The following is a 140,617-nucleotide window of genomic DNA, read 5'->3' on the forward strand; positions in this document are numbered from 1 at the left end:
AGCAGGGAACTGAGTACCATTTAAAGAAGGTATTAGCGGCGCCTGGGTGGCTCAGTGGATTAAACTGCTGCCCTGGGTCATGATCTCAGGGTCCTGGGATTGAGCCCTGCATTGGGCTCTCTGCTCAGCAGGGAGCCTGCTTCCCCCTGACTCTCTGCTACTTGTGATCTCTCTGTCAAATAAATAAAATCTTAAAAAAAAAAAAAAAGGTATTAATTTCTTCTCTAACGGTTAATATGCCATAAAACCTTGGACAGCTCCCTTCTCTTTGCTATTTTAAAGGGTCTTTGATAGGAAGGGGCTTTGATACTAGGCCACTGCAAGTCTGACCCTGTTACCCTGGTAATCCTCCCACTAAAGGCTCCCCGCTGTCAGCCATGGTAAGTACTTAGATGTCTGTCATCTATTCATTTTCAGTCCTTTACCTGAGCACACCTTACTTCATTCCACAAGAAAAATTAAGATGGCTTGCATTGAAAATGTACACAATGAAACAATAAAATAGGACAAATTAGAATTAAGAAAAATATAATTGAGTAGGAAATTAGGATCATAAAAAGCAAATAACACAAATACCCTGGCCATAAAGACCTACACAGTTGTTAGAATTCAGTTTCACATTTGACCCTTGGGCTTCCTGACCACCAAAGCAAAGGGAGAGATGACACCAGGTAAGAGATTCATACTATAAAGGGAAGAAAAATAATATTCTGCAAAAGCAAAGATTTGGAGGTTTAGGATACGTGGTTTTACTCTGGTGACAGCTTGGGAGGTGAAGCAGGTGATACTATATCACAAGAAGTTAGTAGGCCTGTTCTTCCTGAATCCCTAGTGCCTGCACCTCCCCCTGAATTGAGTTCTCTTTCTCGCTCGGGGCTTTTCTCTGAAGGGGGTTATCTGGCCTTTCCCACTGTTCTGTACCAAGTCTCAGTGAGACATGCATATACTCCCGAAAGCCCAGCCCCCCAGGGAGAGATGCAAGCTGGGGAGGACCCTGGCCTCAGGAGAGGCAGCAACTCCACTTTTTGACTTCCTGGCTGAGCCCCCATGTTGAGGCCACGGCACTGCCCCACCTCGCTACTTTTCAATTCATTCCTAAAAGCCCAAGTAGTTGGGTTTTCACACCAGTCAGTGGGCCCCCGTTTCCCACAGATGTCCATTCTTATTTTGGCGATGTTTTGATCAGTTGTGATTGGAAAGCGACTATCTTACTGAGCACGTTCCCTTTAAATTTCCCCGCCAGCAGGGCCCAACTGGGTGTAAACAAACACTTTAGTGCAGCCCTAGAGAGCCCCTATCTAATCCCCAGCACGATCCCCTTACATCCGGAGCATGCTTTCAACATTTTTCCTAGCACTTGCAGCATCCGTCCTCCTGATGATCTTCAGGTGACCCTGCAAGGGAGACAGGAAGAGGGATCATGATCCTGCGTTACAGAGGGAGACATGCAAGGCCCAGCATAGTGCAGCGACTTGCCCAAGGTTACACCATGGATTGGGATGGAGCTGAAGCCAAAATACTGGCCTCCCGACCTCCTGTGCATACAGTGTTTTTCTGGCTGGTGGTGGTGGTGGTGGTCCAGGTGGTGGCTGTAAGAATAAGGCTTTACTAATTGTGAACTGTCTCCTGTTACTCTACCTCCCCCCAACCACTGGCCCAGTCTTGAGTATATGTGGAATAAATAAAGCAGTTAGATCTGGTGTGTGGACAGAAGGTGGCAGGGACAACTCTCGGAGGCTGATGCCGGAGACTGGAAGCCCCTGGGATTAGGAACAGACCACCTGGGCAGCCTCCTTGCTACTCAGTTCTGCTGAGGCCACAAGGGGGCGGCACGCAGCCCTTCCCCAAATATCAGGGAGGTGCCCTGTCCAAACCTTATGCCAACTTGAGACAATTCTGGTAACTACGTGGGGTATCTCAATGGGTCCTAGGCTCTGAAGCCCCTCACCCATAAAACCCTTAACTTAAAAAAAAAAAAATTTATTTGTTTGACAGATATCACAAGTAGGCAGAGAGGCAGGCCGGGTGCTGGGGGGAAGCAGGCTCCCTGCTGAGCAGAGAGCCTGATGGGGGGCTCAATCCCAGGACGCCGGGATCATGACCTGAGCCAAAGGCAGAGGCTTTAACCCCCTGAGCCACCCAGGTGCCCCCAAACCCTTAACTTTTGAAGGCAGGGTCATTCCTGGGGCAACTGAGGGCTGGAAGCACTATCCAAGTATTACTCAGGGTAGTTTCTCAGGTTTGATTTTTTTTTTTTTTTAAGTGATCTTTACACCTAACATGGGGCTCGAACTCGTGACCCGAGATCAAAAGTCACAAGCTCCACCGACTGAAGCAGGCAGGCACCCAGGTTCTCAGATTTTATAAGGGCTTTCTGGCGGTCCAAATTCATTCAAGGCCCTTCTTATCGCCCCAGCTTTGTGTCTTTCCATTCTCCTCTCTCCTGCACTCTTTGCACATTCAGTTACTAGTCCCTGGGTGCACCTCCCCTTTCAGAATATACTGGCCCCATTGCCTGGAATGTCATTTTATTTCTTTTCCACTTACTGATCTACACATCCATCAAGACCCAATTTAAATGGCCCTTGCTGAGAAACTTCTAAGTGCTGGGGCAGAGTCTGCAAAGACCTCTTCCATGCTCCCACGGCAATATCTACGGCCTCTGTTGTTCATGCTTATAACCACAGTCATTCAGCAAATATTTCCTTGGCACTTCCTATGTGTCAGAAATTGTTTTTAAACGTTGTAAAGATGGCTGAAAATTAGCCCAGATGAGGTTTGGACTATCGTGAAACTTATATGGGGTTGGGAGGGGGGCGGTGTATACGGGAATGTGAGAGAGACAGTAAACACAAGACAAGTTTGGCTCTGAAGAAACCCCCTATCACTTTGTTAGAATTTTCTGGGTTTGGTTATCTTCCTCACAGATGATCCTCCTCCAGTCCAGAGTCCTCTGTGCTCCTCCAGAGCTCAGCCAGGTACCAGGAGGATGGCAGTGACTGATGAAGAGTGAATGAACATGTACCCTTCCCTGAAGACAGGGCCTCCAAACCTGTGCGCATTCCTAGAACTACTCCTTTGCCTTGGCTATTTTTTACTTGGTAACATTTTTAAAAAATTGAGCACTGACAATATGCTGGGCAGGGTTATCAGAGATTAGCCTTTCAAGAAATTTCTGTGTAGCAGGGCGGCCTGGGTGGCACAGTTGGTTAAGCATCTGGCTCTTGGTTTTGGCTCAGGTCATGATCTAGGGGTTGTGAGATGGAGCCCCACATTGGGCTCCACGCTCAGCACAGAGTCCGCTGGAGAGTCTCTCTTTCTCCCTCTGCCCCTCCCACTCATGCTGTCTCTCTCTCTCTAAAGTAAGTCTTTAAAAAAATTTTCTGTGTAAGAAAGTATGTTTAAGCTTGATACGTGATAGATGATCTCTTTTCATCTTTACATCCTCATAAGGTAAGTATTCTTATTTTCTAAGTGAGAAACTGAGTCTCAAAGAGGTTAAGAAATTACCCAAGGGCCCCACCTGGTTGAGTAGAGCCAGGAGCTTCAAGAAGCTTCCTGTCCCAGCCAGCTTAGCCCCACTGGTCACTTCCCCTGGGCTCATGATTCTTTTCCTAGAGAGAATGAAACCCCCTACATGCCCCTACCAAGGTAGGGACTAGCTTTCGTCCCACTGCTCCAACCATCCACACAGGCCTCCGCAAGGTGGCATCTGACCTCCCAGAGGAGGAGACCCTAGAGTGGAGATCAAGTGCTTGGTGGCATGAGCAACTTGGGTGTGGCCTCCCCAAGGCCCCTGAGCTGGGCTGGCAGTGTTACTCCCTGGCCTGGGTGCTGGGCCCCTCTCATGGCCCAGAAAGAGGGGATGTGGGGACAGCAAGGCTGGCACTCAGAATGGGAGAGCCTAAGCTGGGTCCCAGCTAGCCAGGTTGGGATGGGCTCCTCTGGCTGGCTTGTGCTGAGGAGCCATCTCAAATAGCCTGGTCCCTCTCTACAGCCTGGAGCCCCATCACCTCTCCAGCTCCCCAAACCTCCCCCAAGCCCCTGTGCCTCTCTCTTTCAAGTGAAGTTCTGAGACAGAACTTCACTAAGATCTTGTATATGTCAAAATGTCTTTATTTTGCCCTTTAAATGACAGTTTGGCAATGTATGGAATTCTAGGTTCAGAATTATTTGCCCTCAGCACTCGGAAGATTCTATTCCATTGTCTTTTGGCATCTGTTGTTGCTGATGAGATGCTTACTGTCAATTCAATTATTGGACCTTTGTAGATAAGTTATCTTTTTCTCTCTGGTGGCTTTTAGAATTTCCTTTTTATTCTTGATATTCTACACTTTGGCTAAAAGGTGTCTAGATGTAGTTTTGTTTTTGAAGATATCTTACTTGGCAGTCTGGGCCTTTTCAATCTAGAAATTCACATCCTATTTCTGGAAAGATCTTAGTCACTCTTTCCAGTATCTTTTTCTGGAATTAATATATGCTGGGGTTTCCTATTCAATCTTCGATGTCTCTTTTCTTTCATATGTTTAATCTCTTTATTGTTCTGTGCTTTATTCTGGAGGATTTCTTTAGTTCTAGTTTCTAATTCACTAATTCTCTCTTCAGCTGCATTTACTCCACTAACCCATCTATTGATTTCTTTTTTTTTTTTTAAATAAGATTTTATTTATTTATTTGACAGAGAGAGAGAGCCAGAGAACACAAGCCAGGGGAATGGCAGAGGAAGAAGGAGAAACAGACTCTCCACTAAGGAGGGGAACCTGAATTGGGGCTTGATCCCAGGACTTTGGAATCATGACATGAGCCAAAGGCAGACACTTAACTGACTGAGCTGCCCAGGTGCCCCTGTTGATTTCTTTTTTAATGTCAGTGACTTGTTTTCATTTCTTGAATTTCTAGATAGTTCTGTTCAAAGCTAGCTGCTACCTCGTTTGAAACATTTGTTCTTGTTTTATAGATGCTATTCCTTCCTTAATCTTTTTGAAGATTTTAACCATATTAAACTTCCTTTCAGATTGCTCTATTATCTATAGATCTTTAGGTATGAATTCTCTCATGAGAGAGGGGCCTTTCAAGATATTGTACTTACTTTTTCTTATATGTTGTGAAGTTTATCCTTGAGATAGTTATTTTGAGCACACTTTGCTACCTTGTGTCTAGAGGTCACCCTAAGGGATGATTTCTCAGTTGAATCTGCGCAAGCCATGTGGATGTTCACCAGCTGCAATCTAGTTCTTATATTAGCATCTTGGCTTGGGATATTTCTACCCAAAGCCAAGACCAGGAGGCTAGCAGGCAGACATACTTTAGCACCTTCCCAGACCCAGTGTTAGGCAGGGAGCCTGCTGTAGCCCCTGCCACTGGTGGGGTTTGCAACTATACCTCCCATCCTGCAAACGCCTCCTCAAGAGTTATAGCTTCCACTTCTACTCACCACAAGAATTCCCTCTCATTTCTGGCCCTTACAGATTTCTCATTCTCGCTTTTGAGTTTGGATATGTATTTTTTGAAGTCATCCAATATTTCGGGGAAGTTATCTAATTCGAAGTTATTTAATAGTTCAGGGAAGGGGGACTTTAATATATGTTCACTTAAGTTCGACCTGGAAGTCCCACTCTCTGGGCCTCCCATCCCAGTCATTGAACCCCCTAGTTTCCCTTGTGAGCCCCCATTCTCCTCCCTGGACCCCTGTCTCCTTTAGCAAGGCTAACCCCTTTTCTGAACCCCCTTCTCTGCCCCTCTACCTGCAGTCCCTCCCGCTAACATCATCCCCTTCTCTGAGCCCTTGTCCAAGCTTTCCCCACCAACAGAGCACGGATCGGGGAGGCTTCCTTCCACTGCACTCTCAGCAACTCGGAAGAATATCCTTCCTCCTCATTTTCCAACCAACTCAGCTGTCCCAGCTGCCCTCACTGAGAACATAGAGCCTATCAGCACACCCACAGTAGTAGTGACGCCTTCTGCATGGTCTTCTAGGAGTTGGGGGTCAAGGAGGAAGAATCCCGAGGATTCAGAGGAGGAGCTGCAAGAGAAGGGATGGTTTTGACTTTCAATTCCACACCCCTTTCTCCCTCAGTGTCTCCTCTTTGTGGGCCCCCCTCCAGCCCTGAGGATCAATGGGGGTTCACTTTCGCTGAGCTCAGCGACACTGCTCCCTCCCCACCTCCTGTGGCTTTGAGCTCACTGGCCCAGAAGGCCTGTGTTGTTTGGGCTGGGGACAGCTCAGTGGCACCTCGAGATCTGGGGGGAGAGAAACTCCTCTGGCCCCTCCAGGACTTCCCACCTGCCAGGTTGGCCTAGGTCCCTTGTCCTCTCTGGCCTTACTGGGGAACGGAAGCAGACCTGATCCTTCTCTTATACCTCCTCCTCCTACTCACAGTGGAGTGGAGTTCTAGAGGCAAATAACGCATGTGATGCCACCACCCCGGGGAAACCCCTCCTCCTAGGAAGCCTTTCCAGACTGAAAAGAGCTGCTCGGTCTAGGGACTGCCCACGGCATCTCTTCTGTCCACCCGCCCCGCCCACATACCTGAAGAGCAGTAAGATGAATGGTTCATGTGTGTACCCCTCCCAGCATGATCAAGAATTTTTCCTGCACTCAGTCTTCCCGAGACTTGAGGAAGGTGGGGCAGGGGTGGAACGACTTGCCCAAGGTCACCAGCTAGTCCAGAGGAAGAGCCAGGGAGCCTAACCATGACTTGTAGTTCAGTGCTCTTTCTGGCCCTGGCACTGCTAGCCTCCCCGGGTGCTGAAGCCTCCAACTCCACCTGTCCTGAGCCCTCTTCTACAGAGCCCCAGCCTCTGCTGCATGCCCAGGCTAAGACTGTTGGCCAGTCTGATGGCCAAGTCTCGGCCAGGCTGTTTCCTATCAGGCCAAACTGGACCTTCTGGCTTAGCATTCATGGCCCCTGCTGTCCCCCTTGCCAAGCTTACCCTTCTTCTCCCTTGCTCTATAACTTTCTCTCCAACCCCACATCCCACCTATACACACACAGACATACACACTACAGCACAGGGGTAGAGAGCTAGATCAGGCGAGTCTCTTCGCTAACCCTGTCTCCTTATCTGTAAATTGGGGGTGTAAGCAGCAGTCCATCACAGGGTTGTTGGGGTGCTGAAATAAGACAATGCAGGTAAAGGTAAGCCTGCCCAAGGTTTAGCATTTAGCCCCAACTTTAGCCTGGGTGCTGCAGGCATAACTAACTGCACTTCTCTGCACCTCCCCGAGTCCTTCACACCCCTGTACCCTTCTTGGGACATTGCCAGTGGAGACTTTTCCCTCATCTGACCTCTCACACCCTGGGAGCTGTAAGAAACCCGGGGGAGGGGGGGTCTGGGATGTGGAGAGGGAAGAGTAGGAGATCTGGTGGGTGGAAACTTGACCCCCTCCACAACCCATCAACCCCAATTCAAGCAGAACATCTCTGTTTTAATGCTTTGTACATGTTGGGATGCTACTTCATGATTCCATTGCTAATAAAGTCTGAAAATCACTGACTTAAAACCCCTTTCTCACTTCAAGAAAGGAAACTGCAACTTTGGTTGACCTGAGATCACACTGCTGGCTGTTATAGTCAATGACAGGCTTAAGCCAGGTCCCAGCCACTTCTAGACCTAACACTTATAGACCTGGGGGTCTCCACTGCTGGCAGGAGAGAGTCCTAGAGAACAGTTCTAGAGAACATCTCCAGTTCCCCTCAGCCCCTGGCACTGATCCCAGGACCCCAGGGCACAGTAGGTAGGTGCCAGCCAACTGGGAAGACAGGTCACAGATGGTTCTGGGGTTACCCACAGGCTGTGTATCCTTCAGAGATTCCTTCTACCTCTCTGAGCCTCAGCTCTCACACATGGAAATGGTTGCTCTCTGTCCCAGATGGGGCAGGATCTGGCACCCAGTTGGTGCCCCGCAAATGGGAGCTCTCCATCCCCACCCTTCATCTCAATCAATACTTGCTCCATTGATGGATGACGGTGACAGTGATGAATTACAGGAGATCCTGGAGCCTCGCCCCTTTCTTCTTGCAGGGATAGGGGAAACTGAAGCACAGAGTGGGGAAGGGACCCGCCCAGGGACACAGTGAGTCTGGGCATGGTGGCCATTCTGGCCGTGTCACCAGGGCGAGATTCAGAGGCTGAGGGGGGGTGGGGGTGAGAATGAAGCTGCTGAGGGTAGGGCGCAGGGAACAGGTGGGAGAGGGGGAGTGAGAGAGGAGGGTGGGAAACCACCACCTCCCCTGACACTCCTGAAGCAGGGAGGCAGACAGAGAGAGCCTGAGACAGCTGTTTGCTCAGAAAAGTGTCTTAGTCACTAAAGGCTGCAGTGGGGAAAGTCCATCCTCCCAGTCATGTCCTGGGAATCCGGACTGGGGGGGCAGCAAGGCCGCCGGGTGACCCTCAGAGGGGCCACTTGTCCTCTCTGAACCAGACTTTCTTCTCGGCTTCCTCCAGTCCCCCTGTGGGTACATGAACACACACATCCCCCAAATAAGTTGCTTCTGGCCTTTAAGGACCATCTTCTCCATTCCCCTCACCCTTAAGAAGAGTTCGCCGACTTATTACTTTAAAAAGGAGCGGGTGTGTCCTTCTGCTCATTGTACACACCTGCAGGAGAAACAGTCCTCTGTGTCCTATGAAAGTCCTTCCTGAGGTCTAACTTTCATTCCTCTAGCTGCAACCATGGTGTCCTTCCTTTTCCTGCTACCTATGAGGGGGATAATCTAGAGCTGGAGTTGGGAAAGATCATGTAGGGCCCTCTCCTGGCAGTGAGAGCTCCTCACAAAGGAAGGGACTTCTTCAGTTCCTCAAATGGGAAGAGAACTGTGGGGTTCAGAGGTGATGCTAAAGCGTCAGGATCAGATTTCCAAGAACAGACCCAATTCCAGATATCCTGGGTGTTGGTAAGGGCAACCTGTGTTCAAGTGGGGTTTCTGCCACAGAAGAGCCTTTAGACCCCAAGAAAGACCTCCAAATCCCTTACAACTGCTTTTCTTTCCACCTACCATTCAGGTTCCCAGACCTTAGTCCCACCCTGCAGGACCCCTGATTGATGTAGTCTAGACAGTCCCATAGTGTCTGGGAGGTGGGTGCCAAATCTAGGGGCTGCTGGCTTTAGCCCACAGGGAAAGGATGGGTTAACCCAGCACAGGCATTGCATCTGTGTCTGGGCCCTGGGGTCCAGAAACCTTCCCCAGTTGCCAGCGAGGTTGGGGCATAACCTGCCCAGAGGCACCAGGCTCTGGCCCTGGGCACACCTGGAGCCAAAGAGCAGCTGGAAAGATTCAGGTCAAACCCCAGAAGGCGCCCCATGTTATGCAGAGGGAAAAAGGTCACTGTCCGGGTCGGGATGTGTGCAGGCTGCCAAGCTCAGCTTGGGGACCCCCCAGGTCCCTGCAACACCCTCCCGGACGCCTGAAGATCTTCCTCCCTCCCTCCCCCAGAGGCGCTCAGCAGATCAATGCTGCCTTTGCTGACAGCTGAGAATCGAGCTCGCCTTCCCGCCCCCTGCCCCGCCCCTCCCGCTCGGCTCTGTCCCCCGAGAGACTCCCGGAGGAACAGAGAAGAGTTTGCTGCGGAAGCCTTCACCCTGGGGCAGGGCCTGCGGAGGGAGCGGCTGTTGTGGCCGAAGCAGCCGTCAGGGGAAGAGGGAAGGAGGATCGGGAAACCCAAATGACCACTCCTCGCAGGGCCGAGAGGGCTTAAAGGGAACGAAAGGGCTGCCCCCTACCGCTAGAGAGAGGAGGTCAGGCACCAAGAACTTTCCAGCTGGAGAGGCAGTGCGTGGGAAAGAGTCTCCCGTTTGGGGGTGGGATTCTGCAGGCCTCTAGGGACGAAGTCGTCCAGCCCGCGGCGCTGGTTCGGAGCTCACCTCCCAACACCCACGTGCCCTGACCCTGACCCTGGAGGCAAGGGAGCGGTTCAGACTGGCTTGGCGGGGCGCAGACCCTCATTCGGAGGAGACTCTTCTTTGGGGCGGGGCGGGGGCTGGGGGCTCGTCCCCCAACCCGAAGAAAGCAAGCTCAGACGTGGGGGTGGGTGGGAGGAAGAGCGGACACACCCGGGGTCCGCTGTGCAACACGCTGTGACACAGCTCGGCAGTGCCTGGACAACAGGCCTTTCCCGTGGGCGCTGCTCACCAAGCCACACGCGGCCCCGGCACACTTTACACACGCCTCCCGGCGCAGTAAGGGCCCGCCCCGATGGCGAGGGGCACACCTCCTCGCTTCCACCTCCACCACCTAGCGGGACCTGCACCGCGTACACTCATCTTCACACCTATACACACAATGCCCACGCCACGCACCTACATGGACTCTACCCCGTCACCGCGCGCACCCACAGCCACCCGCGCGGCACACACGGAGCACGCACTTCTGGAGCCACTCACACCTGAACTCCACGGGACGCCGAGTCCCATACACGGTCGCGGCCACAGCTGCCCACCCCATGCCCCCACTTTCCGGGGCACCCCCCCACACACACACCCCGGCGAGGCGTCCCAGCCCAGCCGGGCCTCCGGGTCCCGGCAGCCCCTCGCAGCAGTGCACGCCACTAGCACGCGGCCAGCCCCCGGCGGCCGCCGCCACGCGGTCAGGTCCCGGCACCGACTCGTCGGCCCGCCTGGCCGGTGCGCCCAGCCCCGCCGGCTGCTCCGCGCGCCCCCCTCCGCCTCGCCGCGCCCGCCCGCTAGCTCCCTCCCGATTTGGGAAGGCGGCCGCGGGGCGGGCGGGGGCGGCGGGGGAGGGGCGGGGCGGGGGAGGATGACATGTGAGCGGCGCGCCTGAGGCAGGTGGAAAGGCGAGCGGCATGGAGCGCGTAATAAGAGAGTTGGAGTCGGAAAGAGCCGCCCCAGTCGCCGGGGAAGCGGGCGGTCAGTGCGGGCTCCGGCGGCCCCCAGGCTCCGCGCGCCCGCCCCCGGCCCCCGCGCCGCCCCGGCCCGGCCCCTAGCCCCCCGCCGCCCGCGCCCGCCCCGGGCCGCCTCCGCCGGGCCCGGGTCCGAGCCATGCGCCGCTGAGCACCCCGCGCGCGCCCGCCCGCCCCGGACCGCAGCCGGGCCCCGGCGCACCCCCAACCCCACGCCCGGCGCCGCCCATGGCCGAGGCCCCCCCGCGCCGCCTCGGCCTGGCCCCCCCGCCCGGGGACGCCCCCCGCGCCGAGCTGGTGGCGCTCACGGCGGTGCAGAGCGAGCGGGGCGAGGCGGGCGGGGGCGGCTCCCCGCGCCGCCTCGGCCTCCTGGGCAGCCCCCTACCGCCGGGCGCGCCCCTCCCTGGGCCGGGCTCGGGCTCGGGCTCCGCCTGCGGCCAGCGCTCCTCGGCCGCGCACAAGCGCTACCGCCGACTGCAGAACTGGGTCTACAACGTGTTGGAGCGACCCCGAGGCTGGGCCTTCGTCTACCACGTATTCATGTGAGTTTGCGACCCCGCGCCCCTTGCCGCGCCCCCGCGCTCCCGCCTGGCCCAGCCCCTGCCGGAGCCTGGGCTCCCCGGGGCCGGCGCGAGCCGCCCTGGCTCCGCCCCCTGCCCCCCATTCCCACGGCCGACCCTCCTCTCGCTCACCCCCAGGCCTGAGCCCGATTTCTGATCCTCCCCCAGCCTGACCTTAACCCTAATCCCCAGGTCCTGACCCCTGCTTGACCTCGCTTCTGACCTCCCTACCTCAGCTATTTTCATTCTGATCTCCAAGCCCTGCTCCTCCGTCCCAATCCCAGGTTCTCCCCACATCCAGTGTCTTGTCCCCCATCCTCTCTGCATTCCGGAGCCACTACGGTGGGGTCCTCTTTCCTCTTCCCTGCCTCTGCCTCCTTGTGCCCAGACACAAAGGGGACCCAGTGGCCCCCGCACAATTTCTGTTACTATCTCCCCAACTTTGTTGCCACAGTGGGCTCCCACCTGGGCTCCCCTTGGAGATGGCCCTGTACAGGGATGGATGGCCTCCACCCCAGTCCCGGTTGGCCCCCCATTGTAGGGGTTTGGGGGTCCCTGTGAGCCACTTGAGCCCTGACACTCGTGTGTTCTGTGTGACGGTCTTCACCCAGCCTCTCCTCCACCTTGCACCCGCCGGTGGCAGCAGCAGCAGCAGCACCCGGGCTGCCCTGGCTACTCCGGTGCCTGGGCCCGCTAGCCCGCCCCACTCACTGGCTGCTGCACCAGGCCTGGCTCTGGGCACCCTGGGGAAAAAGAAAGAGGAGAGCAGTAGGTTTGGAAACACTGACGCTGGCAGGCCCCCTCCTCCCCCTTGCCAGGCTCCTACAACTTTCAAAAACACTGACCCCTCTTGGATGTAAAGAGTGAATTTTGGCAGCCTAGAGCTCAGTCTTGGGGGACGGCCTGGCCCAGCCGGGAACATGAGAGGCCCCGCGGATATCAGTTGAAGGGTTGGGCCTGGCGCTGGGACGCCTGGAGGTGCCCGAGAAAGACCTCCGGTCCCTGGAAAATGTACGGATATTAATCCCTTCTTGCTGCCTTCAGAGCAGGCCCTTTAGTCTATGGGGTCTCCTCGGTGGCCCCCTTGCCTGTCCACCTGACTGTCAGGCAGTTTTTCTGCCTTGTCTGGCTGTCTTTCTGCTGGAATTTCCACCTGTGTGCAAGTTAGCCTGTCTGTTCATCTCCCCCCCACCTCACTGTCCAGCGGTCCTTCTGCCTGTCTGTTTCCATCCCTCTGTGGGACAGGCATCCCTCTGTATGCCCGTCTGTCCAGTTGTCCATGTGCCTGTCCATCTGTCTCGGTTTTCTACCTGTCTGTTGGTCTGTCTTCCTGCTTGCGTCTGCCCCATCCTAACTGGGTACGCAGGATTTCAGAGGTGAAGGGGAGCCCCCAGGCCGTAGGGAGGGCAGAGGAGGACTCTCTCAGCCAGTGTGCTCCTGGGGGTGGCAGCCTTGACTCAGGCAGACTCCAGCTGGGCTAGGCCAGGGGCAGAGGTTTGTCAGGACACGAGGTCAGACTTAGGGTCAGAGTCAACTGTTAAGGGTAGCCCAACCCCCAGTGCCCATTGGGAGCATCTGGGATGAATGTCTTTCGCTGCAGAGAGGATTGTGGGAGTGATGACAGTACAAAGGAGTTGTACAGAGTCAGGTGGGAGCAGCAGAGGACTGCTAAGGAAAGGGGGTCGAGTTGCCCACATCGGCCTGGGGCACCCAAGGAGGCTGAGACACTCCACGGAGAGGGGCTGTGCCTTCGTGGGCTCCTCTTGGGAGATGACCCTTCCAAGGCAAGGCTGGGCCCGGGGAAACCAGTAGGCCTCTGAGGTGGGGGTCTTTCGTCCTGAGGCCTGGTCTCTCAGCCCCCCAGGGGTCACCAGAGGTGAAGGACCTGCCTCATGACCTCCGGCCAGCCGCTGTCTTCGCCTCTTCTGGAAGGGCCTCTCCTTCCTCTCCAGGAGCTAAATCTGCTGGCACCTTTGCCCCACATCCTGCCCTTTCCGGATGCCAGGAATGCCCTGGCCAGGGGCATGCTTGTTCTGACCACTTGTGCCCGGGAGCCCAGGGACGAGGCATCTCAGGAGCTCTAGGGGAGGAAACGCGGTGTGAGAAGGTCCACAGGACTAGGGAATCTCAGGGAACTAGTCTTCTGTCTTAGAGATCAAATGGAGCGAGGGGTTGGGAGCCCCACCTCTTGGAGGCTGTGTGATCTTGGATGGATCACTGGGCCTCTCTGAGCTTTTAGATGTCTCGGCCGTCAGAGTGGGTAGAAACCCCAACCTTGTGGGCCTCGCTCTCAGATGAGGTAATAGGTGGGAAAGAGCCTGGTGTGCAGCAAGAGCCTGAGTGTGAAAGATGGGGGTTATTCCTGGGGCTGGCGGAGGGGGCCAGACCGGAGGCTTCTGTTGCTCCTGAGGTGCTCCAGATGTGGGGTTTCTCAGTCACTCACTCTGGGATCTTGGCTGTTCTTGCCAGGAAGTGCTTCCTGCTATTGGACTCCTAGCCCTCCCGCTGCACTCTTGGCCAGATCCTTTCCCACCTCCACAACGGGCGCCCAGAGGCGGCTCAAGTGCAGGGGTCTCAGTGTGCCCAGTTAGCTAGCCCCCCCTTCCTGGAGACTCAGGCCCTAGCAGGAGGGGCCTGGCAGAAAAGCCTGGAAAAGAAGGGCTCAGGGAGGAGGGCGCTGGGGTGAGCTGGGTCCGTTCACCCCAGGGGGACGCCAGCCTCACACCTGCCAGGGAGGACCCCATGCAGCCCGCATATTTTTTGGCACTGAAGACTGTTCCCAGGACGAGCTCGGATTCCGGCCCTTCTGCCCGTGCAGCTGTGGTCTCTGGGATGTGGGAACCGCGGACTCCTGTCTTCTCCTTATTGAGGTCCAGGATGAGGGGTTGCGGGCTCCCTCTCCCATCTCTCTCACCTCTCTGTAGGCCCCTGGTCCTGTCCCTAAACCCCAGCCCCTCCTCAGTGTCCCAGTCTTTGATTAAGGCCTCAACCCTTCACAGGCTCTGCGCTCTGGATTTGGAGAAACACCACAATCGCTACCCGTCCTGCTTTTTGAGCCTTTGGTGGGCGGTTGGCGGCGGGGGTGGGGGGGGGGCACCTCCTCTCTGCACCCTTTCAGAGCTACCCCCCGCCCCGCCCCCCAGCCTCACTCTTGAAATTAGAGGGTTGGAGGGGGCTGATACAGGGCACGGTCATTACCCCCCACTTTCCCCACACCACTGTGAGACTCTGGCTGCTCCCAGCCCCCAGCTGCCCAGTGCTTTCTCTATGTGAAGGTTTACACTCTGTAAACATCCTCCTCAGCCTTGTCCCTGGGGTCAGAAGCTGTGGGAATGGGGAGGGGAGGAGGTGGCGGCAGCTCCTGGGGCCCTCAGACTCCTAACCCCGGAGTCTTCCAAGCTCCCACCCTGCCCATCTGAGAACGATCACTGCCTGGGTTGGTAATGAGCCCAGCAAAGGGGGCCTAGAGCCCTTGGGCGCCCCCAAGGAGTGGGTCCACATTTTGATAGCCCATTTTTCTTATAAGAAAACTAAGGCTCTGAGGACCCACGTCACACAGTGAATCAGAAGCAGATGCGGAACCAGACCCCAAGACTCCTGACTCCCTATCCAGGCCGTGCCCCTTGCTCCCTGCAGTTGCCTGGTGGGGTTTGGGGGGGCGGCGCCGGTGGCTCCAGCAGTTGGAACGGAAATTTCTCATCACTCGTTGAGCTGCAGTGATCACCGGGCCGTCCGTAAACCACCTCCACCAGGCAGGTGCTGCTATCCTCCGCATTTGACAGGTGGGGAGATGAGGCTCAGGAGAGGTCTCTGCGGAGCCTCCTGAGAGCGACGGCTGACTCAGACCTCCTTCTCCTGCATCTTGGCTTCAGCCAGGGCCCCGGCCCCAGACCCCGCAGGAGGGCCGCTCCTGTGCCATTTGTTTCTCTGCCCCAGCACGTAGCACCCAGCCCTCAGCACACAGCACCCAGCACCCAGCTCCCAGACAGCAGGGGGTGAGCAGGGAGAAAAGTTTGTGAGATTGGACAGCAATTGCCCAGCCTCGCGCCAAGGCTTCATACTCGTGCTATACTTGGCTTTGCGCGCGCACACACACACCCGCTGCACACTCGACTGTCTGTCTCGTGCACACACTCACTACGGCTTTGAAATCTAACACAGAGCTGTCCCTACCTCTTCACTGACTTCACAGAGACGCTCCCAGGCCTGCTGCCCCAGCCCAGACCCCTAGCACAGAAGACAGCCGACCCCCTTCCCTGAGTTTCTTGCCTCCACCTGCCCTTACAGGCCTCGGTTTACCTGTGCGTCCACCTGGGAGGGCAGCCCCAGGCCACGTGGGAGCAGGTTAGCTGGCCTCCTAGAGTTCGGCTGGCCTTTACTTTCCCTGAAGGCCGCCCCTGGAACCGTTATGCCCAGGCCCGCAGCGTGCTGCTGAGTCCACTGAGGCACGGAAAGGAGTGTCACATCCGGCAGATCCGTAGTACAGCTGTGCCAGGAACCCAGGCCTCTGCCTTCCAGAGCAGGACTTTAGATCTGTTCCTCGCCCCAGCTGATGGTGAAGGCTAACGCCCCCAAGAACTTGGCCTTATGATGGGGAAAGTCTTGGAGTGTGACCCAGATTTTTGGTGCTGCTGTTTTTCAGTTCTCATTCTTTTGTTTGGTCCTTATGAGGAGGGGGCGAATGGAGAGACCATCCTGGCAGCTTTCTATCCCTTCTTCTGTTCCTCTCCCTGCTCCTTAGGCCCCTTGATGCCCTCCTGCCCAAGTTAGACTTCTCATACGACTCCATAGTATGTTCATTCCTTCCATTGAGGAAGCCCTGCTGATAGTCTGACTTTAGTCCCTACTGCTGCAGAAACCTCTGTTCTCCCAGTGTTGGAGCCAGGAGTGCTCCGAGAGGTGATTATTCTTGGGCTGATGGCAGCACTTTGAGTGGGTGATTAATTTAAGGTTCTCTGAGCCAGTCAAGGGAGCTGAAATCTCCCGGGGAGCAGGAGAAAGGAAAGCTCTGCAGAGCGGCCAAGGCCCTGCCCCCGCCAGCCCCATCCCCCAAGGGGGCCACGCAGGGAGCTTCCCCGGACTCGGAGCAGCTCATCGCCCTTCCTCCCCAGCACCACACCCATGGGGGTTATTGTGCAAGGCTGACCCCCAGCAGGGAATTCAGGGGGCCCCTCTCTAGTACCCCAAGTGTGGGAGTTGTGGGGCTGGGGCGGGGAAAGAGCGGGGCCCTGGCTTCTCTCCAGAGGCTGCCCCCTGAGTGGGTCAAGAGCACGAGCTCTGAGTCCGACAGATTTGGGTTCACTTCTTGTTCCACCCAAAGCAGTTATGTGTCCTTGGGCAAGTTACCTGACCTCTCTGAGCTTCGATTTTGTCATCTAAAAGCCAGGAGAGTCGGGGCCGAGTGGGTTAAAGTGTGGGCATCATGCTGGGCGCAGGCGGTGGCAGGTACGGGCCGGACACCCAGTTGTTCTGTGGGCTGGGGGGTGGGGGTGCTCTCTGTGGGCTCGGGCCTTGCAGTCCCGCCTCTAACCCCCACAGGCATGAGGGAAGGCAGGCCCTTCGTGATCCTGATCGTGATCCTCGGTTCACATGGGGTGGGGGAGATGGGGCTGGAGAGGGGACGCCACCCACTTGTGCGAGGCGGCGCAGCTAGTGAGTGGTGGCACCAGGACTCCGACCTGGGTCCCTAGATAGCTCTGTACCAGGCCTAGGGGGCTCAGGGCGACAGACCAGGCCTGTGCCCTGCCTGGGACTCCACTGTGTAGGCCTCATGGTCACACCTGCAGCCAGCCTGACCCCAGGGAGATGGAAGTAGAGCCATGGTGCTCAGGGGGACAGCAGGGGACCCCTGGGAGAGGGGAGCAATACCCCCCTCTCTCCTGAACGTATCATCCTGGGGAATGGGGACAGGGAATCCCGAAGGAGAATTAGAGATCTTAATACTTGCTGGGAAAGTACGCACCCTGCGTCCACCCCAGTCCACGAGCCCAACTCCCCGCCTCCCCCACCGCTGTAAGATGGGGCTAAACAGGACCGTGGTCCGTTCACAGCTGCTGCGCCAGAGCGACTCAGGGGAACCAGGAGGAGCTGCTGTACAGACCTTAAGTTTTGCAGGAATGGGGGGCCTCAAGGGTCTCTAGCACCTTTTTCCTGGGCCCTTCCAAGGACTGGGAGCACTTAGAAGGGCACTTGGGAGGCTGCCTGCCCCCAGAGGGGGCTCTGATGGGCTAGGGAGAGGGTGCTAGTCAGACATGGGGGGCCCCCATAATGTGCCCCTAGGACTTCAGGCTTTCTGGGCAACTCTGTCCCTAGGGCAGGATCTGTGTGCCCTGGGGGCTTGGCACCTGGGGATGGGGGAGGTGAGGAAGGAATAGGAGGGGCAGCCCCAGGCAGCAGACTAATTGGGCTGGGAATCCGTGGGCAGCGCCTGAGGGAGGGAGGCAGGGAGCAGGGAGCTCAGCAATTCCCTCCCTCTTCCTTCCTTCTTGGAGACGGGGGAACAGTGAGTGGAGTGGGGTCTCTGGCCTGGCGGCCCTCCTCAATCTCTTGAGGAGGGGCGGCACTTTCTCCTGAGACTCCTCGGACATGTAGGCCAGACTGGTGGGAAAGGGGGAAAGCTTGCTGGAGATAAATGGAGTGTGATTCCCACTGAAGCATGAAGGATGGAGGTCAGACAGCAGGAAGGACTGCCCACTAACCAGGAGGTAGAGTGACATTCCCTGTGGTACCCTTCCCCAAACTTGCGGACCCACGTCTAGCTGTGCAGGACAAGATTAACTCTGCTCATTATCCTGCCAAGCAAGGGGCACCCCTCCTTCACTGGGTGAGGAGACAGAAGCTGCTCCCTGGGAGCCGAGCTCTGGTGGGTGGGGGAGGGAGGGAGAGGGGTCAGGTACCCTTTGGCTTTGGGGGGTGGTCATAGGCTGCCTCTATGCCGCTCTTTCCCTGCCACTCCTCCCCGGGAGCCTCAGGCCTCCCCAGGTCACCGTCTTTGGGTTTATTTTTTGCTGGGCCTGGCTGTCCCCTGGGAGGGGAGGGGGCAGGGAGCAGAGGAGGGGAGAAGGAACAGCTTTGTCAGCACAATCTCGGGCGTCTCTGCTCCTGCTCTCCTTGGCCCGGCTGCCACCCTCTTCCGGAGGGACCAGTCCCTGGGCATAATGGGGACCCAGACCGCTGTGGGACTTCCTCTGCTGGGGTAGAAATAGGCCTTTCTGCCCTCACCTTTTCTCATTTCATCCTGCTGCCAAACATCAGAGCCAGAAAGAGACCTCAGAGCTCAAGCAGAGTTGTGGCTTCTTTGCACACATGGGGAAACTGAGGCCAGGAGAAAGGACCAGGTGGCCCAAGGACACAGTACCCACAGGTCCCCTCAGGAGATGGGGGTTGTGCTGGAGTTGCCCAGGACTGAGCAATGCTTCCCTCAGCATTGCATCCCTGGGTTCACTCACTCGTCTGATTTTCCAGCTTCTGGGGATTGCAGGCAGTCTGGTGGGGGAGACAGAAAAGGGAGAAAGTATGACCCAGGGCCCAGCAGGGGGAGGGAGATGCAGCCTGGGGGTGCGCTGAAGGCCACCCCAGGACCTCTCCCTGCTGCCCTTTATTGTCCTTGCTGTGAAAAATACGCCAGCCTTGTTTTACAGAGGGGAATGAAGGCCCCAAGTCCGCATAATCAGCAAGCTGTAGAGGTGGGATTCAAACCTGGGACAGGGTCCCCGGGATGCTGCCCCTGAAGGTCTAAGCCCGTTGGGTCCTCACTTGACTCCCCTCAGTTGGCCTGTCTGGCTCTTCTCTCTCTTTCTGCCCAATGAATGTTGGAGTTCCTTGTGGCTCTGTTGTGTGTCCTCCTCACTATACAGAGTTCTAGTGTGTGTGTGCGCGGCCTCAAACACTCCTGTGACACTGGGGGTCCCCTCTGGGATGACAGCCTGCCCCTTGCAATTTCATCCCTGAGCTTCCCGGGAACACCTTGCCCCCTTATCCCGTGGGCACCTCAAACTCAGCCTCTCGCTTCCCCAGTGCCCCCTACAGTGACTCTCCTACCACTCACTACCCGAGTCAGGAACTCCCTCCCTCAGGCATCTTTTTTTTTTTTTAAAGATTTTATTTATTTATTAGAGAGAGAGAGGGAGAGACAGAGAGGTAGCGAGCACAAGCAAGGAGGAGAGAAGTAGGCCCCCTGCTGAGCAGCGCCCCCCCCCCCCCCCCCCCCCGCATTCTGGACTCCATCCATCCATCTGCTTTTCCTTTGGCCCGAAACTCCCTCCCCTGCCCATCCATCAGCTAGTGAACACCTATCCATCTTTCACTTCTCAGCTGGAGCACCCCGTCTTCTTGGAATCACTCCCCACCCACCTCCACCCCAGGCTCAACGGGGGCAGCGGGGGTGGGGGGCCGTCCCCAGAGCCTGGCTCACCCAGCCCTATGCGTTCTTCTGCACCCGGTGGTGAGGTCTGGGAGGTGGGGGTTGAGCACAGTGCTTGGCATGTGGCTGATAACTTGTAAATGTTTTCTGAGCCAGGGAATGAAGGTGGCATTGAGGCCGGTTTTAAGGAAGAGCACAGCTTTGCCAACTAGAGGGAAACTGGAGAAAGGACCCCAGGTTCTTGGTTGTGCAGGCGCTGAGCCGGGAGCGCTTGTGATTTTTATCCTGAGTGTCCTCCACTTGGAGGCAAGAGAAAGAGCAAAGGCCTTGAGGTGGAACTCTCTTCCTCTATCTCCCCTGTTCTGGATCATCAAGCTATGGAGAAGGGCTGACAGGAGAGGGAGGCACCCCTGCCTGGGAGCCATGGCTTGCCTGATTTCTTCCCAGGAGCTAGCATTTTGCAAACACTATTATGTTCCCATTTTGCAGATAGGAAAGTGAGGCTCAGGGAGGAAATGACGTGCACCTGATTACACTGCTTGTCCATGGTGGAGGCAGCATTCGAACCCATGTCTGTGTGACTCCCAGGCCCAAGTTCCAAGTGGCTCTCAGATATGTCAGCAGACGCATGCGGTTCTCAGTGGCCTAAGGCAAAATCGAGGGAAATAAGGACAACGTGGTGACTTTTTCATAAAGCTAAATTTATTCCATTTAAAGGACTTTTAGTCTGAGATTATGTCCTTTCTTTTATGAAATGATGGGGCTGGGAATTTTTTTTTTTTTTTTCAAATGTCCTTACTTGGCAAAATAAAAAGTTGCCAACCAGTCCCCGAGTGTTTTTTGGAAATTTTACCGGTGTGTGAAATCCCTGAGTTTGGGCGCCTTCCTGCCTCCTCCCTCCTGAGCTGGAGGGCCTGGGTGGGGATGGAAGGATTCGGGGGGGGGGGGGGCGGAATGGAGGAGCGCTCAGTCTCATTATCTACACCCCCCACCCTCAGCTGAGGACTAGCCCAGGGCTCTAGCCCAGAATGGCCCCCGGCGGTCGGTGGTGATGGGGTCAGCCGGAATCAGGGCTCAAACATCAGTTAAAGGAGCACAGGAGCAGGAGTCAGCTGCTGGGGTTCAGCTCCCCCCTCTGCTTCCTAAAGGCTGGATGACCCCAGCCAGTGGGCTCAGGGTCTCTGAGGCACCAGCTTCCTTCCCCACAGAACAACACTTCCTGCCCAAGGGCTTCACAAACCACAATCACCATGAGGAACGGAGGGCTTTTTGTGCTTTCCAGGTTCTTCTTTCCCTCTCTTCTGGGGTCCTGGGCCCCTCAGTGCACTCCCGTCTGTACTGGTTTGCAACCTGAGGGGGTACCCTGCAGAGCAAGGGGTTGGTGTCCACGTTGCGGAAGAGCACACGGACCAGAGGGTGGTTCCCCAGGAGCCCGGGGCCGAGTGCTAACCAAGTTTGTCATACACTAGTAACATCCATAGCGTGATCTCTGTCTGGGATTGTGCCAGATGTTTTCCATATATTACTTCATTTAATCCTCCCCAGAGCCCCGGGAGGGAGTACTGTTATTACCCTGCTGCCCAGAAGAGGACGCTGACGTGGGAAGGTTAAGCGTGTGCCTTTGTCGCACAGCCAGTAGGTGCTGAGTGCCCAGGAGGGTGGCGTGTAAGGCTGAGTGTGCAAGGACTCTGGTGTGAGCAGGTCTTCAGGGCTGTAGTCAGTGTGGGGCGTGCTGGAAGGGAACATTCATGTGTGGGGGGCTGGGGACACTTTTTATGTGGGGATGTGGGTTGAGTTGGGAAGGCCATCTTGCTGCTGTGTGGCCTCCAGCGGTCCCTGCCTCACCCCCCACTGTGCCTCAGTCTCCCTCTCCTGCTGGAGCTCTCAATAGTAAGAGGGATGCTAATGGCAAGTGTCTAATGAGCGTAGACCTGGGGCCAGCTGCTGCTCTGAGAACTCACTGTGGCTCCTTACACTTTTTCCTCTCAACACCTTCCTGAGCTGGGGACTACAGTTATGCCCATTTCCCCGCTAAGGATGCTGAGGCACAGAGAGGTTGAGAAACTTGCCTGGGTGTAGGTAGAAGGGTCAGGACTCAAAGCCCTGATGTCCAGTTCTGAGGGCTATGTCCTTGCCTACCATATTATGCCTAACTGGCCCTCATGGGCCTGTGGCCGATATGAGGACCAGTTGGGCCTTAAGATTCATGGTTCTGTCCTCCACCCCAGTTTAGCACTGGGAACTCGCTCTCTCATTTGGGAAGCCCTCACTGGCAGTCCCTTGGGGCTAGCCACTATTTCAGATGTTGGAGACAGAGCAGTGAATCAGACCTTCCCTCAGGCACTAGGGAGATGGGCCAGGGGCTGGCTGCTGTCTGGACAGGTGCAGAGTCTTGTAGGAGCCCAGCACAGAGGGGCTAAACCCAGCCCCAAACTGGGCGTCATGAGGAAGTCTTCCCAGAGGAAGAGGTTTAAGTTGAGACCTGCAACAAGAGTAGGAGGAGGAGTCAACCAGGCAGAAAGGAGCAAGGAACAGCATTCAAGACAGAGGGACTAGCATGGGCAAAGTCCAGAGGTGAGGCTGAACATAGCATGTTGCAAAGGCCTCCAAGAAGTCAGGAGCATGGGAGCCTGGAAGGGGCAGGAGGGGTGCAGAGAAGAGGCTGGGATGTGAGCCAGGGATGCCAGGCTGAGGAGCAGTGTGACTTCTTGGAGGAGACTAAGTCCAGGAAGGAACTGAAGACAGGAATGCCCTGGACAGACTGGCATTTTAGAGACACCTTTCTGGATCTTACAAGGATGTTGGTAAGGGGGAAACTGGCAGGGAGCCACGAGAATGCCATTGGCTTGGCTTTCTTTCCCCCCTGCCTTCCCCCTTGTGGCGCAGTCCCTGGAGTGGCTCCTTTGGAGCGGCCCACTAACCCTGCCCAGGCCTGGCTGGACCTGGCCTGAAGCCCTAGGACTTTGCCTGTAGGGAAAGTTGAGCTGCTTATGCAAAGCCTGGCCTGGAGGAAGGTGTGTGTGGCTGCGCTGAGGGGGCCCTTGGAAGCAGAGGGGATGGGTGCAGTCCCCAAGGCTGTGGGTAAGGAGGTCTGGGGATGTGGGCTTAGGTTCTGTGGGGGTCCCCAGAACAGTGGCCTTGGAATAGGCTCGTGAGAGCACCGGCGGTTGGCCTGGCTAGTGGTGCAGTGCCCTGGAGAAAGGGGCTGAGCCCATGTGGGGCTGGGCCTGACCTACCTCCTTGCCTGCTCCCTCAACTCAATAGACTGGAAATCACTGGGCTCACCCTCTCCCCTCATGCTACTGATGGGGAAACTGAGGCCCAGAACAGGGCATGGACTAAACTTAGGTCAGTGGCAGAGCCCAGATTGGAGCCCAGCTTAGCTCAAGAGTTTCAGTTGTCCCTAAGACCAATAAATCACTGAAAACCTTTCCTCAGAGCTGACCTGGGCTCACGTCCCCTCTGAGTGGTCTTGGGCAGGTCCCATCATATCCCTGAGTCTGAGCCTCTGGATCCAAAATGCTACCTTGTCCTGGGGAGGATGCCGGCTCTCCCACTGGATGGTCCCACAAAGCCCTTAGAGCCGTGCTGGCCCACTGTGGGGCTTAATTAATGTTTGCTCACTGTGTCCCACTGAGTTCTCAACAACCCTGGAGGAAGATATCGTTATGCTATTTTACACTGAGGCTCGGAAGGGAGAAGTGACTTGCCCAAGGTCATTCAGCTGGGAAGTGGCTGACATGGGCCTAGAGCTCAGGTGTCCAGGTACCTGTCTAAGACCGCTTGATAGAGCCCTGATTTGGAGCCTCTGCTCTCAATGAACATCAGCTTAGTGTCTCAAGCAAGACCCATGAGTCAGTTGGGTAGAAAGTGTGTGTGTGCGTGCGCGCACGCGCACGCGGGTGTGTGTTTGTGTGTGTGGCGGGGGAGGTAGGCTGGGCTGGCCCACAGGGGGAACTCAGCTCATATCAACCCTTTTGCTCCCATACTTGAGCAGATTGCGACTGCTGCCCCCCACGGAGAAGGGGACCCCCTTGCCCTCCTGCACTGAGGGGTTTTTTCTGGGGAAGGGAGCTGGCTGGGGTATGACCAACAGGGCACCTGCCCACCCCGCCCACGCTGGGGTCTGGCCATCTAACACCCTGCACATGACAGGCATGGGATGGGCTCTGGGCTGGGAAGAGGCATTTGCACTCTCCTAATCTGGGGGCTGCAGCCCCCCCTCTGTCTTGGCCAGGGCCGTGGGAGAGGTTTGTCTCTGCACCCCCCTGCCCAGCAGCCCTAGCTCAGATCCCTGGCACATACCCAGCTCTTCTGCTTGGGGCCTTCCTCTGCCATACTCAAGCTCCTCACCCTCCCACGATCTGAGCAGAGTTGAGACTTATGGGGGCAATTGCTGGGAACTTTGGGGCTGATGGAGTCACCGTGTTGTGTAGCATTTGGGGCTGAAGGGTGGGGACAATGTTGGGGGCGTTAGGGCCCATGTTGGCAAAGTTAGGGGGAGGACCTCAAGGAGGTGCAGAGCTGGAGTGTTTGGGGCTAATCCTGGGCCACCCCTTCCTGGAGAAATTTGGCTACAAGTCAGGGAGGCAAATGTGTGGGCTCTGCCCCCCCTTGCTGGGCAGTAAACACAGTCGTAGCCCAGGAGACGGGCCCAAACATCCCGGCCCCCCACAGTTATTTATACCAGGACTCCCTCTCCTTCTCAGGCCTGGTCCGGCCTCTCAGTCCATGTCTGAGCTGGGCAGCCTGAGCAGAGGGTCCAGACTGTGGTCCCAGCAGAGGGCTTCAGCAGCCGGCCCACTCCAGCCCCACTGGGGACTGGGTACTCTTCACCTCGCAACAGCCTGTCCTTTGCAGGCACTGGGTCTGGCAGATCAGAAAAGCGCTCATGGAGGCCAAGGCCTGGGCAGGAGGCAGGGGCCTTGGGTTTGCTCTAACCTGCTACATGACTGTGGTCACTGGCTCCCCATAGCCTTAGCTACTTCTGTGTTCAGTAGGAGGCAAGGGGCTGGATTAGTGTTTTGCAAACTATTTGATACAGTAGGTCTTGTTCCTTAGATGAAATGTGACGCAGGAGCACGATTTAGAAAACATATCAAAGTGACGTCGCTCTGGGTAGATTCAAGGGAAGAGGAGGGGCCCAGAACTCTGCCCGCTCAGCCTCTACGGCTCTGCATACTACCAGCTCAGAACCTTACACAGCCCTGCTCATTCTAGAACACATTCCAGGTAACCCTGCAGTTCCCGGCTCCCATACCCCTGTGCCTGCCTCCAGGGTGTGTATAGGCCTCTTTCCTGGCTCATCACTCCAAAGGCCAAGGTATATGAGCTCTTCTAGAGCCAAGGACAGCTGTTTGCAGCCAATGGAGATGGAGCCTGAAAGAGCAGGTGATGGCAGCCACAGGCGTGTACCCCACACCCCTCCTGGTGCGAGATGAGCCCAGTACGGGAAGAGAAGAGGGCACACGGTGCGCTGGGGACCGGAGGCTTGAACCCCTCCCTGCCAGATTCCTGCATGGAACTCCAAAGAGTCCAAGGTCTTAAATCCAAACCTGGCCTTCCAGATGGTTATGAAGGTGCATGTGTCAGGAAGGGTGGAACGTATTTTATCCAACAGATTTTTAGCTTGAGTTACGCTTTTCAATATTTAGACTAACAGTTTGTGGGTCCCCATTTGGACCCTTTCCCCAGCCCTGCTAGTGTTTGAGGTTGGCTTGCATTGGTCCTACTGTACCTACTCACCTCTGCAGCCACCCCAAGATGACCTTACCCAGAGCCCTCGGCTTCACAGGACAGTGGGAAAGTCCTGACTCGATGATGCTCAAGGCCCCAGTGATCTGGGTCTTCTTGCTCCCTCCCAGATACTGTCTGAGCCTTTAATTGGCCATCCTGGGGGATGTGGGGGAGTCACAGCTGGCCTTGCCCTTGGTACATGGATCCAAATGAGGTGGGAGGGGCGGACAGGGACAGAGGTAGGAACAGTCTCAGCGCAACAGAGTCCAGGGGTACCCAGAAGGTCCAGGAATCCCAAGGGGCTGGGGGAGCATGGCTTTCCAAAGCAAAGCAGGGATTTGGGGGGAGGGAGGGTGTCCATCCTGAGGAGGGGAGAGAGACAGAAATCACCAGGGTAGAAATGTACAGGGTATGGAGGGGTAGAGAGTGGCTGATGCTTGTGTGTTTATGACCTCATGAAGAGCTTGGATTTTAGATGGCACACAGTAAGGAGCCATTGTAGGATTGTAAATGGGGAGGGAACTCTTGGACAGCCAGAGGTAAGTGGACTAGGGTTGGGGTGGGGATGGAGCTTGAATCATGGCAGTCAGTGAAGAAGTGGCTGGAGGGAGAGGGGAAGGGGTTAGTCCCTGGGCAGACAGGAGTGGGAAGGGGGAGGTTAGGAAGACACAGCTGATCTCCACTCTGCTTTCTGGAAAACTCTTCTTCTCTCTTCTCCTCCTGCTTTCTGTCTCCTCTCCCCATGCTATGGCCCTGTGTCTCCACATTGGGGAGAAGAGCACCTCACCCCAGACCCACCTCCCTAAGGAAGACCACCTCACACTGGTGGCAAGTGGGAGGCCACAGCTGTGTAAGAGGGGACCTGCTCCTTCATTCATTCACTTATTCACTCAACAAATATTTATTGATGACCTACAAGGCACCAAGCCCCGTTCTAGGCGTGGGAGAGATAGTGTTGAACAGGATAGATAAAGTCACAGCATTCATGGCCCTGACATTACCCGGGGCCTGGGGGGACCAGAAACTATAGTTTTCCCTGGTATCCACCCTCTGGTCCACTGGTCCGTGCTCCTGCATGCCTGGGAGAGGGGATTTTCTCTATTACCCATTCATTTGTTCCAGCTGCCTTAGGATCAGCACCCGGGTCTTTGGACACTGATGAGGGGGTGTTCAATGCCCAGGGCCCTGACCCCAAGGAACATTCATCTCTGTAAGACCAATCCAGGCCTGAGGGTCAGGTTTGAGCTCAGGTCCTGGTTCTTTTCACTCACAAATGACTTGAAGCCCCTTATGAGGACCTTCCTGGCCTCAATTTCTCTATCTGTTAAGGGGGGCTTTGGGGGAGGCCCTGAGGAGATGAGGGGAGGAAGAGATGAGTCAATTCCAGTATTCCCCACTGGTGCACAGGGAGGTTAAAGGATGCCAAGGACTCAGTATCATCATCATTATCTACTGTGTTCGCTGTGGGCCAACCGCAGGCATCTTCTCATTTCATTTCAGCTCTGCATCGTCCCTCCCCATTTTCTAGATGAGGAAACTGAGTCTCTGTAAGGTGAAATGACTTACTTGAGGCCAAGTCAGACCTAGCTGACTCTGGGAGCCCTTAAGGACGGTGCTGTGCTGCCTGGCACCTGCCCTCCTGGGCACTCAGCCTCAAGAGCAGTAACCCAGCCCTGGTGCCCCCCCCCTCCACTCCACCAGCGCCCTCGGGGGCTAGCACCACCCGGAGCCTGGGCACTGGGTCCTGAGACACTGGACCAGAACAGTAGGAGGGGCTGGATCGGGCCAAGACCCGACTTAGGGGCTTTGGCACCTCTGTGTCCCGGGGCGCTCAGTGCCCACACCCCGCTTCGGTGGGTGGGCGAGCCCAGGGCAGTCGGGGTGTTTCGCCTCCCTCTCCGCCCCCCGTCCTCGGGGACGCGGCGGCACCTTCACACTTTCCGCTTGGCCCGCTGCTCGCCTTTCAGGCCGCCGCGTTTTCAATTGTTAATTTGGAAACGGAAAAAGAAGCCGGCGGGGCGGGGGAGGCCGCAGGGTGGTAACCCGAGCCGCGGCGCCGCCCCCGCCCCTCCTGCGCCGGGTGCCGGGTGTCGGCGAAGCTCCGCCCCTCCCGGGGACAACCAAGAGCTCCGACCACCTCGGGGTCCGCCCCCAGCCTGCTCCGCCCCTTCCAGTAAGCCCCACCCCGCGCCCAGGGGGCGGGGCCCGCCCTGCGGACCCCGGAACGCCGAAAGGCTGTGCGTCGGCAGCAGAGGAAGGGGCCCCTGTAGGGGAAGCGGGTAGAGGGCCGTACGGAGGGAGGAGTCCCCCCTGGAGCCCTCCTCCCAAGAGCCCTCCTCCCAGGAGCCCCTCCCTTTCCCGAGGAGTCCCGCCTGGAGGCAACCTCCTCTGTGTCCCTAAGTGAACCCAAGGCTTTCTGCAACCCCTCAGCGGTTCATCTGGGCCAGACCCCTGCCTCCAGATTGCTGCAGCAGGGATCCCTGGCCCCATTAGACAGACGAAGAAACTGAGTTCTGGAGTGGGACAGCTCACTTGCTCAAAATCCCCTAAGACAAGGCCGAATTCTTGAGTCTGGCAGAGATCAGGGTCAGAGCTGAATTCATGGTCTATTCCTTTGGCTCTGATACTTGCAGGGTTCCGTCTTCCTCCGCTAGACCAGGAGGGGGCGTCAGGAGTGCAATATGTCCCCTTCCGTCACCTCCAGCGCCCTTTCTGTGGTTAATGAGCTATTGGAAGTTTTGCTTTGGTCTACCCCGTCCCTCCTTGCTATTATTATTCAATTATAGTGGAGTTTCGGAGATTGACTTTCCATGCAAATAAGCACCATGCAAATGAAATGTAAAAGAGCCTCTCCTCAGACTCCAGAAGCTCCTCAGGACTGACAGTTTCAGGAGACTAGGACCTCACTTCCCACTGGGGAAGGTGAAATCACCAGTCCTAGGTGGATGAGAGAAAAATAGTGTCCTCAGAGACCCTCCCTCACTCAGGAGTAAAGCGGGATTCAGCGACAGCTTCCCATCTCCACAGCTGAGAGGTGGCAGAGCCCATTGACCTCGGTTCCTAGCTCTACCCAGGCCCCTGTGCCTCACCTTCTGCAGCCTCCAACCCTGACAAAGGGTGGAGAGCCCCCAAGCAGGCTCCTGGCTCTTAGAGCACTCTAAATCAGCGGGAACTAGGGGCTGGGCAGCCTGTCCCATTACAGGCAGAACAGAAAAAATGTCTGCATTCTATCACTGGCTTCCAGCCTAAGTAAGACCCTCCTAGCCACCCTCTCACATAGGCTATGGAATAGGCTCAGAGAAGTTGTGCTCCTGGCCCAAGGTCACCCAGCAAACCTTTTCCAACTGTCAGGGCCCACTGGAGTCAGTCTTGCAGGATTCAGTCTGGCTGAACCTGGATTTGGGGTTCCCATGGGGAGCAAGGCTTTCAGGCAGCTGTGACCAACTGCCCCAAGTGTGGCCCATGAATTTGCATACTGCTTTGCTTACTGGTAGCAAAGGCATTGAAACGCCTCGCCCCACTATGCCCCCTAAAGCTCCCACTGGGTGGGATTCTCAATAGCTGAGTCTGCAGCACTCCTAGGCAGGGCTCAACCTTGGGGCCTGTGCTCCCCAGGGGGCCCGGCCTTCCTTGAATCTCCTGTTCCACCTTGTCAGCTCTTGATGCCCTCTCTGCTCCCGGAGTGCTGACAACCAAGCAAGTCTTGGGGACTAAGCTCTTTCCTCTGGTTTGGATTCTTCCCTCCCTCCCTCCCCTCCCCCCTTTGGGACGGTTCTGCTGATTCAGAGGACAGTAGGCTCCTTAGGGGTGACCCTGACCCCTGCCAGGCTCAAGTAGCTGGAGGCCTGGGAAATCCTTGAATCCAGTGCCACCCTGTCACACACAGCAGGATGGACAGGGACAAGGCCCCAGCCCAGTACGTAGAGGAGGGAGTTTCTGAGGAGGGGGTGAGGGGCAGGTGCCTGAGTCCTCCCATAGGAAGAGGAGACATCAAAAGAATATTATTTTAGGAATCAGGAAATCTCAGTGCTAGACCCAGCTCCACCTCTGACCTAGGGTATGATCACAGGTGGTTCATGCCCTGCTCTGGGACTCAGTTTCCCCTGTAAAAATGAGAGGATTGATTCACTCTTTCAGATCTTTCTAGGTGAAAGTAGAGTTAGTTTCTGCTCACCTGCCACGTCCGTCCCCCTAGCACAAGTCACCAGCATCTTTTTCTTGGATCATACAGCCACGTATGATGGCAAATGCCATTGGCCCCCTCCCCATCCCCGCTCCGCACCACTCTCTACTCAACGGTCCTTGCTGTTGCAAACGCAAGTCAGATCGCAATACTCCCTGCTCAGAACTCCCCATCTCACTTGGAGCAAAAGCCAAAATCCTCAGAGGAGCCAGGAGACGATCTGCTTCCCACCTCAGCTACCTCTCTGCCCTTGCGGCCCACCACTCTCCCCCTTCCTGGGGACACTCCTTTTGTGATCCTCTGGAATGTACCAGGCACCCTCTGGCTCAGGTTTTTGCCCTTGTTTTGCTCTCTGCTCAGAACCCTATTTTCTCAGATACCCACACGGCTCCCTCGCTCATTTCCTTGAGATCTCTGCGGAAAAGTCACCTTCTCAATGCTGCTCTCCCCAGCCCCCCTCTATAAAATAGTCCTGAACTTCCGTACCCATGTTCTTTCTCTCCTTTCCCTCGCTTAATTTTTTTCCATCATCATCTCACACTTTTTTTTTTAAACTTAAGTAAGTTCTGCACCCAACATGGGGCTCAGACTCACGACCCCAAGGTCAAGAGTCATAACCTCCACCGACTGAGCCAGCCAGACGCCCCAAGTAAACTCTGTGCCCAATGTGGGGCACAAATTCACATTTTGAACCTCTCCTTGTGGATTCCCCATCTCCCCCGTGAGGGTGCCTACCCCACGAATCAGCTAGTGGGTGAGTGAATGTTGTGGCACTGGCCTGGGGCTTGTCCTGATTCACTCACACCCCACCTGCTGCAGGGTGGGTGGAGAGGCCCAGCCCAAGCCGTGGGCAGCTGCAGTGGGGATGGGGTGGTGGGATAGGGAGGGTTGGAGTGGGGGCGGGGAAGCCTGTGGTCCTTCTCAGGGAGCTTTAGCCCAGCACCCATTCTCAGCTGGGCACAGGGCATTCAAGATGAAAAGGACAAGACCTCACCCCGCTCTTGGTCTGTGGGAGGAGACCTTCCCTCCAGCAGCTTTTCCCCAGTTGAAGGAAATGCCATGATGATGGAGGGGGGGCCTGGAGAGGAGGATGGGGAATGAAGGGAGCCAGGGGTGGGCTCGCCCCCTGACCCAGCCAGGCTGGAGGAGGGGCAGACACGACATGGGCAAAGATGGGGAAAAGCGGTTGACTTTGTGGGGAAATAGAGCTGTGACAACGGAGTATCCAGCACCGGGTTGGGCTCTGCGCGGTGGGGAGTGAGGTGTTGGTGCGGAAAGGGCCTTCCTTGCAACCGCGCTTAGGCGCTTGGGCCTGAGCCTGCAAGTCGGTGGATTTCACACTTTTTAAAAAAGCAGCAAGGCTCTTCGTTCAAATGGAATCTTATGCCAAGCCCAGAATGTAGAACTGAGTCACCCAAATCCACATGGAGCGGCTCAGGTGGAACCGGGGGAAGGTTCTCATTGGCTCTCTTGGTTAAGTGTTCAGAATCCAGGCTGCCCGTGTTCTACTCCTTACTTCGCTTTCATTGCGCCGGCCTCCTGCTTAGGGAGCCCACGCTCCCTGTTTATTTGAGGAGTCAGCGCTGCCTGGCCAACCGCACACAGACTGATGGCCCCTGCTCCCTCCTGGTTCCCACCCTTGACATGTTGCTCAGCCCACCTCCCTGGTGCACAGGTAGTCTGGCTGCTGTGGGAGGGGGAAGCAGCGAGAAGGAGTAGGAGGATCTGGAGCTGGTCCAGGTAGGAGAGGACCAGCCTATGACTCATGAAACACCTGGTCCAGAAGACACTGCCTTCCACGTCCTAGCGAGACCGAGATCATTCACACTAGCTCAAGACCAACGGGCCTGCGGAGGCATAGGACCTCCTCCTACCAGGAGAGAGAAGAGTTTCATGGCCTCGCGGCGGGAGGCACGTCTGGGCTTCACAGAACAGAGGAGGGGAGATGAGATCCTGGGACAGCGGCCTCATGTCTATTTCTCTTTGCACCCTTGCCAACTTTCCTCTGTGGTCCTTTGTTCCGTGCTTGAGAAAGACAACCTGACTGGTTGGGCCCGACCTAAAGGAAAACCTTTCTTGGGTCAGTGTCCAGCTCCCGATGCGTCAGTGGTGGCCAGGAGAGCGGCACGGAGCCATGCCGTACCATGTAGAGCTGGCTCTTCCGGGCTGCGGTGGCTGTCAGAGCTGTCCCCGGGGCTGCCCACGCCCTTGCACACCCTGTGCGCTGCCAAGAGGCCTGGACAAGGAGACACCCGTGGCACTGAAATCCAGCCCGTGCTTAGGGCTCAGTCAGCCCAGAACAAGGGATGCCTGCTTCTGGTGGGTCTGTCCACAGGGGTCAACTTATAATTTTTCAGGCTAAAGGGAATGCCTTTTTCTAATTGGTTCTCCAAGCGGGGGCATTTTTTTCATATTTTCTACTGTGTGCTGGCCACTGCTGTCCCTCCAGGGACATCCTCAAAGAATCTGGAACTGAGCTGAGGTCTCAGACCTCTCCCCTTCCACCCTACTCTGGGGAGCAGTAAGACTGGAGGGACTTTAGCCTTCCCTGAGTGTGCCCCACCTTCATGTTGTGGATGGGGAAACTGAGGCTCCACTGAGACCTCATCCCTCACCCTGAGCCCCCAGCACAGGCCTCTGGCCCAGAGGAGCAGCGGCCGCAGCAGCAGCCCTGGTGTGGGGCCCTGGGTCACGTGCTTTTGCTCCCTTTGCCATATTTAGAATTGCTGGATCAGGGGAAACTTCTTGTCCCAGCCCCTGAGGATTCTTGGAAAGAGCCTCACTCTGAGGCCTGGCCGACTGCCCCTCTCCTCTATCCCCCTGCAAGAGAAAGTAAGAGCCTGCTCTCCCCAGAGCAGCATGGGGCCCTCCAGGCCACACGGCAGCCCCCAGTTGGGGGAGCCTCTCAGGTCTAGCTAGATCTCTTTTTCAGTATCAGTTCTGGTTTGGGGCTTAAGAAACGCCTTTTCTGCTGGAAGGTGGTGGGGGTATGGGCTCTGTCCTGCAGGAACCTTGGCTGAATGGGGGACAGACTGGCCCTTGCTGTCCCCAGGGGGTAAGAGAGAAACTTGCCTTTGGGATCCTGGTCTGGGTGGGGTCACCTACTCCCAGGGCCAGTTGTAGAAATGAGGGAGCCAGCTGGTGACCAAGCAGGTGACAGACATTGGCAGGGCTGTCTGGAAGGAGGGACACTGGTGAGAAAGAAGGAGGCCCCCCCACCCCCACCAGCAAGTCAGAGGCATGGCCTGGTTCTGCATTTACTTTGGCCTGGTTGGGGGCGGAATTAGCCCCTCATCTTACATGGCTGCTTTCCTCCCTCAGGACCATCAAACCTTAAAAACAAAAACAAAAACAAAAAAAAAAAAAAAAAAGGAGGGGGGGCACCTGGGTGGCTCAGTACTTAAGTGTCTGCGTTCAGCTCTGGTCATGATGCCAGCGTCCTGGGCTCAAGGCCCGCCATCGTGGGGCTCCCTTGCTCAGCAGGAAGCCTGCTTCTCCCTCTCCCACTCCCCCTGCTTGTGTTCCCCGTCTGCTGTCTCTCTCTGTCAAATAAATGAGTATAATCTTAATAAAATAAAAATAAAAAAATAAAAGCAAAACCAAAAATGTCCCAAACCAAACCAAATAAAAAATGCATGGGCAGAGCACCTGTGAGGTTCTGGATCTTTCCTCCCATCCTTATGGTAGGGAATAAAGGTCCTCTGTTCCCCCCAAGGACCCCTCCCCAGGGCCTGGTCCATTCCCTTTACACTGGTTGTTCAAACCTCCGCCACCTCTGCTCCCTGCCTCCTCCTCTGAGAAGGAGGCCTGACTTCTTCTGCCTGACTTCAGCTACAGAGGATGTCGCAGCCCCCAGGAAGTGCTCTGGCTTCCGGTCCCCCAACCTCCTGCCCCACCTGGCCCCTCCTCCTGGCCACCTGTCCCAGGCTGGCAGGTTCCTTTCTGCTCAGCACTGGCCCCGCCCCGCTCTGGATCCCCACCTCCCCGCTGCCCTGGGGACTTCATTGCATTGCTCACTCGCTCCCTCTCTCTCCCCCATCTTCCACTGCTCCCTCTCTCCTGGCTTCTTCCACTCTGGTTCTCGCCTCTTAAAATAAAAAAAACCAAAGCCCAGTCCCTGTGCTCCGCATCCTTCTCCAGCCACTGTCTGCCTCTCCTCCCGCAGAATTTAGCTCTCTGCATGCCCGCTGTTCCCTCTTTCTCATGCCCCTCCTCCTCTCCAACACCCACGGGCCTGTGTCACACCCCTCCTGCTCCCCGCCTCCCGTGCCCTTGCCAAGGTGCCCAGTGACCAATTTGTCACCAAATCCAGTGGACATTTTTCAGGCCTTATCTTGTTTGACCACTTGGCAGCACTTGACACTGTCCTCCTCTCCCTCCTTGAAACCCTCTTGCTTGGCATCTCTGCCACCTCTTTGTCCTGGTTTCCTTCCCGCCTTGCTGGCAGCTCCTTTCTCATCTAGGTGGAGCATGTTTCCTCCCTCCGCACCTCTGGGGTCCCACTGGGTCTTCCTTGAAATGGGCCTCGTGGTCTCTGAACCGTCTCAGCCACTACCGAGGTCTCTACAACCCATGTGCCCCAAGTCCGCATTTCCGGCTCTGGTCTCTCTCGTCACGCCCTTGAGTGTGTGTGCTGAGGCCCAAGACCCAAATGGAGCTCCTCGCCCCACTTGTCCCCCCAGCAGGGTCTCCTCTCTGCTCAGGCACCGCACCTTCATCCGCCTGGTGCCCACAGCAGAACTAGGAGGGTCATTCTCCTTCCTTGTCCCCATTTCCAGATCATTACCAAAGCCTACTTCCTGAAACCTCCATCCGTCCACTTCTCTTTGGTGCTGTCACCCTCATCTCTCATCTGAGTTACTGTGGAACTTTCTATCTGCTTCCCCCTGATCAGTCTCACCCCCTCCAATCCCTGCTCCACACTACCCAAGTGGTAATTCTGAAACACTTATCACACCATGACTTTCCTTTCGTGACACTCTTCAACGGCGGAGTGTAGATGGCAAATAGCGTTTCTTAAGGGAACGTAGCTGAGACGTCGGGAGGTAAACCCTTTTCTGCTGGGCGACCTCTGACTCACAGCCTCACCTCTTCAGCCTCCAAGCATCTCTCTCTCTCTTTGGGGTCATCCCCAGAGAATCTGGAACTGAGCTCCTGGCAGACCCTCTCCCTTCCACCCCTTTGCTGTGGCCATAAGTCTGAGGTCCCTCACCTTGTGTGCTAATGTCCCCCACCCCCTGTTGCAAACTCAGGCCCAGAGATTAGTATGGCTTCTGGGGTCCAGGTGGACTTGGGTTTAGATCCCTGCCTTATGACTTTGGACAATCTAGTATACTCTTCTTTTTTGTTGTTTTTCTTTTGTTTTCCTTTTAAATAACAGTTTTATTGAGCTCTAATCCACACACCATAAAGTAACCCCATACCACTCAGTGTTTTTTAGTATATTCCCAGAGTGGTGCGGTCATCACAGTCTGCCTTTCTGAGCCTGTGTTTTCTCAGTGATAAGCCCTTGGGTGATTATGGTACTGCTCTCACAGGGTGGTTGTGAGAATTTAAAAAAAAGCATGGAGAGGGCTCAGGCACAGTGTCTGGAAGCCTTCAGCCAGTAGGAGCAGTTTGGGGGTCACACGGTGAATTGGGGGGGGGGGAAGCTGATGTTGGCGTGAGACCCACAGTCCCCAGCAGCGCCATTCTCGCCATTCTCGCCATTCTCGCTCCCCCTGTGCTGGGGCTGTCCCTGGAGTGATTTCAGGAAGGTATGGGGGTGGGGTGAGGCCTGGAAGACAATGATGGCTGTTGTTTAAAAAGCCAGGAGCTGGCTAATCCCTGAATCAGCCCCAAGCTCAGCCAGCTGAGCCAGTGATTCTCAAAGTGTGGTTCCCGGAGGAGCAGCGTCAGTATCACCAGGGAACTCTGTAGACATCGGATTCTCAGGTCCCTCCTCATACTTACATTCTAGGAACGAGGCTCAGAAGTCAGTATCTTGATAAGTGCTCTGGGGGATTCTCACACTAGCTGTAGTTTGAGAACCACGGATCTAAGCAAATTGTCTACCTGTTCAGTCCCTCAACCTCTTGTGGCCTTCCTGGGGGTGGTCACGGCGTGGGGGTGGAGGTGCAAAGGGGTCGTAAGGAGTCTTGAGCTAAGCCCAGCCGCGGAGAGTCAGGCAGGCAGCACCGGTGTATCCCAGCTCTGCCTCCTGGGTCGGGCAAGGGACAGCCCGGGCCCCGAACTGCAGCCAGATGTGATGGGCAGAGATGCTCCAGAAAGTGCACGTCAGTCTGACCTCTCTGTTGGGGCAATGACAGAGAGCTCAGGCCAGCCAGCAACTGTGTCCTATCTGTACTGGCAGAGACAGAGACATTGGGTCCCCAGAGGAGGCTGGAGACAATCCTTCATCCTTGTTTGTTGCATGAATAACACCATATGCTGATTCTGACAGAGAGATCACACAGATTCACTGTGTGATTTGGAGCAAGTCTGTCTCTCGCTGGGCCCCCTTTCTTCATCTGGAAGATGGGGATAATGATTCAGGTGCCTGGGACACGAGATGTTCTCTATCACATTCAGTGTATCTGTTCCACTGCATTGAGTGAGCCTCTGGGGTGGAGAAACTCTCATCCCGTATAGGAGCGCAGGGAACGTGAAGCTCAGGGAATTTTGAAACAGTGTCTATCACATGGAGCTGGTCAAGGTCAGAGACCTGCCTTCTCTTCCCTTCTCAGAGGGATGCCAGGGGGGTCCAATAGGTCAGGAAGGGATGAGCTCAGAGCTTTGGGAGACTTCTCAGTGGACACAAACTGGGGGCTTTGCTGACATGGTGTTTTAATGTTTGTTTCATGTGAAATTTCTGCTCTTCGTTTATATAGTCTATTAAAAAAAAAAAGTAAAGCAGAGCAAGGAAAGAGAGTGGGGATGGGGCCGCTGTTTTGGAGAGGGGGTGGTTGGGGAAAGCCTCTCCAAGGAAGTGATGTTTGAACAGAGACCTAGTTGCGTAAGAGAGCAGTAAACAGGTAGAGGAAGCAGCAAAGCCAGTGCAAAGCCTGGAGGTGGACATGAGTTTGGTGTCCCAGGAAGGCCATGGAGCTCAGGATGGTTGGAGCACAGTAATGGAGAGGAGGGTCGCAGGCCTGCGAGGGGACGTGGGGACCAGAGCTTACAGGGCCTTCTTGCTCACGCGGAGTGTAAGTTTTGCGCTCCAAATAGGAGGGGAAGTCAGGGGAGAGTTTTGAGGAGAGTGAGGATTTCCAGCTTTGCATTGTAAGAAGATCACCCCGGCTGCTATGAAGAGAGTGGGTCGCGGTTGGGCCACAGCAGAGGTGGGAGGCCAGGCGGAGGCGAGATGGTGGCGGCTTAGTCAGGGTGGTGAGCTGTGGAGTGTCCAGGGATTTATCCCGAAGGTAGAGCCAACAGGAATTGCTAAAGGACCAGAGCAGTGAGTGAGCAAAAGGAAGAACCCAAGGCACTCTTAGATAGTCGGCTTGAGCCCCTGGCTGGCAGGCGGTGTCATTCGTGGAGGTGGGGAGATGGGAGGGGAACGAGATCCGAGGGCAGGTCGAGTTTGGTTTTGAACATGTTCGGTTTGAGAGGCCACCAGACAGCTGAGAAAGAGATGCTGAGTGGACAGTTGGACGTGTGAGCTGGACTCCCGGGGGAGAGGCTGCCACACTGGGACACCTGCGAAATGGCAAAGGCTATTGTGGTAAAGAGGCGGGGACAGGATTAAAGGTGGCTCTGTCTCTGTATGTTTAAGGAAATGCATTCTAAAATTCCTGTTAGTTTGTTATCACCCCTGTTTATTTACTTTTAAAGACTTTATTTCTGTATTTGAGAAAAGAGTGCGTGGGGGAGGAGAGGGGCAGAGGGAGAGGGAGAAGGAGAGAATCTCAAGCAGGCTCCACGCCCAGCTCCATCCCTGGACCCTGAGGGTATGACCTGAGCTGGAACCAAGAGTTAGGAACTTTTTTTTTTTTTTAAAGATTTTATTTATTTATTTGACAGACAGAGATCACAAGTAGGCAGAGAGAGAGAGAGGAGGAAGCAGGCTCCCCGCTGAGCAGAGAGCCTGATGTGGGGCTCGATCCCAGGACCCTGGGATCATGACCTGAGCCGAAGGCAGAGGCTTTAACCCACTGAGCCACCCAGGCGCCCCAAGAGTTAGGAACTTAACCCACTGAACCACTCAGGCGCCCCTACCCCAGTTTATCCTTAAAAAAATATGAGGAAGTACAGATAAGGAAAAAAAACAAAAAAACCAAAACCAAAACCAAATCACTCTTAATTTTGCCACCAGAGACAAGTCCTGCTGACCTTGATATGAATATTAAAAAATGTCTATATTTAAGGGGCGCCTGGGTGGCTCAGTTAAGTGTCTGCCTTTAGTTGAAATCATGATCCCGGGGTCCTGGGATCAAGTCCCACATTGGGCTCACTGCTCAGCAGGGAGTCTGAGTGTGCTTCTCTCTGCCTCTGTGCTCTCTCTCAAATAAATAAATAAGATCTAAAAAAAAAAATCTGTATTTTAAAAATAAGGATCCCATTGTCCTTCAGATTTGAAAATCTGCTTTTTTCATTTAACCCATTGTGATGTGTCCATTTTATAGATGTGTAACTAACTATTGACATGGAAAGAACAGTGTTGAGAAAAATAAATTTCTGGAAGCCCCAGCAGGAAGCCCTTAGTGTGGCCCACTAACCTGAGGACGTGAGGTCAGCTGAGCAGTGGGATGGAAGGATTTCCTTCCATCTGGGCTGGGGTGAGGGTCCATCAAGATTTGGCTTTGACAGCTCTTCCCAGGGGAGGGGGCTGGATGAAGACGACCTCAGCGGGGAGGCCTCAGTTCCTGAGCCTTGGGGTCAGGGGCAGTCCCCCTCCCTGGCGGATGTGGCTGCTGCATTTTTGTGGTTAATTATTGAACGTGAGGAGCTGGAGCTCTCCCACTGCTCTCCCTGTGCCTTCTGTCTTTGCTGACTCAGCTCTTGCCTGGAACTGGCCAAGGAGGCCTCCTCCTCGCTCATTCATTCAAAACCCTTTACCGGCATCAGCATCGGCTACCTACCTCCTCTTCCCAGGGGCATGTGCTGGCTTGCAGCACTAAGCCTGCCCTCCGAGCAGCCTGGGAGCCGCTGTGCAAGGAGGGGTGGAAGTCCTTCCCATGTCTGTCCTCCCATTGGCTCCCACTGGACAGATGTGCAGGCGGGCTCAGAGGAGGTAAGTGACTGTACAGGCTGGGCCAGGATTGGAACCCAAGCCTCTCTGACCCTGAGCCTGTGCCCCTGCCGCCGTGAAACGGGAGAACCAAGAAAGCCACGTGGACAGGGACTTGGGCCACATACATGCAGGCAAGCCCTGGGAAGGGGCGTTCTGCAGAGGGAACAGGGGTGCGGGGGTCCTGCCCACAGGCAGAGGGTGAGCACAGTCTCCGCAGGCCCCGAAGCGGGTGTTTGGGGCAGAATGCCGTGTCAGCAGTCCCAGGTGGGGCGACTCTGGGAACATCTGGGGAAGGCTGTGGGTCAGCTCACAAGGGATGTGTTTCCAGAGCAACTCATTCCCTCCGGAGTGTCTTCCAAAGGGCACGTGCGGTCGGGCACTTCCGTCTCTCACAGAGGAGCGCTTCCGCAAGTACGACTCGGTTTCTTTCTCTGCATCTGCAGCCGGTGCCCCTCAGCTTGGCCTGCCTTGCGCATTCATACTCTGTCCAAGGCTGCCAGCCTCTCTCCTCATGCCCTTTCCCCCTCTTCCCAGCCCCCCGGGGGCTGTAACCTCATCTCTGTCCTGGACATACTGAGAGACCTTGGGTGAGTCCCTTACCCTCTCTGGGCCTCAGTTTCCTTATGTGTGCAGCTGGGCTTGAAGGAAGTGTTGGATGAGCTGGGTTATGAAGTTCTCCCCATTTCTAAACATCTCCTTCTGGACTTCCCTCTGCCCTCAGGGGAGCCGCAGGCCCTGAGGCCTGATTCCCCTCATCATACCCCATCCCCCTCTGCATCCTTCCCCTCTTCCCTGTCCTCCCGAGTCCCCTTTCCTTTCAGAGTTGTCTCCTTCTTTAATTCCTTAAGAGCCCACGAAGGCAGAAGCAGTTGTCCCCTTTCTGCAAATGAAGCGATGTTCCAGCCACCTTGGCATTCATGGGAAGCAGGGACCCCTCCCTCGCCCGCTGACCTTCCCTGGCCCCTCAGCTGACCTCTGGGCTACTTTTCTTCAGGCAGTCTTCAAACTGAGCCAGGGCCTGGGGCCACCCCTTGTGAGTGGCTGAGCCCACGGGTGCCTCCTGACCATGGGACCCTGAGCCAGTCTCTTTCCACCACCAGCCCGGACAGATCGGTCACCCACTTCTCTGAGCGGCAGCCAGCAGCGAGGGCAACTGAGAGGGTGGTCGGTGTCTGTGAGCTCCATAGCCCAGAGCCTAGGAACTTCTCCCGCTGGCATCTGGCACAGAACCACAACTCCAGGGAGCTCTGACTCTGATTCTGCTTTCCAGCTAATTCTTCCCAAATCATACATTTCGCCTCCCGCGACTCCACAGCCCCTTCCCCCACCCTTGACTGTCCTGTCCGTGCAGCAGTCTAACCCTCTCCCTGCTGCTGTTGCAGATTTTTGCTGGTCTTCAGCTGCCTGGTGCTGTCCGTGCTGTCCACTATTCAGGAGCACCAGGAACTTGCCAACGAATGTCTCCTCATCTTGGTGAGTGCCAGAGGCCAGGTTAGAGCGAGGCTGTGTAAGGCAGCCCCTTGGGGCTCAGGGTGGGGGGAGAGAGAGGCTTCTCATACTGTGGCTCACAGAGTGGCTTGCCTGTGGCGCTGTGCTGTCTTCCCTGAGCTGGTGGCTGCCCCTTTCTGGACTTCATGTCCTGCTTTCCAGCCAATGTTGAGGGACCTACTGCCACTAGGCCAGGGCTGCTGTTGGGCCCTGAGCAGAGGTGAGTAAGTCCCACTCCTTCTCAGGACCCAAACTGCTAACTCAACTCTTGGTGTGATTTCCCCCTCTCCTAACCCTAAACAGAAGCACCTTGGAAGTGGACAGCTGACACAGAGTCACCCCTTAGGTCACCCAGTCAGGGTTACTGAGTTACAGAGTCTGGGATAGCTGGGAGGAGGGGGCGTGGGTGAAGAGAAGAAAATTCCACACAGCTAGTGCACAGGAAGTGCAAGACAGGCTTGGGCTGAAAGCCTGAGGAAGGGGCCATGTGCTTTCTGGAATTCTCCTCAGGTCCAGCCAGGTGTAGGAACGTCCAGGAGGGGTGGTCTGAAGATATCCTGGCCCCCCTCACCCAAGGGCTCTGGGCTGGGCCAGTACTGTGGGACCTGGGCCCTTGCTCCTAGGGAGAGGGGACCAGAACTCAGGTCCCTGGTCCCACAGGAATTCGTGATGATCGTGGTGTTTGGCCTGGAGTACATCATCCGCGTCTGGTCCGCGGGATGCTGCTGCCGCTACCGAGGATGGCAGGGCCGCTTCCGCTTTGCCAGAAAACCCTTCTGTGTCATCGGTGACAAGACCTGCTCCCCCACCCCCACGTGCTTGACCTCTGACCCCAAACCCTAGGGTTGACAACCTGACCCAGACCCTGGCTGCTGGCAGATTCCACGGACCCTCCCGATCACCGCCAACACCCCCACCCCGGCCCCAGAGTCCCCCACCCCCACTTGGGAGCCTGACCCCGGGGTGGCTTGGCTCCCCGGCAGGGCTGTGACCTCCCCCTCTCCCGCCCCTGCAGACTTCATCGTGTTTGTGGCCTCGGTGGCTGTCATCGCTGCGGGCACGCAGGGCAACATCTTCGCCACGTCCGCTCTGCGGAGCATGCGCTTCCTGCAGATCCTGCGCATGGTCCGCATGGACCGCCGAGGCGGCACCTGGAAGCTGCTGGGCTCCGTGGTCTACGCGCACAGCAAGGTGTGCAGCGGGGGAGGGGCAGGGCAGGGGAGGCTGGGGACCTGGTAGGGGTCCCCTTTCACAGGACGCATCTCTGAGGCCACTCCTGGGCTGGGTCCGGGGTCAGGGCTTAAGGGACCCACTTGGAAGCTTCTGGGTTTGGGGGTCAGGGCACACAACAGAGTGGGGAGCTAGGGCGGGGTGTGTGGGGGGGGGGTTGGAGCACTGGGGGTGCGGTGGGTCTGGGGACTGAGGTCTGAATGTGGAATCTGGAAGGTCAAGAGGGTGTACCCTGAGTTTTGGGGAGGGCTTCGCCCCCTTCGGGAAGCCGGGAAGGCTGAGGATGGTCTCCTAGAAGGGAGGAGCTGGGAAAGGAAAGCGGGCAGAGCCACACTCCGAGAGGTGGGGAACCTTTGTCCCCCATTCCAGAACACCCCTCTCAGGTCATTGTGGGACCCTCCCACCTGCCCACCTCTGCCAGGTGGCCACAGGGTGACTCACTTTCCCAGGCCCCTCCCCCTCAGCCCTCCTAACGTTACCACCTTTGCTGCCCTCGCAGGAGCTGATCACCGCCTGGTACATTGGGTTCCTGGTGCTCATCTTCGCCTCCTTCCTGGTCTATCTGGCCGAGAAGGACGCCAACTCCGACTTCTCCTCCTACGCCGACTCGCTCTGGTGGGGGACGGTGCGTATGGGTCTGTACAAGGGCTGCCCTTCTTCCCGAGACCCTCCCCTGTGTGACCACTGTCACTCTGACTCTGGGTTGAGCGAGCCTCTCAGCTAGAGCCGGGACCCCCTGTGACCAGCCCCTGTGTTAGCCTCCAACCTGCCCCAGGAGATCTGCTTGTGGTCCATCTAGTTCCCTATACCAAGCCCCTGCAACCTTCACCCTGACCAGCACAGGGCAGGGAAGGGAACTAGATGGACCACAAGCAGAGAAGGGAACAGTTCATCTATGCCCCTAACCAGCCCCTGTGGATGACCGTAAGGCACCTCCTCATGATCAGGCTTCCTCCTTCCCGTGCCCCAACAAGCTCTTGTGGGTGGCTCCTGAGACCAGCCCTGAGGAGTCTGTAAACTCTTCATGTCCCCAGATCACACTGACGACCATTGGCTATGGTGACAAGACACCGCACACATGGCTGGGCAGGGTCCTGGCTGCCGGCTTCGCCTTACTAGGCATCTCCTTCTTTGCCTTGCCTGCTGTGAGTCCTCCTGCACTTAGGATCTCCCAGCCTGGGGGAGAGGGATCTGGGGGCAGAGCCTGCTGCATGGATGGGGCGGGGAGAGCTCAGAGGAGCTGGGATGGAGAACTTCTCCTTGGGTTGTCCCCCTCTGCCCCCTTCTCCCAACCATGCCTCTTCCCCTAGGGCATCCTGGGCTCTGGCTTTGCCCTGAAGGTGCAAGAGCAGCACCGTCAGAAGCACTTTGAGAAGAGGAGGATGCCTGCAGCCAACCTCATCCAGGTACGAGATGCCTGGGAAGCCCCTGGAATGAACTGGTGTGTCATCTCCTCTCTGCTGACCCAGGTGTCCCAGTTTCACAACTGTGACTCCACTTTGAAGCTCTGAGAGCAGATGTGACTTCTCTGGGGTCACATGCCAAGTCAGGGCTACAGATGCTAAGTGGGACTGTCAGAAGCTTCCCTTGTGCCACATGCCCAGTTCAGGCCTCATCAGAACTGCTCCCACTGTCCTGCTCCAGCCCCAGCTCAACGTGGCCAGCAGTGGAGTGGGGCCTGGGGCCTCTTGTCCTGCCAGCCAAAGGCTGTGCAGTCATCAGTAAGCCTGCACTGCTCCCAACACCAATGCATTCCCCACTCACACAAATCAAGGTAGTAACTATAAACTGAGACAAACACCTTGAAAGAAAGAATAGTTCCCTGAAGAACATTTAATGGGGTGCTGGTCTGATCTGACCTTGCGAGGGAACTCTGGGATGATGACCCTGAGAAACTGATACATCAGTTGAGAGCTGGAAGACTGGTAGGAGTCAACTGGGTGAAGAGGTGAAGGTGGGTGGGGGAGCATTCAAAGTAAGGGAATAGTATGTGCAAAGGCCCTGTGGTAGAAGGGAGCTTGGTGTGTTTGGTGAACTGGAAGGCAGCTAGTGAGACTGGAACAGAAAGCTCAAAGTGTATATAGTGGAAAGGGTTGGGTCAGTGGGCGAGGCCTAGACCTGAGAGCCACACAGAGGAGTTTAACACTTTTCCCAAGAGCAGTGAGGAACCACTGACAGGTATGAAGTAGGTGGAATGGATGACATGATCAGATTTGTGTTTTGAAAAGAGCTGAATGGATTGGAGAGTGCTCCCAGTGTGTGTGGGAGATGTTATGAGGCTCTGGAAACCGTCTGGGCAAGGTGGGGTGCTGGACTGGCATCAGCAACAGTTGAGATGGGAAGAAGTGGACAGATTCTGTATTTTTAGGAGGAGAAATCCGTGGCATCAGGAGTGAGGGAGAGGGTGAGGGAGGTGCATGGCGGGTGACTTCCCAGGTCTCTGGCTTGCCCAACTGCATGATTGATGGCCCTCCCCACTGGAGGGAGACCAGATTTGGGGCATGAGGAATGTGAGTTCAGCAGGAGCACAGAGAGCGTGCTTGGCCTCAGCCTCTGAGCGGCAGTGGTGAGGAGGCAGCTGCACATACGGGTCTGCAGCTAAGAGGAGGGGACTGTGTGGGAGCCATTGCACCTGGACAGCCATGAAGCCCAGGGCACGGATGAGCTCGCCCAGTATGGAGAGCAAAGACGGAGGAGGGAAGATGGTCCAGGACTGAGCTTTTAGGAACCTCAGCATTCAGTGACGGGGCACTCTGAGCTGAGCCAGTCAAGGAGACAGAGGAGCGAATAGAAGGGTGGGAAGAAAACCAGAAAACCAGGCATGTGTGGTCTCAGTTTCCCCCACGGCTCTGAGATCTTTTGATAGGGCATGGGGTGGGAGGGAGGCAGGGCTCCAATTTGGGGTGCCTCTGTGACTCAGCCTTGGCTTCTCTCTAGTCACAGTGTGTGTGAGAGCAGCCCCTAGGGGAAGTAGTTCAGGGAACACTGGCATATCCCACCTTGGCCTGCTCCCAGCATGCCCCCCCACCTCACACCCTGATCCACGTCTGACTCAGCCCCCCTCCCCTTATCTCTCCTCCCCAGGCTGGAATCTCCTCCCCATCCCTGCTATCTCCAGCCACTAGCCCAGCCTTTCCTTCTCAGCATCCCTTGAGGCACAATGGCCATCGTCCCCTGGGAGCTGGCCTTCCAAGGGGGCATTGTAGGGCCAGGCGGCTGGCACTGTCCATGCCATGAGACAGCTGGTATTGTGGTGCCCATAATTAATGAGACAGCTCTGGCAGCTGCTCCCCAGCTCAAGCCAGGGGACTAGGCAAGCAGGAAGTAAAAATATTCCTGTCCTAGGAGGGTGCCTGGCCAGTGAGGTCAGCAGTGGGTCATCCTTAAGGACAAGAGGAACCCAAAGAAGGGGGGCCTCCAGGGTTCAGTTAGGCTTTGTCCGTGCCTCCCTGCCCTCCCTAATCACTGCACTCAGAGTCCCTCCTTGGTTCGTCTTCTTACCTGGAGGGAGAGGGACAGTCCTTCCTCTGGTCCACCCCTCATCTCTCCTGCTGCAGAGGAAATCCTGCAAGATGCCGGATTTCCCCGGATGGTGAGGGGTTGGCAGCTGATGCTCTTCCCTGCCCTCTTCAACCCTGTGGGCAGTGACAGGCAGCTGGGAATGATGAGGTAGGTTTATTCATAGTGGAAAGAATGCACTCAGTGAAGTATCTATTCCCCATACCTTTGCAGAGCTCCTACCACGCACCAAAGGGCACAGTGGTGACCAAGACACAGCTTAGAGTCTAGCGGCAGAGAAGGACACTGCTCAGACACACGATGAGTAGCTCCTTCCTAGCTGTGGCACTGCAGATGACAGGAGTGTTGAACAGGGGAGCCCAGTATATGGCGCTTTCTGTGGGCCAGGCACCGTGCTTGGCACTTAACAGACATTTGCCCTTTGCACCATCACATCAGGCTGGTAGGTAAGTAGCACTGTACCCAGTTCACAGATGAGGCCAGAGGGGCTCTGCAGCTTTATTGCATGTGCCCCCGCTAATAAAGGACAAAGCTGGGACCGGAAGCCACGCCTGCCTGATGACAGAGCCTGGCTCTTACCTTAGACCCCTGGCTCCGACGCCGACCCGCTTGCTACCTTGAGGAAGTCCTTTCTCTCGAGGCCTCTGTTTCTGTCTGGCCCTGCCTGCGGCGATGGAATTGGAACTGGCCTCTGGCTCCGGGTCTCCTTCCGCTGACCCAAGGACTGGTTCCTCTGAGGGCAGAGAGCCTTCGCTGATGCCTTGTCCCCACTTTCCCTCATGCGACAGGCTGCGTGGCGTTTGTACTCCACCGACACGAGCCGGGCCTACCTGACGGCCACCTGGTACTACTATGACAGTATCCTCCCATCCTTCAGGTAGGCCCTGCTGCGGGGGGACATGGGTGGGGGGCAGTCCCCTGGAGGACAAGTGGCTGGGACTTGGCCCTGGAGGGTGGGAGAGGGGGGACATCTCAGCAAATCCCGTGTAATGCACAGCCCAGAGCGTCTTCTCCCCCACGTCCGCTCTGCCCCAGGAAGGTCGTGGATGCTGGTGTGGGGTGGAGCCCTGCCTTCCCCCCCACCAGCTGCACCCCGGGCTCTGGAGCGCTGGCAGTCTGCATGCTAGCCCGCGGTGCCACCCTGTAGGGTGGCTGTCAGCTCGTCTCCCCTCTTTCTGAGCCGAGGGTCGCGTTAGCCCCTGCCGGCCTGGCAAACTGTGGCTCGGGAGAGAACACACGGTACGGGCAAGAATGTACACGCCAGAGTTGGGGGCAGGGGCCCAGCCCAGCACCCTGGAGTGTGAATAGGCCCCTACTTTTCTGGGCCTTAGGGCCCAGAAGCGGGTTCATCCCTCTCACTCAGGTCTGGGTCAGGGTCCTCCTGGGGGTGGCTGCATGCGGAAGTTAACTAATAACCATCTCCAAGGTCCATGTGGTCAGGTGCCTGGCCAGGCCCTTGGGCAGGGATGAAGACCGCAGAGCATGGCTGGGAACCACGGGCAGGCAGGGAACCAAGCCCGAGGCGGGGCTGGGCCGGGCTGCTGTGCTCAGAGCTTCCGTGGGGGCCTTTTCCCTGGTTAGATCTCCAAGAGCAGTTGTGTGATCCTGCTCTCCCTTCCACCTAGCTCCCCCTCCCGGGTCCCTCCCAAAAGCCCCCACCTCAGAGATAGGTGTGGTGTTTGGTTTGGAAGGAGCCTCCCTTTCCGGTGGCGTGGGGGTAGTCTAAGGACTCAAGGCCAGGCGTTGGGGACTGGGGCAGGGGCTGGTGCATGTGAGGGGGAGGGAAGATTGGGGGTCATATTGGATCCTCTGGTAAGAGGGACAGAGCTTGGTTTAGAGATTCTAGGCCCATGGGCCTTCAGCTCCTTGGAGCTCAGCTTCCTTGTGCATATAGTGGGAGACAGAGGGGAGATAGAGTCCTTCGGTTACGGAAACAGGAAGTGGCCTGGAGAGTAAGAAGCTGAGCCCCAAGTCTAGTCTCCCAAGAACCCAGTGGCAGGAGTGGGTGCTAGAAGAGTGGGAAGCTGACCTAGATACCCTATCAAATCTCTCTCCTGCGCCTTGGTTTCCCCCCTAAAATCCAGTCAAGTCTGGAGGGGGAGGATTTCAGGGTGGCTGCTGGCCCCCAGGGAGGGACAGCTCCATGTCTAGGCACTCCACTTGATGAGCAGAGAGTAGGTTAAATTCAAGCTCCCACTTGCCGCCTTCTGAGGATGCCCTCAACTTGTGTCCAACCTGCACAACTGTACTCAGCAGTCCTGAGGATTTCCCAGGAACTGAGTGCAGAAAGAGAGGGAGGAAGGTTAGTCTCCCCCACCCCCCACCCTGCTGGTTCTTGGCTTCGGGTGTCTGCTGAGCACCTCTAGAGGCAGAGCCTGGCAGGATCTGAGCACCAGAGCTCCATGCCCACCAGGTGAGCAGGCGGTGCCAGGGCCCTGCCTGCTGCTGATGGCGCCCTCTCCTGCAGAGAGCTGGCCCTCTTGTTTGAGCACGTGCAACGGGCCCGCAACGGGGGCCTACGGCCCCTGGAGGTGCGGCGGGCGCCGGTACCTGATGGAGCGCCCTCCCGTTACCCGCCCGTTGCCACCTGCCACCGGCCGGGCAGCGCCTCCTTCTGCCCTGGGGAAAGGTAGGGGCCCCCTGGGGCCACCACCTCCTCTTGCTTCTCCTTCTCCTCTTCCATTCTTTGTCTCACCCTCTCTCAGACCTGCGTGCCGCCACCATGTGGGTGTCTGGGCCTGTTCTGTGGACTCCCAGGCGTTGTCATGAGGCCTGGGCAGTTGTCGTTGGATGGCCTGAGAGGTACAGACTGAGAGCCTTCCTGGAGAGGCCAGGCTGGACTCACCCGCTTGCCACCTGGGGCGCTAAGGGTCTGAGCGGGGGAGATTTCCGCACGTCCCTTCCCGGCACCTCCTCCACTCATTCCATTTGTCCTCTTTCTTTCTCTGTTTCCACATCCCCTCACTCTCCCAACCCTGCACCCCCATCCCTCCCGGGCAGCTGGAGAGAGGAGGAGGCCGCTGGCCACAGGTGCTTACGGCTCAGGTAATCGTGGGCACCATTCTGGGGCGTGAGGGCCGGGAACCCCCTCCCCCAGCATGTTCCTCTAGAAGGGGCTCGCCACTGAACTTGCCTCCTGGGAATGAGACGCCAGCTGGAGAGAGAGCTCTGTGACTAAGAACCGCTGTAGGACCTACATAAACTCAGCCAATGACTAATGCTCTTGTCTTGTGTAATCCTTGTCCACAGCTTGGCTAATCCCAGAGGGTCCTCTTGGGATTCTCGCACAATGCCTTTCTTCCTTACTGAGGGACATTTTGCTGCTCCTAACAGTCTTTTTCCCCTTGACCTGTCTCTCCTGGAGCTCTTGCATCTTGAAAGAAGAAGAAAGAACAATGGTTCCCCCCACATAAATGTTCAAAGTAGTGGAATTTCAGGCATTTTTGGAGAAGGGAAGCTCACTGACTCACAGTATGGGAAGAGGGCTGTTTCTATAAAGGTATAGCTTTGAGGTCAAGGACTCAGTTTCCCCTCATTCCTCCCTTGCCCCCTCTCCATCTCTTTGTTTTTCTCATCTTCACACATCATCCCTGAGCAGCCAGGTAGACATCTGGGCCTTAAGCCTCAGGTGCAATTCTGAGCCCTGGGCCCAGAACAGGGGAGGGGAGGAGAGGCCAGCCACGCTGCAGTGGGAAGGAGGCAGTGTGGTGAAAGCTGGCCTCTGACACCTGAGGCTGGGTGTCCTTGAGAAAGTTACGGAGTCCCTCTGGGCCTCTGGGTCCTAGGCAGAATATCAGCAGTATTTAGGCTGATCAGGGGCTCTGGGTTCTCCAGGCTGCAAAGGCCTGGGGAATGGAGTGGAGGGGGGTGCCGTGGTGAGGGGTTGGTGCAGAGGATGCTGGGAACAGCATTTCTTCCCTGTGCTTGGTGAGGCCATCTCCAGCCAGGAGCTGAACAGAAGCAGGGAGACAGGGTGGTCCCTCCAGGTGAGGGGCTGAAGGGGGGAAGCATGATTGGGCAGGCCAGGCTGGGAACTTCCTGGAAGAGAGTCCATGGTATGGCCCCGGGGTTGGATTCTCTGTCCCTGCCTGCAGGCCCTTCAGTGTTACACCCCCCTCCCTTCAAAAGTCCTCCCCCACCCCCAGCCACAGCTTTTATTTGAGCAACCTTGCCCAGGGCCTGGGCCCATGCTCTCTGGAGATTCCGGTCTGCTCTGGTCTCACCTGGCCTGGATAGGAAGGTACTGAAAAACGAGACAAACCTGGAGCCCAGCCCATTTCCTATCCATAACTGCTCCGGGGCAGTGGGTCCCCAAAGCCTAGGACCAGATGACTGCCAAGGGCTTGGCATTCACTAACCCCCACCCTTGTGTCCGTCTGCCCTGCAGTGTCTGTGTGGCCGGGGCTCATGGTGATGGTGGTGAAGTGTCCCTTCTTCCCAGGCACCCCAGGAGTTGGAGCTGTGACTTCTAGGACATTAGTTACCAGGCTCAGGCCAAATGGCCATATCCTTACTCTCGGCTCTCTGGGTCCTATGGGGTGGGGGCTCCGAACAGGACTCCCCCCGCAAATCCACACCCACGAACACATACACACTTCCCCTGGTTGGCTACACCCTTAGTGGTGCGTGCGGATGGACCCAGGCTGAGCGCGCTCCCGGGACTACGAGCAGCAAGACTTCCTGGGGGATGGCATTGCCAAGGCCGGCACTGCCCCTCTTTGGGGTTATTCCATGAGGCGCTAAGATGATGTTTCTCAAGGCTTGGTCCACTGACTTCGTGCATCAGCATCTGCGGGGTGTTCGTTCCAAAATGCAGATACCTGGACCTCTCCCCAAGCCCACAGAATGAGACTCTCTGGAGGAGAGGCACAGAACTCTGCATCTTTAACGTGCTGCCCTGAAGATCCTAATGCAAATCTTGAGAAGGTCTGACTTCTGGGGATGTGGGCTGGAGGGTGATTTGGGTAGGGGTTCTTCTCTCCCAGCAGCCGCAGGAAGCCAGCCCCATCCCGGCAACTCCCCACGCTCTGCCCGCCTGCCCCCTTCCCACTAACCTCTGTTTGTGTCTTGTTCTCAACTTCCAGCCAGATGTTTAGTAATAAACGGAGTTTCTTTCGGATCCACGCCAGCTGGAGACCGAGGTACCCCCTCGCCTGCTCCTCCTGTCCCCACTCCTCCTTGCCCCACCCAGTTTGGGGGCTGGAGAGGGGGACAGGATAGGCCAAGGACAAGGTGCATGTGCCTGCCGCCTGCCGTCTGCCTTGGGGCCCTGACGAGCCTCATACCTTCCTGGGGATGCCCCTGCCAGCTCGGGAGGCATGGGCCTGGTGCCCGCTCTGCCAGGAGGGACATCTGTAGGAGACTCGGGATGAGTTCTGGCTCTGCCGCTGACCTGCTGTGTGATCTGGGTCACGATGCTTCCCTTCTCTGGACCTCATTTTCCCATCTGTGGAATGGGCAGATTGAACTAGAGGCTCTCTGAGGGTCCTTCCCACTCTGACTTTTGCCCAGCCTTGGGCTTAGCTTCCTGGCTTCCCACTGCCCCCTCCTCCTCCAACCAGGGACCTAGCCGATGCATGAAGGAGCTGGGATTGGCCCTCTTTCGCTAACTGTAGAGCCCAGCTCAGATAGCTGCATCGCCACCACGTTCCAGGCCCAGTGCTAGGGACACTGGGATGAATGAAAAAGATGGCGCCTGGTGACTTGCCAAGAGCGAGTGCTGTTCAGTGTGATGACTGCAGTGAAGGGGGGAGGCAGAGGGGTTACGGAGCCAGGGTCAGGCCCTTCACCTAGAAGAGGCCCGAAAAGGAGTGGACGTGAGGAAGGGCATCCCAGGCCAAGGAAGCAGCATGCATCACGGTGCATCACGGTGAGGAGGCAAGAGAGGGCACAGCCACGGGAAAGGAGCAGGCAGCCCAGCATGGGCAGATCAGAGAGTGTGGGGTCAAGAGTGAAGTTGGGGGCAGAGCTGGGGTTCCCGAAGAACCCCAAAGCCTCATATGAGTGCCAGCCTCTAGGCCCTGCCTGGCAGTCTGGGCTCCTTGAGTCTTGGGTTGCCCAAAAATGCTTTTAGAGCCTTGTGGGTTGAGGGGCCCATAAGTGCATGGGTGACAGAGCTCTTAGAGGCTCATCCAAGAGGCAGTGCTTCTTAGGAGCTAGTGTTCTGGAAACAACCTGGCCACTGTTTGCTAGCCACCCTAAGCGCCAGGGTCCTCCGTTTCCTCAGATGTAACACATGGATGGTAATGGCGTCTGCTTAGCTCAAAAGGTGCCTGGCTCATAGGGGGTGCTGTGTAAATGGTCGGCCTTGTTCAGTGCGGTATGCTGAACAGTCAAGGTCTTATTTTTAAAAATAGCTTGGAAACCTGGGCTGAAGGAAATGAGGACACACCTGAAGGGTTAAGCCAAGAGTCTCTGGGTTAGACCTGCCCCTTTGCAAGATGATTTGAGCTGTGTGGGCTTGATGGGCAGGAAGGGCAAGGCAGGGGCAGAAGGGCCAGTGATGAGACTGCATCCACAGTCCTGAAGAGAGGGGCTGTACACAGCATCGGAAGGGGTAGGCTGCCTCGTCTCCCCATGCACTTGGCCTTTGGTAGCGGATGGAATCCTTAAAGTCATTTCTTGTGGATGTGAGCACAGGGCTTGACCGAGTAGGGCAGTTAGAGGGCAGCTGGTGTCCAGAGCTTACCCTCTGTCACAGAGTAGCCTCAGCTAAGCCTAGCCCATCTGTGTCCCAGGCACGAACAATCCCTTAGACCTGTTTCTCAGTCTCAGCCCCAAGCAAGTCCGGTTTTGGAGAACTCTTCGTTGGTTGGGATGCGGGGGGGGGGCTGTCACATGCATTATTTAGCATCATTTAGCAGCTTCCCTGGCCTTGGCCCACCCTCCCATGTGACAACCAAAAATGTTTCCAGACATTGCCACAAGCTCCCTAATGAGCAAAATTGCCGTGCATGGAGAACCACTACCCTAGACGCTGATCGCTAGTTCCGGAGAAAGAATAGTGTCTGAAGTCAGAAAAAGCTGGGCACTGATCCTTGCTAGATCCAGAGTGGCTCCGGGACTTGGGGCAGGTCACTTTCCCTCCTTCCCAGGCTGCAAACTAGGGATGGTAAATGAGTCCACCCCACAAAGCGGCCGAGAGAGAGCTGCAAGGGCCAAGGCTGGTCAGATAGGACCGTGCGTGCGCTGCAGAGCCCGGGACGGGAAGGAGCTCTTCCGACGTCCACTGCGTGCCCGGTTTCTTTCCATTTTGTTTGAGCTTTTAGGCTCCAGAGAGGCTGACGTGAACCATTTCCTGGGCCTTGCCCAAGGAGCTAGAATCCAGGGTCACTCCTGGGAAAACAGTGCCTTTTCACATTGAAGAGGAACCCAGGGCCTCTGGCTGGCTGGAAAGTTACAGAACCCCACAAACCAGGCTGGAAGCTCCTTCAACCATCACAGAATCAGAGCTGGAAAGGGACCTTTCAAGGCCTCTAGTGCAAGCCTCCAGACCCCTTCTTCCCTAAGTCCTGCTGAGAGCAAGCTTAGTCTTGCTTACACACTTCTCATGACAAGAAGGTCACCCCCTTCCCCCAGAATGTCTTTGGAGTGATGTGCTGGGCGCAGAGATCCGGAGGGCCAGGCCCTTGTCTATGTGTCAGGGCCTTCTCCACCCCCCTCTTGCTCTCCCCCTTGGAGGAATGGAGGACAGAGAGAGGGGTTGCACGGGCCGGGCGGGTGGGGGGTGCTTGCCAGCATGAGTAGAGCCCGAAGGAATGGCTCTGCAGAGGAAAGTTTGGGAGAGCCAACCTCAAACTTTGGTTGGAATCTCTGGGATGTGTTGAGGGGATCCTGGGCCAGCAAACAGCATGCTGGATTGTGGGGCTGCCTAGTCCTTTCCTTCTGATATCCTCAGGGCCCCAATCCATGACCTATATCCTCTCCCTTCTAGAAGGGCAGAGGCCCCTACTTCTAAGGATGGCCCTACATCCTGGCTGCCTTCCCGAAGGTGCCCCTGGTTTCGAGATCTTCCTCAGCACCTTGGCTCTGTACCCTGTACCCCATGCCCAGGGCATGGGGAACCCTAGCTCCCACCCAGTCCTGAAACCAGAATCTGTCCTCTGGTCAACTCTTGACCTGAAAGTCCCTGACAGTAGGTGACACAGTCTCCTCCCCCAATCTGTGCCTCATCTCAGGCCTCCTCTAAGACTGGCTGGTGCTCTCCTGAGCCAGGACCCTTGGACATTTGGGGTGGAATGGTCCCAGCCTGTCTGTAAGCCACAGCAGGGAGGCAGTGGTGACACCCCAGGGCACGGGATGGGGGATATTTGCATAGGTCCTACTCAGTGAGAAGATGGTCCTTGAAACCCTTGGACACAGAGTTACTCTACCAGGTATTGGCTAACTAGGGCCTGTCCTGGGGAACCTGGGGCCTCCCCAAGGGGTGTGAGAAAGGAAATCTGAGCACACCCACAGATACACACATGTGTGTTCCTGTGCACACAGACATGTGTAGGTGATGCCGAAATGGGGGTTTGTTAGACAGTGGGGTTTGAGGAGCTGGGAGGGTCAGGATCTGTCCAGGTAGGTTGAACTCGGGCAGGGGAGACCGCAGAAGAACGGGTTAAGACGCTCACTGGGAGGGCGGGCACCAGACATGTCTGGGGCATATATGTGGGCCGAGCAGGTAGACCCACAAGGGCAAGGCCCTCTGCAGCGAGCATGTTGCACCCCCGGCGGCCCTGTTTATGCTGCAAAACTGGACCAGGTCCTAAAGACCGGGCCTGACTGACCAATGTGGGACCAAAGAGCTCCAGCAGGAAAGGAGGAAAATATACACTGAAACATATAGACGCATTGGGACCTGGGTACCTGTCACATGTGTGCAGGCACACACACACACACACACACACACACACACACACACACACACCATCAACTCCGCACAGCCTGCCTCTGTGTACCTGGAGGCCATTCTCAGTGTGTGTGGCCAGGCGAGCCTCTCCATCCCTCGGCAGCCTGTATGTGCCCAAAGGGGTGGCCACTTCCACCCACCCACCTGAGCCAGGCCCAGCTCTCCCATCCTCCTGTCTGTCTCTGACTCCCTTTTTGGGTCTCTCTCGCTCCTTCCGCTCTGACATCTGTCTTTTGTGCACCCCTTATCTGTCTGTGCGATGAGGGGTGGGAGATGGGGGTAGGGAGGGAATCTGCTCAGACTGACCTGGCATCAGCTTCCCGTAGGGGTCACGGTCCCCCTCGTCACACCCTTGTTCCATTCCAGGAAGTCTCCACTTGGTGGAGAATCAAAACCCAGTAGCTACCCCAAGTCCTAAGCCAGCTATGTCCCCACGCACACCTGTCCCCAGCTCCCGCTGACTTGGCTCTCTCCCCCACCCAACGTGCCCTGCCAGCAGCCGGATGGGCATCAAGGACCGCATCCGCATGGGCAGCTCCCAGCGACGGACAGGCCCCTCCAAGCAGCACCTGGCCCCTCCGCCGATGCCCACCTCCCCAAGCAGCGAGCAGGTGGGCGAGGCCTCCAGCCCCACCAAGGTACAGAAGAGCTGGAGCTTCAATGATCGCACCCGCTTCCGGGCCTCCCTGAGACTCAAACCCCGCACCTCTGCTGAGGGTGAGCCCCTGGGGGCCTGGGGCCCAGGACCTACCTGTTGTGAAGTGGGGGGTGTAGGGCAGGGACAGAGTCTGGGCTAGTGGTAGAAAGCCGGGTCTAGTCCCAGCTCTATACCTGATGGACCACCTTGGGGACTCATCTCCTGGTCTGTGAATTGGGCATCACAACACCTGCTTTGCTGGGCTCCAGACTGTTCAAGAATCAAATGAGAATGCAGAGTGTGGCACTCGGTAGCGGGTAAGAGTGCAGGCTTTGGAGCCAGGTTGCTGGGGTTGAATCCTGGCTTTGCCATTTATTGGAAGGTTACAGAATCCCATAGACCAGTCTTTGCGAGGTGTTGGCCTATGGGAGTCTGGGCATGGCTGGTGCCCAGGGCCTCCTCTTCCCTACCCCAGAAGCTGCCTGGCCTTCCATCCTCTCTTTCCTCAAGGACAGCATCCCCTCTCCGTGCAGTGCGCCAGCCTGGGAGAAGCATTTCTCTCCCCCGGAGACAGAAGGATGTGCTCCCAGGGCCTTTCCCAGCATCAGAGTTGGGCATGGGAGCCAGCCCCTGGATCTTCCTTCCCTCTCGGCTGGAGGATAAGACTGTGTGTGTGATTATGTGCAGAGGCCTCAGGTCCCTTTTCTTGGAGGCTCACTGTCCTGGTGGGACCTGTGGGGCTTCCTCCAGGGCTGTGTACTTTGTGTAATTTGCTGCAGGCCAAATCAGATGCGCCCCAAAGATGCACTCCCACTTACCTGGCCACCAGGCAGATTCTTAGCCTGACTGGCCAGAGGGCAGATGGGTGTGCAGGAAACCAGGATTTTCCACCCTGGGTAAAGGCAGCCAGGGAGGCAGGAACCTGGTCTACTTTGTGCCTCCAGGAAGGTTCTGGACCCTTTCTGAGCATCTGTCTCTGGATCGGTATCTCTAAGGGTGGTTCGGCAGGTGGGGGGGGGGGGGTTGGGAGTGGCTCATTCTGCTGCCACTACCTGGGCCCCCTGACTTTCTAGAGGGCCCCTCGGAGGAAGTGGCAGAAGAGAAAAGCTACCAGTGTGAACTCACAGTGGATGACGTCATGCCCGCTGTGAAGACGGTCATCCGCTCCGTCAGGTGAGTCTGAGGCCTGAGGTGCCCCCCCACAACAGTTCGTCTGCCACCCATTGCTGCTCCCCATCTGGGGCTGCCCTGCTGGCTAGGCCTGGCCTAGCTCCCAGGCAGGCCAGCTGCTGCCCGCCTGGCACCCTTGGCTGAGCTGGCTGGCGGGGACCCTGGAGTGTGGGTGGGGTGGGAGGTGGCATATGGCTCCCAGCAGGGTTTGCTCATCCTCTTCACGTCTGGAGGGCTGCCCACCACAGTCCCTCTCCTCCACCCGCAGTGTCCTCTCTGCATCTCTCCCCAGCTCCCCCCTAGCCAGGCGCCTGCCTCTCCCTGCGTCTGTCCTGTGTGCTCTTTCCCTCCAACTCTGTGTCTCGGTTTCATCCTCCTTTTGCTTCTGTGTCTCCAAGTTTCTCTCTCTCCTTGGATGTCTTGACCTCAGCTTGTCTGTCTCCCTCAGGACTTCCTCTAGAGCGGTGCTTTTCAAACCACAGGTCACAACAGTTTGAAATCAACTTAGTGAAATCAATGTAGTGGGCCACGGTCAGCATTTAACAACATGGGAGCCAGCCCCTGGATCTTCCTTCCCTCTCGGCTGGAGGATAAGACTGTGTGTGTGATTATGTGCAGAGGCCTCAGGAAGGAATAGAAAAGAAAATAGCAGAGCGCACTCCCTCATAGGAAGGGCAAATAATGTTGATGAAACCTACATTTCAGTTGTGTGTGTGTGTGTGTGTGTGTGTGTGTGTGTACTGGTCTCTGATATGAAATGTATTTTTTTTTTTTTTAAGATTTGTTTATTTGAGAGAGAGAGAGAGAAAAAAAGAGAGCGAGCACAAGCAGGGGGAGGGGCAGAGGGAGAGGGAGAGAGAGAATCCCAAGCAAACACTGAGTATGTGGAGTCCAAAGACTGCGGGGCTGGATCCCACGATCCATGAGATCATGACCTGAGCCAAAATCAAGAGTCGGGTGTTTAACGGACTGAGCCACCCAGGTGCCCCGTAAAATGTATTTCTTATGGTGGGTCTTGGTCAAATGAGTTTGCAAGTCCCATCCTGCTGGCTCTACTGGCTGTCTCCCTGCCTTGACAAGAGTGGGCCAGAGTCTCCTGAGCCCTTTGGCCATGGCTCTGGCCCCCAAGCTTATTGGCGTGGATTCTTGGCCTAGACTCTGTCTCTGGCCTGCAGCTCTAGCTACAGAAACCTCGGGGTAACCCGAGGCCTTCCAGGCTCGCCTCCTCTCCTCTCTGTCTGATGCATCTACCCACAAGCCTCTTTGTTTTGTGTTCCTTGTAAGATCAGAGTCAGCTGGGCCGCTCTCTGCTCCCCAGAGAGTTTGAGGCCTCTCCCCACCCCCTTTTTACACATGTTGTCTCTCTCCTCCAAGCGACCAGCTTCTGGAACACATCGCCTGAGCCGCCACATGGCCCAGGTCAGGTCTCCTTGGCCGCCCCATGGACCCTTTACCCCCAGCATGCCCTAGACCTGCTCTTCCTCTCCTGTTCCCACTTCAGCCTGTGGCACCACCACCCACCCCATTGCCTAAGCCATGGGAATTATTCTGGACCCAGACTCAGAACCCTGGAAGTCCCTTTTAGTCCTGAATTGCTCCCAGCTGCCCACTCCCAGATCAGGCCCTGCCCCTGGGTCTGGTTTTCCTGCCCAAGACTCTGGCCTCTGAGCATTGCCCATGCAGGCAGGCAGAGAGTCATCATGCTAATGCAGAGGAAACCCTTCCCCACCACCCCTGCCGCCCACTAACTAATCTCTGTCAGAGATTCGGGGCTCTTCCGAGTGCCTCCTCCGCCTGCCCACCAGTGGCCTTTCCAAGGTCAATCTCTTTCTCTTCTTATATGCCGCCCTACCTCCCCTGGCAGCTCAATCCCTCGACTGCACATTCTGGCCCGGCAACTTGGAACGGAATCTCACTCTCATGCCTCCATGTCTGTCTGTGTCCAGAAAGCCTCTTTTCATCCCCGCCCCCCTTGCCTTTGGGACTGGAATGTACCACTCTCCAGACTTGCCCTCTGACCTCCCCAGCTGAGAGCCCCTTTCTCATCATCCCAGACCACTGTCTCCATTCCTTGACATGGCCCTCGTCACCCCATAATTGTGTGTCCTGTCTCCCACGCCAGAACAGGGCTCCTGAGATCAGGGATTGGGTCTCATGCCTCTTTGGGTGCCCAGGTCTAGCACAGTGGCGCTAACAAGCATTTATGCAGTGAATGCAAAAATGCAAAAAAAGACAGGATCAAGCCGTCTTGATCACCAGGGTTCACAGAGGCCTGCCCTGTGTCCCAGCTAGCAGGGAGAAACCAGGCCCAGCCCCAGGCCTCCCAGGCTAATGCTACTGCAGATAAAACCACATTTTAAAAACAACAACAACAACAAAACAAAAACAAAGAGACATCAAAGGGGTTGGGAACGGAACATGGTGGGAACATGGTGGGAGGCTGGGAGACCCAGCAGAGGCTGTTTCCAGTGACCCAAGCAGAAGGTGCCCTAATGCTGAGCAAAAGGTTAGCAAAGGGATGGGAAGCCCGCTGGAAAAGAAACCCTTCCCGCTGAGACCCCCTCTCCCGACAGGATCCTGAAATTCCTGGTGGCCAAAAGGAAATTCAAGGAGACGCTGCGACCATACGACGTGAAGGACGTCATCGAGCAGTATTCGGCGGGGCACCTGGATATGCTGGGCCGGATCAAGAGCCTGCAGGCTCGGTGGGTGCGCTCGCAGTGAGACCGTGGCCCTCGCTGCAAAGCAAGGACTGCGAGCTGAGTGGTCCCCCACCCCACTCCCGCCCGCGCCCGAGCAGAGCCGCGGGCGCCCCCTAGAGGCCTCCGCGGGAGCTGGAGTTTCTGGCCTGGGCAAGGCTTCTGGCTTGCTGCAAGCCACTGAGGACTGACCCCGCACCTGTATTGAGCGAGAAGGACCCAGCCTCACGTCCTCTGTGCGATCCCTACCAACCTGCACTCCTCGGGGGGATGTCTTTAGATGGCTGTTTCCTGGTCCTGAAATAATAGGAGGAGTAAAATAATTGGGAGATTATTAAAATTATTGGGAGGTCTCCCATCTCCAAATAGGATAATAGGAGGAGTAAAATAATTGGGAGATTATTAAAATTATTGGGAGATCTCCCATCTCCCAAGGGGATAGGCAAATTGTCCTCAATGCTGCCCCCCTCTTGCCTGTGGAACCCTCCCGTACCTCTTCTCTCCACCCAGCATGTAAGAAGAATTCTTGCACCAAGACCGTAATCACCTACACCTTGCCCTTCTCCTGTAGCCAGCATTCTCACTGCCATTCATTCACTTGATCTCTTAATAATCATGGGGCTTTTGTTACTTGCCAGACAGTGGGGCTCTGGTGGAAAGCAAGAGTCCTGGCCCTCATGGCGCTTTTATTCTAGTGGAAGAGAACAGATGATAAATAAATGAAACTAGACCGTGTCAGATGGTGATCAAGCCTAAGGAGAAACATAAGGGTTAAGGTATTGGGGTTTGTGATTTTAAATAGGTAAGAAAGTGAAATTTGAGGGAAAAAAATGAAAGGTGGGGCAACAGCTCTGTGACTGTTTAAGAAAAGAGTTTTCAGAGGCAACAGCAAGAGCAAAGGCTTAGGCAGGTGTCCTAGGGTGTTGTTTAAGGAGCACCAAGGAGCCCAGTGTGTCTGTTGTGGCCTAAGAGCAGTAGGCAAGGTCAGAAGATGAATGGCCCTTGGGCTGTATAAGGCCCCGTGGGCCACAGGACACACGCTGGCATTCACCTAGGGGGAGCTGCAAGCCTTGGAGAGGCTGGAGCAAAGGACGGACAAGATCTGAGCGTATTTTTAAAGGAGCACCCAAGGTGTTGTGTGAGGATGACCTATACGGAAGCGAGGGTAGAAGCAGGGCAACCAGACAGGAGACTGCATCAGACGTGCAGGCAAGAGATGATGGGGACTTGGACCAACGGGGCAGCAGTGGAGGGGGTGGGAGAAGTATGCAGACTCCAGATAGATTTTAAAGGTAGAGCTGGTAGGGTTTTCTGATGGGGTATAAGAGAAGAAAAGAGAGTTAAGGCTGAAGCCAAGGGTTATGGCTCGAGCAACAGGAAACAACAGGAAAATGTTGCCATTTGTTGACACAGAGAAGCCAACAAAGGCAGCAGGTTTGGCTCCGGTGAGCTGGGAGGTGTTGGGTTATGAAGCCAATCGGACATCCACGGGAGTGTTGTTGGGGCATTTAGACTGTGCAGTGTGGACTTCAGAGGAGAGCTGTCAGCTGGAAATACAGATTTGTGTCAACAGGGCACAGAGGAATTGCAAATCTGGAACTGAAGACATCACCTTGTGAGAGTGCAGAGAGAAACGAGGTCCTAGGAGTGAGCCTTGGGTCCTGCAGTGTTTCGTGGAGATAAAGGAGAACCAGCAAAGTAGAGGGAGAAGGAGAGGTCCGTGACGTAGGAGGAGAACTGGGAGAAGGTGGTGTTTGCGACCCCACATGAAGGATATGCGGGAAGAAGGGTGACCAGATGGTCCCCCTGGTGCCGAGGGCTGGAGTGCTGCTAAAAGGTCAAGTATAATGAGGCCTGAGAGTTGACCATGGAATTTAGCAATACAGAGGTCATTTGGGATCTTGACAACAGTAGTTCTGGTGAGATGGTGGGAATGAAAGCCTGACTGGTGTAGGTTTAAGAGAGAAAGGGAGGAGAGAAATGGGACAGCAGGCCGAGATAATGCTTTCAAGAATCACGCTGTAAAGGAGAGCAGAAAGATAAGGTTGGACCAGCTCCAGTCTTGTCCACCTTATAACTTACATTCCTGTTTGGGTCTCTTTTTTCCCAGTCCACCGTTTCACATCTGTCCTCCTACCCTGCAGGCTGCATCTCCCCGTTTAGTAGGCAACCTAGAGTTCTTGAGGGAGGGACGGTTGGCGTGTGTCTGAGCCCTTTGACGGTTACTTTCTTCCACAGGGTGGACCAGATTGTGGGGCGGGGGCCCGGGGACCGGAAGGCCCGAGAGAAGGGAGACAAGGGGCCCTCTGATACGGAGGCGGTGGATGAGATCAGTATGATGGGACGCGTGGTCAAGGTGGAGAAGCAGGTGAGTATGGGGTGGAGTTTCGCTTGTATGATGGAGCTGGTCGTCGACCAAGAAGCTCCCGAAAGGCCACGGGGACCAGCACAAGGGGAGGGTGCACTTCTCGGAGCCGCAGCCCAGGCCACCAGCCTGGGAGGCCTGAGCAGGGTTCACGCGTCCCCGGCCCCACGGGTCCCCGCCCCACAGATAGCCCCGCCTCCCAGGAAGCCCGCCCATTTCTGCTAGACGACCCCGATAAACCCACCCTCTCCTGACAAGCCCCGTCTCCAGGTGGCTGTGGTCTCAGATAAGGCCGTCTAAATTTCTTGTACTGCCATGTAACCCCGCCTCAGTTGTCTGACTGTAGCTCCCGGACTATTCCAATCAATCACAACTAGATTTCCCTCCCGGAATGAACCCCCAGCTTCCCACCTTCGTCCCGCCCCCCGGCCAACTCCGCCGTTTCCGTCGCCCCTCCCATGGGAGGAGCCGCGTCTCCCAGAAGCGTCCCTCCCCGGCCAAGCCCCGCCTCCTGACTGCACCCCTCCCCAAGCTCCGCCCCAGCTCCAAGCCCCGCCCCCAGCCGCACCTTGTCCCCAGGTGCAGTCCATCGAACACAAGCTGGACCTGCTGTTGGGCTTCTACTCGCGCTGCCTGCGCTCGGGCACTTCGGCCAGCCTGGGAACCGTGCAAGTGCCGCTCTTCGACCCCGACATCACCTCCGACTACCATAGTCCTGTGGACCACGAGGACATCTCCATCTCCGCACAGACGCTCAGCATCTCCCGCTCGGTCAGCACCAACATGGACTGAGGGGCTTCTCAGGGGCGGGGCAGCACACGGCCAGCCCCTGGGCCTGGCGGTCGGACCCGCCCTCTGAGGCCTCCGGACTCCTCTCTTACTTGAACTTGCTCCCTTGCGGGGAGAGAGGCCACACGCAGTATTGAGCTGCCTGGGTGGGTGAGATATTCGCCATGGGGGTGCCAGCGACCCGCCCCATCTCAGGAGCGTGAGATGCCAGGCCACACGGAGGGCAGCAGCAGCGGCTGCCCCGCGGCTTCTGGGCCCCCCAGTGCCCTGCCCGTTTCATCAAGCCTTGACATGGCCTGCCTGGCAGGGGCACTGACCCGGGAGTGGGAGTGGGGCGCTGGGGTCCTGGGCCCTGACCCAGCTTCCAGCTATGCAAGGTGAGGTCTCTGGCCCGCCCTTTGGACAGAGCAGGGAAACCCTCCTGCCAAGTCCCCGCCCCACTCTGGGGTGGGCCCAAGGTGCCCCTAGGTACCCACAAGCATAGGACCCTGCCACAAGGCAGCTGGACACCATATATGCAAACTATGTTAAATATGCAATTTGGGGGACCCCTATGGGGTCCTTCTGCCCCTCCCTCATTGGGAGATGGGCCCCCAGCAATAGCTGGTCTCAGGCTGCTTGGCCATGCGCCCCATCCCTTTCTTTGGCTTATCACCCGCACCTCACCCAGCATGGGGCCTGTTTCTCCCTTGCCTCCCCTACCCATTGGCAGGTATCCCCTCCCAGGGGCTCCTTCTTCCTGCTGGATGTCCACTCCCCTCCTTGGCCCTCCAGACACCTTACAGCACAAGTTTCTATATTTGCCTCCAAATCTCCCACGGACAGTGCTCCCATGGTCACACAAAGTTTCCCCCAACATGCAGAAAGCCTCTCACGCGCACAGACACACACAGTCTCACACACACCTGGAGATGTGTGCACACAGCCGGTCAGCCTTCCTTAGGGTTCTGCAGCTGATGCTGATGGACTGGCCCTGCAGGGTGACGTCCACTAAGAGGAAGCCTGCCACTCAATCTGAGTAGGACAGGGAGCTCTGAAGTGGCCCCTGGCCTCTCTAGGCCTTACCTCCGAGTTTCACCTGCTCCCCTTTCCCAAGAACCTCTACTTCTCACTGGTCCAGGAGCCTACACTGCTGCTTCTGCTGCCCCACAAGGACCCTCCCTGGCATCCCTACAGCACAACTCAGGCCTAAGCCCCTGGGGCTTGGACAGCACTGGAAAAACCCCAGGCCCTTCCCCAGGATGGTTACCAGGCTTGCTTCCACTAGACCTACCCCTTTCCTAGTACTCTCACTCCCGGAGAGAATAATAATGTATCTAGCTGCTCCAATCTGTTGGGCCCCAGCTGTGCACCTGGCACCCACACGCACTGTGTCCCCTCCTTCTGCACCTCACTCTTCATTTCAGTTGGCAGCCCCCCATTCTGGCATACGTCCCCCAATGCCAGGCCCCCAGCACCTCTTTGGTATCCCGGCCCCTCTATCCCTCTATTGCGAAGCCAATGCAGGGAGCAGGAGGGGGATGGGTAGCAGACTGATGGTGACCCTCCGTGGGGCACCAGGGAACGAGGAGGGGCTCCGACCCAGCAGCCTGCATCTCATGACTGGGGACCCGCATGCACCAGCGCCAGGGCTGGGGCTGGATCTCGTGCAGCCCCATGGTGCCCAGCCTCTGCCCCAATGTCTCCTCTGCATGTGACTGTCATGCCCTGGATGGAGCCTGTCCTGGCTCTCCTCACCTGCACTGCACTGTCCCCAGAGAGCCACCCTCTAACCCCTCAGAGACAGAGCTGTGGAGAGGGTCAGAAGAATGGGATTACCCTATGACCAAAGGAGATTTGGGATGAAGCCCTCCCTCCTTCCACAATCAAGGTCCCCCCACCAACCCAGTTCTCGGATATGCAAGTACCTCACTTTGTTAACTTATTAACTTATTGGTTTCATTAAAGTTTTCAGTAGGAGGTGGTTGCTTTTGGCTGTTCAGTGGCGGTGGGGTGGGGTACGTGGTCTGGGGATGGGGATGAAGAAATTCGGATTAGTCAGCACTCTTTGGTCCTGAACAACAAAAACCTAACCAAGTATAGCTTAAGGAAAGAAAAACAAGGAAGGAAGGAAAAGAAAAAAGAAGAGAAGAGGAGAGAAGAAGAGAAAAAAGAAAAGAAAATGGAACTTGTTAGCCCAGATAACTAAACTGTCGGGGAGGGTAGAATGGTTTCCGGCACAGCTAGAGCTAGGTACGTAACATGTCAGGGATCTGCCTTCTGTCTCAGCCTCCCTCTCACGCAGGCTGAACTCTCATGGTGACCCCTGGCGCTTACACATTTACTTTCTCTTGGCTTAGGGCCCCAGTGAAAAGTGAGTACCGGTTTGCTAATAGTTAGTGTCAGTCAGGGTCCACTTAGGAAAACAGAAACTAGGCAAGGTTTTCAACAAAAAGAATTTACAAAAGGGGCTGGATTGCACTGCTGTAGGGGGGTGCTCAAAGAGCAAAAGGGGGCGCCTGGGTGGCTCAGTAGGTTAAGCCTCTGCCTTTGGCTTAGGTTATGATCTCAGGGTCCTGGGGCAAGCCCCGAATCTGGCTCTCTGCTCAGCAGGTAGGCTGCTGCCCCCTCTCTCTCTGCCTGATTCTCTGCCTGCTTGTGATCACTCCCTTTCTGTCAAATAAATAAATTAAAAAAAAAAAAAAAGCAAAAGGAACACTAGGATAAATGAGAGGAGATCCTTGCAGGAAACAGCTGCCCCTAGGGCTGCAGGAATGAAGGGGAGAACTTGGGGTTAGCAGAACCCACAGGAGTCCTGTAGTGCTGGGGCTCGAGAATCTGAAGAGGGATTCTGTTTGGCTGGTTCTCGTACCTCTTACGGGATACAGTGAAGCTTGTTTGGGAGTGCAGGAAAACATCTGGAGGCTGGCATCAACCGTTGGCATTAGGCTGCACTGATAAGCTTACAAGCAAAGGAAGGAGGAAGTCTCCACTCCTCCTGCCTCCCAACCTTTCCCTAATGCCCCTTATTGTCAAGGTCAACTGACCAAGGTAATGTGGTTTGCAGAGTCCCAGCCCCAGGACCACAGAGTATAGAGGCTGTGTTTGGAACACTAAGACAGTAGCTTCGTAACTGGCGCAGTCCACCCCTCTGGGCCCTCAGTATCCATACACATCGTTCCACACACAGTTGAACCTCCATATGACAAGAGTAGCATCCACCCAATCAGATGAACCTACCCTGCATACAAATGAAGACATGAACCCTCTCCCCCCAAACAGGAGAAGCAGAGTCCCACCGTCTAACAGATGTATCCATCTCCAGAAGTTCGCCACTAAATCCATATGTGGATGATGTTAATTACTTTCATTCAGTCACAAGCCCACCGACAACTAAACAGTAAACTGTAAAGTTTGCAATCACTTACAATCTTTATATAAAATAGTAGGGGAGGAGGAGCGAGGAGGAAGCAAATTGCTTAATATACAACACACACACACACACCAAGCAAGGAAGAAAATATGTGTAAGTAGAGGACTCCTCCTTCTGGTAACTGGTCCCAGTGCCATCGTTGATAGATAGGTATTTGTTAGTCGAGTAAGTGTATATATACAAAAAATAAATATTTTGCTAATTGGGTAAATGTGTGTGTGTGTGTGTGTGTGTGTGTGTTTTCGTAATTCTCTTATCTATAACTGCCGTTAGCCAGTACATCAGCTAGTTAGGGTTCTTGACATGGTGAGGTGACCCAAATAATCTATCCTGGAGGGTCTGAGTCTTTCATGATCCTTTGGGGTGCCAAAGCTTTTCGCTAACTTCTACTACTGTCTAGGAAGTACTAAGAGGGGACCCGAAGGATCCCTGGGCTCTAGACATTGTCCTCCCCATTCTTACTGTGCCGCAGCACCCCAAGTCTCCTTTGGTGGAGAGGACCAGTCAGACAGCCGGTAGAGTAACTCTTTCTACGCCTACTGGTTTAGTGGCATGAGATGTCCAAAATGGCCAGTTAGAAGTTTCCACTTCCAATTCAATGAAAACTGTTTTTTCCCTTCTTTTGCAAATGGAAGACCTCCAAGCTAGAGGACCCCAGCCCAAACTCACAAGGTTTGTGAGTGGGCACAGGAGGCTGAAAAATGTCCACCCAAGGATATCAGAGCCTAATCTCTGGAACCTTTAAGTGTTCCCTTATAAGGAAAAAGGATCTTTGTAGATGTGATTAAGTTAATAATCTTGACATAGGGAGATAATCCCGGATTATCCAGCGGCCCCTAAATCCAATTGTCAATGTCCTTTTGAGAGAGAGAGGCAGAGGCAAATCTCCGCCAGACAAGGAGGAGGTCCTATGAAGACAGAAACAGAGACTGGAGGAGCGTGGCCCCAGCAGTGGCCCCAGCAGAGGCCCACAGCCACCGGATGCTGGAAAAGCCAAGGAATGATTTTCTGCTCTGCTAGCATTCTGGAGGGAACACCGCCCTGTGGATGCCTTGATTTAGGCCCCGTGAAGCTGATGATGAATATCTGGCCTCCAGGACTAGTAGACAATAAATTCTGTTGCTTTAAGTCACCCGATTTATAGTAATTTGTCATGGCAAATACAAGAAACTAATCCTGTGGGTTATTTGATGTAGTAGTGAGAGAAGCTATTGATTGCTGGAACTGTAGATTTTGGCTGTGTTAATGAGGCTAAATCACTGTGCCCTCTAGGATGCGAAGGACCCAGGGAAGCCACCTGGCACCAGGCAGCCAGAAGAATCCCTACAGAAGAAACATATATTGTGTATTCAGTATTTGTCCCTGCCGGGATGGTAGATCGGACATATGGTGGTGGCATCAACCTGCTCAGCTTTGGTGGGGCGAGTCCACACTGTTGAACCCGTAAGCGCTCCCCATGCTTGCCGCCATGACCACACTGTGCTGACGCGGGTTGGGCAAACACAGGAGGAGTTGCAGAAGGAGGCCAGCTGGTGTCCGTGGGCTATGCCATCTTAGCCATCCAGTTGTCAAGAGCCTCCCTGCAGTGGGACAGAAATACCTTTACGCTCTGTGGCCATTTCTGGAAGTTTACCTAAATCCTTCAATTCTGAGCTAAGTCGCTGACCATGCAGCCAAACCATTAGCCACCGCCAAGAGAGCAGTGTGGATCCTGTACCAAATGTACTGCAGGGTGAGTAGGATTAAGCCAGGCTTGGGAACAGGGTGGTGGTGAATGTTCCAGCTAGAGAATATGGCATGGGTAAGGGTCCACAGGCCCCAGGTACCGCTGGTACAGTCCCCAGAAGTCCCTGTGGGGGTTCCAGAGAGCAAAGGAGAAACTGATGCAAGGCGGGGCTTTGGAATTAGACAGAGGTCAAGGTCTACAGATTTATGATTCCATAAATCATTCCAAAGAGATAGGACTTAACCGTGAGGGCATTTGGGAGCCAACGGAAGATGTTGAGCCGGGGTTAAACCAGGAAAGATTTTCATTTTAGAAAGTTTTCTTCCTCGGATAGAAGAGGGGTTTGAGGGAGCAGGCCTGGGTGCTCCCCGTTGGAGACTGCTGCGGTAATCCGAGCAGGAGATGTTGTTAAACTAGACAAGTCCCACAGCATTTCACTAATTGAGTAAATGTCCGTGGAGCACCTGCTGTATGTCAGGTCCTGGCTCAGCACAATACACGGGACGAACAGACGCAGGAGGCCCTCTTCTGGACCCGAGGTCATCCGGCCCCTGGGGGAAACAGATGCGCGATTATCCAATGCAGACGCGGCTCTTTATCTTCTTAGTTTGCCTGGTTCAGCAAGGAGGGTTTGCAGGTGGCCTTGGGAGTCCCCAGACAGTCATCAAATACGGCCTTGAGAGCAGATAGGATTTTAGCTTGGTGTGTCATTTATCTACTGCTATGCAAGAACTCCCCTTACATCTTAATAGCCTCAAACAACAAACCATTTTATTTGCTCTTGATTCGGTGGGTCCACAATTTAAGCTGGACTCAGTCAAGCAGTTCTGCTGGTCTCACCTGGGATCACTAACGTGGTCGCAATTTGACTGGGACTGGATGGTCTGAGGTGACCTCACTCTCAGGCTGTCAGCGCCCTGGTTGGTCCATGGATAGGATGGCTTCCATTCGCTCCATGTGGCTTATCAGCTTCCAGTAGATTCCACTGGGCTTCACGGGACAAGAAAGCAGAAACAGAAGCAGAGGGCCTCTTAAAGGTTCTGGTTCAAAAGCTGTACCTAGCAGCCTGGAACTGCTCAGCTCACCTGGGCTGCTCTGAATCTGTTGCAATTTTTATACTCTTGCAGATCAAAAGACCCCATGCTACAGATTTCCCAATTTGGATAGCTTATATGATGTCCTTTGAACAGTTCCAGTCACCGAAACTTTGCTTTCCCTCTGAGAAGTTGAGGAGTCCATTAACCCCCGTCCACCTGTTGTGTGTGCAACAGGATTGCGAAAGCTGTTCTCCTGGTGTATGAGATTTCTGGGGCTGCAGTAACCAATGTTACAGACTGGGTGACTTTTTTTTTTTTTTTTTAAGCCCCAGAAGCTTTGCTACAACTTAACCTATTTGGAACTCCAGCATGAGAGATAAAAATCAGTGCATACACACTGAGCATGTGACCAGCATTTGGCTGCAAACAAAATAAGTCAGATCTGTCTCCCTGACGCATTCTTTAACAACGTAGTAGACCGTATCATTTGTCTGAAAGCCCTTCTTCCTTCATCGTTGCCATGGCTACTTTGGGTGGAGTACACTTCCCTACCTGCCTTATAGTGGGTTTCCTACAAACAGATGCTGAGACGGAGCGGTGCACAGCAGCCCACTGGGGAGTGCTCTGGGGAGATGCCTCTGTGGGAACATCAGGAAGGCACGACAGGGCAGAGGGAGAAATTGATCTGTGATGCAATTTCAGCGGAGGCATCTGCTGACCTTCAGGAGCTCTGGAGCTCATGTAGCCCTTCAGGGTTGTGCCTTCGTTTCCATGCTTCAGGTGATCACTGGCCATGAGCTGCCCCAGGAGGGCATGACTTTGAGTAAGGTGGTTCTCTATGGCCAAGGGCCATTCTCATTCTCCAGCAGCTGGAGAATGGTACACGGGTCCTTAAGGGATCTGAGCATCTCGGCATCCACTGTACCACCTCAGTGACTTTGCCCTTGGCCATGGGATTGACTTTGGCCAGTGGAATGTCAGGCGTAAAGGACAGTGTGCATGTTCCAAGGTAAGGCCCGAAGAGGCATGGCAAGTTCTTCTTGGTGCTTCCTCCCTCTGCCACGAGAAGACTCAGATAACTATTGTTCCTTCAATCGGAGTCCAGAATATAGGCAGGCAGTGCAGACCTGAACCAGGCTCAAAGTCAGGAGTCGAGCTTGACCCCGCCCATATCAGCTGAACTGCCATTGACCTCCAGACTCAGGAGTGTGAGATGATACTTGATTTTGTATCAAAATCAAAGTCACTGAGATTTTGGACTTGCTTGTTTCATAGCATTATCACAGCAAGACCTGACTAAAGCAGCTAGTAAGGTGGATTGTACAGGAAGCAGAGAGTCCCAAGGTTTACAACGCGTATCACAAAGCAGAACATTCTTTCAACTCTCCTTACGTACCTTTATTTTTGCCCCAGTGGCTTCTGTGGAAAGACCCTTCTCCGTCTTCCTCTTCCTCTCCTTCTCTTCCTCCCCCTCCTCCCTTTGCCTTCCTCTTCCTCTTCCTCTTTTTCTTTTTCTCTCCCTTCTCTCTCCCCCTCCTCCTTCTTCTTCCTCTTCCTCTCCTCCTCCCCCTCCCTCCTGTCTTTCTCCTCTTCCCTCCTCCCCCTCCCTCCTCCTCTTCCTCCTCCTTCTTCTTCCTCTTCACCCCCTTCTCCTCTTCCTCCTCCCCAGCCCCTCCTCCTCCTCCTCTTCTCCCTCCTCCCTCTCCTTGTCCTCCTCCTCCTCTTCCTCCTCCTCCTTCCCTGTCCTTTTCAGTTCTCCTCCTCCTCCCCCTCCTCCTCCTCTTCCTCCTCCTCCTCTTGCCCACACAGTGGGTGAGAGACATGGAGGACTTCCTGGAAGAAAGGAAGAAGATTGCTGCAAAACAGACCCCCTGGGAGGAGGATCTTGAGGCCTAAGCCCAGGCTGCCCTGCTTGCTCAGAACCCAGGTGGGTTGTGCCCTTACCTCTTGCCCTTCCTCCCTCTAGACTCTCCCCTAGCTCCTCTCCTGGACCTTATGACCCATTTCCTACCACCCCTGCCCGAGCTGTCCCTTCAGCTCCTGGCGGGCAAGAAGCACATCTGCTTCTTGTCTGCAGTCATCACCATCCACCACCCCACCAGCCCCAGCCTAGGAGCGCAGGTGATGGATCAGTGCTGGTTTGCAGGCAGGGAGGGCGCAGGGCCACTTGGATTGACCATCGCCCAGCCAGGAATCCTCTCAGTCCCTGTTATATGTCTCCGTGGCCACAAGGCGTCAGTAAAGCCCTTGGCTTGGTGTTGTAGCCCCAGCCTGGAGTCAGGAAGGAGGCTGGACTTTGGGGGTAGGACACCCCACCATGAAGGCCCATTTGTTAGGACCAGCATGCCCGGAAGAGAGAGAGGTGTGGCAGGGCTGAGCAGTTCATGGGGTTGTGAAATGGAGACTTCAGGACTCGCCTCAGAGAGTAAGGGGCTGTGTTCTCTGCCCTTCACTCATTTATTCCACAATTGTTTGTTCATCTCAGCTACGGGCCAAGCACTCTTTTAGGTGCCAAGGTCACTGTGGCTCTCCCAAACTCACCAAGTCCCTCCTCACATGGACTAGACAGCAGATTACTGTCTAGACAGAAAATAAATTAAACAAAAGCCAAACAAGATAATTTCAGAGAGTGGTAAGTGTTCTGAAGACAAGAAAACGGAAATAGGAAAGTGGCAGCATTGAGGGGAAGCAATTTTAGGAGGAGTGGTCAGGGAAGCTCAAGGAGAAGCAAGAGCCTTCATAAAAAGTCAGAGCTGCTGAGGATCCCAGGGCTGGCTGGTCCAACAGTCGTATTTTTCAGTTGGGGAAACTGAGGCCCAATAATCTATAGAGTGAAGCCTAGGGCTGAGCCCAAGTTTCTTGACCCCTGGGTTTGTCCTTGGGTCCTCTTCCTCCTCTTAGGTCCTGAACATGCCCTGTGTCATCCCTGAGAGGAAAGATTAGACGCAGGGCCTCTCCCAGAATGTGCGGGTTAAACAGGGACCAGAGGAGAGGGACACCTTCAGAAGTCGTAAGTGTAGAAAACATAAACCCTGCAGTAGCAAAAGAAGTCCCACCGAGTTGTGGTTTTCCCATGATACAATTTCAATGCCTTGAAAATATTTTAAAAATAAAATTCTTTTCCAAATGTTGGTTTTGATGCCTTTGCCTGTTTGAGGGGTGTGAGCGTGGAAAAGTCATTACTCCTCTCTGCGAGCCTCAGTTCCCTCATCCACAGAGTCGGAGCCCGGCTTTCCTGACTTTCAAACTACTCTCCATCCAGTCCTTGTGTCACCACAGGCGTCCCCCTGGCCACATCTGGTCCGGGTCCCCTCCCTCTGCTACTGAGCCTGTGCCCACGGCCCACCCCTGCCTCGAATCTGTCTGCAAGGCCACCAGATGCTACCACACTCACCTGGAGATGCCCAGTGACCGTGATGCGGGTGTAACTTGTTATCCTCTCCAGTTTGTGAACCAGGAAGCAGGATTTACTCAAGGTCACACAGCCAGTACGTGACATTCAGAATTGGAACCCAAAGTTTCATTCAGTTTTGTCTGCTCAAGGCTCTCCTCCAAGATGGCGAAAACCCCCAAAGCTTTGCTGTTTCTCGGGAGCTGAGCTTCATTTCCCTGAAAGTACATTTCTGGGCCGTGTGAGTCCTGGCTCTGTCACTCAGTGTGGTGCTGCCACCTCCCGAGAAAAGTGCGGTATTGCAGCTCATGTCCAGTTGGCACTATCTGGGTCAAGACCTGGGGATAAGCCAGCCTAGAAGCCCCAGGCGTGGGTCACTTGACCCATAAAAACACTGAGGTCCAAAAGATGACCTAACCAAGCCACCTACCTTCGCTGGCCCTTCCTCTTTTCTCACCTCCCACTGACCCGCTAAGGCCCCTCTACTCCCCGGAAACTGCTTTGGTAAAGTCAGTTTTCTTGGTTGCCAAACTCAGTGGCCTCTTTTCAGCCCTCATTTTGTCTGGTTTTTCCACAGCCTCAGACACTATGGGCCACACCTCCCTCCATGGCTTTCATGACATCTTCTCTGCCAGTTCTCCTCCTACCTCCCCGGCGGCTTCTCAGTCTGTCCCTCCCTTCTCTCGCGTTCCCCAAGCTTCTGTCTTTGGCCACTTTCTTTTATTACTCTGCATGGCCATTCTGATGGGGATTGCTGATATGCTAACAACTCCAAAGCACAATTATTCTTGGTGCCGACCTCACTGCTGAGCACTTGGCCCATTTGTCCAGCCCGCCTCCAGCTGGCCATCCACACTGGATGTCCCGATGTACCCATGCTGGTCTCATCCTAGTCTCCCAACCTGCTTGTCCTCCTGCTCCCATCTCGGGAAGAAGTCACCTTGTCCCGGTAGTCACCCTCCTGGAAATCATTCTGGCTCCTCTCTCCTCTGTAGCCTCCACTTTCATAGCCCGTTTTTGAGACTGCCTTTTGCCCCTAATATCCATCCCCACTTACTCTGTAGTAGTAGTAGAACCCCCAAATTCTATTTAGACACATGCCCACTCAATAAAGACAACAGTTCTGAGCCTCTTTTGTGGTTAGGTATGGGGAACATCCAGGAAGTGCCTTCCTGCTTCTTTCCCTGTCTCTGGCTGGAATGTTGATATAATGGCCGGAGCGGCCTTTTGGGACCAGGAAGTCTAAGCCGCGAGTGATGAAGCAATAAGGTAGAGGAGGCTAGATGTTGACCCTGTGGTAGCCACACCAGCCCTGGACCACCTACCTGGGCTATTTTATGCAAGCTGTTGTTATTTTGTCACTTGAAGCCACTCACCTAATTCTAAATAATCCGAAATCTATAATTCATTCAGCAAGAGTGTCTATTTATGCTAATGTTAAGGGTTGTGTGACACTCTTTTTCAAACAAAATCTCTCTTAAGGCTCATTCCTTCTGTCTTCACCATCTCTCCCAGGTACACCACCCTTGCCACTGCTTGTCCTGGGGCCCTCTTGTCCCCTTGAATCATTGTAACATCTTTCTCAGTGGCCTCCATTTCTCCAGGGTGCCCCTCCTGCATTTGTTCTACTCACAGCAGAGGGGTCATTCCAAAATACAAACCTATCTCTTTTTCTTGCTGCACAAAGACTCTACGCTCCTCCCCCATTACCCACAGGATCAAGTTCAAGCTCCTCAGCCTGCCATTCAAGGGCCATCCCTCTTTGGGCCTTGCCTCCTTCAAGTATGTCACTTGCTTGGCTGACTACCCAGCAACATGCTAACTAACACACCAGTGTACTGCCCTCCCTAATCAAGCCTTATTTGTTCATGCCACCTGGCCATTGGACACACTGTCACCTCCTCTGGGATTTTCATCTTTCATGTGCTTATGTCCAATTCTACTCCATCCATTCCACCATGTGAGCACCTAGTATGTGTCATAAACTTCCAGAAAGTGTCTTCACAGCCGCAACCCATGGTAAGTACCGTCATCAACCCCATTTCACAGATAAGGAAACTGAGAGTCAAGGAAAGGAAGTGAATTAGCCGTACATTCACAGTGGTGATTAACACTAACTCTTCCCAGTCCCAACAGTTCTCTTCATACTCATCTTCTGACGTCTTTCCCGCCCCCACCAAGCATCCTGGGGCATGGAAACCGAGCTCTAATCTCAGTTGGGCCACTCATTCCTACCACCTGCTGCTGGTTGGCCATCCACACCCATCCTTCCCGTCTTCCATACCAATAGAAAAAGCATATTCCTCAGTCTTCCCTGCAGCTAGACATGGTCCTGTGAATAAACTGTCAAGATATTCTGGGTAGAAGTAACATGGGCATCTGGGCAACATCAGCTGTACTTATTTCCTTGCTATAGTCTTCCTGAGAGCTGGGCATGGAGACGTCTGTGACTCAGGTTCCACACCACAAAGACAACCCTCCACCACTGCAAAAAAAAAAAAAAAAAAAATCCACAAAATTACCCAACCCCCCAAAACCCAACCCCAAGAAACAAAAGAGCCAGTCTGGACTTTGAGCAGTCATCCTGGCTCATGAGATTGGGGTCATGAACAGCAGAGCATCAAGAAGGAAGCAATCCAGCTCTGAATGAGTAAAACTAGAAAGAAATATTTTCTGCTCTTTAAGCCACTTAAAAATGGTTCTGATTCCCTTCGTACAGCAGCTGGCTTAACACTTACATAGCTCTTATTATATGTGCTATCGTAAGTACATTAAATTCAATAAATTACTAGCTGCGTGGCAGTAGGCAATCCCCTTGACCTCCATGAGCCTCAGTTTCCCTGCCTCTGTGTAGCCTGGAATAGTAAGTAATGTACTAAGTCAGATCACTGGGAGAATTAGGTGACACATTAGGAGTCAAAGCTCAGTGACCTCACAAGCAGACAGCTCATGTGGTTAGGGCATGTGTTTAGCTGAAAACCTGAAAGACTTTGATGTGAAGACAAGGAGGAGGAGAAAAGGAAGAGATAAAACATAGCTATTTCAAAATAGTTGGAAATAGGAAAACTGAAGAACTTTTTGAGATTTCTACAACCATTTTACAGTAAAATCACCTACAGAGAAAGAGGTGAACTTACCCAAACTAAGGATTCTGGAAGGCATAAACAGCAAATGTTCACTCCTGCCTCTGGGTCTCCCTCTGCTCATGGAAGAGCCCCATCCTTCCAGCTTACATGGGACATGATTTGAAGTCCCTGTCCCCACATTGCCCTTCTGTTCTGGACACTGTTTTCAGCTCTTGTTTCCTCAGGACCCATTGTACTCACCCTGGCCCCAGCAATCACATACACGGAACTTGCCTCGGGTCAGGCACTGTGCTGAGCACACAGAGGTCAGCCTCTAGCTCATGTACTCTGACCGGTCGGGTGTCTATTTATATGTGTTTTAGATTAGAGAGGAAAACAAACACAGAAACTCACAGTGGTAAAGTGGCTTGGCTTTGCCTGATGTCATGTATGTAGTCTGAAGCCAGAATTTTAATTCAGGTCTGAATGACCCTGGGACCTGGGCTCATCCCTCAGCCGCTGTGGCCAGATGGTTGACCTTGCTCTCTGCCTGCAGGGCCCCGGCAGAACCACAACTCTGCCTGTGTTCTCCGACTATCTCTGAGGAGGACCAGAGCACTCCTGCCCTTATTTAAATCCAGAAACTCGGGTGCCTGGGTGGCTCAGTAGTTAGGCTTCTGCCTTTGGCTCAGGTCATGATCCCAGGATCCTGGGATTGAACTCCACATCAGGCTCCCTGCTCGACAGGAAGCCTCCTCCTCCCTCTCCCACTCTTCTTGCTTGTGTTCCCTCTCTTGCTATCTCTCTCTCTTGTCAAATAAATAAATAAAATCTTAAAAAAAAAATCCAGAAGCTCTTGAGGGATAAAACAAAAATGGAGAGATTTAATGATCTAAAAATTAACTACTCCAAAAGGCAAAAGATAACTTAAACAAACTCAAATGGCCAGCAACAGATCAGGAGAGAATGACTGCAGCATTCACAAAAGACAAAGGTTTGCTATTCATGATACATCATGAACTCTTCTAACTCAGTAAGAAAAAGAAAAACAGCCCAACAGAAACACGGGCGAGAGCATGAACAAGTGATTTTTAGGAGAAGAAATACAAATAGACAATATTGTTATTGATAATCAAAGAAATACAAATGAAATAGCATTTTTTTTTCTTTTAATTCAGGGAGGTAACAATGAAAGACATTGCTTATGTCCAGTGTGATGGTGATGGGGCTGAGCTAGGTCACAGTGCCGGTGGGAAGGTGAGTGGGAGCAGCCGCTTTGAGAACTCTAGGGCTCTCACAGTTTTATTTGCTCGTATCTTCTGATCCAGTAACACCCCTTCTAGAAATCCATTCTACAGAGATATTCCCACAAGGGTTCAAGGGTAAACACACAAGGATGATCTCCATAGCATTATTTAATAACAGCGAAATTCAGCAAAGGACCTCAATTTTCACGGACAGGAGACCCGTTTAAGTAGATTATGAACAAGGCAGTCATTAAAAAGAATAAGGTAGGAGCCACATTTACTGACAAGGGAAGATTTCTAAAATACATTAATTGAAAAAATCCAATTCTATAAAATTGTATGATCCTATCTAGGTGAAAAAGGAATATACATGTGTATAATATACGTAAATGTCCACATTGTGTGTATGCGCGTGCAAGAACCTGGAAGGTCTTTGAATTTTCACTTTATACCTCCTAAATGGTTTGAAATTTTTTGCCTCTCATGCATATTACTTTTGACTGAAAACAGAGTTTTTGTTTTAAAAACAAGCAATACTTGACTTATATTCTCTGCCAGACCAGGGTAGGCTGGGTGCCAAGGGGGTTCTGATGCCTGGATGTGCCAATCTGATGGCATGGCCCATACCTGGGGTTGTTCACTAGGAAGGGGCAGAGGAGCAAGTCCGTCTGGATACCACCCTCGCACCAGCTGCATAGGACTCCGGGTCCTGTCCAGCTCTGTGGGGCATAACTGGACTTCATGCTTATTGAGGTCCAACAGCCCTCAACCTACAAATGAGAACAACCTATTCCCAAGAGTCCTGTGTATTGGTGAGTAGATGGCTTGATCCCTTGGAGCCTCAGCTGCCGAGAAGGAAGCCAATGGACTAGAATGAGGCCAGTGACTGCAGGCACCTTCCGGAGCTGCTGTGAGGCCCGAGGAAGACACGCACTGTGCTGGTCTACCATGTGCTGGGGACGCATTGCATCTTCCTGCCCTCCTCCCTCAGTCCAGCCTCACTGCCTCCCCAAGTCGGCAAGGTGGGAGGGGTGGAGAATGTGGTCCTCCACCTACTGAAGTTAGAGCACTCAAATATCGTGACTCAGGTCACAAGTTCATGGTTGAGCCAGCGTTAGTGCTCCCAACTTCATCTTGTCCCTGGCTTGGGCCCTCTTTCCCAAGCCGGGGGCCAGGAAGCAGTCCCTCTAGGGCGTCCTAATACCTGCTCGGAGCCCCACGTGGGGCGGAGATGGCCAGTGATGAATCGGGTTCTGACTTCAGAACCTCACAGTCTGGGAGAAACAGTCCTCCTTAACCCTGACACGTGCTGAAATAGGCCCTTTGCTGGCAGAAAAGGCCCTGGAGGGAGACTTTCAGGTCAAGGAAAGCACACAGGTGAAGTATTGAGACTTAAGGAGCCTCAATAGGTGGCTGGAATGGAGGGTGGAAAGGTGCCTGGAAGCGGGCTGCGTCAAGGCTCTCTCCTTGTCCCTGTCATCATGCTTCCTGACATCAGAGCAGCTCCCAGGCGCCGGGACTGGACGTCACCTTCATTCATCCTTGAAGGAAGCCTGTGGTGTCTCCATTTGACTGATGAGAACACTGAGTTCCCAGTAGCTTTATTTCCTCTATCTGCCCCAGCACACCCTGGGCCTTGGCTTTTACCAGGATGCTGCCCCACCCCCTCACCCTGCCCCAGGTGGACCCACCCCTACCCTTCCATCAGCACCCTCTCTCAGCACTTTCCAGGCGTTGAGCTGCCTAGCGGCCCCAGCCTAGAAACCCTGGCACATGACCATACGTTGTGCCCTCCGGGCTGTCCCACAACTCAAGTCCCAGGGTGTGCTGGTGGGTCTCTCTCCAGAGCAGCTGCCTGGGATGGAATGTGTGACTCTACACCCCCAGCTCACCCCAAGCAAGCAGCACTGCCCTGTTTTGCAATGTGCTCGCAGATACCCGCTCCCATTGGAATCCCTGCACGCACCCTGAGGGGATTACTCTCCCCTCGGTACAGAAACTGAGGCACCCCAGCACTTCCTGCGGTGTGACCCGGAGGAGCAATTCACTGCCTGAATCCCAATTCCCTGACCTCTGAAATGGGGGTGAGAGTACATGGGAGTGCTACTTATAGGGTTGGGTGGCGGTTAAAGGAGAGACTGGAAAAGAAAGAGCACCTACTGGGTGCTGTTAGGTCCCATCATGCCTGCACACAGTAGGCACACAACAAGCTGGGACTCAGTGACCCGGCACGGCCAACAGCAGGTCGGCATAAAGAGTTGGGCAAGGAGGGATGAAGGAATTCAAGAGGATTATTTTGTAATCAGCTGAACGCCTAAGCTGCCTGGGAAAAACTAGGATCAGACAGTTCACTTAATTTATTCAACAGATGACTGTTGAACACTTAGATGAGCTGGCCTGGTGATGATGGTGACAGCGACTCTCATTTATTTCTACCAGGTACCAGGTACTCGCACAGAGTCTCATCACACCAACCCCCTAAGCTGGTGAGTAAGATATTCCCTACAAAGATTTTTTTTTTCTCCCTCTATAAGGGAAGGTACTAATCAGGCCTGGGACAAAGGAGAAACATGCAGAATACAACTTTAAGGAGGCACTTGCTGTTAGGACTCTTATGCTGCTGGCCTCCCCTTGTTCCCCCCTGTGCCTGTGATGGGCGCTGTGCCACCCAGATCCCCTTCCGTGACTTGTCCTAGACGGTGCAAGACAGCAGACAGCCGTCCCCTGGCAGTGCCCTGAGACGGCAGCCACCCCCGCAGCCCCCCATGAGGCTGACCAAGGCTCTTCCGTCTGGTCTGCTCCAGCCCTTCCCGTCCACAGAGGCTGATCCTTAGGGCCGTCCCTGATAAACTGAACAGCAACAGACTCTGCTTCCTTGGGGGCAGGGGGCACCTGCAACAGGGTGCCTGTTGGAGTAACCCCATGCTAGCTAGTTACAACTAGTCTTTCTGAAGACTTGAATATAAAGGTATCCCTAAAAAGCCCAGGCTCAGGGAGGAAAAGCTAGAAACTACACTGTTCTAAACCACTCATATGAGCTGACTTATTTCATCTCCACAGCAGCTCTGTGGGGAGGTGCTATTAGCATTTCCGTTTTGTACATGATTCAAGAGAAGTCTTGGGGGAAAAAAAAACTACCTGAAATCCAGTCACCATTGAAAAGAGCATTCAAAATGATGGACTTCGGCCTGGGGAAACTTTCATCTGAAAAGAAAGAAAAAAAAGGTTGAAAAATATCTTCTCTGTGCCACAACTCAGTTCCTAACTTTGAGGGAGCCTGACTTTTAACCCCAAAGACCCAGGCTGGGTATGGGAGTGAAATCCACAAGCCCAAGGTGGATTTAGGAAGTAGCCCTGGGGAAGAGGTGAAAGATACACACGGATCCGCTGGAAGGTGGTGGGACCCCCATCCAAGAACCAAGACTCAGAAGGTAAGGTGACTTGGTTGAGGTCAGGCAGCTAGTAAGAGCTGCTTCTGGAATTGGATCCCGAGGCTGTCAGAATACAGATTTCTTTATGCTGCCAGGAAGGACATTTCATCCTCCAAAGAATCCTCCATAGGGTATCAGGGATTTGGGGATCCGGGTGATGGACTGCTCGAGCCTTACCTTCTATTGGGTCTGCCTGTCTGCTGTCCAACTTGTCAGCAGACTGGGAAGGATTGTGGACTGGAAATAGCTCAGCAGCTGGATTCCTTCTATACACCCCCTTCCACCCTGCCTTGATGCTACAAAGTAGCAGGTGTTGAGTTTTCATTGTAATCCCTTCCATATGGAGAGCACTTCGTGTTAACCAGCTGCTTGTTAACCCATCCCTGAATTTGCTTTTCACTTACTGTGTGAGGCTTACTGCCTTAGCAGGGCAGGGATATTAACCCCATTTTACTAGTGGGAAAACTGAGGCTCATAGAGAAGGGAATCAGGACAGTGTCCAGACAAGGGCCAGACCCTCCTATCCCAATCTAGTTCCCTGGTTTTTATCTCTGGGTTTTGGGCAAAGCTGGGGCAAACATTTGCCATTCTGAGCCCAGAGCTCAGGGCAGTTCCTTTCCAGAAGCCTATCTGTCCTTCCTCCCCATCCTGTCCCAGAAAGCCTCATTTTCTTAAGGGAAACCTTTATTCATTTGCCAAACACCTCCTGTGATCCACTCCATGCCTATCCTGGGAGCTCCAGAGCCAACGCCGACGGTGTACCCTGAATGATCTCACAGGCTGGACAGAAGAGTCCTGTTAATGAACAAGCTTGGCATTAGAGTGAAGCCCAGCCAGTGTTCCTCTCCAGAGTCTCTGGAATTCATTTTCCTCTCCACGCCGCTGCCCTGTCCCAGCTGGTCTTCAGCATCTCTAACCTGGTCTCCTCTCTGCCTTCAGAACTTCTCTCCTGGACTCCCATCCCCCTGAAATGATCCCTGAAACACCTAGGAATCTTTCCAGAGAGTCAACAGTGGAGTGGGCTGGGAGCTCACACTGGTGAACAGGGCGAGGACAAATCCTGCCGGGCCTCTCCTCTGCAAACGGGGACTGTGTCTACTTTACAAAGTTGCTGCAAAGCCCTTAGACCTTTCTAGAGAGGCCTTATGCACACCCTGTATTCCTATGATTTCTGCCTTTGAACGGGTTCTTCACTTATATGCCATCTTCTCCAAATCCTAAGCGTGGACTCATCCTTCAAGGCTCTGTTCACATCAAATGTCGCTGCCTCCAGGAAACCTGAATGGACACACCTCCAAGCAGCTGAAACCACTCCTTCCTCTCAGTTTGTGTACCTGGCCATCCAGTTTTCTAGTCCTTGGCACTCTTTCTTGTACCAAGGTGAGCTGACTTCCAGGTCCTCCCCTTCCACCTGGAGTGTGACTCCAGATGGGCGCTGACCAGGTCGGCACAAGGCCTAGAATAAAGCCAGCGCCAATCTGTGGCTAAGCATCATTACCATTCATTGAGGCTACTTAGGTGCCTGGCCCTAGGTTGCTAAAAGCCTCACATGGCATTTGGTCCTCGTAACACCTGAGATGGGGACCACAGCTCTTGAGGAAAGAGCCTCAGAAGCCTGAATGGACAGTGTCTTGGCCAGGGAGGAGAGCCAGGATTCAAAGCCAGAAGTGTCTGAATCCTCAGGTACCACCCAGCTTCCCTCTGGCCTTCAGGCTGCCCGGAGCAAACAGGTGAGGGCAGCACCGCCAAGCTCTCCCACCCTTCCCAGGAGCTGAGAAGTCAACCTAGGTGCCTTTGGGTTTCACTGCACCGCCAGGCAGCCTATGCCTTCCAGATTATGATGTAACAGTTGCACAACTCATGATATCTTTTGAAAGAAACTGCCAGTTTCCTCTCCTGGGCACTGCCAGGGGCTGTGGCTTCCATCCCACCCAGGGTCCCCCAATGGCCTGGGGATTCGAGAAGCCAAATACAAAGCAGAGTTGTTGGAGTGGTAAAGAAATGAGAACGCAAGACTGTAAAGTGACCCAGTTTTATTTTGGTTTTTGGAGGCCAGATGGGGCCTTGCTCCACTGTACAGGGATTAGGGCTGTACAAGTTTCCCCTCCCCAAGGCGGGGGGCCCAGCGACCTGGGGGCCCAGGCGGCGGGGTGGAGGCCTCGTGGATGGGCGGTTCCAGGGGCCCAGTGACCGCAGCGGGTTGCACAAGGAGAGAAGGGGGATCAGGCAGCAGCCTGCAATGGCTCAGATTGGGGGGCAGGGTAGGGGAGAATCCGAGAGGACAGAGAGTCCAAGAACCGGGAGTCGGAAAGGGGGTCCAGTACCCTTCACTTTACCGCTGAGGCTCCGGGTCAGAGAGGTGGAGCTGAACTGTCATCCTGCAGGACGCCGAGCCTGGACTGAGGCCAGGAGTCCCAAGCCGGCGTCGGGCTCGGAGCGCCAACCCGCTGCCTCCACCCTCACGGAGGGTGCGCGCGGGGCCCGGGCGCTTGGGGCGGACTCCGGCGGGCTGTCAGACCCCCTTCTCCTCTCGGGTACGCCAGGCAGGCGCCCGGCCGCACTCAGCAGCTCACCGAGCCGGCGGGTGGCGCCGACCCCAAGTCCGAGAAGCAGTCGAACTCGCTCTGGCCCAGGAAGAGCTCGGGCAGCTCGCGCACGCGGTGCAGCCCGAGCTCGAGCTCCAGCGACGTCAGCGCCTCCTCGTCGATGAGTTCGGCGTCCATGCAGCCCAGGGCGTGCGCGGGCGGCGGTGGGGCCGGGGCGCCGGGCGCCGGCTGCAGGCACGGGGGCCCTCCCGGGACGCCGGGAGGCGCGGCCGCGCGGCCCGGGTACAGCGTCGCCACCGGCTGCAAGTGCGCGCCGCCGCCGGCCGGCGGTGGCACGGCCGGAAAGGGCTGGAAGGCGGGCGGCGGCCCGAAGGCCCCGTAGGCCAGGGCTCCGGGTGGGGGCGGCGGCGGCGGCCCCAGCGGAGTCCCTCGCGGCCGCAAGCCGCTGTCCAGGCCCGGGCCCGCGTACGGCTGCAGCGTCCGGAGCGCGTGGGGGCCGTGGGAGGGCGCAGCTGGCGGCGGTCTCTGCACCAGGCGGTAGCCCTCGGCGAGCATCAGGTGGTCGGCCATGACGACGGGCCGGATGCCTGCGGGGGCGGCGGCCGGATGGTCAGCGCCGGCGTCCCCGGGTCCGGGCCAGCTCCTTCCCACCGCGAGGGATCCGCGTCCCGTGCCCTCCCCACTGCTCAGTCAGGCAAAGGGAAAACGGAGCCCTACTCGTGGTACTGCTCAACCCAGGGCGCCCCGAACTCAGAGCTCCCGTGCGCCTCGGGGTTGCAGCTCCCGGCAGCTAGAACACCGCACACCAGCTCTCGGTACTCCGACCTCCGCGCCGCGCCCCCGGCTACAGCACCTTCTTATATCAGAGGCGGGGATTCCCCGCCCCCGGGCGCTCATTGGCTGGATGGGACACTCCTGGGCGGGCCATGCCGCTCCTCCAGGTTTCGGCCCCGCCCCTCCCGGAGCTCCGCCCTTTGGACTCCAGGCGGTGCCGCGGGCTAAGAGAGCTGCTTGGGTACGTTTGGCACTTTTCAAGGGGTTTGGGCTGACTGTCCCAGACTCAGCCCTGGGACTGACTGGGACCAAGCTCGAACAGACCGGAAGGTGGTTTAGGAGGGGCCCGAGGTTTAGGTCCCCAGAGCTGCAGGATCTCAAGGTCAACCTCTTAATTTTCCAGATGGAACCCGAAGCTTGGTGGTGGAAGGGGTTTCCTGGAAATACACACCAAAGCTTTAAGAGAAGCGAGACTGGAACATAGGTTTTGTGACTGTAACCTCTACACAGGGCACAGGCACCCATGTGTAGAGGCGCAGGCACCCACCTCACAAGGTCCCACGGAAAGCCAGCTGCTTTTCCCCACAACCCCAGGGGAGCCAGGTGCTCCTCAGTGGCTTCCACTTACTTGTCGGTGGAAGCATATATTGAGTTGTTATTAAAGTAATTTATGGGCATGTCTCCTGAAGGACTCGTTCATCTTCAGGTCCTCAGCACTTGGCTCAGAGGCTGGCCCAGAATAGGCTTTCAGTAAAGTTTTGGTGAATGAAAAAATGATCAAACAAACTGGAACTCACCTGAGCTTCAGTTTCTTTATCTGTAAAATGGGGGCAAAAGCCGCACTGATCCTATTGGGTTCTTGTGAAGATTCAATGAAGTAAGACACGTCCAGCTGATGTGGGAAACAAAGGCAGAAGGAAATGTAGATAAAATGAAATCTCCTTCTAACCTGCTGCCCATTGACAAACACTTGAGATAAGGTAGATTATAATATTCCTCCAGGAGCCTGTGCATCTTCTTTAGCATAGGAAAGCCCTTTGGAACTTCCCTTATTTTTAGTTCTCCCAGCCCCAAGGTGTACAGTCACTGGCCCTCACAATCTGGAAGCAGTGGAGAGCAGCAGGCAGAAGCGGCAGCCGCCCTTTCTGCCCACAGGTGTTGTCCCCAGGCTTTAATAAAAGGACCATTTTGCACCCTAAATGTCTCAAGAATTCTTTCTTGGCCATCAGCTCCAGGCCGCACTAACCTCACCAACACACCAACATTCAGCGAACCAAATCATGGTGCCTGGCACATAGTAGGTGCTCAAAAATATACCTCAAATGAATGAAAAGCTGGACTTAACTTTTGTCCTTTAAGATCGGAGTTGGGATGTTGCATCTTCCCTTGATAACAGTAACGACTTGGATGTTTAGAGTGTCTCACATTCCACAAACGTCATAAGGGGGGTGGGGCATGGATTAGCAGCTCCATTCTGCAGATAAGGAGACCAAGGCACACAAAGGAAAAGTGGCCTTCTGGGGGCCCTGCACAACCAGAACTAACGTGGGGATGTGTGTGTCCTTAAAGCGGCTGGAGTCTCTCCAGGTGGCCAGGAGACAGCCACCCGAACCTTGCTCTTCACTTGTTTGCCACTGCCTCTCCCTTCTCTGGCTTCTCTCCCCTGGTAGTGTCCTTGGCACTTCCTGGAACTTGGCTTTATCCAGTTCGTACAGAGGGAAGAATCTCAGAAGCCCGAGTTCTAATCGTGTCCCCACCACTGGCAGGGACTGTGACCCCTGGGTGCTGGGAGAGGGTGTTGTCCCTTGATTCTCCAGGGCCTCAGTTTCCTGCTCAGCGAAAGGGAGATTGTAAACCCTGCCTGGTCACCCTGCAAACTTGTGGCAAGGTCACAAGTGACCACGGAAGGGATCATATTTTATGCAAAGTGTAAAAGCTGCACAGTAGAATTGATTCTCCTGAAACTCTCCCCGATTAAAGCTTCACATGGAAATTCCTAAGCCCGGCTGCATCTGAGACTCATCTAGAGGTGTGTGTCCAAGGCGGCGAAGGTGGGCGGGCCTTTGAAAAATACTAAATCCCTGACCCCACGCAAATCTCCTGACTCGGGCTCCGTGAGGGTATTTTTGAATCACGAGAATTTGTGTTTTTTAAAAAACGATCCTGTCATTCTGACGGGGTTGGTCTAAGGACACCAACCTTTGGGAGCCATTGTGCCATGAAACAGTTTTCCTTAAAAAGAAAGAAAAAAGTGTATGAATGAGAATAATGTTTAGAAAGTTCTTTCCTTTAGTCAACAAATATTTATTGGACATCTACTCCATGTCAGACATTAATCTACTCGTGGTTTTGAAGCTTTGGGGATCAAGCAATTCCTCAAGAACCTAACAAAAGCTACAGGCATCATGGTCACAAATTATAGTACATAAATGCAGCAGGCTAGCCGATCTCTGGGGGACACTTGGGATCCTCAGGGGTTCATGGGGTTTGGGTTACGAATCCCTGTTCTTCCTTGGGGACGTATAGTAAAGAATCAGCTAAGTAAAATAATTATCTGCATGTTAGAAAGTGGGGGAAAAAAGAAAAATAGGGTTGGGAGGAGATTGGGGGTACGGGTGGGGAGCAGCTTCTAGGATTGCACAGGACGGCCGGGGTTGGCTGTACTGAGACTGAGATCTGGGCAAAGACTTGAAGGAGGGGAGGGCTGTAGCCATGTGGGATCTGGGGCAAGAGCCATCCCACCAGAGGAGACAAATGGAGTATGATTCTAAAATCCTGGTGCAAGGGACCAGAGCGGTACTGCCACCAAGGACCTGTCCCAGCCTGGGAATCAGTTTCTGAATCAGAAACTGCAGGTGGTTCTGGGCCCCTAAGTTAGGGTAAAGCCTTGGGCTAGGAAGGTATGTGGCTGCAGCAGAGGGAGCTCTGGGCTGGAGGAGGTCAGAGAGGGAGGAGGCAGGTGGCAGGGGGGTGGGGGGGAGATCACGTGGGGCTACTAAGGGCCTTGTTGGGCCTCCTAAGGACTTTGGCAGATGAGTCGCCTGATGCAACTTAGGCCACAGAAGCACAGCTCTGGGCAGACCTCATTTGCTCCCAGCATGTACATGAACTACTTTCTTGCTCTACCTTGGACTGCTCTGGCACATTCATTTCTCAGGGCTCTTGCTGTTCCTTCTCCTCGGCATGCTTTTCCCTGAGTCAGTCCTTCCCTGTGTTCAGATCTCCATCTCAAAGTCAGTCCCTCACAGACACCTTCCCTTGTCACTCCCTGTCCCTCTCTATCCCCTCAGTTCTGCTTTGCTTCTTAGCAGTTACCACGACTTGGCTTCCTTGGAAAGAAGGTCTCTGTACTAGCAGGTCGGGTCCCTGAGACCAGAACCCTTGATTCTCTTGGTCTACACAGTATTTCTTTCTTTCTTTTTTTTTAAGATTTTATTTATTTATTTGACAGAGAGAGCGATCACAAGTAGGCAGTAGGCAGAGAGGCAGGCAGAGAGAGAGAGGAGGAAGCAGGCTTCCGGCTGAGCAGAGAGCCCGATGCAACGCTCGATCCCAGGACCCTGGGATCATGACCTGAGCCGAAGGCAGAGGCTTAACCCACTGAGCCACCCAGGCGCCCCATACACAGTATTTCTGAGGCATCAGAACGGTGCTTGGCCCATAGAGAGGACTGAAACAGTTGTCAAGGGAATAAATTAGGCAGAGTAGAAGTTATTGCCCTTTTTGACCAAGAAGGAAACTGAGGCCCAGAAATAACTCAGGAGGTTGGCTGAGATCACAAGGTGTGTGTCATGGAGCCAGAGTTGGATGTAAGAAAGCTAGTTCATTGTCGTGGTTTTCCCAAACATCCCCAATTTTTTGATATACCTCCTTAAATTTCCCTCTCCTTGAATGTGGGCTGGACACAGTGACTCACTTCTGACAAAGAGAATATAGCAGAGTTGACAGTGTCATTTCCAAGATTCGATCCCCAAAGATACTGCAGGTTTCTTCTTGCTCTCTCTCTTGAATCACTTGCTCTGGGGAAGTTAGTTGACATGCCCCCAGGGCGTCAAGCAGCCCTAGGGAGAGACCCGCATGGCTGGAAACTGAGCCTTCCTGCCAGCAACCTGTGAGGAGTTGAGACCTTATGCCAACAGCGGTATGTGCGAGCTCCCTCCAAAGCCGACCCTCCAGTGACAGCCAAGGTTTTAGATGTCGGCAGCCCCAGCGGACATCTTGTTTGCAACCTCACCAGACAGCTGGAGCCAGAAGGACCTAGCTAGCTACGCCATTACTGGCTTCCTGAACCAGAGAAACTGAGATGATAAATGTTTGTTGTTTAAAGCTACTCGGTTTGGGGGACAATTTTGTTACACAGCAGTAGATAATACATGAATATAGCAACCTGTCCCTGGTTCATCCCCAAACGGGCCTTACTTTGCTCTACTTTTTATTTTTTCTAAGCGTTCATCATCTTTTTTTTTTTTTTTAAGATTTTATGTATTTATTTATCAGAGGGAGAGAGTGGCAGCAGAGGGAGAAGTAGGCTTCCCACTGAGCAAGGAGCCCCATGAGGGATTTGATCCCAAGAGTCTGGGATCATGACCTGAGCCGGAGGCAGACGCCTAACCTGTTGAGACACCCAGGCGTCCCGCATTCATCATCTTTTAACACATTCAATAATTCATTCACTTATCATGTTTAATTGTTTGTCTTCCTACCACTTGAGTGTCAGTGCTACACGGCAGGGAACATTGTTTTATTTATTGATTTATCCCTACCACCTAGAGCAGTGCCTGACACATATTATACTTCACTAAAAATGAGATATTATCGGGGCACCTGGGTGGCTCAATGGGTTAAAGCCTCTGCCTTCAGCTCAGGTTATGATCCCAGGGTCCTGGGATCAAGCCCCACATCCAACTATCTACTTGGCGGGGAGCCTGCTTCCTCCTCTCTGTCTCTGCCTGCCTCTCTGCCTCCTTGTGATCTCTGTCTGTCAAATAAATTAAAAAAAAAAACTCATTAAAAAAATGAGGTATTATCAATATAAGACAATTCTTACTTTGGAAAAAATTGAAATGGGAAAAGAATTCATGGGTGTGAGAATCAAGAAAATGTGTTGGCAGGTGCTCAGTAAGTATTAGAAAGTAGAATGGCAGCAGGCTGGCTTTGGTGAAGGCAGCAATAAGCCCCGCCCCAATACAGACGCATTCCTAGCCAATGAGATGTGAGCAGAAGGGATTGGGTGGGGCTTCCTGGAAAGCTCTTTGAAACAGATGGAATTGCGTGGAAGAGGTCAATCTACAAACACAAGACCAAGGTTAGGGGTTGCCAGGGCCTGGGAAGAGGGAGAATAGGAGCAACTGCTTAATGATTCCTTTTGGGGTGATAAAAATGTTTCACAATTAGATAGTGATTACACAACATGGTGACTATGCTAAATGCCACTGAATTGTTCACATTAAAATAGTTCATTTTAGGGACACCTGGGTGTCTCTGTTGGTTAAGTGTCTGCTTCTGGCTCAGGTCATGATCCCGGAGTCCTAGGATCAAGTTCTGTGTTGGACTCCTTGCTAGGCGAGGAGTTTGTTCCTCCCTCTGCCCCCCCGCCATCTCTCTCTCTCTAAAATATTAAATAAAATCTTTTTAAATTTTTAAAAAGTAATAAAAAATAAAATCATTAATTTTGCGCCGCCTGGGTGGCTCAGTAGGTTTTGAGCGTCAGACTCTTGGTTTTGGTTCAGGTCATGATCTCAGAGTCAGGACAGAAGATCAAGCCCTGACTTGGGTTCTGTGTTCAGCGCAGAGTCTGCTTGTCCTTTTCCCTTTGCTCCTCTCCCTGTTGCACACAGACACTCTGTCTCTCTTTCTCAAAAATTAAAAAATTAAAAATAAATAAAATGTTTAATTTTATGTTATATGAATTTCACCTCAATGAAAGAAAAATAGATTCAGCCATCGCTCACTTTATGTTCTTTGCCTTCTTCCCTTCCTTCCAGGGATGAGGATGTGATGCCTAGAGAGACAGTAGACATTTTTTTCAGCATGAGGACAGAGGAGGAGGAGGAGGGAGTGGAGGAGGAGGAGTTAATAGTTAACACGGAGTGCTTAATATGTGCTAGATATTGGTCTAAGCTCTTTATATATCTATTAGTTCACTTAATAATAACAACAACCCTATAAGGAAGATACTATTCCCATTTTATGGGTGAAAAAACTGGTACAGAGAAGAAAAATGAGGGCACATGCTTAAGATGGTAGAGAGGAATCTCCAGGTACCATGGAATCTCTGTAGCCAGTTCTGGGAGACCTACTTTGGCCTTCTTACTATTTGGGAAAAAAAAAAAAAAAAAAAAAGTCAGTTAAGCCATTGTAGTTAGGTTTCTGTCCCATGAAACCTAAGGTTCAAAGCCAGGTGTATCTGACTTTAGTGCAAGACTGCATGAAACAACTAAACAACGTTGTGCCCTCCTGGTCTGCAAATCAGTTATCAAGGGCTTTTTGGTACCTCAGATGCCACTGGATGGTGGTCATGTTTAGGGTAGAGATGGGGTCTCTTTCCTCTCCCAAGCCCCATTGCCTGGCATGGGGCCTAGTTTGTACCAGAGTGTGGTGTGAGGTTGGGATTAGCCATCTGGATCCAGGGAAGGAGCTTGGACTGCAGGGAGGGAGACATGCCCAGCAAAACACAGAGGTCAAAGTTGCACTGTGTCCTGGGGATGTGTGGGTGGAGGGCGGGTAGCGGAGACGTCATGAAGGAGTGAGCCTTCCCAGATGGGCAGGACCTGGATAGATGAAGATGGCAGGGAAATGAGGCTTCTGGAGAAAGAGCACAGATTTGGAATGAAAGCATGAAGGCATACATGTGCAGCATGAAGTTCAGGAGTACCAGGTAGCTGGGTGGGGCCAGAATTATGGTCATTTGTGTCTGGAGAGGCAATCAGGCTTGGACACTGAAGGTCCTTGAGAGCCAGTGTTCCTAACAATGAAAATCATTCGTGAAGAGTGTTCTACATCTTCTCTCAGCAACCCAAGGAAGAGAAAAGGCAGGAGATATTTCACCCACTTTGCAGAAAGTAATTGAGAAAGAGAGAGGTGAATCAATTTGGGTAATGTTGCATAGCTAGCAAGGGCAAAGGCAGGACCTGAACCTGGGTCTTTCTTTTTTTCCCCTGGGTCTTTTAATTCATACACTGCACTTGTTTATTCAAGCAAGGGATGATGATCAGCAACTCTTTGGGTAGGGAGGGGCCATGGAAGGGTTTTGAGCAAGAAGGTGCTGATCCTCCTATTAGAACTTTATCTCCTGCCAGTGGGAAGGACGAATGAATCTGAGGCAAACTGGGTGGCCTTAGCAACAGACTCATTCATTCATTCATTCATTCATGCATTCATTCATTCAACAAATACTTACTGAACCTCTACTGTGTGCCAGGACTTTCTGACATCATGGAGCTTAGAATTTAGTGACAAGAGAGACAAGAACCAAGTGAAAAAAAACCAAACAATTACAAACTGTCAAGGGCTAGGAAGGAAAGAAGCAGGCAGAGTGATTTGAACTTACTTTAGAAAGAGGGCTCAGGGCTGGCGCCTTGGACGGGTGACATTAAATTGAACTTGATAGAGAAGAGGAGTCAACCCTGCAAAGAACAGAGGGAAGACATTCTGGGCAAAGAAGCAACACGTGCAAAGGCTCAAGGACAAAAAAGGTGGTGGGTTTGAGGAACTGAACAAAAGCCCTCAAGCGGGAGGGTGGTGAACTGAGGGTCAATGATGAGATGGGTAGGCAAGAGTGAGGTCGTGAAGGTGCTGTGGAGCTGAGTCAAGGGGTTGGATGTGTTTCAAGTGGGGTAGGAAGCTGCTGGAGTCAGGACGCTCCTGTTGGTACCTCCATTAGGACCAGAACCCCATGATCCCATGGGAGAGGGACCCTAGGGAGCGACGGAGTAGGTGTTCAACCACTTCTAGTGGAGTCAGATAAGGGCGCGGCATTAAGTTTTAAAATCAGCATGTAAGGCAAAAGTCACACGTAGTCCTTAAAAATCCCCATAGAACTTACTACACTTACATTTTTGCATGTTCAGTCTATATAGTAATAGATCTGTTTGTAGGCATCAAATACAGTAATATATAGTATAGGAAAAACCATATATTACATAAAAAGCACAAAAATAAGGATATTATTTCATATTACTCTTAACACATAAAAGAGAGATAAAGGCAGGAGTCAACTAGTGCCTGTGTGTTTGGGAGAGGCTCCCCATAGTGGATGCTGTTGGGGCCCCGCCTGGAGCCCCTTTCCCGACTGGTGCCCCGCCTCCCAGCTGCCCGGATGTTGTTTCCAGTCATAGCTGCCTCCTTCTCTTGCAGATTGCCCTCAACAAAATGGAAGCCTCCTCTTTGCCCATTCCAGCCTCTGCCAGTCCTGGGGACAGACTGGTGAGGGCACAAAAGAATCACCCCCTTGCTCAATTTGAGACTGACTCTGTGGGGTGACTGGCACGCCAGAGCTCCCTGAGGGCTAGGCGGGGACTGACTCCTTTCCCCGCTTTCTCTTGCTTGCTTGCCTCTCTCTCCCCAGACCTGTGCTTCTAGGGAACCTGACCCAAGATCCTCCCTTGAAGTGCATGCCCATTAGTTGCCAAGACTGACGTTCTTTGTCTTATTTAATCCTCATAATAACTCAGGGGGTGTCTGCCCAGCTCGCGGTGACACTCCTTCTCTGAGACGTGCCCGCTCCTCACTTACCTGTGGCAATCCCCACTAATGCTCCATGACGCACGTTTCCTGGACGTTGCTCCCTGTGTCACAGACCACAGCAGACCTTAGCCCAAGCTGGGCTGGATTCTTCCTCCCAGGAGTTTGGAATTAGGACTGAAAGATGGAAGCCCGTCCGGGCAATGCTCGGACTGTTGCGTACGAACCTGCGGGTGAGCTCTGTGAGCAGCAAGCTTTTGTCACAGGCACCAGGGCAGTGGAGAGAGCCCATCTGCAGAAGGAGAAGGGTGAAGCCAACATGGAGGGAGAAGAGACACGAGGGGAGATGGAGAGGGAGTTCTCCCTGAATTCCAGATGGCTTTGTGGGTGTAGCGCCAGGCTCCTGTGACCCTCTGCCCTGGAGTTCCGCAACTGCCCTGGTGTCCTCCTGACACAGACCTGATGTTGCGTCAGCTAGCTAGCAAGACAAGGAAGCGTTGGCAAAGATGCAGAATTTAATCCCCATTTTACAGGGGATGAGAAGAGTGTCAGGAAGGTTGCATCACCAGCTGATGGGACCAGAGCCAGACACTGACGGGGCTAAGATTCACAGCAGGGTCTGGCTCAGTCCCAGGTCAGGCTCATTCCCCTGCTCGCCCTGCCTTCCCGTGGCTCATGCCTGCCCGCTGGGGTCAGGGCTCTCTCTGGGCCTGTGTATGCTGCGTCTCTGAGGAGCCCAGCTCTGGACTGGCAGAAATCGCTTTCTTGGGCTCAGGAATTCCTGAGCTGCCTGACAACATGATGAGGGTGTCGTATCACCTTGGAAGTTGCTACTTTTGACTTGGCAGCTACAGGTCTCCCGTGAATAAGAAGCCTGTGCCTAGCTCTAGAGCCAGGTGCAAAGGATGGCCTGAGAGACCTTGACCTTCCCGCTTCCTCTTGAGGACGACCTTGACTTCTGATGGTTGTGTAACTGGGACTCCAAGACCCTGCACATCTGTGGGAGGGGGAGGTTTGCCAGAACTGCATTTTCTCGCCAGCATCACCCATCCCTTAAAAGTCAGGCTAATGAACCAGTCAATGCTGAGGCCAAACCAGGCATGATTAATCATTTCCTCCTCCACGCTGCTGCTCCTGCATCCTGTGGGTGAGTCATTTCCGTAGCCCCATACCTCACGTGATGCCCAGCACGAAATGGGTATGGGGGCACATTTGCTGGATGAATGGTGTTGAATCTCACACTATGGGATGTTGTGTCCCTCAGTCCCCTTGGCAACACTTAAAGCAGCATGAGGGTACTACCAAGTTTTATTCTTGGGTGAGGGACCGGCCAGCCAGAGAGTGCAGTGCAAAAGTGTGGGCTCGGACACTCAGGTTCAGGAGTCCCTGCCTTGAATTCCTTCCAGCTCTGCCTCTCTGGATCTTGAAATCCTATGCAAAGTTATTCCTTCTCTCTGAGCCTCAGTTTCCCCATCTGTAAAATGAGAGTGATAATGCCTCTCTAACCATGTAATCCAGAGGATTAAATGAGATAGTATACCTAAAGTTTACATCAGTGGCTTGACACAAAGTAGGAGTTCAGTAACATTAACTTTCTCCACTCTGGTATTTCCCACAGTGCCAGGGATAGGGCAGACATTCCATCAGGTGAGGTCCCCTTCAGGCCATCCTGGGACCATCCTGCCAATGTGTGGCAAACGTATGAACGGGCCCAAGAGTTACCAGTCACAGAAGCAGGTATCAGCTGAGCTCAGCCAAAGTGTAGAAATGGAACCAGGAGCTGATAAACGATTGTCACCTTAAGCCCTGTGTCTTGAGGTAGTTGTTACACAGTAAGAGCTGACTGAGACAAACGTGAAGTTCCTGGAAGTGTAGGGACAGAACAGATCTTTAAGAGCCACTGGAACCAGAACCTCCTCTCTGTGTCTCTTGTCTTTGTTTTTTTCCCCAGCATTATCTTTTTTCCTCTTTCACAGCACACTGATTTTCTTCATGGTGTAGAAAATGTGGCTGAGTTTTATACTTTGCCCTTTTAGCTAATAGAGAAAAACTGACTCCTTTCTGGGCATCTTGGGTCTAAAAATTCTTGGGAAATTTAGACTCATAGGACCAGCTTGGGTTAAGCGCCCCCTGGGACCAGTCACCTGGTGATGGGGCATTGGGGAGAGGGCAGGATCGTAGAACACACCATTGCTGACCCATACTGAGTGTAAGATGTGCCATGCGCCGTTCTGAGGCTTAACCCATGTTTATTGACCTTATCCTCATCACCCAACAATCCCACTGGAGCTGTGATGATTTCTGGTCTGAAGTAAGGAAACTGGACAACTGAGGCACAAAGAGCTAAAGTAACTTGTCCAAGGTCACACAGCCAGAAAGAAGTATAGCCAGCCGCACTGCTCTGTCTCTTGTATTGAGCTCCTCGGGGGTCCTGTGTGTAAAAGGGTGAGCAGGGTGGAGGCCCTCCATGGAAGGATCTGGAGTGCTTAGCTCAGAGAAAGGAAGCAGCTAGGGTCTCTACATCACATGACCTTCACATCACTGAATGGCTGAGTAGAAGGTTCTGAGGACCTCTGAGAATGAATCTAGCACCAGTGAGTAGACATTACCAGCAAATAGGTTTCAGTTCAAGGGAAGGAGTTTCTTCAGAGTCATAGTGTCTGGGGATGTAGCCCCTAGAAATATGAGAACCTTGTTGCCAGAAGTTGGGGGCCCTCCTTGCCAAGGTATGGTTTTGAGGCTCCCTATTAGTCCATCACTGAAGGTACGGCTCAGGCTGGACGTGTGGAAGATGCCCAGAGCGTAAGCGGCTGGACTGGATCCGTGGAGCCCAGGTCTTTGGATTAGTAAACCGTCCTCTTCCTAATTTTAGGAATTGGTATAAGGTGACCAGTTTTGGTTTTTTGTTTTCTGTGTTTTTTTTTTCCCACCAACTTAGGACATAGCTTAATGAGCCGGCCAAACAGACCAAAAGCAGTTTTATTCTGCATGAGAAGAAGGCCATTTCAACACCAAAATATCCAAATGACAATTATCTTAGAATAAGCCATTGTTTCCCCTTAAGGAAGAGCAGCTGACAAAGGTATGTAAACATGGCAAAGAAAAGGATATATTAAAAGCCAATTTGAAGACAGAAAAATTAGGGCACAACCCTTTGTCTGACATGATGACCATTTTCTGGATACAAGTTTATCTATCGGAGGATCAGGAATTTCTGGGACTTTAAAAAAATGCCACTTATTGTTAAAAATCCAGTTCTCAGGAGGAATATTCAAGGAAATGGAAGCAATATTCTTCCAGTCCTTTTATTTTACAGACAAACAGTGGGGGATTGAGAAAAAAAAAAAAAAAAAAAAACAGCTTCTGGGTTCTCCAGCCACTTTTCCTCGAACTTCACACCAGCCCTTCTGAACCTGCTGTCTGGTGTGTGGGGGAGGGGAGCACAAGAAGGGTCCTCCTCACCCCATGCTGCCTCCACCTGTCCCCTTCTCCACCCTTCCATGCTCTTCAAGGACCTGACCAGCCAACCCCCACCAGAGGTGACCAGCGCAGACTGTCACGGAGAGCTAGACCAGATATCCTGCAAAACCCCTTTCCAATCCCATTACAGTCGGATGATTGGTTCTCAGAGTCCCAGAGCAGTCCCTGTGACGGCCTTGGCCTGGCTGATTTTAGTCCCAAAAAGAAGTATGTAGGGATGCCTGGGTGGCTCAGTCAGTTAAGCCTCTGCCTTTGGCTCAGGTCATGATCCCAGGGTCCTGGGATCCAGCCCAAGATCGGGCTCCCTGCTCTGCAGGGAGTCTGCTTCTCCCCCTTCCTCTGCCGCTCCCCCTGCTTGTGCTCTCTCTCTCTCTCCACTCCCTTCTCCCTCTCTCAAATAAATAAATAAAATCTTAAAAAAAAAAAAGTGTGCGAATGAAGACGGATTCTGTTGTTATTAATAGTAGTAACAGCAGCGACCTTTGGTGAGCCCTCCCTCTGTCAGGCAATGTGCTTCCATCACCTCACTGAATTCCTTTAATAACCCTCAGTCCCCTTGGCAACACTTAAAGCAGCATGAGGGTAGTACCAAGTGCCATCCTCCTGCAGAGGTGGGGACTGAGGACGCAGGAAGATGCAGGGTGGTGAATGCTGGAGGTCACACAGCATGCAGCCGGCCAAACTGGGGTTTAAACTTCTGTCTGAAGGTGTGCTATGGTTTCACTATCGACTACTGTCCATAACGTCCTAGTCTTACTTCCTTCTCAAAATCTGGCGAGGAAGAGTGCTGGGGTTGGGGTGTGGAGAAACCAGGCCCACGTCTGCCCAAATCTCACTTAACCTCCGCTGTTTCCTAGCCCACGGGGACTACTGGGCGATCATCTCCAGTTACTGTAGGTGTGACCTGTCTCCTGGACTCTGGTGCATAAATTCCCCGGGGGGCGGGGGCGGGGGCAGCCCTGTGTTTCTTCTGTGCCCAAGCCTGGTGCTGTTCTGGCTGAAGGCTATGGGAGGGGGGTGCCCCTAGCCTGACTCGGACTCCGGGCAGGGTTGGGTCAAGGAGTAGCTAGGGGTTTCCTCTGGGTGGACCGGCCTAGCTCCTGCTGGGTTGGAAGGCAGCCTGGAAAGGAGTTTCCCAGCCATGTCTTTATTGCAGAGGGAGCACCGCATTGGGGGATGGGCTCTGCTCTCTAATTCCTCAGAAACCAGCTGCTCAAGGGGAAAGAGGAGACTTGGCATGGGGTGCCTTCATGCTGGGGGAGGAAGCAATGCTTTCTTATAAGGTTATCATTCAGGGTCTGGTTTTTCCCTCCTTGGAAGAGACCTCGCCACACCCAGAGCTGACTTGCACGGGGAGAGAAATCTTGGCTTAGCTGGTGACCACCAGCTCTTCAGCCAGGGGTGTGTAATAGAAACAGAATGTGAGTCACATGAGATTGTAAATGGTCCCATAGTCACTTAAAAAAAAAAAAGTAAAAAGAAACAAGTGAAATTAATTTTTTTTAAAAAATTTTATTTATTTGACAGAGAGAGACACGGTGAGAGAGGGAACAGAAGCAGGGGAAGTGGGAGAGGGAGAAGCAGGCTTCCCACCAAGCAGGGAGCCCAATGTGGGGCTCGAACCCAGGACTCCAGGACCATGACCAGAGCCGAAGTCAGACGCCCAATGACTGAGCCACCCAGATGCCCCAAGTGAAATTAATTTTAATAACAAATTTTATTTAACCCAATAGATCTGAAATTATATCATTGCATCATATAATCAATATAAAAATTAATGAGCTATATCCCGTTTTCATATTAAATCTGAAATCTGATGTGCATTTTATATTTACAGCATAATTTGGAGTAGCCACAGATCATATGCTCCCTAGCTACCATATTGGACAGCAGCTTTATACCATGGATTCTGGAAACTTTACACCATGGATTCTAGGAAGATCAGAAAGTCTCAGAATTTCTGCAATCTAAGACTACCTTTGGAAGGACTTCAAGGTCGTCTGGTCCAGTCTGTCACACAGAAGGAAGAGACTTTCCTCAAGGAGACCCACTGCCCAGCTACGCTTAGCAAAGCTGAGGGTGAGTCTGTGTCCCAGTCTCCGATAACCACTCTGTCCCAGCAGGCCCCTGCCAGCGGAGCTGGGTTGCTGATGGCCACCATTAAGGTGTCACCTAGGACAGAGGGTGAGGCATGGAGACACTGGAAGGAGAAAGGATGTGCCCTCCCCCAGTAGGCATACTCTTCTCGGCCACCTTCTCCCTTTCTGGAGGGAACGTCACAGTCTGGGCACAGAATGGGCAGGCAGGCGTTCCTTTGATGAATCCTTAAACCTCAGGCCCAACCCCCTCCCTTCTGATCCTCCTCTCTTCTCTCCGAATTTATTGCTGTTTAGGATGAGCTAGGCCCTGTGCTTGGTTGCAGATAAAAGACCCGCCAGACTTCCTGGGGGAAGGAGCGATTAACTCTGCCTGGGGCAACCAGGGTTGGCTTCCCTGCTGGACTGAAAGGAGTGGAACTGGGAGTGTGTTGGGTGTTGTGGGGGATGGGAGGGGGTAGGGAATGAAGGAAGAGGACCACCGAGCAGAAAAGAACGGAGCGAGAGGCAGGGGTAAAGGAGTAGGGCTCCTCTTTTCCCATGGGTGATGGCTTTCTTCTCCTCAACCCCGAGGTTTCAGTAGCCTGCATGGCTTCTCATAAAGGAAGAAAGATTCCATTTTTTTTTCTGTGTCTGCCCCACGTGAGGTCCCAAGGAGACCGGCACATGATAGGTAATCAGTGAATGGAGGGGAAAGAAGGAAGCAGATGAAGAGGCCATTCGGGTGAGGTCAAGCCAGCTGGGCAGGGGGACATGGGGACCGGTAGAGGGGCAGAAAGGTGTGTCCAAACACACACCTTGTCCCCTCATCTCACAAGCTCACTCACAACCCCAGTAGTTGGAGGTGGTTTTGCCCCCATTCTACAGGTGAGGAAAATGAGGCTCAGAGAGGTCCAATAAGGAGTGAAGGCCTATTCTGTTTGATTTCAAGGGCCAGTCTTTCTAGGTTCTTCCTGGCATGGCCTCAGCTGGCTACTGCCAAGAATCCAGCAGTGACCAAGTTCTTGGCAGGCACCCCCACCTTTGGAAAGAACTGCTTCACTGGAAATTCCTGGTGAAATGGGGGGTTCCTGGAAAGGCCTCCCGGAACAGTCACTACCCTCACTGGGTTTGGGGATCATCCACTACCCCCCCCCCCACGTTCCATCACCCCCAGGTAAGGATGGAAGGTAAGGTGGCTTGCTCAAGGTCATATAGTGAGAGGGTGGGACAGGTGGGATTGACCATCCTTGCTCCTGGGCACTGAATCATGGCAGCTGCTGTGGGAAAGCCACTGTGAGACTTTCTGCCTTGGTTTTCCCATTCAGGCAATGGGTAGGATTGCTCTGGCGTATCTGTCTGGGCCTGGAGCCAGGGGACTGGGAAAGAGCTGAGCACAGCGCATTACAGCGACGCCTCGCCCTGTTCCAGTGCCAACAGTTCACATGGGGCATCCCTGCCCCTGAGCAGCGGACTCTCCAGTTCTCAGAGGGACCGGCCAGGCTCCGAGGTGGCTCAAATCCCCAGTACCTGCACAGGCAGGGTGAAAAACTGCTCCATTTGCCCAAGATTGTCTCCATCTTAGCAGTCCACATCCTGCATCCTGGGAACCCCTTGGTCCTGGGCAAACGGGGACAGTCAGTCACCCTAGCCCTGACACCAAGTTCAAGTTCATAGCACTCAAAAATGTTCTGAGTGAGGGGCGCCTGGGTGGCTCAGTGGGTTAAAGCCTCTGCCTTTGGCTCAGGTCATGATCGAGGGTCCTGGGATTGAGCCCCGCATCGGGCTCTCTGCTCAGCAGGGAACCTGCTTCCTCCTCTCTCTCTGCCTGCCTCTCTGCCTACTTGTGATCTCTGTCTGTCTAATAAATAAAATCTTAAAAAAAAATGTTCTAAGTGAATACAATCAATGAAGTAAAGAGCCATTGAGCAACAGTGCTGGGAAGGCGGTGGGGGTTGGTGGGTTGGAGACAGAATGGTGACTGCCGTCCTCATTTTATGGATGAATAACTGAGGCCCAGAGAGTTTGAGCTTTTGGGTTTGCTCATCTTTCATAGCTTTTCACTGGCACCAAATTTCCCTTAAGCTGTCCCCTGAGTATTTTGAGAGGGTCACGGGGGTGGGAGGCAGCTGGGCAAAGAAAAGGCATTCAGTGAATTTGGCCCCTCCTCAGCTTGAGGCTGGAAAGGACGCTGAGGGAGGAGAACCCAGGGAGAAGGACCCAGCATGACAGTGCCTACGAGTCCCTGACGGGCCTGGTGGCTTCAAAGCTCACTGCTGCCACCTCAGCACCAAGGTCTTGGACTTCAGTTTTCTCATCTGCAAAGTGGGAATGCAACATAGAAGCTCGGCTCCTGAGGTGGTCCTTGCAAGGATTAAACGAGATAAGGCAGAGAAAGCGGGAGGTCTAGGGGGCTCAGTCGGTTATGCAGTTATGTGTCTGCCTTTGGCTCAGGTCAGGATTCCAGAGTCCGAGGATCTAGTCCTACATCCGGCTCTTTGTTCAGCGGGGAGCCTGCTTCTCCCTCTGCCTGCTGCTCCCCCGCTTGTGCTCATGCTCTCTCTCTGACAAAAACACACAAACAAAACCCCCAAAGAACCAATAATAATAATAATAATAATAATAATAATAAAGAAAGCAAGAAAGCACCTTGCACAGTGCCTGATGGAGAGCAAGCGCTCCAGACACGTCAGCTGTGAACTGTTCTCATCCCACGTCACAGGCACCAACCGCGTGGTCCCTGCGTGGTGGGGCGGCTACAGCGGCTGTGGAGGACAAGTCTGACCGAGGCTCCAGTTCCTGTGTGGCCTCTGCAAATCCCTTCGCTTCTCTGTGCCCCAGTCTCCGCGTCTGTACAATGGGATTTTAGCGAGCTAGTGAGTATCTGGGATGGGGCTAGCACAGGTCGGGCACTTGGTGACGCGCCATCCCTCTCCTCCCCCACGACCACCTTAACCCCGAGAAGGGCCCTGTGGGGCATTACTGCCACATGTCATTACTGCCATTTCATGGAGGAGGCCGTGGTAGAAGGTGCTCAGCAAACGTTGGTTTCGTGCACGAACCGACGGATGCTTGCGGAGACAGGGTGCGCGGACGACCTAACCCAGGGTGGGCGCAGGAGTCCCGCCCTGGGAACTTGCCTCTCCCGCCCCGGTTTCCTGCGGCCCAGGCTGCTGCGCCCCCTGCACTCTCCCCGCCCGCGCGCGGGGTGTGGGGCTGAGGGGCGCGGGGGGCCGGCAGGTGGCAGATGAAAGGGGCCGCGAGCGCCGCCCAGAAATCAGCCGCGGGGCGAGAGCGACGGGGCGGGCTTATCGGCCACTCTGGCCGGCCGGGCGGGCGGGCTCTCGACGCCGCCGCCGCCGCCCCCGCCCCGGGCGGAGGGCCCGGCCGTTCCCACGCTCGGCCTGGGCCGGGGGCGTTCTCGGGCCGGCGTAGCCGCGCGGGCCTCCGCCGCGGAGGCCGGGCTGTAATTAGGGTAATTGCGCGGCTCCCCGCGGGCGGCAGCCCGGGACCCCGCCGTGCAACTCGGGACCCCTCCTAACCCTCGGCGGGGCCGCTGGGGCACGCCCAGACGAGAAGGGGCCCTGGCGGGGGGGCTTGGTGGGGAGACGCGGGACAGGGAGACAGCTGGCCTCCATGGAGCACTTCTGCGTGCCGGCTGCTTCCCGGTTCCTGTTGCACCGAGCGCATGGGATCTTCTGGTGCTGGCCCAGACAAGGGGCCCAACACACCGCACCTTGCCATGGTCTGCCCAGCAGTTTAGCAGGTGGGCATTCGGAGACGACTGTGCCCAAGATGACACAGCCAGTGCGTCCATGTTTCAGAGAGAAGGAAAAGGAAGAGCCCCTGCGCCGCAAAGTCTGGTTTTGCTTCCTCGAGTATTTCTATTTTACTGCACCTTGCCTTCCAACCCTACAGCCCATCCCTGATGCTTCAGTTCTTGGCAGCCCTCTCATAATCACAGATCCTTGCCACTGACAGACGGAATCCTTCTGGGAAAGTCAGGTTAAAAAGAATTAATCGGATTTCGAGCTCTAATCTCTAATCCTAAACCCAACCCAAACCTTAATTTAGTTCCACACCTAACTCCCAAATTAATCTTGACCTTGGCCCCCTGCCCAAGTCACCAAACTTCTCTCCTCATGATCTCCTGCCACAGTTTCCATCGCCCCCTCCCCACCTCCAGGTACCCTCCTTCTGGAAGGTCTGCTGAGGTCTCTTGAGGCTTGTTTCAAAGCCTCTGGACCTTTGTACATGCTGTGGCCTCCCGCTGAGACATCCTTTTCCTGGGGCCAGTTGGTCATCTCTCACCTTTCCCCAAATCAATGGTAAGCCCTTTGGGTTTTACTCCCCGCTTGTGCCACTTTGTCCCCTGGCCAGGCTCTCCATAGACTCTGAACTCTTAGAGGTCAGCATTAAAATCTACTGGAAGTGAAAACTGGGAGTAAAAACAATTGTGATGGAGGAAGTGAATGAATGAGATGAGGAAGTAAATGAATGAGTGAATGAATTATTGAATAAACAAGTGAAGAGCTATTCTGAGCCTAAATCCTTAACTCTCTCCCTAGCCCTGGATCCCTTTCTGAGTAGGGAACGACTGAAAGACCAAGGGAGTCCCTCTCATCCCCCAAGTGCCGTGAGATTGTTAATTCTGTGTATGTGTGCACATGTGTACATATGCACTTGAGCCCAGGACTTTGAATCAGATAAGCCTGGGGTCCACTTCTGGTGTTTACTAGCTGGAGTGACTTGGGCAAGTGACTTCACCTCTGCGAGCCTCCATTCACTGATCTAAAATATAGTAGCAATAATAAAACCCTTCATAGAGAGTCGTCCCTACCTCTTCCCCTCCCCCCAGCTTTTTGCCTGTGGCAGGGCCAGTATTTGGTGCTACAAGAACACAGTCCTTTTTGAGGGCAAGGAACACCAGCTAGGGTAGAAGGCAGGGCTGCAAGGAAGGGAGACATCCCCCCCCCCCCCCCGGGTGTCTTCCCAGGGGGTGTGATAGGAAGGTAGCTTCACAGGGGATGTGAGAATCAGTTTGCTGGGCAAGTCCTGGCAGAGGCAGCAGCTTGTTCAAAGACACCAAGCTGGGAACAAAGGTTGCTCTATTATTGCTGGAGGACAAAGTGGGAGGTGGGGGGTGGGGGCAGAAATTGGGGCTAGTGAGGGTGATGGTGTCTGGATCAGGAAAAGCCTTGAGGAGCCTTTGGCTGTTGAACTATACCCTGTAGGCCATAAGGAGCCATTGCAGATGTGAGCAGGGAGGGATTGTCAGATCTGGGTTTTAGCGAGATCACCCTGACCAGCAACAGGGAGGACAGCATGGAGGTGACCACGGTGGGAAGCAGGGAAGTACTGAGTGCCTACTACATGCCAGGCACTCCTAAATGCTCATCGGTTTTAACTTCTTTGATCCCCCTCAATACCCATACATAATAGGTGCTCTCAGAATCTTCTGGAAATACCACCTGGAGACAAAAGTCTCCCATGTTTCCATCTCCACCCTACACCTCCCCACTGTTGGACCTACATGCCTAACAGCTCACAGGTTTCTCTGCGGGACCTCTAACTGGAATCCTCACCTCCCCAGGTCTGAAAACAGTCTTCCCAAAGCTGCTGCTCTCCGCCTTCCCCATCTCAGTAAATGGCAATTTCGTCCTTGAAGTTGCTGAGGCTAAAAGCCTGGGAGTCATCCTTGTCTACCCTCTTCCCACCTTTCCCTCAGTCCTTATATCCAGTCCATCTGCAGATCTTGTCCATTCTGACTTCAGCCCCATGTCCTCAGTCTGACCCCTTCGCTGCTGTGGCCAGCTGGGCTGAGCCCTGTTTCTTGCCTGGATTCTTGTAGTGGCCCCATTTCTGACTGGTCTCCCTGCCTCAGCCCTTGCCCTGGCCCCTCCTGTTGATTCTTCACATAGCAGCTCCTGTGACCTTCAGATATAAAGTCCGATCAGGTTCCTGCTCTGTTCAGATCTGCCCTCATCTCCCTAGTGTCAAAGTCAAGGTCATGACATGTTATCATGTAGATCCCTCCATGATCTAGTTCCTCTCTCCTTAGCTTATCAGACTTTTTCCATACTCCATCCCCTGTCACTCTATTCCAGCCACACTGGCTTCTTTGCCAGTCCTCCAACACTCCAAGTTCCTGTTAGCCTCCAAATTCTACATTTTGCTGTTCCCGTGAGATGGAATGCCATTTCCCCCATCATCCATGCAGTTTGCTCCTTCAGATTTCTGCTCGAATGTGACCTTCTTAGTGGAATCTGTTAGTGGGATATTAGCTACCCTATTTAAAGTAACAACCCTCTTGCCCCTCACCCCCAGGCGCTCTCTATCCCTTCCCTATGTGTTCCTAGCACTTATCGCCCTCTGAAACATTTTATATTTTATTTTTTTGTTTATTGCCTTCCTCTCCCTCTGCTCCCCACCACACTAGGATATAAGCTCCTTGAGGACAGGGAATTGTGTTTATTTGCTTCACTGCCATGTCTCAGTGCCTAGAATACTATAGGTGCCCAAAGAAATTGTTTTGAACATCGAATTTGGAATCTCCACTTGACAGATGAGGAAACCGAGGCACAACGGGGTTAGGTAGTCTGCCCGAGATCGCACACTAGTATGTAGTTGGGCTGGGAGGATGAGCCCAGAATCCGGGCAGTGACAGCAGCAAGAGGGGACAGGAGGGGTGGATGACAATGGGGACTCTCCAGCTGGGCTCAGGTGACTGGGTCCTGAGCCTGTGAACTGACCTGCTGCACCAGCAGGGAACCTGATATTGTGGGACCTCTCAGGGTAGACATGAAGGTTAAGTTAGTCTGCAACTGAAAACACATTGTATATGTAGCAAAAAAAGATTTTTTTGCAAAGCTATCCCATGAATTTTTAATTCCCGGCAATTTTCCTGTCCTTCTTCACCCTTGACACTGAGGCAATACTACTTCTAGGGGAGGCAGATTCAGCAGCCAACAAGAACCTCATCCTCGCCCTTGACTTTCTAAGTGGATATTTTGAAAGAGCAGAACAGACATACAGCTTCGGGATCCAGAATTTCAGAATTTAAATACCTACTACACCCTGGGGAGGGATATAAAGAATTTTTCTGAATGCCCCACCCCCAACTTCCTTTTACATGTTAAGACCTGGAGTCTGGCCACACGGAGCACAGACTTTTCACTCCGAGCCCTGGAAGAAGGGAAGGTATGAGGTATGGCTGTGATTCTCAAATTTGAATTCTCAAATTCATCAAAGTCACCTGGTGGGCTTAGTCCAACGTGGACAGATGGTCCCAACCCCAGAGTTTCTGATTCAGTAACTCTCACATTGGTCAGGCCTGAGAATCTGCATTTTGAACAAGTTCCCAGGTGATGTTGACCACAATTTTAATTAAGATTTTATTTACTTATTTATGTGAGAGAGAGAAAGAGAACAGGCAGGGGGGAAGGCTAGGGGAAGAGGGAGAAGGAGACTCCCCGCTGAGCAGGGATCTCAGTGTGGGACTCCAACCACCCAGAACCCCGGGATCATGACTGGAGCTGAAGGTAGACGCTTAACCGACTGAGCCACCCAGGCACCCCGACCACACTGGGAATAGCCCTGATGTCAGGACTGCTCCTTGTCACCACATAGCAGCCTTGTGGAGCCCACCCTTTCCAGGGCGGAGGTATGGAGAAGGGAAGGCAACCTAGGATCTCCAGGACCCTGGGTGATAGGGGTGTAGAAATGCTCAGGAGGACTGTGGGCCAGAGAGAGCTGGGGTCAGAGGGGAGGCCAAGAGCAGTTAGGGGGCAGTGGGTGGGTGGGGACCTCCCCAGAGGACAGGTTAGCTGTCTGTAGAGGAGGGTCACCCAAGGGAAGAGAAGAGCCTGGAGGCAACACTGGGACCACGGATGCCCTTCCCTATCCTGAGGTTACCCAGGTCCTCCTCTCCATCTCCCCTTTCTGATGTTACTCAAGGGAAGAAGAAAGGGGAGTGAAAAATCCTGAAAGTTGGAGCATTTTACCCTAAAGAACCAAGTGAACCCCAGAATAGCACAGTTTAGAATTTCTTGCCAAAACTCTAATTGATTAATCCTTCTGCTCCTATGAGAGCATGGGGCTGTGACCCCACAGGGGCAACGGGGTGGTTAAGAACACAGGCTGTGGACTCATTTACTGGCGATGCAACCCTGGGCAGGAGACCCTCTCCAAATGCAGATTGAAGAGGAAACTATCCCCCCTTCATGGGATTGAAGGTTTCAGAGAAATCGTGCATGCGGTTAGAACTACAGAGCCAGTGCCAGGCACCAGGGAAATATGCAATAAATAGTACTTATTATGGGTTCAATTTCCCTCCAATTTTTTTAGCTGTCTGTAGAGGAGGGTCACCCAAGGGAAGAGAAGAGCCTGGAGGCAACACTGGGACCACGGATGCCCTTCCCTATCCTGAGGTTACCCAGGTCCTCCTCTCCATCTCCCCTTTCTGATGTTACTCAAGGGAAGAAGAAAGGTGAGTGAAAAATCCTGAAAGTTGGAGCAATTTTTTCTTCTCTCTTCCTCCTTCCTCAAACACTTACTGGCACCTAGTTGCTCTGGGTTAGATATTGCCCTACAAGGAGGAATGGGATAGCTTGGGCAGTCACAGACCATGGGCTGGGGCTGTGTGGGGTATGCCCAGGGGTCCTGGAGGGCGGGGGATCAGAGAAGGCATTCTGGAAGGACAGATGGGATGAATTGCTTATTTAGCTGGCTTTGTAGAAGCTGGTGACAAATCAAAAGAAGGTGTTTGAAAGAGTAATAATAATAAAAATGACAAAATTCCTCCCTTCATCAGGGTTCAGAACTATCATTCTAATGTACAAGACTTGAGAATGGGAGGCAGGAGAACACAGTCACCTCTGGAATCCGACAGAAATGTCTTGGGATCCAGAATCGGAGGTTTAACAGACCTTGGGCTGGTTCCTTAACCTCTCTGATCCTCAGTTTTCCTTATCTATAAAATGAGACTAAAGATACCTACCTGATGTATGGGTTTGCCCATACAGGGAAGTGGCCTAGGCAAGGCACCTGCGATGATGTATGTATTTGCTCATTAACTCCAAGTTCTGGCCAGGAAGGGGAAGGGAATCAGGTCTGCCTCCTCTTTGCCCTGCGCCCAAAGCAAGGCTGTTGCATGACATTCTGGATCTCGAAGAATGGATGATCGTCAGTCTTCCCTATCAGCCTGGCTGCTGCTGGGGGACAGGGTCTGATTCCAGCTGTTGGTGTACCCACTTTGGAAACCAGTTTGGCATCCTAAGTAGAACTGAAGACCACCTGCCTTATGAGACAGGTGTTCCCTTCTTCAATATTTAGAGAAACCCTCGTAGTGGGAGGTATGCACGGAAATGCTCATAGCGGCGTGTTCTCATAGCAAAAAGCTGGAGATTCTCAAATATCCACCAAGAACAGAACGTATAAGCGAGCGTGGTTTGTTCTCCAGTGGAATGGTACACAGCCGTGAACACGCATGCCTGGCAGCTCCTCACATCCAGGAACCGCAGGGTGATAACGCTGAACACACTAAGCCAGTCACGGCAGAATATATGCCCTGTGATTCCTGCACACGGCCCACAAATATGCAAAACCAAGTGATATATATATATATATATATATATATATATATATTTTAGTGATAGAAAGACATATAGGAAAATAATTTTTGGAATAAGGGGGGGTCAGCACACAATTCAGAAGAATGGTTTCCTCTGTCCTGAAGGAGGGAGGGCCCTAGGGCAGGAAGGACGAGGCATGGGTGGCACAAAGGTGGCTGGGCGGGTGGAGGGGCGTAGGAGTTCCCTCTGCTCCCTCGCCTTTACAACCTACCTGTGTATTATGGAAAATGTTTCTGTGCTTACCCAGTGTTTAATATAACAGGGCAAAATCTCAACTAAGAAACTATATACCAGATTTCATATTTAATATGAAAACGGGAAATAGTTCGCTAATTTTTATATCGATTATATGATGCCATTGGGGCAGGGGGGATACAGGTGGTTCAGAAGAGAAGGAGCCCCTGGGGCTGCAGGGCTGTGGGTCTATAGCATCTGCCTCATGAGGAAGAAGGGGGCGTATCTCCTTCGAGATGAACCTTCCCATCGCTGTGATCCTGTGATCCATTATCATCCCAGAACTCTCAGATTTCCCTTTCCTGGTCCCGGTCCCTTGGTCCAGGAAACGAAGGGTCCCAGGTCAGGGAGAGAAGAAAACAGGTGTTCACTCCCACGAAGTGGCTTTTGAGTTTTACCGAAGGGTCCAGTGGATTTCCCTGCTTTCTGGGTATCACAGGACCACTGGGAAGAGTTAACGAGAGGAGGCGTGGCGAGCCCCAGACGGAGCTCTGGTGCACAGTGGACGCTCAGCAAATTTCAGTTCAGAAGAAGGAAATGTGCCTTAGCCTAATTCCCTGCTCCCAGTAGCAGGACCTCAGGGACGGGGTCAGGAGAAGCCCTGTGGCTTCTGCCTCCCCTCTTGGAATGCTGGCTCCTCTGGATGCGACACCCAAGTTCAAGTCACCGGGTTTTATTTACAAAGCTTTTCAAGAGCTCCGTAGCTTGGCAAACTTAATATAGAGGCGAATTCTGTAGGGGAGTCCCCTTATGGTTGGGGAACTTCTTTGGTAGGGGGTTTCCAGTGGCACCCAGCCTCGGGATTCCCACAACAGCTCCCCTCGGGGGACCGGCAGCCAGGATCCTGGTTCCGGATTCTGGACGGGGTGCGGTGGGAGGGCGGAATCAGGGAGCAGCTGTCACAGAGGAAAGTCTGAGTCTCCCCAGCCATTGGACCCAGGCAGGTCTCCCTATTCAACGAACTTCAGATTCCTCAGTGGTAAATGGGAGAGCCGTCCCCGCCCCTCAGAGGCAGCTGTGAGACATGAGAAAGTCCGCAAAATGCTGAGGACAGTGGCCCCCGATCCCTGGGCCAGAAGGGAGGGAGCCTGGAGGTTTCTTGATCAGAGTCAATGTGGTGGAGGCTCAAACACTGGCCCTTGGACTTCCGTCTCTCCCCCTCCTCCATTATCTGTCCTCCCCACCCCCACCCCGCCCCCTTTCCCCAGCCCTCAGCTTCTGTCTCTCCTTCCTCGTTCTACTATCTCTCTCTCTCTGCCTTTCATCTTTTCCAGTTTGGTGGCCTTCCGGGGGATACCTTTGTCCTCCTAGGGGCCCCACCCTGCCAACAGGAGGTTTTGGGACTGAATGTTCCCAGGGCTGGGTGCAGTGAGATGAGCTTCTCTGCCACTGGCTTGATGCCCACGCCCTGCCCATGCCACTCCTGGTCAAGGTTACCTTCACGCCACCTAACAGTGGCCCGGCCAAGGCCTGTACCTGGGCTGACTTTGAAACATATTGACTAGAGTTATTTCTAGAGGGTGCCAGCCAACTCTTCTCTGCAAATTGCTTCTGCTGCAGTCCAGCCCATGCCTCTCTGTGCCATTCCATTCCATTTCCTTGTCCCTAAGAAAATATCAGGATATAGGCGCTCCTACATCGAGTTATGTGATGCCCAAATGCACTAATGCACATGAAGGGTTTAGAACTCAGCAGGTGCCTGGTACGTGACAACTGTTAAGCAGATTCCGCCATATTCTATTTACTAATATACATGTAATTCTGAGTCAGCTTAATAGGAATCAAAGCTCCTCATTCAATTTTGGGAATTAAATCCATCATAGATGGAGAATTCCCTGGATTCAAGGGAGGCCAAAGGCTGAGATTGGACCCTGCAAGCACTTCACAAAAACCTACTATGTGTCTTTTCCTTGCAAGGAAACTGTGACAATTTACCAGGGTGAATGTATTTGGGGGTGAGGAGGAAACCCAGATCTTTGGGATATCTGAACCCTGAGTTTATTATTTAAATTTTTTTAAAAAAAATTATTTATTTGACAGAGAGAGAAATAGCGAGAGAAGGAACACAAGCAGGGGAGTGAGAGAGGGAGAGGCAGCCTCCCTGCTCCTGATGTGGGGCTCGATCCGAAGACCCTGGGATCATGACCTGAGCCGAAGGTAGACATTTAACGACTGAGCCACCCAGATGCCCCTGAACCCTGAATATAATACTGTCACTGGAGACACAGTGCCACCAAGGCCCGCGAGTCAATGTGAGGGAGCCTGGTCTCCTCACCACCCCACTGCTATGCTGGTCCACTACCTTGATGGCATCATGTTGATGAGACTTGGGGAGCAGGAAGTAGCAGACACCCTAGAACCTGGGCAAAATACCTGCCTGCCTAGGCAGGAGATCCAGACCACAAACATTCAAGGACTGGTACCTTGTGATGTCTCAGGAGGTCTAGAGGTCTGGATATGACATGTTTGCTCCTCCAGAGTGAAGGGTAAGTTGCTGCATTGCCTTTGGTGGGCCTACAGAATGCTGGAGCATGGTGTTCCATATTTGGGTGAAAGATTTCTACTCATTTGCCAAGTTAGCCACAAGGCTTCCCTTTGAAATGGAGCCCAGAGGAAGAGAAGTTTCCAGGTGGTATAGGCTGCGGTGTAGACAGCTGAGGCAGATGGACCAACTGACTGAGCACACACAATGGTGCTCAATGAGGAAGGGTGTATTGGGATGTTGTGTGTACCTGTGACAAGCCCTGGATGGAAGAACCCCAGGGAAGGCCCTTGTTTGTTGTGTTGTTGTTTTGAACAGCGTTATTGAGGTACTGTACCCACACTGACTAAAGTGTGTGTATTTAATGTGTGGAATTATGTAAGTTTTGATCCATGTACATACTGTGAAACCATCACCATAATCAAGGTAATACACAAATTCATTTCCCCTCAAAGATACCTCGTGCCCTTCTGTAACCCCTCCCTCTAGCCTGTTCCCTTGTCCCCAGGCAATCACCAATCTGTTTTCCAACTCTGAAACTTTCAGAAGCATGGGATCATGCAGTAAGTGCTCTGTCTTTATGTCTGGCTTTATTCACTCAGCATAATTATGTGTAGATTTCTCCATCTTGTTGCACCTGTCACTAGTTCATTTTTTTTTTTTAACGGCTGCATAGTATCCTTTGTATGGATATACCACAGTTTGTTTGGTATACCACAGAACATTCATGTACCAGTCTCGTATACAGACATATCTCTTAGAACTGTAATGACCAAGTCATAAGGTAGGGATATATTGACATCTTTAAGAAACTGCTAAACTGTTTTGCAAAATGGTTATACCGTTTCATAGCCCCACCAGTGGCGTAGGAAAGTTCCAGTCACTCCTCATTCTTACCAACACTGGCTATAGGTCAGTCTCTTTAGCTTTACCTACTCTGATTGACGTGTCCTGGCATCTTATTATGGCCTTAATTTACATTTCCCTCATGACTAATAATGTTGGGTATCTTTTATGTGCTTGTTTGTGATCCATATGTCTAATTTGTGAAGTGTCCGCTCAAATAATTTGCCCCCCCCCCCCTTTTTAAAGTAGGTGCTATGCCCGGTGTGAAGCCCAATGCATGGCTTGAACTCACGACCCTGAGATTAACACCTGACTGAGATCAGGATTCGGATGCTTAACCGACTGAGCCACCCAGGCTTCCCCAGCTTGCCCATTTTTAAGTAGTTATGTGCTTTCTAGTTATTAAGTTTTGAATCCCTTATATATTTTGAATGCAAGTTTCGTATTGACTGTATCATTTGCAAATATTTTTTTCCAGGCTGTAGACTGTCTTTTTCATTCCCCTAACAGTGTATTTCTTCCTTTTTTTTTTTTTTTAAAGATTTTATTTATTAATTTAACAGAGAGAAATCACAAGTAGACGGAGAGGTAGCCAGAGAGAGAGAGAGGGAAGCAGGCTCTCTGCTCGGCAGAGAGCCTGATGCGGGACTCGATCCCAGGACCCTGAGATCATGACCTGAGCCGAAGGCAGCGGCTTAACCCACTGAGCCACCCAGGCGTCCCCCTAACAGTGTATTTCAAAGAACAAATACTTTTGTTATTTATGAAGTCCAATTTATTGATTTTTTTCTTTCATGGATTATGCTTTTGGTGTTGTATCTATGAAATCTTTGTCCAAGCCAGGACCATAAAAATTTCCTCCTATGTTTCTTCTCTACGTTTTATGTACATTTATACATTTATATACTCATATACATTTATATACATTTAGGTGTATGAATCTACTCTGAGTTACTTTTTTTTTTTAAAGATTTTATTTATTTATTTGACAGACGGAGATCACAAGTAGGCAGAGAGAGAGGAGGGGGAAGCAGGCTCCCTGCTGAGCAGAGAGCCCAATTCACTCCCAGGACTCTAGGATCATGACCTGAGCCGAAGGCAGAGGCTTTAGCCCACAGAGCCACCCAGGCGCCCCCTACTCTGAGTTACTTTTTAATATAGAATGCAAATAGTAGGTTGGAGGGTGTGTGTGTGTGTGAGTGTGTGTGTGTGTGTGTGCGTGTGGGTGTGTGTGTTTTAACATAAGGACAAGCGCTTGTTCTAACACCATTAGTGGAAATGACTGTCTTTTCTCCATGGATGTGCTTGTGTACCTTTCTCAAAAATCAGTTGTATTTATATGTGTATTTTTGGACTCTAAGTTCTGCTCTAATAGTGTATGTGTCTGGCTTTATACCAATACCACACTCTCTTGATTACTGTGGCCTACTCCAAAACAAAGATATAACACAGGAAGGGGAAAAAGGGGAAATTTGTGTGTGTGCATGTGTGTATATATATGTATATATATGTATGTATAATTCATTTTTTTCAAATAGGAACACTTGCCAAGAGAGAACTTTTATTTTCCTTACATGATGCTTTCCCAGGCCCAACCCTTTCCCATCTCTAGGTGCTGTCTGATCAGGGCAAGGGAGATAGAATTAACATCTCCCATCTTCTAGAGACAGTTTTTAAAAGAGGACTCAAGATCACATTAAGCTTTGTAGTGAGATTACTGTTGATTCACTTAAAGCTTGCCATCAACTAAGACTTCTTTTTCTGTTAAAAGTGATCCTGCCAAGCTAGGTCAAGTCAAACGCTCTGTACTCAGCAATGTGTGCTTTATAATACATGATTTTTGATGAATAATTATGTGTCAAGCCTCATGCTAGGTATTTTACATAATAAATTATTATTATAGCTACCACATACTGAACATTTTTAGCCAGATATTGTGCCAAACATTTGTTTTTAATGTTATGGGAGTTTATTGGCTAATGTAACGCAAAGGTCTAGCAATCGAAAGGCTTCAGGCACAGTTTGATCAGGCTTCATGAGCTAAATATTTGCATATTTCATTCAAGCTTTACAACAACCACTTTATTAGTTCCACTTTTTTGTTGAAGACACCGAGGCTTTTAGAAATGACATCACTGGGGCGCCTGGGTGGCTCAGTCAGTTGAGTGTTCAACTCTTGATTTCAGCTCACGATCCTAGGGTCCTGAGGTTGAGCCCCACATTAGGCTCTGCACTCAGCATGGAATCTGCTTATTCCTCTGCCTCTGCTCCTCCCCACCACTCTCTGTTTCTCTTTGTCTTCTCTCTCTCTCCCAAATAAATAAATAAAATCTTAAAAAAAAAAAAAAGAAATGACATCACTTTCCCAAGGTCATCAGCCAATAGAAAGCAGAACCAGGAGGAGGTGACTCCAGGGTCCACACTGTTCCGCTTTCCAGTTTGTAGAAATGAGGAAGTGAGACTCAGAGAGGTTCAATAGTTCATATAGGTAGTAAGTGGACAGATTAAGCGAGGACTGGGACCTAGGTCTGTCTGGCTCCAAAGCTAGGCTATTCTGAACCCTGTGCTCTTGGAACAAAAGTCTTGAGCACGAGTGGTCTGGGGCCAGTCCTCCCAGACTGGAAGGGATGAACCCTGTGTTAAGGACTTTTAAAGTTACAATGCACCAATCACATGGTAGGGCGGGGGTCATTACGATCATGATCGCTAATGCCTGGCTTGCCAAGTCTAATTTGGGAGGCTGAAAGACTGGCTTCACTGTATCCGTGATTGATTTGGTTACATGAGACAGAAGCCCTCCAGCTCGCCGAAGCACACAGTGTAATTCAATACAAGGAGTCAAGGCTATGTCAAGGATCTCCAGGGCAGGCGGGTCACACAAGGGCCTCACTCCTGGACAGGCAAGCCATCAGGACGGAAGGCTCTCTGGGAGTGCCCAACTTCCTACCCCACCCATCCACCCCGACCCTGTGCTTCTCTCAGAACACTGGTTTCCTTCTTTTCTCTCAGATGCGTGTTCTAAGCAGATCTCTGCGAGTATACACTACCTTACCCGACCTGACTGACTGGGCTTTCCTTGTCCTCATTCTAAAATTTGGGAATCTGATTGGCCCACGCTGGCCTCTGCAGTGGTTCCCTCTGAGGCAGGTGCCCATCTCTGGCCAGTCAGATGGACGACGAGGGCCTGGATGCGTAGAACAAACATAGGCCTCCTTCTCATTCCCTGCCCACATTGGAGTTAAACAGACACTTAGGGACTAAGCAGGTACCCAGGAAGACATCTACTTCCCTTTGGCCTGTCCTGGGGAGTAGGAGGAGGCCAGCTGGGTCGTTTTTCTGCCTAGTCATTTCTTAGTGCCAAGCATCTTCAAGGGTAAGATTTCTCTAGCAGGGATCCCAGTGCTTCCAGAAACTCCAGAAGATTCTGGGAGAGTCTAGCGAAGAGTGTGTAGCTTGTATTTTAGGGCTGTTTAAGGCTCCTGGGGATTTGCCTACGTGTTTTTCTTAGTCCCTGAAGGGTGGTTCACAGACCAGTCCTGAGGGATTTCCTGCCTTGCCTCCTGAGTCACTGCTCAGAAACATGACAGATAAACCTGAGACTTTTGACTAGTTACTTCTTCCACTGATTCCATCCAGTCTCTGTGTTTTTATTTATTGGGTGTGACTCTTAAAACCATAGACTTCTAAAAGGTCAAAACTGGAAGATCATTGCTTCCAAATGCAGCCCCCGCCTCAAATGGGGAAACTGAGACCAGAGAGGAGGATGGGTGGACGCAGAGGCACCCAGGATAGTGTGGGAGGGATTTCGGGTAGCATGTGGACAAACAGGACATTGTACTGACAGGGATGCTTAAATAAACTGTACCATTGTCCAGACTACGGCTAGATTCACTCAAGTAAAATAATCAAAGACAAACAGGAAATAAATAAGTTCATAATTTGTATTGGAGAAGGCAAAGTGATGACAGTAATATGGCATGGGTGAAGTTTAGGAGACACGACATTGACAAATAAGTGAGTGACTGAACAGAGGAATGAATGAATAAATGAATGAATGAATGAATGACTAGATAATGGGCAACAGTGGAATCTTTGGGTTTCATTTCCTTCCAGACTCAGAATTAGTTCCTGGTTCTTGCCTTTCAAGTCAGAAAATCACCATGGCCCCCAAGAACCAGCTGAGCCTCACAGGCACTGAGTCTCTTACGTACAAAAACTCTTCTCTTTTTTCAGGTCAGCAAATTCCAGCTTCAGGGGCAATGGAGTTTACCTTCCAAGGTGTGTGTCTTAGGGTCTGGTTGCCCAGCTCCCTTTGGAGACTTGTCTCTAATCTTACAGTAGGGAGGGTCTTAAGGAACCAGATGGGGTCTTTGGTTTCCCCTGGGGATCCCTAAATGCCAGCTTTCTTTCTTGGCAAAACCCTGTGCCTGAGCAAGGACTGAGTAATAGAGGGGAAACCACCCTGGATAGAAGCGGGACAGGCCTAAGTGACCTTGGGCAGGTCCCTGCCCTCCTGCACTGGCCTCAGATGCTTCCTCTGATAAACAGAGAGTTAAACTCCACCTCTGCTCACCCAGTAAACATCTACTGAACTCCTGTTTCATTCCTGGCATTTGCTTGGCACATGGGCAGACAAACAAATATGGGCGTTAGATTCAGCGCTTGGTATAACCCAGCCAGGTGGGTGGAGGAGAAGGCATGGCTGACGTGTGATTCCAGATACTTTTGGCCAAAGCTAGCTGACGTGGACTGTGCCCACCAGATCTGGGATCCCCAGAGTGTGTCAGCCCAGGGGAAGGAATACGTGATTGACTTGGCAAGATTACAGGGCTGCGCCCAGAAAGGTATCTCAGCCCTGGAAGGTTATGCGCAGCCCTGGCCCAGCTCCAGATAGCAAACCTTGGGCTTTGGAATCAAGCAGATCCAAGTTTCAATCCCGAGCAGAGTCAGTGGTTTCATTCTCTAGGCCTCAAGCCTCGCCCCCAAGCTCCTTACGGCTCAGGAAGTTCCATAAAATGATAGAAGTATCATGTCAAGAGTGTGGCTCAAAGGTTGGTGCATTGTGTGTCATTCTACCATCTAAGCAGGTGATGGAGGAGCTGGACCCCTGCCCCTTCTCTGGGACAGGACACGTCCACCCTTTGCCTCCTTTGGCTGGACTCCCCAGGGGCAGACTTTCTTGGTAAAGGCCTCCTGCCCCAAGAGGACTTGCGCCAGCTCTCTCTGGATCCCCTATATGCTAAGGTGGGCTTTCCTCCTCCCAGGCTAGAGTTCTTTCTGCCATGCTTCTCTGCTTTCCTGATCTGACGGTGAACTTGGTCTGTGCCTGAGCCAGGGAGGAGCCGGGCAGGGCTGGAACCAATGGGCGGGACTATTCTGGGGAAAGCCTGGCAGGCTTCGGATTCCTTCCTCTCTCCTCGGCAGCATGGGGCAGCATTGGAAATGCCTCCTCTTGCCCAACAACTTGCCGAGGACAGGGTGACATCCTTCCTCCCTTCTTGGAGGCAGGACTGGCTGGCTTCCTAGAAGCCAGCTCCAGGACAGGCCCGGAGTCAGACGCACCCAGGGGAGGCAGGAGGAGCCTGCTGGTTGGGGGAGCATGGGGCGTCCTCGAGCTCTAGGGCAGGAGTGGAAGGACAGGTTTGTCCACATTCTTGGCAGGCCCCAGGATTGCAAAGCACTTTCTGTTTTTGTCACCATCTGCCAGTCTCTTACTTGGCCAAGGCCACAGCACACCAGGCTTTTCAGAGCCTAAGCCCTCCCAACTACAATTTTTGTTTTTCACAGCATGAGAGATGGGTGTCATGGCTCTGTTTTACAGATGGCGAAATTGAGGTCCCCAGAGGAAGAATCACATGTCCAAACTCAGATGGGCTGATGGAAAGGAATTAATGTTTCATCCAGAACTCACTATAAGCCAGGCCCGTTCATACAAGAACCAGGCCCCCTTTCCACAGCCCAGCAAGAAACCTTGTTCATGTCTTCTCCACTTTACAGAGGAGCAGACCAAAATCCAAACCAGATTCTGCACATGCCTGGGGTCCCAGAACTAGTAAGCCTTGAGCCAAGATGTGAGCGTGGATCTGCCGGACTCCAGGTCGTGCTGTGTTCCTCTCCCCTCCGTGGTAAAGCCAAGGAAGTGGAAACTCTGAAAGGTTCAAGCTGGGCCAGGGTCATGCCTCTAACAAGTGGCAAAGCTTACTTTCCACCCGGGTCTAACTCCAGAACTCTTGCCTTTCCCATGAAATGACATTGTCTCAAGAACTTTCTTTGTGAGTAACTGGCTGATAACAAATGACCACAAATATGACTCAAAGACATACAGATCCAAGACAGAAAGGGACATGAACTTGATGACTATCATCGTTGACGTTCTTCTTCATCACGAACATGGCATGGTCAGCGTTGACATCGTATGGCTCAGACATGCAGAAATAAGATTTGATTCCTTCTACAACTGAGCCTGACTTGATCACAGCTCCCTTCCCCCCTCAGTTTTATTTCTGGGTTAAAGTTTATTCTTCGCAAAACAATACCACGTATGATCCTGCATTTTCTTTTGTTATAAAGGACATTTGGCAGCAACCAGTAAAATCTGAAGGAAGTCTATGGCTTAGATAAAAGTACCCTATAACGGTGATTCCCCGGTTTTAATAATTGTTCTGTGGATACGTAGGAGGCTGTCCTTGTTTTTAAGAAATACATGTTGAAATAAATAAATAAAGTCTTAAAAAAAAAAAAAAGGCACCTGGGTGGCTCAGTGGGTTAAGCCTCTGCCTTTGGCTTAGATCATGGTCTCAGGGCTCTGGGACTGAGGCCCGCATCAGGCTCTCTGCTCAGCGGGGAACCTGCTTCCTCCTGTCTCTCTTTGTCTGCTTCTCTGCCTACTTGTGATGGACCTCTCTCTTCTGTCAAATAAATAAAATGTTTAAAAAAAGAAAAAGAAAAAAATACATGTTGAAGTAATTAGGGGTAAAGAGGTTTCGTATCTGTAACTTTTAAATGTTTCAGAAAAAACTATGCATGCACTGCAAAAAAAAACACACGAGTAGGGTAAAGCAAAGGCGGTAAAATGTTAACAGTTGGGGAACTGGGGTGAAGAAGGATATCTTGGAATTCTTTGCACTATTCTTGTAACCTTTCTATAAACCTGAAATGTCAAAAGCAAAAAATTTAAATTAAAAAGTGTATGCTTGTTCGGTGGGAAAAAAAAAGGATCCAAACTGTATTAGAATTGCTCCATTTCTTGGTGGTGCCCACTCCCCCCACCTCAGGATGACATCTGGTAGCAGAGCCTCCTGTGACATCGGGGGCCTTGGGCCTAGGCTTCTGGGCTTGCTGCCTTGCCCTCTTGGGTCTCTGGTGTCGGTTTCACTCTCCATCACTTCTCTGCTGGCCTAGCTGGTCCAGCCTGGCTCCGGGCCCGGAGCGTGACTTTTGCGGTCATGGTCATGGCCTCTGGTGTCAAGGCTGTGCCCTCTGAGCCCTTCTCATCCTGACCCCAAGCCCCTCACAATCAATGTCTTATCAGTGCTTGGATACGCCCCACTGGAAACTTCTGACGCTTACCATGACCCACAAAGGCCTTGGGGGAGTCAAGCCCTCTGTGAGTCAGTCCCATCAGGAAAACGGAAATCACATGGCTGTTTTTAGAGAGAAATCTTAATATAAGGAATTGGCTAAACAGTATTGGACAAGTGGAAAAGCAAACAGTGAGATTTCAGAGGTATAACTGCAGGAAACAGACACAGCCTCTCGGGATGAGGGGCCAGAGGGAGAAGCTGAGATCATTAGAACCTGGGAATGGAAGTCCGGACTCTTGATGAGGGCATGCCCGCTGCCGGTGCTCGTGCCTCCAATGGTTCCCAGTGAGGCTGGTTCGTGGCATGTGTAAACCAGGTGTTACTGGAACCAGTTGCCACTGTCAGGGGGAAGGGTTGCTGGGAGGTGACACTGCACCAAGGAAGAGCCGGCAGAATGCCCCGCGGCCGGTCTCAGGCTCTCTAGTGCCCCCTGTGGACACAGCCTGCCGTGGAAACAAAGGTCTCAAGACAAGAGAGGTGGGTTTGGGGTTAAAAGCTCAAAGCTTAATAGTGGGCACTGACTGGGAAGGGGCAGGTCGTGGGGGCGGAGCTGGGCAGAGTGAACGTGAGGTCCTCTCCCTCAGTAAGCCTCGCTGCCATCACACGAGCCTGGCTTCCCTGTGAGCCGGGGACCCCCTGAGAGGCCTTGTCCTCTCCTGCACCAGGGGAAGCCTCTTGGCTCTGGGCCCTTCTGTCTGCTTCCTTTGGGTGTCTCCCTACCCCCCAACCCGGGGGCAGAAGATTCGAGAGGCAGGCTCCAGGCTCAGATCCCATGCTTTTGCTCTCCTTCCTCTCAGTTTCTCAACCCAGACAGGAAGAGCTCTCTGTCTGACTCGGGAAATGGCCTGCTCTCCGATGAACGCCAAACTTTTATTTTCTGAGTCGTCCGAGTTTTATTGAAAGTTTTCTGTGAACATCTATTTAAAGAGAAGATTCTAGAATTCTGGAGATTTTCTCCCCCCTCTGCTGTATATGTTGACTCTCGCGTTGAATGTCTGGCTCTTCAAAGCAATTTTGCTTTGGACTCTTTCAAGAGTCCAATCTGACGTTCAGCGGGGAACAATGACTTCTTTCTCCAAGACTGTTCTCTGCCGCCCCCTCAGACGAGTGAAGGGCCGTTAAACAGCAAGAAACATTTGGGCGAAGAAGAAAAAAAACACCTCAATTTAAAAATCCCCAATATTATCCTGCTCCAATAACACAGACTGAGTACTAACCATGGGCTTGGCTCCATGTCCTGCTTGTCGTCTCAACAGCCCTGGGAGCAAAGGACAAAGGTCTCTGTGACTTCAGAGCCTGGGCTTTTTCCCCTCACTGTGCCTCACCGCCCTTTGGGTCTGGTTCTATCCTCTTACCTCATGGAGAACAGAGACTCAGAGTGGGGCTGAGCAGACCAGGAATGAACACAAGTTCTGGAGCGGTCTAGCCTCAAGCAGGTCATGGAACCTCTTTTATATAAAGTGGGGATAATGCATGGGAAGTTTTGGGCACAAGGCTTACAAAACAACAGGTATTTGATGAATGGTATTACCATTAGGGCTGCTGCTAATAAAAACAATAATAAACAGTGTTTACTGACACAGGGTTGAGTTCTTTACATGTGTTAATTATTTCAATGCCCATGATCTCCATCCATTCATTCTGGGAGACTCTCCCTCCTCCCACCCAGCCCCATTGGGAAACCCCACGGTTTCTGTGCTGTTCCTGCTGGACTCCACCCTGAGGTCACAGCTCGGAGCTGGGAATGGGGACAGGCACAGCAGGACAACAGCCATGGCGCTGGACAGCGCATCCATTGGGACAAGTGGAAACATCGAAGCAGCCGACGGTGTTTCATTAGTGGTTTTCTCTTTCATTCAGCTCTCTGTAAACCACAGTTCCCAATTTTCGTGAGGATGAACACTTCTGTTGTGTAATCGAGAAATTGGAAGGCTTTGTGATTTTTCTTATTCTTTATACTATTATTTTAGATCTACCCAAGAGTTATAAAAATGGTACAGAGAGTTCACCAGCTTCCCTTACTGTGACATCATGTTTCATAACCATGGCACATTCATCAAAAGTAAGAAACTGACACTGGACAGCACTATTAGCTACAGCTTTTAATCGGATTTCACCAGTTTTTCCACTAATGTCCCTCCTTGGTTCCAGGATCCCACTGACGTTTCCACACTGCTTTCCGTCATCATGTCGCCTTAGTCTTTTTTCAGTCTTTGACTTGTTTCTCAGTCTTTCCTTGTTTGTTTCTTATGACGTTGGCTTTTGAAGAACACTGGTCAGGTGTGCTGTGGGAGGGCCCTGAGGCTTTGTTCCAGGTTTCTCATGATTAGACCAGGGTTGTGGATGGGAGGGGGGGTGGCGGAGGGAGGGGAAGAATATCATGGAGGTGAGATGGGCTTCTCCTTGCGTGCTTTCTGGGGCTGTATGATAGCAACGTGTCTTGTTACTGGTGACATTAACTTAACTTAATCCCTTGGCTAGTGTAACATGTCCCAGGTTTCTCCCCAGTAAAGTTGTTCTTTTTTTCTTTTCCATACTTCAGAAGTGAGTCACTAAATCCGGTCCAGGGAGTGGGGGGGCAGAATTCAGCTCCGCTTCCCAGAGGGAGAAGTATCAAAGCATCTGCGGACATCTTTTAAAGCCACCATGGTAATTAATATTGTAAAGGAGATACTTTGAGGCTAAGCAGATATTCTATTTCTCCTTAAAATTTCCCCTACTGTTTCACAGGCATCAGTACCCGCAGCAGTTAGTAACGTGCTAGAGAAGAATACTTTTAACATTAAAAAAAAAAACCATGGTATCCATTGTTTGTGAAAATTTATAATGTCAATAAGCTCTTGTGAAATCAGTTTTTATATTGTATAAACCACAAGAAAATTTACAGGGTCTGGCTGGATTTAAAACATATTGTATTCAGGGCTGAGTCAGAGCTGGGACCCACCACTGAGGGCACATTGGTTTGGGATTATTGAAATACTTCTGCCCTCACTGGTAAATAGTGACTGCCTCCACCCCATTCCAAGTCCCACCCTCCCCAAGTTTTTGGAAATTTCTCCTCATGTCTCCACCATTTAAAAAAAAAAAAAAAAAAAAAAAAGCCAAACTCCCCAGACATTTCAGTTATGAGTACATACCAAAGTTTGTTATAATCTCACTGCAAGGGGAAATATCTCCAGCAGGCCGATTCACAGATTCACCCTTGGGAGAGACATTTTATGAGAAAAAAGAAGGACTAGAATAATTTTTGTTAGATTAGCAAGAAAAAGAGAATGTTGCCTGATTCTCAGTAAGGCAGGAGCATGGGCTTTGGAAATGGGGTTTGGGGAGGATTTTGCAAATTTGGCACCATTCAGCAACTAAAGCATTTGTTTTTGCCACAGGAGTGGAGCCCTCCTCCTTCAACCCTAGCTCCGGACTTGGGACCTTCCTCTCCATGCTGGGCTGGCTATGAAACCCTTTGAAGAGAAGGCAAGTTTTGTGTATACACACAAGACACGTGAAATCATCAGCCTACAGTTTGCTTCAGGTAAGGTTTGATTTGACTCAGAGGAAGCAGAACCTTTTGAGCCAAAGAGAGCTAGTTTTGGAAGCCAATATAAAAATAAAAGTCCCAGAAAGGTCTAGCATCAGGCAACTTTCTGAACCTCACTTTTTATAAATGAAGAGTGTTTTGAGGATTGAGATAATGGAGAGGAAGTTTTTAGCACAGTGCCTCGAAAGTAATTTGATAAATGGGAAAGGCTATTCCTAACCACAATAAACATGTCTTGGCCAGTTACTATGTCAGGCACAGGGCTCAACACTTTCCACATATTTATTTTAATCCCCATAATAACTCTATGAGTTAGGTGCTTTTCGTATCTCCCCCCACTTCACAGATGATGAAATCCTGTCTCAGAAAATTCAAGTAACACATCTTGAGTTCACACAGAATGTTGATGGAGCTGATTCCAGCCCAGGCAGCCTGATATCAACGCCCCTCTGACAAACATGCATGGGTGCTCACCAATCCAGGGCAAGAACTCAAAAGCCTTCCAGAATTCTGTAGCCCTCAGGTTGGGAGCTCCTGCTACAGGCTACACAGAGACCTTTGGCTTCTTACGAAATATTTCTGACATCAGCAGGCTTTGGTACTTATTTTTATAACTTTATAGGAAGAGGAAGACAGACTAAAAAGACACAGACTCACGCAGTTACCCAGAAACAAACATGAAATAAGATACTTGGCTGACAGTGTGTAACCGTCCAGAAACAGTCATTGGGTAATACTTCCCCTGCCCCTGCCCCCGACCAAAGCTCGGTCTGGGGGTGTCTGTTGGAGAATGACTGTCCAGACATCCATTTCTTAGATCTTACAAAAACTTCCTAATTCTGAAGATAACAAACCACGTGCAAACTGAACCCCTCCCCAAAAAAACCCACTACCACCACCACCACCACCAATAACAACCATAAACACAGGGCTTCTCTTTAATAAAAGTGGGAGTGATCTGCTGAAAACCTTTTTTCTGCTTCAGCATAAAAGATGCCCCCAATTCCTTCTAGTCTCTCCTCCAAGGGGGAGGAGGGATAGAAGGGGTTTCTTCCACAGGTGAACTATTTCACGTTTCTAAGTTCGGTCCCCACTCAGGGGCAATTTAAAATCTCTTTTAAAACGAGTTCCCCAAATGTTTGGGGCCTGGGACTGAGAACGAAGTGCCCTGTCCCAGGGGGTGACCTGGGACACTAACAGGTGAGCCCAATAGGTGATGGAGCCCTGCCTGGTGCAGGGGGAGTGGTGCCCACAGACTCTCACTGGAGCCTGTGGAGGAGGGGCAGGAGAGCTCTCTCAGGGAGAGTGCGCAGCTGTAGTGCAACATCCCCCCCACCCCTGGCCAGGGACAGGGCCATCATGTGACTGCATCTGGACTTCAAGACTCTTGTCGCCATCTTGGGCGTGCAAGTTAAGTAGGTTCATTTCGTTTGGATTTCAGAAGCCTTGGCTATTCTCGAATGATCCAGAGTGGTCAGAGTGACGGGGAAGGAAGGCACTGCCCACAAAAGGTGATCCTAGACTCTCTGTTAATCCAGCGGCAGGTGCTCAAGACCGTTTAAATTCAATTTGAATAGAAAATAGTAACACCCTGCGAGTTTTTTTCCCAGTTATAGAAAAATGACAATGACCTCCTGCCACATTCCCCCTCCAGGGGAGGATGACTGCTGGAAGGGGGACTTGGCAAGACTCAGCACTCCTGGTCACCAACTTTGTCTTGTCCCCATCACCCATCCGTGTTTAATTCACGGGAACCCACAAAGCCCCTTTGTGTGTGGCCAGCCGGAGCCTGGGCAGTTAGAAGGGCCTGGGCTGGCGCTGTCCTCGGAGTTAGCAGAGAGAAGTGCCCCGACTGATGAGGCTGAAGCCAGGAAAAACAGGTCTAGGAGGAAAAATAACCTGCCACCAAGAAAATCTCCAGTCTTCTGGAAGAGCAGTATCACATTTGACGATCGCTCATGCAACACAACGGGACTTTCATTATTCATTGTGTTTCAAGACAAAAGATCTTTCTGTTCTGCTTCGTACCGAGCCATTTTTAAATCACCTGGAGATGGAAAGCAGTTTTGAGAGCCCTAGGAGCAAGTTCTCTTGGCAGCTTGCAGCCACCCGTAATGAGGACCAAGCTCTTTGGCCAAGACCCCCAAAGGGAATCCAAGTACCCCATGACGGTAGAGCGAGTGAGGCTGATTTTACTGAAGATTGCATCAGAAGATGGAGGACAGGATGATGTTGTTATCCCCAGAGCACAACTGATGCAAATGCTGACCAGATTCTTCCATTCTCTCTTCCCATCCCCGAAATTTCCTTCTTGGCCACTGGCTTCCCTTCTCTTGTTGCCCCCTAGCCCCTCCCTGGTCCTAGTGCTCCCCCACCACCCTCTCTTGGGCAGAGCCATGTGGAGTTGGCCCCGCCCCTCCCACTGTGCCAACAGGGCCCCTCCCAGCAAACAGAAGCCCCTCTTTCCGACCGTAAGCATCTATTCTCCTTGGCCTTGTCGTGGGGGATGGAGAGATACAATTTTCCCCTCTCCTGGAGACTTTTTTCTATTTCCTTTGACATTAGTAAATACAAATGCTATTTTTCCCCCTCCCCTAAATCCTTGAACATGAACTCAGTCTCCAGAATGCCAAGGCAGAAGACAATGGTGAGAGAGGCCAGGCTGGAGAATTAAGTGACAATCTGTTTCTGCAGGGTGGGTTCCGGTTTTGGTCTGGTGGCCTGGCTTCAGCCTCGGGCCAGGCCTCCTTCAGCCGTGTCCCAGGACTGGCACCTGGTCAGGTGTCAACCAATGTCTGACAGACAAATGCTCTCTGGCAGGCCACCTCACTTCTGGGCCTCAGTTTCGTCATTTGTGAAAGGAGGGCACTATGCCCCTTCCGGTCTGCCTCTCAAGGCCATGGTGAGGAGCAGACAGGAACTACGGTGGGGCGTGTCGGCATGGGCGAATCCAGCCTCAGGTCCTTCTGTCCCCTGTTTGACTCCCTCAGGAGGGCCCCACCCTCTGGAGAGGTAGAATTGGAGACGCCCCGGGCAGGTGCAGGGGACCTGGTAAAGGTCACCTTGGGCCACCTTCAGCTCACCCTCCCAGCGCCTGCCGTGGGCCCTGCTGGCCTGGGCTACAGACCTCTCTTCCCCCTTGTCCCGTCGCCTCATCCATCCCGTGTCACACCCCAGGTCCAAGCCAAGTCTACTCTCCAGGGGTGGACTTGGGTGTCCCAACAGTGAAAGAGGTTGCTGGAGGGAGGAAGCTGTCCCTCGCCTTCCCCAGAAGTGGGCAACTTTGGAGTTGGGGAGGAGCTGCGTTCGTTGGCCTTGGAGTCTAAAGATGTGTGTTTTGCTTCAGGTTTGCACACTCTCTAGCTGGACGTCAGCCAAGTTCATTTACAACTCTGAGCCTCAGTTCCTTGCTCTGTGAAATGAGGGTGGCAGCTGGATCTAGCTCAAGAGGCTGCCACGGGGATTCTGTGAGCTCTGGCTCCTTAACACTTGCGGTAGGAAGCTCTCCATGGCGGTCGCTCTTGCCTTTCTTTCCAATCCTGTGAAATTTCAGTTTGAAATAAACATCTGGTGTAAAAGAGAAAGGATACTTAGGAGATAGGGGATGCATGCTGGTGGCACCAGGAGAGTAGACAGGGCCAGACAGGTAGGTTGTCTGTTGCTGCCTTTCCCCGAAGCAGTGAGCGCTCAGCAGGGCATGTCCATGTGAACCCTGGTCTGCGACCCCTGCTGAGGCTCACGTCCTCTCTGCCGAGTCCTCCACTGGCGACTCCACTCCCAGAGTCCTCAGGCGGGCAGACACCATGCAGTTTTCAAAGCACTTTGAACACACTGTCTCTTTGGATCCACCCAGTAATTCCTACCTGGGATGAGGGTATCATTAGTTCCATCTTTCAGATAAGGAAACTGAGGCTGGGAGAGATCACAGAGCTGGGGCTTAGGCTTCATGAAGCCCAGTGGCTGCTGCTCTGGGGAAACCAGACCCTTGGGCAAATTGGACCCAGGACGGTGGGAAAGTCACCATCTCTGAGCCCAAGGGCTCCCCCTGCAGGTTAAGATGGGTGCTGTTGTTCTCTGGAGGCACCCTCCCCCTCCTCCCCACACTGGGGTGGGTTTTTTTTTTTGTTTTTTTTTTTCTTTTTTTTGAAGCTGCTGGAAGACAAGGGTGTGGCTACTCTGGGGCCAGAACAATGCTCCAGGCGCAGCCCAGAACTCCGTGTTCCCACCCTGCTGTCCAGGTCCCCTAGCCAGCATGCCTGGCTACTCCCCAGGCAGCGGGGCAAACAAGCCTCCATTGATTCTGGGTCGTGGCTAGAAGAATGCCCCTTTGTTGAGCACTTCCCCCTCCTCCTCCGTGTCCTTGCCCACAGGAGAAGCATTCAGGTAGGAAGCCGCCCCGCCACAGCTCCTCCTGCAGGGGACCCCAAAGGGAAGTAAGGGACAGAACGCCACCCTAGCTCCCAGAGGAGGCCTCCATGTCTCGCCGTCTCTTCTCTCTCCTCTCAGTCATTTCCCCGGCTCTCTCTCCACCCTTCCCTGTCACCCTGCGGTGGCTGGGTGCTGCTGGGGGTGGGGGTGGGGGTGGGGTGGGCGGGGTCCGGTCCCAGATCTCCCAGTGCTCATATCCTCCCTCCCTCTCAAGGTCCTGGCTCTGATGCCTGCTAGAATGGGAAGCCTGCTGAGGGGAGAAAGCTTGGCTTGTTCCTTTCCAAAGCTCTGCGTCCAACCCAGAGCTGGGCCCAGCAGAAACCCAGCAGAGTCTGGAGGAACGGGTGAACTGAGTTCTGTCGGTGGCACTGCCAGCCTCCCAGTCACCCTGACCGGAAACCTGACCGGCCCAATACCCAGTTTGGCACAAGCTCTGCTGGTTCTCCTCGAAGTCACCTTGACCACTTAGCCTGGGCTTCACAGCCCTCCCCAGGTTGGCGTCAACCTACCCGCCTGCATCCTGGGGGCCCCCTTCTTCAGCTGGCCTGGACTCTCCACTGCTTATTCATCCTCCCCCCACTACCCCCACCTCAGTGCTGTTTCCTGAGCCCGTCCTGAGCTGGGGATGCTCCAGGGAACAGGTAGACCGAGTACTCTCCCTCAAACTCCCACAGCTTCTTTGGGGAGGACAGACAGTAAATCCATGCACCAATAATACTGCAGGGGACAGTGGGTCCGTGCTCTGAGGAAGAGCAGGCCACCCCGGGTAAGGGGTTAGGGAGCAGGGACAGAGTGTGGGAAGCCAGGAGGCAGCTGCTGAGGTGGGGCGGGGAGGGGAGGGGGACCCAGGAATGGTGCCGCAGGGAAGAGTTTAAATCCCCCCCGCCCAGCTGAGGGCTATTGGGGGCTGCTGTCCTGCCACTGGGTCCTGTCCCTGCCTGCCTCCGGGCTTTGTCCCACTGGTCTTCTGCCTGACCTGCTCTCCCCAGGCCCCTCCATCTGCCTGTGTCCTGCTTGGATTCCAGGACCCGGTGCCAGTCTCACCATCTTTCCGAAGCCTTCCTTGTTTCCTCCAGAATGCAATCATGTCAACTTCCGAAATCCTAGGATGATACCTCTCAGGTCTTGGGGCTTAATTACCTAAACTTGTCAAGTTCAGATTCTGGAACATGTGGGTGACTCATCCTATCCTTGCCAGCTCCCCATCCCCGTGAGGTTCATACGATGCCCAGTTTTTACAGATGGGGAACATGAGGCTCAGAGAGGTTCAGCAACTTAACTGTGGCCTCACATTTAAGGAGGGGAGCAGGGTTTGAAGGGACAGCTTCTGACCTCACAGTCCAGCTCTGTTCCTACAGCCACTTCTCCCCTGAGGTAACGTGGTTAGGTAATCCGGGCCCTTCAGGCCCAGCCTGATCTCCTTCCCCAGCTTCTCTGCACAGGGACCCTGCGCTCCGGGGGAGCACTGGGGCACGCACCCTACCCTTTTCTGTGTGCCTTGCCGGGCGGCCCACTCGCAGAGTAGTGAGCACACGCACAGGCCTGGAGTGGGGGCATCCAAACAGGGGTCCTGCCACCACTTCCCTGTCCCGTCCTTCGGTGCGTTTCTGCCATGAGAGTCGGGGAGAGACCCCACTCTAACCAACACCGTCTCACCTCAGGGCCACTCAGTCATTCCAGGAGCCAGGGCCCAAGGCTTTGGAAAAGTCCTATCCTAGGGTCATATTATCGGAAATAACAGCTGTTTCTCCCAGGCACGTGGCATGATGGTGTGGGAAAAGCCATCAAGTCCTTCAACATAGTAACTCTTCACTGGCACTAGTCAATCTTGAACTTTTCCTTGTTTTGTTAAATTCAAGATGTCAAGGGTAGGAGAAAGAAACAAGAATAGCTACTTTATCAAGGCCATGCAGAAGCAAGGAGCCTGCTGGGCCTTTCACATAGATTATCTCACTGAACCCTTGTAACAGCGCCAGCACGCAGACGTGAGGCTGGTTCCCATCTCACAGACCGAGAAGCTGAGTCTCCGAGAGGTGAAGAAACTTGCCTGAGGTCACAGAGCTACTGAAAGCTGACACGCCACCCCCCCGCTCCACCCATGGTCTGGTGGACCTCAGAGTCTCTGGTCTCAACCGCTGCTGCCCATTCTGCCACAGGTGTTGGGGACACCCGTCCCAGGTGGCAGCGGGGGTGGGGGCAGGTATAGTTCCCGGGGTTTCTCGGAGAGGAGACTGCAGCCAGGGATGGTCAGGACGTTGCAAGAACACTGGGCCGGGTGTCCGGCAGATCTTGGCTCTGTCTCCTCCCAGCTGTGTGTCCCCGCCCACATTGTTACCTTCTCTGTGCTTTCATTTCCTCTCCTGCAGGAAGGAGATGATGGTAAGGCCCCCTCTCTGTCTGCTATGGGAAGGAAATATGCTGACGTTTGGGAACGTATTTAGAGGTCACGAAGCACCATCGTGCCCAGTGTATTATTATGTGCTCCCCTCACTTCCAGGATGAGTGAACAGGGGGATAGGCTGGAGCTGCCCTGGGGAAGGAGGAGAGGAAAAGTGCTGGATTGGGCCTTCTCTGTGTCGAGAGAGGCAGGTAATGTCTCGCTCAGCCAGCCTCACAGGACAGGAGGAACCTGCTAACTAGGTCACCTTGCAGTAGGAAAGCGCTATTCCGGGAGCTGCCTGCCTCCTCCCAGAGCGGGAGCTGCAGAGCTGGGCTATTTCAGGGGCGGCAGGCTCGGAAAGCTCACCCAACAACTCTGTCTTGGATCCCGTCCCTGCCTATGGCGCCTTGGGCCTTGAGAGGCCAGGGGCGGGAGGGTGGGCGGCTGGTGGGCACCGTGCCTTTGCCCTCTGCATGGCTGGTCTGGGGTGGACAGTGGCCACGTGGGACCCTCATACCTTCCTCATCCCACGGAAACCACCTCCCTAGGCAAGGCTGGTGTGTGAGGGCAGCAAGATGCCAGGCTCGCATTTCCCTGCCTGGCTGCGACACTCAGCTCCTGAAATGCAATAGCTCTGGGACACTGGGCAATTTGCTTTGCAAGCCTGGGCCTGGGCTTCCCCACCTATAAAGCAGGGGTGGTGATGCCCATGTGCTGGGACTGTTTTGAGGATTAAATGAGATAATGGCATAAGGCGCCAAGCATAGGGGCTGGCCAGAGGAAGCGCTTGGTAAACTGTGATAGCTCCTACCTGAGCTTCTGGGGCATTCCGGGCCTCAACAGCGGCGACTGTGAGAAGGACAGTGGATGGCTCGGCAGGTCTGAAAGGCAGGCTGAGTGTTGTGGGACGGGGTGGGGGGCAGGTGGAGGGAGAGACTGTGCTGCAGAAGCCGGGCTTTGGGCTCTAACTCTGGCTCTGTGAGCACAGGAAAGGGAAGGATCCTTTCGGAAGGAACTCGAGGCTTCAAGACCAACAACTGACCGTGTTAGAGTCACTCAGCTCTGTGCCGTGTGTCTCTGCTTGGAGCCTCAGATGGCTCATCTGCAAAATGGGCTTGGGGATACGTACGTCCTATGCTTTGACGTGGAACAGATGAGGTCATCACCAAAACGCCTTTAGCACCGCGCTTGGCACCTCAAAGCACTCACGCAAGGACGGCTCTTACTGTTCTCCTGTTTGGTGAGTGGAGCAACCCCTGCAGAAAGGGTCGCTATCCCCATTTTATAGATGAGGAGATGGAGGCACAGAGAAGTTGAGTGGTTTCCCCGAGGTCTCACAGGAAACATTGTTGCTGAGATTTGAACCCAGTCTAACACTGGGGTTTGTGCTTTTTGCTACCTTGCCTGGCAGGTGGCAAGTACAAGATGAAGTCTATGCAGACAGGCGGATACAGACACAGGACCATAGGCCAGCGTGGCGCAGTTATGTAAGCAGGGGCTCAGCTGTGCACCTGTTGTTATTAAAATTACTAGCCTCATGGTCACCACCGTTCAGAAGCGAACTGGAAATTAAAAAGCTGGAGAGTGGCTGGTGAAGGTCAAGGGTGTCCTAAGGTATTAGAAAAGGCAAAAAGAAATCTGGTAAAAATAAAAGTAAAAATGAGAGTCATAAGAAACTTCTTTGCAGCATGATCGGTCATTACCAAAAAGAAAAGAAAAATGTATGTTTCAAGCAATAAGGAAGTGATTTAGTAAATTACGGTTGATCTCTTTAAAACGTTGATAATCTGACTTAACATGGACAATATTTATGATGCAGTTACTGTTGAGGGTGATGAGGGAGCAGGAGGCTGGCTGAGGACAAAGCAAAAGCTGGCGCCTTGCACCCCCTCTTCACCCTTTCCCCTCCATAAGTGTAGCATCCCTCAGGCAGCCCTGACTGCCATGAACAATAAGCAAATAGTTAACTTGCAGAGCTCACAATCCTGCTAGACAGGAGTCTCCCTTGGCTTACAAATGTCCTAAATCTCACTAACAAAGACAATTGATAGCAGGATTGTGACACCCCACCAAAAAGTCTCCCAATGATCTTAATGTTAATGGCTGGTCTAAAGACAACATTGATCCAGCAGCAAGGGCAAGGCCTCCAGGCAGGCCTGGAACATCCTGGCACCTTGTAGGCCCTCTTTAGCATATGAAAACCACTGAAATCTCCCTTCCCCTCACCTTCCCTCAACAGCAGGGTACATAACCTGCCATCCCTCACAACCCGGGGCAGCAGCTCTTCCTGCCCACGGGTCCTGTCCCCGTGCTTTAATAAATCACCATTTTGCACCAAAGATGTCTCAAGAATTCTTTCTTGGTCGTCGGCTATGGACCTCAGCCCACCAAACCTCACCTAGGTTCTAGAACTTCATCAAGGGGAGAAAGCTGGGTATAAAATTCTATATCTCCTCTGAGTATACTTCTATTAAAACTATCACCTGAGTGTAGAGAAGGGTTGAGAGGGAACATGCAAACAATTGATGTGTTAAATGGTGGAATCAAGGATTTCTTTACTTTTGCAATGGATTTAACGATTCAACCATAATTTATTGAATACTTGCTAAATGTTAGCCACATGTTAAGCTATGTGAATGATATTAGGATTATGTTAGCAGGAAGGCTTACAGAGAAAAGAGGTTTTATTGCCTTTCAGAATATTCTGGGGGCCAAGGAGTGGAAAGCTGATATGGCCCCTGATCGCTCTGTGTGATGATGCTGCCATTCCTAGGAAGTTGGTTCCAGGTAGTCCCATAGGACACACCACCCCATTCACCTGCCAGCCAGCAAGATGTGGGTGGGGCAGGGGAGGGCAGGAAAGCTAGCACTGGCCATTGCTCATATCACCTCCATCCTTATGCATTGGCCAAAACCTTGTCATGTGGTCACCCCAAGCTGCAGAGCAGACTGGGACATGGCATGACTTTGGGAGGCCATGAGACTAGCTAAAAATTCAAGCTCATGGAGAAGCAGGGAGGATGGCAAGGGTTGGGGGAACCTGTGCTGCAGCGTGCCAAGCTAAGTAAGTTGAGGCCACGTCCTTGAAGAGCCCACCATCCAGTGAAAGGGAGACACGTGTCGAGAAATGATGGAAAGACAGAGAAGTGCTGGGATTGAGTTATGGGATTACTGGGGACAGGAGCCCAATTCTACCTGGCAGGACATCCACAGCTCCATCCCGAATGAAGATTTTGCCTTCACAGGGAGCTGCCCAGTTCATACCATGTACGGCTGTGCTCCGTCCCCAAGATCTGAGGTTGAAGCAGGGGTGAGTGCACTCCTGACCCAGGCTGGGAGCATACAGTGCCTTCTAGGATTGTGAACCTTCTAGGATTGTGAATGGGGGTGGAGAGACACAGGATCTGGTCACCATAGCCCTGTTCCCGGAAGGCAGCAGGCTTCTGGACCCGCCCTTCAGCTTGATTGTCTATTCAACTCCTCTTCCTTTGATCTGTGATTGTCTCTATAGCTTCCCAGGAAATCCATCAAACCAACCCCCCCACCTCCACTTTTTTTTTTTTTTTTTTTGGACATAAGGTAGCTACTTGAGACCAAAATAGCTGAAATAATTCAGGGGTCAGGATAAGTTAACAAGCAGTTTTGCTGAGAGTCAATTCCAAGCGGGCATTTCCCCCAGGTGCAATGAGAAGCCAGGAGGGTTTTAAAGAGGGCAAAGGGGAAGGTTTTCCACGCAGGGACTCAGCAGTGTATAAATCTGGAAGCCTTTTACTTCGTTAGTGGTTTATTGATTATGGAGCAAAATGACCACCAGAGAAGAGCGAATACTTAAGAAAGGCACTAGAGGGACCAGGAGCTGGCAGCCGATGGTGGAGCTCTGGAGGAAGAAGCTGGAGGGCTGCCATCCAGAAAGACCTGCTTTTTGTGTGATCCTAAGGACACCAGGTGATCGCTGCAGACCTGTTTCTTCAATTCTAAGAGGAAAGTCCTTACTTACTTAGGTAAATATAAACCCCACAGCAGTATTAGTAAAACTTCACGCCACCGCGCTCTCTAAGACCCTAACCTTGGGGTGGAACCATCCACTCTTAGACCCCGACCTCCCTCTGTAGCCAGTCTGTTGGCAGACCTGAAGGTCCAGGACAGGTGTCCGAGGCCATCCACTTCTTCCACCAGCCTGGCCACCCGCTAGTCTGTCTGAGCCCCGACAACTGCTTCGCCTCCTGACCAGCCGGCTGCGGGCTGTTATGTTGTCCCCCCTCCAATCTGTTCTCTACAAACCAGCCAACATGATCTTCTAAAAAGTCTGATCAAGGGGCATCTGGGTAGGTCGGTCGGCTAAGTGTGTGGCTCTTGATTTCAGCTCAAGTCGTGATCTCAGGGTGGTAAGATCGAGCCCCAAGTGGGGTTCTGCACTGGGCATGGAGCCTGCTTAAGAATCTCTCTCTCTGCTCTTCCCCGCCCCCAGCTGGGTGTACACACGCTTTCTCTCTCTCTCTCTCTCTCTCTCTCTCTCTCTCAAAAAAAATTTTTAAAAGTCAGATCAAGCGAAGGAAACCAGTCTGAAGAGTCTGTATACTGTATGCTTCCAGCTACATGGTGTTCTGGAAAAGGCGGAACTTTGGAGACCGTAAGAAGATCAGTGGTTTCCAGGGATTACACGGGGAGGGAAGGAGGAACACGTAGAGCCCAGGTGGTTTTTCGGGCAGAGAAATTATTCTGTAGGGTATTGTAATGGTGGATACGTGTCATTCATCCCCTATTTGTGCCACACAGCGCGAGCCTTAATGTAAACTGGACCTACAGATGAATACTGGCTCATTAACGGCATCAAATGTATCACACTAATGCATGAGGTTAATAATAGGGGAAATTTGTGTGCGTGTGTGTATGTTGTGTGTGTGTGTGTGTGTTTGTGTCGGAGTGAGAGGGTATATGGGAATTCTCTGCACTTTCCAACTTTCCCCTTAATTTTCCTAAAACGACTCTAAACCTAAAACCTAGAACTACTTTAAATTATAAAGCTTATTGGGGCACTGGGTGGCCCAGTCGGTTCAGCATCTGCCTTGGGCTCAGGTCATGATCCCAGGGTCCTGGGATTGAGTCCTGCATTGGGGTTCCTTGCTCAGCAGGGAGCCTGCTTCTTCTTCTCCCTCTACCTGCCCCTCCCCCTCCTTGTGCTTGTGCTCTCTCTCTCTGTGTCATAAGTAAATAAATAAAATCTTTAAAAAAATAAATCCTATTAATTAAAAAAAGTCAGATCATGTCATTTCCCTGTTTAAAACTCTCACAACTGCTTCTATTGCATTTTGAAAAAAATAACAAATTATAAAAAATAATAAAACCCCCTCCTCCAGCCAGTGAAGCTTCCATGATGGGGTCCTGCCTCCACTGTCTCACTTCACAGACTCCAGCTGCTTTGGGCTCTCCTCTGTGTTCCCCAAACACTGCCAGTTTGTTTCCACCTCAGGGCCTTTGCACTTGCTGTTCCCTCTGTCTGGAAGCTCTTCCGCTGATGTTCAGACGGATAGTTTCCTCTTATGATTCTGATCTTAGTTCATAGGTCAACTCATTACAGAGGCCTTGCCTGACCACCCAACAAAGCAGTCACCTGGTCACTAGGTACCATATAACCCGAGTCACTGGCTGACATTCTTCTTCTTCTTCTTTTTTATTTATTTTTATTTTTTTATTTTTTTAAAGATTTTATTTATTTATTTGACAGAGAGATTACAAGTAGGCAGAGAGAGAGAGGAGGAAGCAGGCCCCCCGCTGAGCAGAGAGCCCCATGAGGGACTCGATCCCAGGACCCTGAGATCATGACCTGAGCCGAAGGCAGCGGCTTAACCCACTGAGCCACCCAGGCGCCCTTCTTCTTCTTTTTTGAAGATTAAGTTTGTTTATTTGAGAGAGAGACAATGAGAAAGAGCATGAGGGGGAGAAGGTCAGTGGGAGAAGCAGACTCCCCGTGGAGCTGGGATCCCAATGTGGGACTCAATCCCAGGACTCCAGGATCATGACCTGAGCCAAAGGCAGTTGTTTAACCAACTGAGCCACCCAGGTGTCGCACTGGCTGACATTCTTCTTGCATGTGCCTCTGTTTCTTTGTTTAGTGCCTGGATCCCCACTAGGATGTCGTTGCCATGGGAACAGGGGGCTTTTCTTCCTTCTTCCTTGCTTTATCCCCAGCTCCTAGAACAGCACCTGGCCTATCAAAAGTGCTCAATACATACTCATTGATGGAATGAGTGACTACGTGAGTGAATGAATGAATTTACTGAAACTCACACAGGGCTGGCCCCTAGCTGGCTCCTGGCTCCTGCCAAAGCCAGGTTCATGACCCCTGGAGGCCCACAGTCTAATCCACGAAGATTTATACTGAACAAAAGACAGAGTGCTTCGCGGGGCCATGGAGTCAGATAGTCTGGGTTCAAGTCCTGGCTCTGGTCCATAATAGCTGTGGTCTCGAAACCACTGAGAGAGGTTCCTAGAGCCTATGCTATACTTAACAAATCCTAGTCGTTGCCAATATCACGCAGGCCATACAAACACATGAAACAGCACATTTCTAACACCAGAGTTAGGGACTGTAGGAAATCAGTCCATTCCTTGTTTCTGGATTGGGAGTGAGCACGAGTGAGCATGAGAAGGAGTAGATTTTTGGGGGGAAGATTCATGCTCCCAGCAGCTCCACGAGGTGAGTGCTATTAGGGCTGTCTCACAGGTGACAGGGCTGAGACTCAGGGTGGTGTAACACGGCTAGCAGGTGGCAGAACCAGGAATGCCACCAGCTTTCATGGGAGGTCATGGTACCCATCCATTCCGCCATCCCTGTCCCAGCTCTGGAGGCCCCGGCTCCAGTCCCCAAGCCCGTGGGCTTCCATGGGCGGCCACAAAACCAGAGTGGGGCAGGCGCTGGGCTGTGGGTAGAGATGGACCTTCACTTCCCACCTGGGGCGGGACCTGGGGCAACAGCGGGGCCATAGTGGATTCTGCCTCGCAGAGAACATGTGGTAGCTCTAAGGACAGCCCTTGGCAAAGGAGGGAAGGTGCGTGGTAAGAGTGTGGAGTTGTGAGGCTGATCCCATGGGTACCTGGTAGCCAGTCCCCAGACTCCCCCCAGACAGAGGGTCAGAGCCGGGATCCTGCAAGCCGGCACCCTGGGAGGGCGTACAGGCTTGAGGGGAAGGGCAGCAATCCTCGTGTGGACTCCTGAGGTAAGTGAGGCCCAGAGAGGGGGTGTGAGCTGGCCTGGTCACGCGCAGGTTGGTGGCACATAGCTCCGGTGGGGGTCCTGGGAAGCTCAGGCTTCCGCCGTGCTCCCGGGCTCCCTAGGTGTGGGCTGAGGGTTCAACGACCTCTCTGAGACTCAGTTTCCTCAATTTCAAAACAGGACGTAAACAGCACGTAGCTTCGCAGAGTTGGAAAGATTAGATGCACGTGCATGTGGCAAGTGTGAGCACGAAGGCTGGGACGCGGTGGGCGGACAAGGAACGTTCGTTTCCCTCTTTCCGCAGCTCCATTCCCCACGCAAGCGTCAGAGGCAGCCTCCTACCCCTCAGCCACGGTTGGGGGACAGCCCTGATCCCTCATCTTCCACCCTTCCCCGGGCCTCCCACTTAGGGTCAAAACTCCCCAGCCTGACATCTGGGACACCCCAGGCTAGTCTACCTGCCCCTTTTTCTGCCATCTCTTTATTTATTTATTTTTTATTTTATTCAGTTAATTAACCTACAGTGTGTTATTCCTTTTAAAGCCAGAGGTCAGGGATTCATCAGTTTTGCACATAACACCCAGAGCTCATTCCATCATGTGCCCTCCTTAACACCCCCCCCCCCCATTTTCCCATCTCCCTACCCACCTCTGCCATATCTTTGTAACTAACTGTGGTGTCAAGTTAACAAGCCAGTCTGTGGCCATTTTCGGAGCTGGTGCACGAGCCTCCCTGTCCTGTGGACCCGATTCACTTTTAATACATTAAGCGTTCTGAGAAAGCCCCTTCAGGAAAGAAATCTGTTTCACCTTGTTCAATCCAGAATTTTCCAAGTTAGTTTGACTGTGAAACCCTATTAATATCCCACAGAACATGCTCGTGTTTCCTGAACACTCTTTGCGATTTCCTGCCGGCATGCTCTGCGTAGGTGGGTCTCGCTTCCCATGAAGGCTTCCTCCCCAGCACACAGTTACTAATCCCTGGAGGCCCAGATTGGAGACTCCCCTTGGTCTGGGAGTGTAAGCCCCTCCTTGGGGCACCCTCAGCTTTGTGCATAGGCCCCTTCTTTTACCTTCCCCCCAATCCGCATGAGGGTACCCCCCGCCAGGCTGCCGGGTCCCACCCCCAACTCCCCAGCATCTGCCTCCCTGCTCCCCCTTTCCCCTGCCCCCCAGTCCACTGAGTCCTATTACCTGTCCTCTGTTCTCCAAGGAACATCAAAAATGTCTCCTCTGAGAAACTCTTCTATGCACTTCTGTCGAGAAAAATCTCTTTTCCTCATGTTTTTAGAGCTAAAGCTCAGTGAGGATAGGATCCATAGTTTTTTAAAAAGATTTTATTTTTTATTTGATAGACAGAGATCACAGGCAGGCAGAGAGGAGGAAGCAGGCTCCCCGCTGAGCAGGGAGCCCGATGTGGGGCTCGATCCCAGGACCCTGAGATCATGACCTGAGCTAAAGGCAGAAGCTTAACTGACTGAGCCACCCAGGCACCCCAGGATCCATATTTTTAATTTCTCCACAGTGCTTTGCACTTACCAGGTGCTCGGTGAAAGCATGTTTATTCATACATTTGGCCAGTATTTACAAAACTTCTATTATGTGGCCCATGCTGAGTGCTGGGGGATACAATGGGAAATAAAACAGACATGGAAGGCAGCAAGGAAGTGGGGAAAAGCAGCAGACAGTGGGTTCAAATCCCAATTCCACCATTTACTAACAGTGCATCTCTGGGCAGGGTTCATTCCTAAAACAGGGAAAGATATAGATCTATCTTAGGGAGTTACTGTGAGGATTAAATAAGACGATAAAAGCAAAGTACTTGGAATTTTACCCAGCAGAGAGTAAGGCCCGTGTATATGTTGGCTATTATTATTGCAATACATGTTTTTTTGCCTCACAGACCTTGCTGACTATAGGGAAGACGGACACTGAAAAACTAATTATACAAATAACTGTTTTTGAGATGTATCAAGAAAGAACAGTGCCCAATGTGGGTATAAAACAGACAGCCTGGACTTGTCCAGAGGGTCAAGGAAGGCTTCTCAGAGGATGTGACATTTAAGCCAAGACCGAGGATGAGCAGGAGATGCCAGGCCAAGTGGGAATCGAGGGGCGTTCCATGCAGAGGGAATAGCATGTGAAGAGACGCAGAGTCAGGAGGGAGCTTGGCATCTTGGAGGGACTCCGAGAAGACCAGGGTAATGGAAGTACAGAGAACAGGGGGCAGAGGTACAGATGAGTGTGCAGAGTGGGGCGGGCCACGCCCGGCCCCGGAGCTTCATCCCGGGAGCTTTGGGAAGCTTTCAGAGGTTTTGACTAGGGCAGTGATGGTACCTGCATCTCAACAGACCATTCTAGAAGGTGGTGGAGGACATCAGTGGGAGAATGGTCTCTGGCACTTAGACTGGGGTGCGGGCTGTGGCAAAGAAGAGGTGTGCGGATCAGGGAGAGGCTTGGGGATCAAAGAGTGGACAGGAAGGGCGCCTGAGTGGGAGCAGGGGCAAGAGACGAGGGGCAGAGATGCCTGGAGAGTCTCGATCTGAGCGACAGGGACGACTAAGCTGCTCACACGCGGAGGGACGTGCTACGCCCAGACTGACGTGCTACGCCCAGACGTTAATAGTTTCAGGGGAGTAAAATTAATATGCCAAATCATGCCACTTGAAGAATATAAAGGCAGAGGAAGTAATTATTGCTTGAACAGAGGCTTTGGGTTGAGAGACCTGTTGCTTTTTTTTTTTTTTTTTTAATGGAGAAGGGGTTGCAGATGGAGATGTTTTGAACAGAGATATACACGGAGAGACCCCCAGCAGGCTCCCAGCAGGTGGGGGCTTTGACCAGCCCTGGAAGCAGGTAAAGTACTTAGACAGGAGCCACAGTGCAGACACTCTTTGGTGTCACTTAGGAGAGTCACTCGCTCACTTATTCAACAAACATTTACTTGCTTATTTATCTATCAATTTTCTAGAGATTAGGGGTATAAGGAATCTAAAAATCCCTTAGCTTCTGCGAGGGGACACAGACAACAAGCTTCAGCGTATAACTCATTTCAGGTCAGCTGCTGTAAAGGCAAAGAAGAGAGGACCGCGGATTGGAAGGGCACAAGGGAAGCTCTCGGCGTTGAGCGGAAATGCATTCAGGTCTGTCTGAAGGAGAGGCATTTGGGGTTCAATAAAACCGCTGAGAAATCGCAGAGTTCTGATTTGGAAATATATGGAAGGTTACCTTCATATTTTTCTTTGTCATCTTTAAATGTATATTATTATTAAGTAACCAACATAACTATTTAGAACTTTGAAATAAAAGCCATAAAAATGAACCATGAAATCAATGAAGAAGATTGTAACAAAAAAATGCTCTTGGGTGTGGGGTGGCTCAGTCGGTTAAGTGTCTGCCCCGGGGCTCAGGTCACGGTCCTGGGGTCCTGAGATGGAGCCCTGCTCAGTGGGGAGTCTGTGCTTCCCTCTTTCTCTCTCTGCTCCTCTCCCTTCTCTCAAAGGAATGAATAAAATCTTTAAAAAAGTTAAAAAAAATTTTTCCAGTCATTCCAAAAGCAGGACCTCCCTAAGAATGATGGGTAGGCGTGGAAAGAGGGCACCCAGAGGCTCCTGGGGTCTTTCAGGGTCTGCTTTATACAGAGAGTGGATCCCAGGGACGCCTCGGAAAAAAACACCGACATGTTCTGTGGACTCCACACGAATTTTACTGCACCGACTAGGAGACCGTAAAAGGTATAACACGCCCCGACGAACGGACGTCGGTGGCTAACTGAGTGAGGAGTTTCATCCATTCCCCGAGGACTTAGCATTAGTCATCGCACGAGAAGACGTAAGGCATTCCTACAGAACCCTGACAGAGGTCTTCCCGAGTTTGAGAACAATCCTGAAAATGTACACTACGTAAACAGTAGCAAGTTGTGACATGGGAAGAAAGTTTTCCGCATTATCCGTAAGATCTTTTTCCATGCTGGAAAAGAAACCAGGCTGGAGGAAAAAGCTCCATTGTCCCTTTCTTCTCTGTCTAGAAGCATAGACTTACAAAATCATTGTCCTAAGTGTGAAGAGGCAACCAAAGAAAATGCAGCCCCAAAGGTAGGAAACCAGAAAGGCACGTCAGATGGGCAATTTAAAAAAAGTGCTATATACTTTTGTGGATTCTGTGATGGTTGAGCCATTCGTCGGCTGCTAAACTTTGATAATCTGCTGTGGTTTATTCTCTCATTGCAAATAAATCTTCCTACACCTAAAGTTATTAGCTATGTCTGTGATGCTGTTATAGTACCCTCAAATTCAGTGGCTTGCAAGCATAATTATTAGTTTGCATAGGTCTGCAGATCTGCTGGGGACCCCCCAGCTTTAGGCTAGAGCAGGGGGAGTGAGATGACCTGGGACAGGTTCCGGGGGACGGCTCTGCTCCAAGGGTCTCCTCTTCCACCTGGGACCACCTTTTAAAAAGATTTTATTTATTTATTTGAGAGAGAGAGGGAGAGAGAGAGCATGAGCTGGGAGAGGGGCAGAGGGAGAAGCAGACTCTCTGCTGAGTGGGGAACCCGGCCCCAGGATCTTGGGATCATGACCTGAGCTGAAGGCAGACACTTAAACGACTGAGCCACCCACATGCCTCAGGGAATGTCCTTCTTGTGGCAGTGACAAGCAAGGCAGCAAGACGCAGCCTCAGAAATGGTATATGGTCATTTCCACTCCATCCCATTGGTTAAAACAAGTCACGTGGCCACACCCAGGGTCAGGCACGCTGGAAATACACCCTGGTCTTTAGCAGCCTGACCTGCAAGTTCTCAGGGCAGAAATGTATACACAAGGAGGGGTAAAGAATTGGGCCCAGTTACGCAATTTTCTGTTCAGACCTAATTTTACACCTCTAATGTCATACATAATCTTTACCTTAAAGAGCTCCTCTCCCCAAATTGGGTTGATCCCTTGGGTGGCTGAGCTCTTTGGCTGGGGCTGAGGACGGTTGCTCCAACAGTGAATGTTCTGCAGATGAGAGGCTCATGAGTAGTTTGAAATACTTGGTACCAAGAAGCCCTTGGGTGTTGAATTCACCCATTTATTTCAAGCCATTTTGTTCATCAATGACAGAAAAGGAAGGGCTGTCAGATTCTTTAAATAAAATTTCAGTTGTGGTTGCAAAAAGGTGGTGATAGTCATTCGTCGAGGTAATTATTTGAAAGTTTTGAGCGGGGATTTTGTGGAACTGTTGCAGATACAAAATCTAACCTAAACATTTACGTTCACAGAAGCGAGCTCAAATCTCTAAGGAAAAACTCTCTCTAAGGAAATATATTGTATTGGAATGTGTTTACAAATTCAACATTTAGTTTCTTTGCTAACTGTTTTTCCAGGGGATCCTAGATACACAGAAATAAATGGTCATAATCCTTGGTTTATGGTACACTCTTTATTTAATTTTTAATGTATGTATGCATTTATTTTTAAGGATTTTATTTATTATTTGAGAAAGGGAGGGGGGACTAGAGGGGGGGTAGGTAGGTGGGGAAGCAGAATCCCCATTGAGCAGGGGCCCTGATGCAGGGCTCTATCCCAGGACTCTAGGATCATGACCTGAGCTGAAGGCAGATGCTTAACCCACTGAGCCACCCAGGGGCCTCTATGGTTAATATGCTTAATATTGGTCCAGGTATATTACACTTGGTTTAGTTATTTATAATAACATAACACGTTACCCAAAAC

The 140,617-nt window shown here is 52.9% G+C and overlaps 2 protein-coding genes and 1 long non-coding RNA gene across 6 annotated transcripts; 1 reads left to right on the top strand and 2 right to left on the bottom strand.

Moving 5' to 3' along the window:
• Positions 1–10,758: 10,758 nt before the first annotated feature.
• On the top strand, positions 10,759–63,664 carry KCNQ4 (potassium voltage-gated channel subfamily Q member 4). Of its 4 annotated transcripts, XM_059136034.1 has the most exons (14): positions 10,760–11,402; positions 40,295–40,385; positions 41,061–41,187; positions 41,416–41,591; positions 42,130–42,255; positions 42,665–42,775; positions 42,941–43,036; positions 45,938–46,026; positions 47,617–47,778; positions 54,542–54,762; positions 55,756–55,855; positions 58,426–58,557; positions 60,790–60,919; positions 61,496–63,664. In XM_059136034.1, exons 1-14 carry the CDS (start codon positions 11,089–11,091, stop codon positions 61,706–61,708), a joined length of 2,088 nt encoding a protein of 695 aa, XP_058992017.1. In that variant the 5' UTR covers positions 10,760–11,088; the 3' UTR covers positions 61,709–63,664. The 4 variants fall into 4 exon arrangements, with proteins under 4 accessions (XP_058992018.1, XP_058992017.1, XP_058992019.1 ...); XM_059136035.1 differs by lacking the exon at positions 42,665–42,775 and having other exon boundaries at positions 10,759–11,402; XM_059136036.1 differs by lacking the exon at positions 47,617–47,778.
• A 17,366-nt stretch (positions 63,665–81,030) lies between these two features.
• Positions 81,031–82,416, bottom strand: CITED4 (Cbp/p300 interacting transactivator with Glu/Asp rich carboxy-terminal domain 4). The gene has a single exon (XM_059137548.1). The coding sequence runs from the start codon at positions 82,128–82,130 to the stop codon at positions 81,576–81,578; it is 555 nt and encodes a 184-aa protein (XP_058993531.1). The 5' UTR covers positions 82,131–82,416; the 3' UTR covers positions 81,031–81,575.
• Positions 82,417–83,136: 720 nt separating this feature from the next.
• LOC131808791 (uncharacterized) lies at positions 83,137–91,416 on the bottom strand. The gene is made up of 3 exons (XR_009344963.1): positions 91,068–91,416; positions 89,884–89,959; positions 83,137–83,226 (listed from the first exon to the last, which is right to left on the bottom strand). It is a non-coding gene; the product is annotated as an uncharacterized LOC131808791 (long non-coding RNA).
• Positions 91,417–140,617: the final 49,201 nt, after the last annotated feature.

Source organism: Mustela lutreola, chromosome 10 (genome assembly GCF_030435805.1).
Source record: "Mustela lutreola isolate mMusLut2 chromosome 10, mMusLut2.pri, whole genome shotgun sequence".
NCBI lineage: Eukaryota > Metazoa > Chordata > Mammalia > Carnivora > Mustelidae > Mustela > Mustela lutreola.

Excerpts from the sequence above, each read along its gene's own strand:
- KCNQ4 (XM_059136034.1), top strand. The coding sequence starts at position 11,089 with ATGGCCGAGGCCCCCCCGCGCCGCCTCGGCCTGGCCCCCCCGCCCGGG. Across the intron at positions 41,592-42,129 it reads TGGTCTACGCGCACAGCAAG|GAGCTGATCACCGCCTGGTA; the intron begins GTGTGCAGCGGG and ends CTGCCCTCGCAG. Across the intron at positions 60,920-61,495 it reads TGGTCAAGGTGGAGAAGCAG|GTGCAGTCCATCGAACACAA; the intron begins GTGAGTATGGGG and ends CCTTGTCCCCAG.
- CITED4 (XM_059137548.1), bottom strand. The coding sequence starts at position 82,130 with ATGGCCGACCACCTGATGCTCGCCGAGGGCTACCGCCTGGTGCAGAGA.